Source organism: Mytilus galloprovincialis, chromosome 12 (genome assembly GCF_965363235.1).
Source record: "Mytilus galloprovincialis chromosome 12, xbMytGall1.hap1.1, whole genome shotgun sequence".
Taxonomy (NCBI): Eukaryota; Metazoa; Mollusca; class Bivalvia; order Mytilida; family Mytilidae; genus Mytilus; species Mytilus galloprovincialis.
In genome coordinates, this window is record NC_134849.1 from 4,026,995 (window position 1) to 4,171,173 (window position 144,179).

The window sequence follows — 144,179 nt, forward strand, 5'->3', positions numbered from 1 at the left end:
CAAGTTGCACAATATATCTAAGTCTATTCCCAGGCTTACCTATGTTGGGCATCACTCATTTGTTGTTGATGGTAAGCTTCAGCGTCTCCTGTTGAGCAAAGATGGACTTCATCTTACCAGGGATGGTGCTACCACAGTGGTCAGGGATCTAGAGGCTGAGATCCGTCGGCAACTTCGACCCTGTACTCCAGTACATTTCATGAGACTACCAGCCATACTACCATACGCATTGAACTACACTCAACAGGCAACTATAAAACTACAAGACCAACCACCAACGCCATACCGTGATGCACTGAAGACACCTACTCAGTACTCACAACCACCTACTCACACCAAACCACTGGCATTAGACAACATTGTAGATTTTCCTTCTCTACCATCTCTTGAAGTAAGTATATGGGATCCGTTGGTATCTCCATCCGATACATCTCAGTCTTGTTCACATGTCACATCAGCTACATCTCAGTCTTGTTCATATGTCACATCAGATACATCTCAGTCTAGTTCACATGTCACATCAGATACATCTCAGTCTAGTTCACATGTCACATCAGATACATCTCAGTCTAGTTCACATGACACATCCGATACATCTCAGTCTAGTTCACATGTCACATCAGATACATCTCAGTCTAGTATTTTGGTCGGTGGTGGGCCAATAGTTCCGTACCTCACTTGCATTGAAGAACTGAGCAAGGAGACAATCGTTAGTATTCTGTCAGACCCTGACATGAGTAAGGTCACTTCATTGCCACCAATAAAACCTAAAGCAGTTGATATATTTGTCATTGAGTCTATTAACACGGAGGACTGGAAGTGTGATCAGTACTTGTGGATACGTGATGGAGGTAGAACAATTAAGATCAAGGGTGTTGAAATAGGTAAAGTTTTTTACAAAGTAAGGATTCCAGGTACTGAGATAAAATCTGGGCGTGTAAGACCGAGGTTTTCATTAAAATTCAAAAAATCAGGAAAAAAACAACCTAGGCAAAACGATTACGATCCTGTTGTAGAACCAGCTCCAGACTCGGCACTGAAGACACCTACTCAGTACTCACAACCACCTACTCACACCAAACCACTGGCATTAGACAACATTGTAGATTTTCCTTCTCTACCATCTCTTGAAGTAAGTATATGGGATCCGTTGGTATCTCCATCTCGTGCTCGTGTCGTATCTTCAGTTGGTGCTCGTGTCGTATCTCCATCTCGTGCTCGTGTCGTATCTACAGTTCGTGCTCGTGTCGTATCTTCAGTTGGTGCTCGTGTCGTATCTCCATCTCGTGCTCGTGTCGTATCTCCAGTTCGTGCTCGTGTCGTATCTCCATCTCGTGCTCGTGTCGTATCTTCAGTTCGTGCTCGTGTCGTATCTCCATCTCGTGCTCGTGTCGTATCTCCATCTCGTGCTCGTGTCGTACCTTCATCTCGTGCTCGTGTCGTATCTCAGTCAGCTACATCTCAGTCTAGTTCACATGTCACATCAGATACATCTCAGTCTTGTTCACATGTCACATCAGCTACATCTCAGTCTAGTTCACATGCCGTCACATCAGATACATCTCAGTCTAGTTCACATGTCACATCAGCTACATCTCAGTCTAGTTCACATGTCACATCAGATACATATCAGTCTAGTTCACATGTCACATCAGCTACATCTCAGTCTAGTTCACATGTCACATCAGATACATCTCAGTCTAGTTCACATGCCGTCACATCCGATACATCTCAGTCTTGTTCACATGTCACATCAGCTACATCTCAGTCTTGTTCATATGTCACATCAGATACATCTCAGTCTAGTTCACATGTCACATCAGATACATCTCAGTCTAGTTCACATGTCACATCAGATACATCTCAGTCTAGTTCACATGACACATCCGATACATCTCAGTCTAGTTCACATGTCACATCAGATACATCTCAGTCTAGTATTTTGGTCGGTGGTGGGCCAATAGTTCCGTACCTCACTTGCATTGAAGAACTGAGCAAGGAGACAATCGTTAGTATTCTGTCAGACCCTGACATTAGTAAGGTCACTTCATTGCCACCAATAAAACCTAAAGCAGTTGATATATTTGTCATTGAGTCTATTAACACGGAGGACTGGAAGTGTGATCAGTACTTGTGGATACGTGATGGAGGTAGAACAATTAAGATCAAGGGTGTTGAAATAGGTAAAGTTTTTTACAAAGTAAGGATTCCAGGTACTGAGATAAAATCTGGGCGTGTAAGACCGAGGTTTTCATTAAAATTAAAAAAATCAGGAAAAAAACAACCTAGGCAAAACGATTACGATCCTGTTGTAGAACCAGCTCCAGACTCGGCTTATTTAGTCAACACACCAAAAACACCTTCACAAGTACATTCAACACAGAAATCACCACAGAAATCCGCATTAAAAACAAAATCAAAAACACCACATTCTAAAAAGAAACTTCACTTTAATTTGGAGACTGTTAGCGAGGAAGAAATTGATACATGATTATTTATTTTATATATATGTATGTGTATAATTGAAATGTTTTTGATTAATAAAATATAAGCCCATGCCCTTTCAACAATATGTCTGCTGCCTTTAATAATCTGAAAATAGATCAAATTATTCAACATAGCAAATAAGTAAATATTATTTTAATAAACACACAGATAATTGTATTTTTTTTCTTTCATATTTCCATAAAGCTGAATATTCGAACTTTCCTATAAACATGATTGTTCTTGCCAGACATTAATTTTTAAGAAAAGATTAATTTGATTTTAAGCGAATTTCTACCAATATTTTTACGCATAAGGCAACTGTCCTGGCAGATTTTTTTTTATGTTAATGAAATAAAAGTACATATTTTTTTTATATTTTCTGGAAGCTTATACTCTAAACTTTACAATGCACCTACTTTTGTTTACCAGACATTTATTTTGAAGAAGATATTAAACTTTATATTATGACCTTAGACTAATTTCAACAAAATTTCTGACGTAATAGTCTACTGTCCCGGCAGATTTTCCTACCTTTAAAAGACGAAAAAATTATTGAATTGTAGATTTTAGAAATAAAAGTTCGTTAAACTTTATTATCATACAAAAATAATATGCCAGACAGTTGATTTGGAGAAATTATTTCAATTATAAGTAAAAAATTCTCAGCAATTTCAGCCGTTTTTAGCTTAAAATTTAATGGAGTAGGCTACTGTCCTGGCAGATTTTTTTTACGTTAATGACATAAAAATTCATATAATTTATATTTTCATAAAGCGTATATTCTAAACTTTCCAATGAACTAACATTTGTTTATCAGACATTTATTTTGAAGAAGATATTCAACTTTATATTTTGATTCTGAACTAATTTCAACAAACTTTCTAATGTAAAAGGCTACTGTCCTGGCAGATTTTTTTACCTTTAAGAGATGAAAAAAAAAATAAGATTATAGATTTTTATAATTGATATTCCATAAACTTTACAATCGTACCAAAATATTATGCCAGACAGTTGTTTTGGAGAAAATATTCCAATTATAAGTAAACTTTTCACGGCAATTTCAGCCATTTTTTTCTTAAAATATAACTGTCCTGGCAGATTTTTTCTTACTTCTTAATTTTTTTATATGTTTTTTTTAATAATAATGTTAGTAAATACTTTCTTCTTTATTATACAATTAAAATTTTAACCATATGTTGAGTAAAACAAAAGTTACAGATAAAAATGTATCGAAAAAAAGTGTCCTGGTTTTATCTGTCCTGTTAATAGACCTTCCCCCCAGTACCGGGGGTTACACTAATGACTAGACCGAATGACAGGACCGAATGACAGGACCAAATGAAAAATGCTAATAACTTTTTCATTTCTCAAAGGATTGATCTGAAATTTGAAATATAATAAGATTTCATATCATTTGATAAATAGATTTAAGAAAAAAATTAAAAAGTTTTGTAAGAAACTTTAGAAAATGTGACATGACCAACTTTGATAATGACAGGACCAACATCGAGAATGACAGGACCAAATAAAAATGCTAATAACTTTTTTTGTTTTTCAAAGGAATTATTTCAGATTTGAAATATAAAATGGTATGTCATATTTTGAAACCAAAATGTTATAAAAAATATAGATTTATTTTCAAAAACTTTCGAAAACGTGACATGACCATCGCTGCTTGACAGGACCAACCTCGACAATGACTGGACCAGATGAAATTGCTAATTTCTCTTTTATTTCTCAAAATATTTTTCTGAAATTTGATATATAATAAGATTTCATCATTTGATAAATAGATTTAAGAAAAAAAATTAAAAAAAAATTGTAAGAAACTTTAGAAAACGTGACATGACCAACTCTGATAATGACATGACCAACATCGACAATGACAGGACCAAATAAAAATGCTAATAACTTTTTTTATTTTTTAAAGGAATTCTCTCAGATTTGAAATATAAAATAATATGTCATATTTTGAAAAATAAATGTTATAAAAAATATAGAAAGTTTAAACGTGACATGACCATCGCTGACTGGCAGGACCAACCTCGACAATGACAGGACCAGATGAAATTGCTAATTACTTTTTATTTCTAAAAAAATATTTTTCTGAAATTTGAGATATAGTCAGATTTAACTATTTTATACATAAAAATAGGAATAATATAGGAAAAAAATATTAAAAGCTTGCTGTAATGTGACCTGACCAACACTGACAATGACAGGACAAACCTTGACAAGGACAGGACCAAATAAAAATGCTATTCACTTTTTAATTTTGAAAAGGAATTATGTCAGTTGATAAACCCAATAAAGATTGTGATGACAGTAATTAAAAACACATAATAGTTCATGTCTTGTTTTGTTAAATATTTTCAGAACATTAAATAATTATTTCCATGTATGCTTGAGTATATGCAGGGTATATCTTGATAGTTCCCCCCCCTCATAATAAATAAACAAATAAACATTTCTTGAAGTATGCCCGACCCTTGCATGCATGATTTCTTGGTAGTTTCAAATATTTTCATAAAATATACTGAATCAAACATTTTCACGGACTACTTTTAAAGGTTTGATACCTTTTCAAAGTGGCTTAAATTGGGCTTCATGATGTCAAGAAATATTATGATGACAATTCAATAAATCTGAATTTATCTATAGTTTAATGAACAATCTCTTAAACTATAAAATGATTATTTGTAATTACATATAAATATTTCAAGATCTCTTTCTTAAATATATATAGTGATCATTCGTGTCTTTTTGTCCTGTGACTCTCTGCCAACATACGTTTAGCATGTTTAGTAGCTAGGTCAAGAATTTTAACCACCATAGAATATATTTTCCTGAATTTATAAGATATATCTTACTAATTATGGATCAGAATTGAACAATTTCAGTAAAATCATTGGCTAGATCATAGCCGATGTTCGTCAGGTTTCACAACCGCAAGCTTTCAATACGGTTTTTTTTCTATATTTTTCTTATATGATGTGCAAAATGGTCTTAATTGTCATTATTTCAAATTTGAGAGGAATATTCTGACAAATGTTATGCATAATTAGCATTTTTATTTGGTCCTGTCTGTGTCATTAATTGTCGAGGATTGTCCTGTTATTGACAACGTTAACCAGATCACATTTCAGCAAGCTTTTTATACCTTTTTCTTATATTTATGTATAAAATGGTATAATCTTCACATATTTTAATTTTCAGAGAAATATTCTGCGAAATAAAAGAATAATTAGCAATTTCATTTGTTCAGGTCATTGTCGAGCTTGGTCATGTCAGTCAGCGATGGGATCATATCACGATTTTGAAAATAAATCTTTATTTTTTATAACATAAATGTTTCAAAATGTGACATTTCATTTTATGTTTCAAATCTGAGATAATTCTTTTGTAAAATAAAAAAGTTATTAGCATTTTATTTGGTCCTGTCAAGGATTTGTATAGTATATAGTATACTATACAAATCCTTGGTCCTGTTATTGTCGAAGTTGGTCCTGTCATTATCAGAGTTGGCCATGTCACGTTTTCTAAAGTTTCTTACATATTTTTTGTGTATTTTTTTTAAAATTTATTTGATAAATGATGAAATCTTATTATATTTCAAATTTCAGAAAAAATTTTTGAGAAATAAAAGAGAAATTAGCAATTTCATCTGGTCCGGTCATTGTTGATGTTGGTCCTGTCAATCAGCGATGGTCATGTCACGTTTTCGAAAGTTTTTGAAAATAAATCTATATTTTTTATAACATTTTGGTTTCAAAATATGACATACCATTTTATATTTCAAATCTGAAATAATTCCTTTGAAAAACAAAAAAGTTATTAGCATTTTTATTTGGTCCTGTCATTCTCGATGTTGGTCCTGTCATTATCAAAGTTGGTCATGTCACATTTTCTAAAGTTTCTTACAAAACTTTTTAATTTTTTTCTTAAATCTATTTATCAAATGATGAAATCTTATTACATTTCAAATTTCAGATCAATCCTTTGAGAAATAAAAAAGTTATTAGCATTTTTCATTTGGTCCTGTCATTCGGTCCTGTCATTCGGTCCAGTCATTAGTGTAACCCCAGTACGGGACCTCGTGAGAGAGTATGCTAAAAGCTAATACCTGGAACGTAGTACCGGGAACCAGGATATCCTAACATAAGCTCTAGGAAGTACACCACTAATTAATGGCCCCATTGCTTTCTATGTTAAATTCCTCAATTTCGAGTGGTCACAGCCCTTTTATCTTAAGTTCAAATAAAGTGACAATCATTGCATGTCAAAGCAACATCTTCTGGTGTCCTGTACTGAAAAAATCAACATACCTTACATTGCATATAAGAAAGAACTGGTTCCCGGAACTTCGTATGTACCAAAACAGGTACTTCCGATCTGACAAAAAGGCAAAATGTACCCTCCTTTTTAAATTTAATGCCATTTTTTTATTATTCAAATTTATCAGTCAAAAATTGTTCTACAATGATCACCAGTCATGCAGCTTTCATTTGATACCAAAATTAATAAAATACTCTAAATATTTTGAAAGTTATGTCCATGCGTAGGAACTATTTTGTGTTAAATATGTACTACTTTCTGGTATGTGCTTTCTGGCCGGGCCCAAATTAGTGGTGTTACACCTCTAGCATGCTAACTTTTTGCTCTCGTGTTTTTCTGTTGGCTTCTGGGACTTCTTTCCCATCATTTGCAAACTCCCTGTGAGTTGTTGTTTTTGTTTTCTTTTCCCATTTGGTACCAGACACAAGAAAAGGTGCAAAGTTTTTGTCTAAAGAAAATGTGTATATAAGGTTCTGGCGCCAGTTTTCAAAAGTGTTCACAGTTTCAATCTTTGTTAAGCACCACTGCTTCGGTGACTTAGACAAGCTCAACGTCAGTGGTTACCATGTGAAATTGTGGTATTATCAATTGCGGCTTCTATCAAACATCTTAGTCCGTAAATTATTCAATCGTTATCTTCAGCATTTGTTCTAACTGATAGTAAACCGTATGTTCAAGCCTTTGAAAAGTTATGTAGAGGTGAATTTGCATCAAGCCCTCGTGTTTCTACTTATCTGTCGACTGCCAGTCGCTTCCAAGTATCTAAAAGACATGTTTCTGGATTAGCAATACTGCCATCTGACTATTCAACATGTTCAAGCCGTAACGCACCCAATTGTAACAATCCTGCCTGTCAAATTTGCAATTTTAGACATCTTCAGGAGGAATGTGTTGTGCGTCACATAACAACTGCAGATATTCTAAACGGAACAGTAACGCTTCCCTTTACAAGCAGGACATTATGGTTCTCAAACCAGACCGAATGTTCTGACCTCCGGCAAACGGTGGCTCACTTACGACAGGGGAAACTCACAAACATAAAGGACATAAGGCGCTACCTGAATGTAGCTTCGTTTGCTAACGATGGTCTTTTAGTAGTAAAAAGAAATCTTCTGTTTACACCTTGTCGTGAATTAATAATTGTACCGCGGCAAGTATTAGATGGATTAATTACTTCAATTCACATTAAACTAGTCCCCAGTCAGCAGACTAACAGTGGGCCAACGTTGGCAAATGGTTGGCCCGTTGGTCGACCGTTGGTGTTGGCTTCACAACATTGGCCCAACGTTGGCAAATTGTAGGTCCGTTGGTCGCAAGTTTATGTTGGCTGCACAACATTAGCCCAACGTTGGCAAATTGTCGGTCCGTTGGTCGCACGTTGGTGTCGGCTGCACAATATTGGCCCAACGTTGGTCTGTTGTTGTAAATTCATATTATTATCTCATGTTGGTTATAAATAATCGGGCAAACGTTGGCATTATATGTTAGTAGCAACATAGAGCCGATATGAAATTTTGTTAATAGAATTGATTATATAATATTTTACGCTTTATTTCTCTTGGGAGGCGGATAATTTCGATTGCAGCAGGCTTTATGAAAAGTTAATGTTATACCGAAAGTGTTTATCAACTGAAATTACATTTACAACTCTTTGTTGGGCCCAACGTTGCGTGATCATATATTATACTCTATATATAAGTCAGGTAAAATTTATACTGGAATATCATTACTGTATTGCCTGGTTTAATAAAAATAAAAAATTATTGCAATCATTATTTATAATAACTTTATTCATTAAACTTTGTGAAACATAATAATAGCAATTATATGCAGAGTGATATTTGATTCACCCAGTCTGTTAATCAAGCCCATTCTGATAAGGTTGACCATATGTTCGACAAATTTCAAAGATAGTTGCTATGGTAATTAAGTTTATAGGAAATCTGAATGTAATGGGATGGTCACTTTTGTGATTATTTCCTGTTGTGTATTTGTAAGAAAGCAGTGATACGAAGAAAACAAAAAGAGAAAATCATGTCATCTGAGATTCAAAGAGAAAGATAGTAACATGTAAGTTGTAACTTTAAAAAATCTGATATATATATATATACGATTCAGAATGACAAATACAATATGATTTTTTAATCTGAGGGATGTTGTTAAAAGTCAAAACATATATTAATTTCTATCATTTTATAATGCTGATCTTGCAGTTTATACGTTTCGGGCGAAATATTTTCTAGATTTTAAATCATTTCAATCCTATTAATAATCATGAAATATTTGCCACTGAACATTAGTATCTTCAAACAAATGGTAAATTATATAAATCTATAACCACAACATGTATGATCATTATATATATAATTACTGAAGTTAATGGAATAAAATTGTCTTAAAATGTGTCTTATTCCGTAATGTTTCAAAAATGTGGTATAATGATTTCTCTCAACTGATTTCTACTTCATTAAAATATAAATGAATTTGTTAGTTTTATTGTATTTCTAAATCGCATGCAAATAGATACGATATATTTGTGAAACCTGATCATATACACACTTGAAAGTGTAACAGTGTTTTTATGTATCAAATATATAACTGTTCATTAATACACATCTAAATTATTCTTAATATATCATGTATATTACGATTATATAAAGTATGATACCGAATTCTGAAATAATAGTAATAAGGGTTTGTTGTACCCACAAATCCGTCTAATACTAATGAATTTCTGACACGGGGGGGTCTCTTCCTATATAAAGGTATATACATATGTGCCGCTGGAATGGGTCTCTTTTTTGATCCGTCAAATATATCAATGGGGTGCAATTTTACCGAGGAAATATATCAATAGGTAGTAATTGACCGATTGTGATATATCAATGGGTGATAAATATATGAATGGGTTATGATTTCACTGTGAAATATATGTATAGGTAGGGATTTCACAATTATTCAATATATGAATGGGGGGTGTTTTTAAAATCCCAGCTGCACACCTGTACCCAAAATCCCATGTTGAGACCCCCCCGTGATTTCTGACCATTAGACAAATAACCAATATAAAAAAATGGTTATTTAAGATTTTATTTTGTATTAAATAGTGTTTAAACTATTTAGAATATACATTAATTTATATTACATATCTAGAAGGGAGATTACGCACGCATGCATTAGACAAATACGCAATTCAAGTTTACTTATAACTTTATTACAGAGTCGGTTAGAAAAAAAACATAGCTGTAAAGAGTCTTCGGATAAGGAGATAGATGATGCAGCTAAAGATTGGCGGCGCTTAAGCCTTGACAGAGAAGGTGGCAAGAAACAGAGAAGGGAAAAAAAGAATAACATATATAAATAATAATGACATTGTTGAAGTTCAAATTGAGGAGGACACTACTCGTGGTGACGACCAATGATATCAAATTTAGAATAAATAAAGTTTCATCTTCTGAATTATTTAATTTTCATTCTGGATCTGGAACCAATACAACCAAAAAAAAACTATTTGTATGATCGCCTAACCATAAGCCATACGTCATTTGTTCTGTTAAAGAAATAAATTAAATTGATATGAAACAAGAGGCTCTCAAGAGCCTGAATCGCTCACCTGAATTTTTTTGGTTTAATCTCTCATCAATGATTATTTTGGCTTTTCAATTTATTTAAATGTTCTTTGAATCGTCCTATTTTCTTCAAAAGCAAAATAAAATCATTTTCTCCTATGTTCTATTTTAGCCATAGGAGCTATGTTTCTTGACATACAAGGAAATGAAATATAAAATTTATACTAGATACTCTGAAACTCTGAAACTCATTTAGCCTAAGTTTGGCTGAAATTGATACAGCAGTTTCATAAGAGAAGATTTTTTAAAGTAAGTCAACATGGTGAACAAATTGTGAAAAAAGTCTTTAAAGGGCAATAACTCCTAAAGAGGTCAATTGACAATTTTGGTCAAATTGACTTATTTGTAGATCTTACTTTGCTGATCATATTTGCTGTTTACAGTTTATCTTTATCTATAATAATATTCAAGATAATGACCAAAAACTGCAAAATTCCTTAAAATTACCAATTAAGTGGCAGCAACCCAACAATTGGATGTTTGATTCATCTGAAAATTTCAGGGCTGATAGATATTGACCTAATGAACATTTTTACTCCATGTCAGATTTGCTCTTAATGCTTTCGTTTTTGAGATATAAGCCAAAAACTGCATTTGACCCCTATGTTCTATTTTAAGTAACGGCGGCCATGTTTTTTGACGGATCAAAAATCAAAGCACACACTTTGTGCAGGATAATCTAAGGAACAACCATGCTAAGTTTTAACCAAATCCATTCAGTAGTTTCAGAAGAGAAGATTTTTTAAAGTTAGCAAATATGATGAACAAATTGTGAAAAATTGTCATTAAAGGACAATAACCCCTTAAGGGGTCAATTGACAATTTTGGTCAAATTAACTTATTTGTAGATCTTACTTTGCTGATCTTTTTTGCTGTTTACAGTTTATCTTTATCTATAATAATATTCGAGATAATGACCAAAAACTGCAAAATTTCCTTAAAATTACCAATTAAGTGGCAGCAACCCAACAATGGTTTGTTTGATTCATCTGAAAATTTCAGGGCTGATAGATCTTGACCTAATTAACATTTTTACTCCATGTCAGATTTGCTCTAAATGCTTTCGTTTTTGAGATATAAGCCAAAAACTGCATTTGACCCCTATGTTCTATTTTAAGTAACAGCGGCCATGTTTTTTGACGGATCAAAAATCAAAGCACACACTTTGTGCAGGATAATCTAAGGAACAATCATGCTAAGTTTTAACCAAATCCATTCAGTAGTTTCAGAGGAGAAGATTTTTTAAAGTTAGCAAATATGATGAACAAATTGTGAAAAATTGTCATTAAAGGACAATAACCCCTTAAGGGGTCAATTGACAATTTTGGTCATATTAACTTATTTGTAGATCTTACTTTGCTGATCTTTTTTGCTGTTTACAGTTTATCTTTATCTATAATAATATTCAAGATAATGACCAAAAACTGCAAAATTTCCTTAAAATTACCAATTAAGTGGCAGCAACCCAACAATGGTTTGTTTGATTCATCTGAAAATTTCAGGGCTGATAGATCTTGACCTAATGAACATTTTTACCCCATGTCAGATTTGCTCTAAATGCTTTCGTTTTTGAGATATAAGCCAAAAACTGCATTTGACCCCTATGTTCTATTTTAAGTAACGGCGGCCATGTTTTTTGACGGATCAAAAATCGAAGCGCACATTTTGTGCAGGATATACTAAGGAACAATCATGTTAAGTTTCATTCAAATCCATTCAGTAGTTTCAGAGGAGAAGATGTTTGAAAAATTGTTAACGACGACGACGACGTCGACGACGACGACGACGACGGACGCCAAGTGCTAAAAAGAAGATGTGGTATGATTGCTAATGAGACAACTCTTTACAAGACACCAAATGACACAGAGTTTAATTGGTCGATCCATCAAACATTGCCAAAGAAATATCTTAGCGTCACACAATAAATAAAATTAAAGAGGCAAAGTTCATGAAAAAAACAAGGACAGTAACAACAATGGGTAATACAAAAATACAGAATTGCTACCTTAACCTTTGGCAGTTTGGAATACAAAAAAAGATCAAATGCGCTCCGGAGTATTTATCATATACAGCTCCTCATGCAGCATCCATTGTAATTTGGTTGAAACAATAGACCAACGTATTGCCAACATAAAAATGAGAAATACCTACCTTGGACCAACATAGTGCCAACATAAGAAAAGATATATCTACGTTGGTCCAACGTTGTGCCAACATGGATTTCGTTTTTCATACAATGGGCTAACGTTGGCTCTATGTATTGCATATTACCGTACAACGTTGGGCCAACATGAAGCCATCATGTTGGGCCAACGTAGGCCCACTTTGCACTTATACGTTGGGCCAACGTTAAAATACAACGATGGGCCAATGCAATGATATACGTTGTGCCAATGTTGGGCCAACATACTCATGTTGTCTGGGTCTAGTTTAATGTGAATTGAAGTAATTAATCCATCCGTCGTGTCACCAGATGAAGTCTATATTACAACGATACTTTCACGCATTAGACACGGACAAGGCTATCGAATCTGTAACTAGCTGTCATCAGTGTGTTTCATTGTTGAAGACCCTAAAAGTCCGCGAAGAGCAGAATTCAGCAGAGCCCCTGCAACTATTGGATCAACATGTGCCGCAGATGTCTTAAAACGAGAGCGTCAGTTAGTTTTGTTTTACGAGAATGTGTAACTTCTTACACCTTTACCAAACTGTTAGATACCAAGTGCCATCACGATTTACGAGATGCAATTATTCAACGTCTTGCTGAAGTCCGCCAACTAGACGGCCCACATGCTGTTACCAGGAACGACCCTGCATCTGGTTTTAAAACTTTAGTAAAAGACAAACTGTTAGCTAGACATCGCATCACTATAGAATTAGGCCGTCCCAAAAATGTAAATAAAAACCCCGTTGCTGAGAAAGCTATTCAGGAACTAAAAGATGAAATACTTCGTTCGAACCCGTCAACCCCAGTATAAACACTATTAACGCTTAATCACTAATCACTTGTCACAGCTCGACTAAATACACGTATTCGAAACCGAGGATCATCTGCACTAGAAATGTGGACACATAGAGATCAGTTTTCAAATAACCAAAAACCGCTCTTCGATCAAAACTTAATTATTGCTCAACACGAACAACGATTAAAGAATCATCCACATATTCTGGAAACGGTTTTCCGATCTGTGTTTGACATTTAACATTAACTCTCTCTCTCCCTGTTTAACGATTATATAACCTGGCATGTTTTACTATGTTAGTCAATAAATAGACAATATCTCAAGTGATTTTCCATATTGGTGCGGGAACATTTACTAAATAAATCGATGATTCGACAGAACAATTTGGTTATAAATGATACTCATCTTTTTTCATTCGTATTCTGATTCGTGCTCCACTGAATGAGTCATGTGTATGAGTGTCGTAATGAGGTTACCTTTTTATGTTTGTCATGTGTTCTATAGTTTGTCTGTTTGTCTTCTTTCATTTTCATCCAGGCGTTGTCAGTTTATTTTCGATATGTGATTTTGTCTGTCGCTCTGGTATCTTTCGTCCCTCTTTTACAGATAAATAACGAAAATTCTTGCAAAATGTTATTTTTTTACATTTTGAAATGTTAAAACGATATTTTAAACATTCTTTAAAAAAGAAATAACAGTGAATATGTTATCAGAAATATTCATTGAAACTTATAGGACTACTTACATGTTCTTTTGATTATCTATTTTTTTCGTGTAGATATATTTTGCCTTTTTATTTAAAAGATAGTTATCAAAGGTACCAGGATTATAAAGAGACATTATTAATTTGCTGATTACAAATTACAAAATCGATCATTAAGTGAAAAAGTATAAACAACAGAGAAAAGATGTTACACATTCATAACATATTTGCGTAGTCAGGAAGTAAGGAAGAAAAACAACATATGCCACTAATCGTTGTTGCACACCTTGCAGAATTGTTCATCAATTTCTTTAATTCATCTTGATATATCAATAGGCAATTCATTTTAACAGTTATCTTTCTATCAACAGGTCTTCTTTTACACCTCGTGGTAAGTTTTGAAATATTTTCTTAAATACAAAGTTCTTGTGATTTCAAATTGTTAAATTCAATAATTGAGGTAATACAACAGTATTTTCGAACATCAAAACAGTGGTGACGCTGCTTCGCCAAACATTTATAAAGTCAATCTAGCGTAGTTAATAAGACGCAACCGCTGTTTCGGAGATTGCAGTACTTTATCAAATAATGTTTAGTTCATGTTTTTTTGACAAGGGCTTTTGATAATCACAACAAAGGTATCCAATGCACTTGTAAAATTTAACTGAGAGACAAAAGATGATACAAACATTACTGTCGTTTTACTATTCGTCTTGGGTTGGATTAATTACTGATTTATAATATCGTCATATAATTTGAATAAACAAATTTAAATATGGTCAGTTTAGGAGGATAAAGTCCTATATTCGATTATAAACAAACCACTATGACAGACGAAAGTATTTTTCGCGATTGTGCAGTACATCGAAAGAAGAAAGAAACACTGATTCTCTTAATTCTAAGTTGAAAGGAGTAGGTCCGGTAAGGACCGATTTTGGCCTCAAATTTCAGGTTCATCTGACGAAAGATTTTGACCACCTTTTTAACACTTAAGTGTCTATTTTATTTGAATCAATTAGTTTTTGTGAAAGATTTTAACTGATTTAGTCATTAAAAACGATCCGATTCAAGCTCAAATATGAAAAATCTACCAAAAATGCCGAAAAATGTCGCTTTTCAGATGGTTTTTGTCAAAAATGAAAGTGGCCGCATCCGTGTTCATCCTCAATCTTTATATATGTTATGAATTATCATAAAATACAACTTACATTTCAATATTAAGGATGAACACGAATGCGGCCAATTTCGTTTTACACGAAAACCGTCTAAAATTTGACTAAAATGCTAGAATTGTGAAGATTTTAGTAGTTTAGCATGACTTGATGATGTTAGTACTCGATATTTATGCGTTGTATTATAAAAAAAACAGCCCATATTTATGTAGCAGAAGCATTCTACTGTCCAATAATAAACTAAAAGTTTACATTTTAACAATTTTGTAAAACTGCTATATTTTGGGGCCAAAAAAGGGTCTTACTGGACCTACTCCTTTGTTTTTTTTATTTGTGAGACCACCATTTCATTGTCATAATCAAGTGTTAATATTGTCAGCTTTGGTTAAACAGGTCGAGAACTCTAGATTTCTTTACGTCAGAATATATTTGCATAGTAATTTCCTAAACACAAGGCTAATACGGCCTTGAAAAACTGACCAATCGACTCAATGAGCTACAATGCATTATGGGCTACTACGAGTTTACTACAACCGGAAAACTCGTGGAATTAGTGGAAGAACTGTCAACTAATATAGTGTCTGGGATTCTCAAAATATATGTTTTTGTTCTGCAAATGCGATTTTTGTAAAATATATAACATAATATTCAATTTGCATGCTCAGATTAATAAAGTATTGTTTACGGACTTCGCTATTCGACTTTCTTTTTCGCCTTGTTTAAGTTGTTGAACAGGTTTTTCTCCATTGTTATGCATTGTACCTGTGCAATAATTTTACGACATGAAACAGTGAAATTTCAGATGAAATGACCACTGTCTACTATGATTTTTTTTAGCTCTTTTAAACCTGTATAATGTCATTTCAAAATCATTTCTGTCTAGAAAAACACGAAAACTTTCATTGAAACACTTCATTCTGTACTGGATGTGAAAGTAAGAACATTATAATATTCAGTTTATGCTAAAAATAAGTGTTATGAAAGCGGCAGGGCGGATCCAGCCATTTTAAAAAGGAAGGTCCTAACCCAGGATAAAAGAGGGGTGGGAGTTCCAACTACTTGTCCCCATTCAAATGCATTGATTGTTCAAAAAAGGAGGGTCCAACCCCCGGAACCCCCCCTTTTTTTTGGATCCGCCACTGAGCGGGTACGGTATATAGCTTAATACATTTTGTATAGCTTCATCCATCGATAAAGTCCGTTTGTTGCTAGTTTTATTTCAAAATATACCTCAGAGGTTTTTTATCGTTTGGCTGCTGTCATGTTGACGTATGTAAAATATCTCCAATATTTAAAGCCTCTTGATCACAGTGGGAGTCATATTACCTATTCTTTTTATTCTAAAACGTGATTGTATATAGAAATAAGAAGATGCGGTTTGAGTGCCAAATGAGACATCTTTCCGAAAAAGACATAATCTAGTAGAGTAAGCAGTCATAGGTTCAATGCCGAAACGTACGCCATAAATAACCCAAAAATTACTTGTGTAAAACAATCCAAACAAAAAAAAAACACAAAAAAAACCCGGCCCAATATAATATATAAAAGGAGAAGAATTAAATTCAAACATAAAATATACAAGTTAAAGTATGCCTATATATATTGTTTAAAGATGTCAATCTTATTTTCAAAGCTTGTATAAAGAACTATACACACAAAGCAAGCAAGTCAACCAAAGTTTTACTTTGCAAGCATTAGGAAATCAGCTGTTATGATTTTATTCAGTTTGGCAAATGTCCGAGCCCGTTAAAAAACGAAAACAAAATGAAACTACAGTTGGGGACTTCACCACCTTCAAAACAAAAGGAACAGTTTGGAAGTCTCGTATACTGAAATGTGACAAACATAAGTACTTGTAGATTTTGTTAACACTGCCATATATGTAAATATTTCTTCGCCTTTTTTACGAACACAAAATTCAAGGATTACACATTTGCCTTTAATTATCTATACGGAAATCGCTGTACTCGTGATATTAGCACCGGCTGTTATCGACGGCTTATTTTACACTAGTAAACTTGTCTCATGAGTAATTGTGTTTTTCGCTGTTGTTTCGTTGCTGTCTCGTGGACGAATACATGAAATCTCCGTGCCATCATCAAACATATTAATGGCTATATATCGGGTAATTCAAACTCTATCTTCTTCGCATAGAAACAACTCTTCGTTAATCTGAGCATGGAAGGAATACTTTGTATCACGAGCTATAAATGAGGATACACAAAATGAAAAACTAAGCGAAATTGTGAATCCCGCATTGCACGAAAAAATGTGTTGCATTTCAGTAAATAACACGTCTTCTCGGTTGATTGTAAACACGTAGTAGTCCATCATGCATTGTTACTCATTTAGTGGATTGGTCAAAAACCTAGGTAAAAGTTAATTGCGTCACATGTAAATAAACAATTACATGTGAGAGAACATAAGTATGCTAATTTATGCATTTCCATATAAGGTAGTGGTCCCGACCTGTTAAACTGTTTTTTTTTTTTAAATACAAACTGTGAAATCAACTAATAATTTATTTCTATGACGTGTTCCGAGTAAAAAAAGTAAAATTGCTTGTACAATTTATTGATACAGTCAATATTATTGATTATTTTGCACATATGGCTGTAATTTGTATTAAAAATGTATTCTGAGTTAACAAGTTTGCTTATTTATATTTCATATGAATATTTCCCCCTATCTATCTTAAATGTATTTGTAATTGGATAAGGGACTTTCTGTTTCGAATTTTCCTGGATATTCGATATTTCTAATATTCATTTTTTTTCAAATTTGCTTTTATCGAAATTCCCACCCCTGAACCGAAGATATTCGTGTATGGAACAAAATAAGAAATGAAATAAACTATAGGGAGAGTCCCTGGCTGTCCCCAACCCACTCATTGTAAGCAGTTGATATCCCCACCCATAAACCATATATATTCATGTATTGGACAATATAACAAATCAAATAAAATATAGGGGCCGTAATGTGGGACAACCTACCCCTCCTGTTTGAGAACTTGCAAATGGTCGAGGTCCCCGCCCCAAGCCACATGTATTATATGGGACAATTTAAAATGGGGTCTCCAAACCTCCTTCGTTTTTAGAACTTGTAAATGGTTAAACCATATTTATTTCTGTTTGTCATTTCAAAAAAATTTGAATGACATACAGGGTCAATCTCGTAGTCGTCGCATACAAATGTATGCATATCACTATACCATGTTTATCTACATAGAACCATTAAGTACTAGACTTTACCCAAAGTCAGGCGACCATAGGCAGTACGCATTATGGCAGCTTTGTTTGGAAGACATCGTTACAGCATTCTGTTACAGTTATTTCTTGTTTATTATAAAATTTTATTGATGAAAAAATATGAATCTAGTTTAATCGAATTCACTTTAATTATCTTTTGAATATTTATGGGCCGATAGAAAATTTCATTTGTTGCTTATTGTAATGAAAACATACATTTTTCAACCAGTGTAAAACCCACGAATGTTTGACCAACTGTTGTATAATCACCTGTAATTTCATACCAAACTTGGTATGGAGTGACATCATGGACTTAGGGTAAAGGTTGTGGTCATTTACCTGAACTATGGGAAGGTCAGTCGGACCTCACCCCTGATCCCCGTAGAAGTTAACATTTTAATGATCTGTGTCTCATTACTTTCGTACTGAAGAACCGATGAATATTATTCCTCCCTGGATAGCAATTCATTCATACTATTACAAACTCGTACTAGGTTAACGTATACCACTAAACGTGGACTGGTATCAACGTTAACTACAAGCTGAAATAACTGCAATAATTGCGAACTTGTACCTCTGCAGATTCACCATTACAAATTGTAGGACCGATGAGTATTGTTCCTCCCTGGATAGCAAGTCCATTCATACTATAACAAACTCGTACTAGGTTAACGTATACCACTAAATGTGGACTGGTATCAACGTTAACTACAAGCTGAAATAACTGCAATAATTGCGAACTTGTACCTCTGCAGATTCACCATTACGAATTGTAGGACCGATGAGTATTGTTCCTCCCTGGATAGCAAGTCCATTCATACTATAACAAACTCGTACTAGGTTAACGTATTCCACTAAACGTGGACTGGTATCAACGTTAACTACAAGCTGAAATAACTGCAATAATTGCGAACTTGTACCTCTGCAGATTCACCATTACAAATTGTAGGACCGATGAGTATTGTTCCTCCCTGGATAGCAAGTCCATTCATACTATAACAAACTCGTACTAGGTTAACGTATACCACTAAACGTGGACTGGTATCAACGTTAACTACAAGCTGAAATAACTGCAATAATTGCGAACTTGTACCTCTGCAGATTCACCATTACAAATTGTAGGACCGATGAGTATTGTTCCTCCCTGGATAGCAAGTCTATTCATACTATAACAAACTCGTACTAGATTAACGTATACAACTAAACGTGGACTGGTATCAACGTTAACTACAAGCTGAAATAACTGCAGTAATTGCGAACTTGTACCTCTGCAGATTCACCATTACAAATAGTATTAGTAACATAGTGTGCTAGTGACCTAATATGGTATATGAGGGGTCAGTAAATTCCATATGGGGTGAGAGCGAATTGACTGGACCCATATATACAGTATCACGTCACTAGCACACTGTGTAACGAATTTATCTTACCGACGATCTTAACGTATGAAATTAAGACTAAAGATTCTCAAATGTTTGCAGTAAGAAAATACTTCCATTGATCCTACAAAAACAGATGCCAACAATAACGACTTGTGAGGTTTAAATGTGTTTTATAATTTTTTTACAACCCTAATTATCGGTTTCTTCGTCTGTTACTTTTAATTTTTTTTTCTCAGTACTTTTTTGTTTTTATAAAGGGACATAACACCATTACTAACAGTGTATGAATAAGCCCCGCCCCTTTCTTACCTTACTTATATGGAATATAAAGGGACGTAACTCAACTACTAACCCTGCCTCTCTACTAACCTAATATCAACTATACACGGTTTGCACGCGGACGCTTTTAACCAATCATATTCCTGGAAATGTACAGAAGGTAAGATAAACATTGATGTATGCGTTGCTTTTTAAAAACCTTGATACAGTATCATGGCGATTTTTAATAAAAGTTAATAAAAAATTTAAGAAAAATTCAGACCCCCAAAAAAATTGAAAATCACCTTCAGATTTATTTTGAATACCTCTAGTATAGCCTGTTTGTAAATAAAAGTTCAATCTTAACTAAGCGGCAGCCATTTCAAAAACTTTTAACAGTGAATGCACATATTTGCATGGCAATACATCTTTCTGTAAATTTTCAGTACATTCATAGCATTTAAAAAAAAACACATTTCTGCCGTTTCCATGGCAACGGCAGCCATTTTGAAAATTTCAAAGTCAAAAGTGTCATCATTACTTGCCAATTAACAATAATATCAAGTTTCATTAAGTTCAAAACATTTTGATAATTTTTTATACTTTTGCAGTTTCTATGGCAACGGTGGCCATTTTGCAAATTCCAAAATCACAAGTCTCATCCAGACTTGCCAGTCAACAATCATATTAAGTTTCATCAATTTTGGAGCATTTTGAAATTTTGAAATATTTGATCCTGTATCCATGGTAATAGAGTAGTTCCAGTGATTATCAAAATCATTCAAAACCTGTATATAGTGGACAACTATATTGTATGAAAATTTGATGATTTTAGGTTCAAGTATAGTAAAATTATTCACCAAACCCTAAAGTTTTTAGAGCGTGTTGACCTTTTTGCATTGTTTCCATGGTAACAGCAGACATTTTGGAAATTCCAACGCCAAATGTTGTATATGCCAATGTTACTCATCATTACTGTGAAGTTTCAAAAAATTTGGAGCATTTTCATATTTTTGAAATTTTTGGTGTAGTTTCCTTGGCAACATAGTGGTTCCAATGATTGCCAAAATCATCCAAAACCAGTCTATGGCTGGCACCTACATTGTACTAAAATATGATGAGTTCAAACATCTCCAAATTATTAACAAAACCAAAAACTGGAATTTTTCACAATTGTTGCGTTTCCATGGTAACGGCAGCCATTTTTTATGGTCTTAAGACCTACTGCAACCCGAAATTTTGTGTTCCTCATTATAGTTAACTATCATTAAGATAGGTTCCATTGTCTCCAAAAAAAAAGTGGCGGACAAAATAGTTGGAAGAATAATAATAACTAGATTTGCCATGGCAAGCAATAGCGGATGGCACCCTTCCCAAATTGCCAGGCGAGCAGCAGCCATTTAGAAAATTCCAAAGTCAAAGAGTGTATCTACACATGCAAATTATCATTTTTGAAAAGTTTCATTAAGTTTGGAGCATTTTGATAATTTGGACATTTTTGCTTTTTCCATGGTTACGGCGGCCATTTTGAAAATTCCAACTTTAAAATGAAACTCTGCCAATGCCAGTTACCATTTCTGTAATGTTTCATCCAGTTTGCAGCATTTTTATTTTTTTGAAATGTTTTGCATTGTTTCCAAGGTAACAAAAGCCATTTTGGAAATTCCAACTCCAAAAGCCACATCTGCCAATGTTGCTCATCGTTACTGTGAAGTTTCATAAAGTTTGGAGGATTTTGATATTTTTGAAAATTTTGGTGTTGTTACCATGGCAACATCGTAGTTCCAATAAGTACCAAAATCATCCAACACCTGTATATGGCTGGCACCTACATTGTGTTAAAATATAAGGATTCTGAGTTGAAGCAACTCCAAATTATTCCCCAAAACCAAAAAGTTATTTTTTTCACAGTTGTTCCGTTTCCATGGCAACGGCGGACATCTTGAAAGTGCCAACCCCAAAAAGCAAATCTTCACATTATGGTACAGTTCCATCTTCTTTGGTCCATTTATATTAGAGTTCCAGACTGGACAAAAAAGTGTGGAAGAAAAATAATAAAGATAAAAAAACAAAAAGAAACGTAGAATAACAATATGTCACCCAAACTCCGTTTAGGGTGCCATAACTAGAATTGCTATTGCAAGCAATAGCGGATGTCACCCTTCCCCCCATTGCCTCTAAGCGGCAGCCATTTCAAAAACTTTTAACAGTGAATGCACATATTTGCATGGCTATACATTTTTCTGTAAACTTTCAGTACATTTAGATCATTTTAAAAACATGACATTTTTGCTGTTTCCATGGCAACGGTAGCCATTTTGAAAGTTTCAAAGTCAAAAGTCTCATCTATACATGCAAGTTTACAATAATATTAAGTTTCATTAAGTTTGGATCATTTCGAAAATATTTGACATTTTTCCAGTTTCCATGGCAACGGTAGCCATTTTGGAAATTCCAACTTCAAAAGTCTGATGCAAACTTGACAGTCTACAATCTTTTGAAGTTTCATCAATTTTGAAGCACTTTGAAATTTTTGAAATTTTTGACATTTGTGATGGTTCCTATGGCAACAGAGACCATTTCCAAATTTTAATGGCATATACCACATTGGTACATGCCATTAAAATACAGCAGCTGCGTCTGGGACCCACATACCAACTCACAAACACATCAACTTGAGATGGTCCAGCGCAGAGCAGCAAGGTACACTTGCAACAGATACCATAACACAAGCTCAGTCACTGAAATGCTGCAAACATTAAATTGGGCAACACTTGAGAAAAGGCGAATTAGAACCCGCATCATTTTCTTCTACAAAATTATACATCATCTTGTAGCCATATACCCGACAGACCTACTTACACAATCCGATACAAGAACACGTCAACATTCACATATTTATTCTTTCAGACCAATACAAATCACTAAAGACTCATACAAGTACTCATTCTACCCCAGAACAATCTTACAATGGAACATTCTCCCAGTAGCTGCAGTTCAATGTACTACTCTTGAAAGCTTCCGAGAACAAATTCCAATATCTGTTCTCAATAAAAATCTAAAAATTTAAATAAATCCTACAATGTATATAGTTTTAACCAAAATGTATAGTACAAAAACAGAAGAAAAAGAAATTACGTTGAATTTTTATTTTTATTTTTTTTTGTATATTATTCACTGTAAATAAAAATTAGATCCCACGCAAGCGCGGCATAGTAAACTCAGTGCCCGGCACGTTATCATCAGTATGTTGATGGAGTGCTGAATTATAAAGAAGAGAAGAAGAAGGTACATGGGAGGGACCATACCATCAAAGTTTCGATTAATTTGACCTACCATTTTAAGAAAGTAAATGCCAATTTAAGGTTTTTGGACCATTTTGTCCTGTTTTGCATTCTTTCCATGGTAACAGCAGACATTTTCGAAATTCCAACGCCAAATTCCACCTCTACCAATGTTGCTTCTTAAACAATTCACCTTACTCCAAAATTATATTTTTTCACCATTTTTCTGTTTCCATGGTGATGGCAGCCATTTTTTTAGTTCCAAAGTTGCACTGCAACTGGACAGTCAGGGTTCCTTGTTATAGTGCACCATCAGATTGCATGACATTATTTATAAATAATGTTTGCAATAATAGTTAAAACTTAAATAGTAAAAAATATCAATACTGATTTTAGAACAGTTTGAAGTTTTTAATAACTGCGAGTCGACAAGACGCGCCGAAAAGTACAAGAGGATATAGATATTTTCCACAGTGCAAGGTTTGTATCGTCAAAATGTCGTCATCACTTTTATCTATTCCTTATTAACTATATAAATATATAGAGGAAATAAACAATAAAATATTATTGTTTACAGCATATGCTATTATTGGGTGCAGGTACTTTCTAAATTATCTTGAATTTTTATATAAATGATTGATTCCATACAGATGCAAACGATATCAAAGGGACATTTAAACTTATTTAAAATAATTTTCTTTTCAGCATTATGACCAGGTTCTGTCTCTTGGTATTTGTCCTCCTCTGCATAACACGTGTGTCTAATAGCGGACGTGAGTACACTTTATGTTTAATGACATGCATATTGCTGCTGTAATTGCTTTACAACTGCGAGCATCACTCTTGAATATCGAATAAGTTGGGAAATGTATATCCCATATGCATGTGAAGTTGGTATATTGCTACTAAGGGGGGAATTTATAATTTCAAAATTAAAATCGTCTCGTTCGTCAGAGATTCTGATACTGAGATGACTGTGTATGTCATAATCGAGATATAAGTCTAAAAAGGACGCGGAGGAAGCCGTGTCTGTTTTCTCTTTAATATCTAGTTCTTGTGGATATATTAATGGAACTCAATCAGAAAAGTTCGGATTGTAAATGGATTAAAACATCCTCAATGTATCTGAAAGTGAAACTAAATAACCTGGATTCTTTGAACTTCTTGTTTTTGTGTCTGAAAGGAACTCCGATTCATATGTAAACAAGACGAGGTCGACAAGGAGAGGCACACAGTTCGTTCCCATAGGAATACCGACAATCTGTTGAAAAAGTCAACCTCCAAATTGAACAAATGGATTTGTTTAAATTCTGCATATAATGAATTAATTTATAACAGCGGGAACAAATTTAGACTCAATTCATGCTAAATTGTACTCTATACTTTATAAAATAATAAATTTAATTATTCGCAGAAAAAAATAGAAAGCGTTCCCTATTGAGGTTTCTACATGATGTGCATTCTGTCATTCCCAAAGGATAGCCAATAAAGCATTAATTTATGACCGAACCAAGTCTCTGTGTCAAATTTTTCTATATAGGTTGCTGAGGACAATAAACAACAAAACTAACATATATTTTAAAACTAAAATATGTTTCTCCCTCAGAATTGTATCTTTAAGCTAAATATCAATAGATGTGTGCAATGATTTGTCTCAAAAAAGCATTCTGTGCTTTGTCAAATGCCAAAAGGTAGCAATACACAGTTAGGAAAAAACTTTGGTCTGTATTATCTTCAATTATCTAGAAATCAATTTTATTGAACAAAAACTTTAATGAAAAAATTCACCATGGCCATTATGCAAAATTAAACTTCTAAATGTGTATTACTACATTAAACTTTAATGTGTCAGATCGTTCCTGGTCTCATTGTATAACGGCGACAATACGGCTTTCCATGCAGCTAGTTTCTCCCAAAAAATGAAGGAGTAGACATTTCTTTCGCAGAAGTAGTTAAAAATACTTGGAAGATAAACCTCGAATTTATTACAAAAATAGCATGATTACTTTGTTTTAGGCTACAGAGATGTTCAACAATGTTCAATCATTCTTTCCAACGGTTAAAATAACAACAATCGAAGCAACTACAGTTTATCTATGTTTAAAAAGATGATCGTTCAAACATCCAAGTACAGTAAGAGCATCTCCAAAATCCAGTTAAAAATAATGTGGAGAAAAACGAAACACTTACAAGCATTTGATATCTAAAAAAAGATCCAATAAGACAATTCTCCACAAAAGATTAAATGACACAGAAATTAGCATCTGTAGGCCACTGTACGGCCTTCAGCAATGAGGCCCGAAATGATTTTTTTTGTAAAAATAACACACATTGAATTTCTTCTTTCTTTTGAATATTCTGCATGGTAAATATTGGAATAATGATATACTAACAAATAGTAAAAAAGAATTAGTCTTTAAATTTAGAATTTTCCTTTTTTTTTTTGTTAGATGTTTGTAACTAACGTAAAGCTCGTGTACTCTTTCCCTTGTTTACCGAATGAAAATGTGAAATACCAAATTTTACCTCATAAATTTGTAGACAGGTGGAAAGGTTTGCTTGAATTACAGCCAATATATTTTTCAGCTGTTTGACGTATAATTTAAATTACTTTTCAATAACGGTTTAGTTGTTACATTTATTGACTTCAGATCGTTTGTTATTGTAAAATATAAAAAAAAATCATATTGTTATGATTGCCCATGAGACAATTCTCCACAAAAGACTAAATTAAACAGAAATTAACAGCTATAGGTCACCATACAGCCTTCGATTTTTGCAAAGCCCATACCGCATAGTCAGCTATAAAAGGCCCCGAAATCAAAAATGTAAAATAAATTGAACGATAAAATTAACTCACTTATGCATACAATAAAGCGGAGCATGACATATATTGTATCGAAGTACTGCACTTTTCAGGGCTCACTGACAAATGTCTTGCTGCAAATGGTAGATGTGGACGAAATCCTGGTACATGTGCTGATACATTTGATTCAGGGTGGACGCAACAAGGTATATGTTGCAATGGAGGGCCATGTTGTCAAAGTAAGTGCAAATGTATACACATACATTATGCGAAACTCTGTTTCGAATAGAGTAAACTATTTGGGCGTGGGTTTGAACAAAATACGATATTGCAAATAAAATTTACTTCAAAAGTTATTTTGGAAACATTAAATTGTTTAACTCCATGATGATGGCGTCATGTAAATCCGACGAAGGAGACATTTCAAATCTGAAAATTACATATTTTTATCAAAACTGAAATGTTGGAAATTTTCCAAAGGAAGCCAACAGTACAATCATTGGTTAGCCCTGTCCTTGATGAGTTATTGCAAGATTAGCGAATGGTTCGGTATTCTTTATTTCATATTAGATAACAAAAAGGCTGCTTACATATTATATAAAATAGCAATGAAAGGTCACAAATGTCCTTTTTTTTTACTATATGATTCTTTAAAAATCTTGACACTTGCATACTTCAAGACAATCGTGAATTGTTTCTGAAGTTGATACAGGATATTTATCAACATGTTCTTGATACCTTCTGATGATCTTTTTTTTAAGAAAAAGGACCAGACGTTCGTTGACATACCCCTGGTTCAGCAACTTTTTATTCAAACACTGGTGACACTACCATACCGAATAAGTTGGGAAATATATATCCCATATGCAGTCTGAGTTAGTATATTGCTACAAATGTTCGGGAAATTGATAAATTTAAAATTAAAATCGTCTCGTTAGAACCATGTTGATCTGGCCATTCGGTTGTTTAGAACCTTTCAATCGTGTATGGGTGGATCTGAAATAAAATTTCAAAAATAAGAAAGCAATGAATAAGGTTGTTACATTTGATATATGCCTTTTTGTGCGTATTTGTTAAATACTTGTTTTTTTTTTTATCAAGTTTATTGGTATTAAGTTACTGTCATTATTGTTTATGGTATTCTTGTATTCTTGTCTATCATTTTTCTAATGTGCTTTGTCAATATGCCATTTGTTGTTACTTCGAAAACTTGTTTGTTGCTCGTCTTTCTTTTTTGGTATGTGCTTTGTCTATATATGAAAACAGAAGATGTGGTATGATTGCCAAGGAGACAACTCTCCACAATAGACCAAACTGACACAGAAAAGAAAAACTATAGATCACCTTACGGCCTTCAACAATGAGCAAAAACCCGAAATGACAATGTAAAACATTTCCAACGAGACAATTAACGGCCTTATTTATATGCCTTTTTACGTTTATTCGTTACATAAATGACGTGGCTCTGTACATCCTGTACTATGGTAAATGTGTGTATTCTTGTCTTAAACTTTACTTATAGGATTGGTCTGTATGCCATTTTGTGCTTCGTTGTGACATGATTGTGTGTTAGTTTAGTGATTAGTATTATAGCACAATGTTGACTGCTGTATTATTGACATTTTTACCTATTATGTATGTTTCTTGTGTATAATTCGGAGTTTATTATGACGTCCATTATCACTATATTAGTATACATATTTTTTAAGGGGCCAGCTGAAGGACGCCTCCGGGTGCGGGAGTTTCTCGCTACGTTGAAGACCCATTGGTGGCCTTTGGCTGTTGTCTGCTCTATGGTCGGGTTGTTGTCGCTTTGACACATTCTTCATTTCCTTTCTCAATTTTGTTTTGTTCACACATCGTTGTCAATATATTGGAATTTGATGCGGCTGTCATACAAGTGAGAGGTTACGCTAGTTATAAAACTAGGTTCAATTTCCAATTTTCTATATAAGAAAATGCATGTTCCAAGTCAGTAATATGACAGTTGTTATCCATTCGTTTGATCTTTTGATTTTGCCATTTGATTAGGGACTTTTTCCGTTTTGAATTTTCCTCGGTATTCTGTATTTTTGAAATTTTAATTCATACCGCTGTTAAAAAGCCATAAATCGATAGAGAGAAAACAAATGTGGCTCAGAAACTTATAACGACGGAAACAAATCAACTATTAGAGGGAAAAAACCGAACAACAGAAACACTTTAGTGCAACAAAACCACACGCCAACATACATAGAAACGGACTGTGTGATAACAAATATACCTGATTACCCTAGCCGTATTTGGCACAACCTTTTAGAATTTTGGATCCTCAATGCTCTTCAACTATGTACTTGTTTGGCTTTATAATTATTTTGATATGAGCGTCACTGATGAGTCTTTTGTAGACGAAATGCGCGTCTGGCGTATTAAATAATAATCCTGGTACCTTTGATAACTTATTGTTCCCTTCTAACTCAAGGTTATTTAATTGTATGATGTTTTGACAGTTCCCATTTTTTTCTAATTTTTTCACATATTAGCAACGATTCGAACTCACGTTATTTTTCTACTTTGGAAACTCGCAAAATAAGTTGTTTGTCAGTAAATCTTCTTCATATGTCCTGTTCCAAAAAGGGAATTTGACATTTGTTATTAAACAGACCGTGTATCTGTATGTTGGCGTTTGGTTTTGTTGCACTTCAGTGTTTCCCTCAAATAGTTCTCCATTGTTTTTTAGTTTTTAACCCATATTTGTTTTCTCTCCATCGATGTATGAGTTTTCAACAGCGGTTTACAGCTGTTGCCATTATTCCTCAGTATAAAGTCCTTCTGTACAAAAGACATGATGGTATGAAATAAATATTAGACCAACATACTAGAGAACCAATAAACGAGCATTCAAGTATGGAGAAGTGGTATGATTGCCAATGAGACAAATATCCCAAACCTTAATTGCAAATAGTTTTGAGAGATACCAGGATTATAATTTAATACCCCAGACGCGCGTTTCGTCTACATAAGACTCATCAGTGGTGACGATCCGATCAAAATATTCATAAAGCCAAACAAGTAAAAAGTTGAAGAGCATTGAGGACCAAAATTTCGAAAAAGTAATGCCAAATACGGATAAGGTAATCTCTGCTTGAGATAAGAAAATCCTTATTTTATTCATAAAATTCGAAGTTTTGTAAACCGGAAATTTTTAAAAATGACCACATGATTGATATTCTTGTCAGCACCGAAGTGCTGACTGCTGGGCTGGTGATAAACGCGAAATAAAGTATCTACTATAATAAGAAATTTGCATGTATAAGAAATGAACAATGTTTGCAATCTGATTCTAAAGTGCATTACATTCGACCTTTTGTCGCCAGTTATAGGCTACAGCTGTGGATTTGAGACTGAGGGGGCACCATGTATATTCTTTGAATCAGATCAGGATGACTTTGATTGGACACGACATTCTGTAAGTTCTTAGAAAAATCCAGTGTATCTTTCAAAAAAACATCGTTTGATTTCGCGTAAGTTTTGAATTAAGTTATATTGTTGTTGACTTATCATTTTTTTAATTATTTTTTTTTCTAAAAGAAGATTTTGTAGACAAAACTTCACATGCTGACAGACCTTAAAATGAACAAATAATTGAAGGAAAGCCCATACATTTATTTAAATTATGGTTGTGTATATTCTTACTTTTGTATTCGTTTAGAAAAAAATCACAAGATCAACTATTATTCAAAGGTAAATTGAAAACAGCATAGAAGATTTATATTGCATGGTAACTTCTTAAGAGTACTAATATTGTACTGTAATTGTCAGAATGTTTATCCAATCACAACAACCAAACACATGAATTTATGTGTTACTTCTGACTTAGTGACCATTATGAGGTCCCAATTGTAGCCTTTTTATGAGGTCGATACGAGGATATGTCGACATCAAGAAGTATATCGACCTCAGACTTTGTAGTCGCACTATATAGGCATAAATAAATAGTAGACTATATAGGGTTCTGGATAGAAAAGAAACCCACGTATGAGGTACAAAAGTTATGCCTCAACATCATGTGCAGAACTCTTTCAAATACCTGTATAAAAAATACTAAATTATAGTTACTATGCACAGACTAAAATAGTACTTAAAATCTATCAAACGGAGACAAAAATATTATAAAGACTCTGAAAAGTATAAGTCAAGTTAACATTTTACCTATTTACTCTCGGACTCATTTTGCACAAATATTCGGCATTCAATAGGTTTATCTTTACAATATTTATTCTCAGGCTTTAATTATGTAATTCAAATGTAAATCAATAATGTGCCTGTTATAAAAGTTACGTTAACCTTTTAAATAATTTACAACATTCACTCACCAATCACACGAAACACATTCTCACTACGAATTCATGCTAAAATGGAAAGTTACCCGTTCGTGAAATACTGATTAATCCGGTAATAAAATCAAATGGAAATAAGATATAGAAAAATATCAAAAGAGATAAGTAAGTAAACTGACCTGAAATAGTTGTGGAATTCCGCCAAATGATGCGAAAAGTACAAAATATGAAAACAGCATACAGTATATGAAACGTCGTTCTGTTTAAACATCAATCCACAATTGAATATAGACTAAATAGAAATAAACCGCCAAAAGATATATACATGTAACCAATGCAATAGAAGCAAGTGTGCGGTCAAATCAAGCGTAAAACACTGATCATCAGAATAGTAGAAGTGAGTAATAATTTAGGTAAAACTAGTCATTCGTCAAAGTCCGTGAATATAAAATACGAATAACACCACTCATAATTAATTACAATCCGTAATTAATCTATTTGGAAACGAAAACACAAATATGAATTTGGAATAAAATCAACTTTATCTAAAACCAATTGAAATCGGAAATAAAATATAAATTACAAAATCATACAAGTATTTATTTAATCGTGAATAAATACACGCTAGCCCATACTCCTCCCTGATGCTCTGTGGAGTTTTCACAATATCTAAAATGTCTTTGCAGCTTCTGTTTGTAGATCTTTAAATAAGTTGGTTCAGCCTGAGAAAGGGCGTCCCGATCAGATCCTGAAGCTTCTGTCGCTAATACCTCATTTTGCTCTCCTTGCTGTGATGTTGAATCTGTAACGGATGGGTTACTGTCATCATCAGCATCTGAACGATAACGACCAATTCAACTGACTAATCATTCTGTCTGTAGTCCTGAATAGATACTGGTCTATCAGTTATCATTGTAGGTGGTACTTTTGTTGGCTTTCTTTTCCTTATTGTCAGTACTGGTCTGTTCTCTTCATCATGCTCATGTGTTTCTGTGATGAATCCTACAGGTAGTAAATGGTTCCTGTGCAAATTTTTCTTCTTTCTACCGCCATGTTCTTTTTGCACTGTATAAACTGGAAGGTCTTTGTTTGGTATCCTCAGTCTGTATCCTTCTTTTTTGTCATACAAAGACTTTCATTATATAATACAGTATAGCCCTTTTCCCTGATTTGTATGGATATAAGATCAGTGATTTGTTACGGTAAAACAAAAAGAATATTTTTAAAACATAAAAGAGGATATTCAGTGCAAAACCAGACACCAATAAACTCCTTTTACATGTTTTATTTGTATTAAAAATATTATTACACTACTGTAATTTCCGATAATTGCTTGCATTTAAGAGTCTTTTAATTATTTTGATTTTCAGAGAACACCATACATATATATGTATTAGATTCTAAATTGCAAGTTCTTATTATTGCCTTTTCTGATTTAAAAAAACAACATCGGAATAATTTCTTAATTAACAGTACTCCAAAAGTACAAGGAGAGTTTTTTCCTTAGGTAAAATTATAATGTATAACACACATTTGTTTTTGGCTCTGATGTCATAAAATGTGAAAGTCACAAATTTTTAATGATACAAAATAAGATAAATGAACTAATTTATTTTTTAAGTTGGAAACCTTTAGTAGTGACACAGGACCATTAAGTGCAGCCGAGGGAGATTACTACATATACATAGAGTCTTCACTCCCAAGACGTAATGGTCATCAAGCTATACTTACAACTGAAGATGTTAGCTTTCCAGGTAGCTGTCTTCTTTAAGTTCTTTCTCTGCTAAATAAAAAAAAAAATGTTATGTGTTTCAGAAAATTTCCAGTACCTTATGCCGGCCTTAATATTTATAAATAAAAATTAAAACTGTAAGTAAGCTTGAGCTTGAAATATAAATTACTAAATCATTACATAATCTTTTTGAGAAATATGCTCGTATTTCATTGTAATTATAATTGTATTCTTGATAATAGACATCTTCTTTTTTATAATCTCAATGTTAAGTATGTGTAACCTCTCTATAATCTATTCATAATCCACTTAATTGTTTCAGTTAGTAGTTGGTGTCTCAATTTCCAGTACAATATGAGGGGGGGTTCAATAGGGGATTTGGAAGTATTTGCTGGGGAAAAACTATCCACCTTGACAAGTCTCTGGAAAAGAACAGGAGAGCAACCTGACCCATTACTGTGGAAAAATGCTTCTATAACCATACCAGAATATATCAATACTGTTGTACGTATTCCATAATGATAGTAAACTGCTGCTGTTGTCCTGTTGTGGGCATTATGTAATGATAGAAAACAAACTGCTACTTTAGAAAAAGCAAACTTTAGTTGTCATGTTGTGAGCACAATGTATTTATAAGGAAAGAAAACTGCTGCTTTAGACATCGCAAACTTTAGTTGTCATGTTGTGAGCACTATGTATTTATAAGGAAAGAAAACTGCTGCTTTAGACATCGCCAACTTTAGTTGTCATGTTGTGAGCACAATGTATTTATAAAGATAGCAAACTGCTGCTTCAGACATCGCCAACTTTAGTTGTCATGTTGTGAGCACAATGTATTTATAAGGAAAGAAAACTGCTGCTTTAGACATCGCCAACTTTAGTTGTCATGTTGTGAGCACAATGTATTTATAAAGATAGCAAACTGCTGCTTCAGACATCGCCAACTTTAGTTGTCATGTTGTGAGCACAATGTATTTATAAAGATAGCAAACTGCTGCTTCAGACATCGCAAACTTTAGTTGTCATGTTGTGAGCACAATGTATTTATAAAGATAGCAAACTGCTGCTTTAGACATCGCCAACTTTAGTTGTCATGTTGTGAGCACTATGTATTTATAAGGAAAGAAAACTGCTGCTTTAGACATCGCAAACTTTAGTTGTCATGTTGTGAGCACAATGTATTTATAAAGATAGCAAACTGCTGCTTTAGACATCGCCAACTTTAGTTGTCATGTTGTGAGCACAATGTATTTATAAAGATAGCAAACTGCTGCTTCAGACATCGCCAACTTTAGTTGTCATGTTGTGAGCACAATGTATTTATAAAGATAGCAAACTGCTGCTTTAGACATCGCCAACTTTAGTTGTCATGTTGTGAGCACTATGTATTTATAAAGATAGCAAACTGCTGCTTTAGACATCGCCAACTTTAGTTGTCATGTTGTGAGCACAATGTATTTATAAAGATAGCAAACTGCTGCTTTAGACATCGCCAACTTTAGTTGTCATGTTGTGAGCACAATGTATTTATAAAGATAGCAAACTGCTGCTTTAGACATCGCCAACTTTAGTTGTCATGTTGTGAGCACAATGTATTTATAAAGATAGCAAACTGCTGCTTTAGACATCGCCAACTTTAGTTGTCATGTTGTGAGCACAATGTATTTATAAGGAAAGAAAACTGCTGCTTTAGACATCGCAAACTTTAGTTGTCATGTTGTGAGCACAATGTATTTATAAGGAAAGAAAACTGCTGCTTTAGACATCGCAAACTTTAGTTGTCATGGTGTGAGCACAATGTATTTATAAAGATAGCAAACTGCTGCTTTAGACATCGCCAACTTTAGTTGTCATGTTGTGAGCACAATGTATTTATAAGGAAAGAAAACTGCTGCTTTAGACATCGCCAACTTTAGTTGTCATGTTGTGAGCACAATGTATTTATAAAGATAGCAAACTGCTGCTTCAGACATCGCCAACTTTAGTTGTCATGTTGTGAGCACAATGTATTTATAAAGATAGCAAACTGCTGCTTTAGACATCGCCAACTTTAGTTGTCATGTTGTGAGCACAATGTATTTATAAAGATAGCAAACTGCTGCTTTAGACATCGCCAACTTTAGTTGTCATGTTGTGAGCACAATGTATTTATATTGATAGCAAACTGCTGCTTTAGACATCGCCAACTTTAGTTGTCATGTTGTGAGCACAATGTATTTATAAAGATAGCAAACTGCTGCTTTAGACATCGCCAACTTTAGTTGTCATGTTGTGAGCACAATGTATTTATAAAGATAGCAAACTGCTGCTTTAGACATCGCTAACTTTAGTTGTCATGTTGTGAGCACAATGTATTTATAAAGATAGCAAACTGCTGCTTTAGACATCGCCAACTTTAGTTGTCATGTTGTGAACACTATGTATTTATAATGATAGCAAACTGCTGCTTTAGACATCGCCAACTTTAGTTGTCATGTTGTGAGCACTATATATTTATACGGAAAGAAAACTGCTGCTTTAGACATCGCAAACTTTAGTTGTCATGTTGTGAGCACTATGTATTTATAAGGAAAGAAAACTGCTGCTTTAGACATCGCCAACTTTAGTTGTCATGTTGTGAGCACAATGTATTTATAAAGATAGCACACTGCTGCTTTAGACATCGCCAACTTTAGTTGTCATGTTGTGAGCACTATGTATTTATAAGGAAAGAAAACTGCTGCTTTAGACATCGCAAACTTTAGTTGTCATGTTGTGAGCACAATGTATTTATAAAGATAGCAAACTGCTGCTTCAGACATCGCCAACTTTAGTTGTCATGTTGTAAGCACAATGTATTAATAAAGATAGCAAACTGCTGCTTCAGACATCGCCAACTTTAGTTGTCATGTTGTGAGCACAATGTATTTATAAAGATAGCAAACTGCTGCTTCAGACATCGCCAACTTTAGTTGTCATGTTGTGAGCACAATGTATTTATAAGGAAAGAAAACTGCTGCTTTAGACATCGCAAACTTTAGTTGTCATGTTGTGAGCACAATGTATTTATAAGGAAAGAAAACTGCTGCTTTAGACATCGCAAACTTTAGTTGTCATGTTGTGAGCACAATGTATTTATAAGGAAAGAAAACTTCTGCTTTAGACATCGCCGACTTTAGTTGTCATGTTGTGAGCACAATGTATTTATAAAGATAGCAAACTGCTGCTTTAGACATCGCCAACTTTAGTTGTCATGTTGTGAGCACAATGTATTTATAAAGATAGCAAACTGCTGCTTTAGACATCGCAAACTTAAGTTGTCATGTTGTGAGCACAATGTATTTATATTGATAGCAAACTGCTGCTTTAGACATCGCCAACTTTAGTTGTCATGTTGTGAGCACAATGTATTTATAAAGATAGCAAACTGCTGCTTTAGACATCGCCAACTTTAGTTGTCATGTTGTGAGCACTATGTATTTATAAAGATAGCAAACTGCTGCTTTAGACATCGCCAACTTTAGTTGTCATGTTGTGAGCACAATGTATTTATAAAGATAGCAAACTGCTGCTTTAGACATCGCCAACTTTAGTTGTCATGTTGTGAGCACAATGTATTTATAAAGATAGCAAACTGCTGCTTTAGACATCGCCAACTTTAGTTGTCATGTTGTGAGCACAATGTATTTATAAAGATAGCAAACTGCTGCTTTAGACATCGCCAACTTTAGTTGTCATGTTGTGAGCACAATGTATTTATAAGGAAAGAAAACTGCTGCTTTAGACATCGCAAACTTTAGTTGTCATGTTGTGAGCACAATGTATTTATAAGGAAAGAAAACTGCTGCTTTAGACATCGCAAACTTTAGTTGTCATGTTGTGAGCACAATGTATTTATAAAGATAGCAAACTGCTGCTTTAGACATCGCCAACTTTAGTTGTCATGTTGTGAGCACAATGTATTTATAAAGATAGCAAACTGCTGCTTCAGACATCGCCAACTTTAGTTGTCATGTTGTGAGCACAATGTATTTATAAAGATAGCAAACTGCTGCTTTAGACATCGCCAACTTTAGTTGTCATGTTGTGAGCACTATGTATTTATAAAGATAGCAAACTGCTGCTTTAGACATCGCCAACTTTAGTTGTCATGTTGTGAGCACAATGTATTTATAAAGATAGCAAACTGCTGCTTTAGACATCGCAAACTTTAGTTGTCATGTTGTGAGCACAATGTATTTATAAAGATAGCAAACTGCTGCTTTAGACATCGCCAACTTTAGTTGTCATGTTGTGAGCACAATGTATTTATAAAGATAGCAAACTGCTGCTTTAGACATCGCCAACTTTAGTTGTCATGTTGTGAGCACAATGTATTTATAAAGATAGCAAACTGCTGCTTTAGACATCGCCAACTTTAGTTGTCATGTTGTGAGCACAATGTATTTATAAAGATAGCAAACTGCTGCTTTAGACATCGCTAACTTTAGTTGTCATGTTGTGAGCACAATGTATTTATAAAGATAGCAAACTGCTGCTTTAGACATCGCCAACTTTAGTTGTCATGTTGTGAACACTATGTATTTATAATGATAGCAAACTGCTGCTTTAGACATCGCCAACTTTAGTTGTCATGTTGTGAGCACTATATATTTATAAGAAAAGAAAACTGCTGCTTTAGACATCGCAAACTTTAGTTGTCATGTTGTGAGCACTATGTATTTATAAGGAAAGAAAACTGCTGCTTTAGACATCGCCAACTTTAGTTGTCATGTTGTGAGCACAATGTATTTATAAAGATAGCACACTGCTGCTTTAGACATCGCCAACTTTAGTTGTCATGTTGTGAGCACTATGTATTTATAAGGAAAGAAAACTGCTGCTTTAGACATCGCAAACTTTAGTTGTCATGTTGTGAGCACAATGTATTTATAAAGATAGCAAACTGCTGCTTCAGACATCGCCAACTTTAGTTGTCATGTTGTGAGCACAATGTATTAATAAAGATAGCAAACTGCTGCTTCAGACATCGCCAACTTTAGTTGTCATGTTGTGAGCACAATGTATTTATAAAGATAGCAAACTGCTGCTTCAGACATCGCCAACTTTAGTTGTCATGTTGTGAGCACAATGTATTTATAAGGAAAGAAAACTGCTGCTTTAGACATCGCAAACTTTAGTTGTCATGTTGTGAGCACAATGTATTTATAAGGAAAGAAAACTGCTGCTTTAGACATCGCAAACTTTAGTTGTCATGTTGTGAGCACAATGTATTTATAAGGAAAGAAAACTTCTGCTTTAGATATCGCCAACTTTAGTTGTCATGTTGTGAGCACAATGTATTTATAAAGATAGCAAACTGCTGCTTTAGACATCGCCAACTTTAGTTGTCATGTTGTGAGCACAATGTATTTATAAAGATAGCAAACTGCTGCTTTAGACATCGCCAACTTAAGTTGTCATGTTGTGAGCACAATGTATTTATATTGATAGCAAACTGCTGCTTTAGACATCGCCAACTTTAGTTGTCATGTTGTGAGCACAATGTATTTATAAAGATAGCAAACTGCTGCTTTAGACATCGCCAACTTTAGTTGTCATGTTGTGAGCACTATGTATTTATAAAGATAGCAAACTGCTGCTTTAGACATCGCCAACTTTAGTTGTCATGTTGTGAGCACAATGTATTTAAAAAGATAGCAAACTGCTGCTTTAGACATCGCCAACTTTAGTTGTCATGTTGTGAGCACAATGTATTTATAAAGATAGCAAACTGCTGCTTTAGACATCGCCAACTTTAGTTGTCATGTTGTGAGCACAATGTATTTATAAAGATAGCAAACTGCTGCTTCAGACATCGCCAACTTTAGTTGTCATGTTGTGAGCACAATGTATTTATAAAGATAGCAAACTGCTGCTTTAGACATCGCCAACTTTAGTTGTCATGTTGTGAGCACAATGTATTTATAAAGATAGCAAACTGCTGCTTTAGACATCGCCAACTTTAGTTGTCATGTTGTGAGCACAATGTATTTATATTGATAGCAAACTGCTGCTTTAGACATCGCCAACTTTAGTTGTCATGTTGTGAGCACAATGTATTTATAAAGATAGCAAACTGCTGCTTTAGACATCGCCAACTTTAGTTGTCATGTTGTGAGCACAATGTATTTATAAAGATAGCAAACTGCTGCTTTAGACATCGCTAACTTTAGTTGTCATGTTGTGAGCACAATGTATTTATAAAGATAGCAAACTGCTGCTTTAGACATCGCCAACTTTAGTTGTCATGTTGTGAACACTATGTATTTATAATGATAGCAAACTGCTGCTTTAGACATCGCCAACTTTAGTTGTCATGTTGTGAGCACTATATATTTATAAGGAAAGAAAACTGCTGCTTTAGACATCGCAAACTTTAGTTGTGATGTTGTGAGCACTATGTATTTATAAGGAAAGAAAACTGCTGCTTTAGACATCGCCAACTTTAGTTGTCATGTTGTGAGCACAATGTATTTATAAAGATAACACACTGCTGCTTTAGACATCGCCAACTTTAGTTGTCATGTTGTGAGCACTATGTATTTATAAGGAAAGAAAACTGCTGCTTTAGACATCGCAAACTTTAGTTGTCATGTTGTGAGCACAATGTATTTATAAAGATAGCAAACTGCTGCTTCAGACATCGCCAACTTTAGTTGTCATGTTGTGAGCACAATGTATTAATAAAGATAGCAAACTGCTGCTTCAGACATCGCCAACTTTAGTTGTCATGTTGTGAGCACAATGTATTTATAAAGATAGCAAACTGCTGCTTCAGACATCGCCAACTTTAGTTGTCATGTTGTGAGCACAATGTATTTATCAGGAAAGAAAACTGCTGCTTTAGACATCGCAAACTTTAGTTGTCATGTTGTGAGCACAATGTATTTATAAGGAAAGAAAACTGCTGCTTTAGACATCGCAAACTTTAGTTGTCATGTTGTGAGCACAATGTATTTATCAGGAAAGAAAACTTCTGCTTTAGACATCGCCAACTTTAGTTGTCATGTTGTGAGCACAATGTATTTATAAAGATAGCAAACTGCTGCTTTAGACATCGCCAACTTTAGTTGTCATGTTGTGAGCACAATGTATTTATAAAGATAGCAAACTGCTGCTTTAGACATCGCCAACTTAAGTTGTCATGTTGTGAGCACAATGTATTTATATTGATAGCAAACTGCTGCTTTAGACATCGCCAACTTTAGTTGTCATGTTGTGAGCACAATGTATTTATAAAGATAGCAAACTGCTGCTTTAGACATCGCCAACTTTAGTTGTCATGTTGTGAGCACAATGTATTTATATTGATAGCAAACTGCTGCTTTAGACATCGCCAACTTTAGTTGTCATGTTGTGAGCACAATGTATTTATATTGATAGCAAACAGCTGCTTCAGACATCGCCAACTTTAGTTGTCATGTTGTGAGCACAATGTATTTATATTGATAGCAAACTGCTGCTTTAGACATCGCCAACTTTAGTTGTCATGTTGTGAGCACAATGTATTTATAAAGATAGCAAACTGCTGCTTTAGACATCGCCAACTTGAGTTGTCATGTTGTGAGCACAATGTATTTATAAGGAAAGAAAACTGCTGCTTTAGACATCGCCAACTTTAGTTGTCATGTTGTGAGCACAATGTATTTATAAAGATAGCAAACTGCTGCTTTAGACATCGCCAACTTTAGTTGTCATGTTGTGAGCACAATGTATTTATAAAGATAGCAAACTGCTGCTTTAGACATCGCCAACTTTAGTTGTCATGTTGTGAGCACAATGTATTTATAAAGATAGCAAACTGCTGCTTTAGACATCGCCAACTTTAGTTGTCATGTTGTGAGCACAATGTATTTATAAAGATAGCAAACTGCTGCTTCAGACATCGCCAACTTTAGTTGTCATGTTGTGAGCACAATGTATTTATAAAGATAGCAAACTGCTGCTTTAGACATCGCCAACTTTAGTTGTCATGTTGTGAGCACTATGTATTTATAAGGAAAGAAAACTGCTGCTTTAGACATCGCCAACTTTAGTTGTCATGTTGTGAGCACAATGTATTTATAAAGATAGCAAACTGCTGCTTTAGACATCGCAAACTTTAGTTGTCATGTTGTGAGCACAATGTATTTATAATGGTAGCAAACTGCTGCTTTAGACATCGCCAACTGTAGTTGTCATGTTGTGAGCACTGTGTATTTATAAGGAAAGAAAACTGCTGCTTTAGACATCGCAAACTTTAGTTGTCATGTTGTGAGCACAATGTATTTATAAAGATAGCAAACTGCTGCTTTAGACATCGCCAACTTTAGTTGTCATGTTGTGAGCACTATATATTTATACGGAAAGAAAACTGCTGCTTTAGACATCGCAAACTTTAGTTGTCATGTTGTGAGCACTATGTATTTATAAGGAAAGAAAACTGCTGCTTTAGACATCGCCAACTTTAGTTGTCATGTTGTGAGCACAATGTATTTATAAAGATAGCACACTGCTGCTTTAGACATCGCCAACTTTAGTTGTCATGTTGTGAGCACTATGTATTTATAAGGAAAGAAAACTGCTGCTTTAGACATCGCAAACTTTAGTTGTCATGTTGTGAGCACAATGTATTTATAAAGATAGCAAACTGCTGCTTCAGACATCGCCAACTTTAGTTGTCATGTTGTAAGCACAATGTATTAATAAAGATAGCAAACTGCTGCTTCAGACATCGCCAACTTTAGTTGTCATGTTGTGAGCACAATGTATTTATAAAGATAGCAAACTGCTGCTTCAGACATCGCCAACTTTAGTTGTCATGTTGTGAGCACAATGTATTTATAAGGAAAGAAAACTGCTGCTTTAGACATCGCAAACTTTAGTTGTCATGTTGTGAGCACAATGTATTTATAAGGAAAGAAAACTGCTGCTTTAGACATCGCAAACTTTAGTTGTCATGTTGTGAGCACAATGTATTTATAAGGAAAGAAAACTTCTGCTTTAGACATCGCCGACTTTAGTTGTCATGTTGTGAGCACAATGTATTTATAAAGATAGCAAACTGCTGCTTTAGACATCGCCAACTTTAGTTGTCATGTTGTGAGCACAATGTATTTATAAAGATAGCAAACTGCTGCTTTAGACATCGCAAACTTAAGTTGTCATGTTGTGAGCACAATGTATTTATATTGATAGCAAACTGCTGCTTTAGACATCGCCAACTTTAGTTGTCATGTTGTGAGCACAATGTATTTATAAAGATAGCAAACTGCTGCTTTAGACATCGCCAACTTTAGTTGTCATGTTGTGAGCACTATGTATTTATAAAGATAGCAAACTGCTGCTTTAGACATCGCCAACTTTAGTTGTCATGTTGTGAGCACAATGTATTTATAAAGATAGCAAACTGCTGCTTTAGACATCGCCAACTTTAGTTGTCATGTTGTGAGCACAATGTATTTATAAAGATAGCAAACTGCTGCTTTAGACATCGCCAACTTTAGTTGTCATGTTGTGAGCACAATGTATTTATAAAGATAGCAAACTGCTGCTTTAGACATCGCCAACTTTAGTTGTCATGTTGTGAGCACAATGTATTTATAAGGAAAGAAAACTGCTGCTTTAGACATCGCAAACTTTAGTTGTCATGTTGTGAGCACAATGTATTTATAAGGAAAGAAAACTGCTGCTTTAGACATCGCAAACTTTAGTTGTCATGTTGTGAGCACAATGTATTTATAAAGATAGCAAACTGCTGCTTTAGACATCGCCAACTTTAGTTGTCATGTTGTGAGCACAATGTATTTATAAAGATAGCAAACTGCTGCTTCAGACATCGCCAACTTTAGTTGTCATGTTGTGAGCACAATGTATTTATAAAGATAGCAAACTGCTGCTTTAGACATCGCCAACTTTAGTTGTCATGTTGTGAGCACTATGTATTTATAAAGATAGCAAACTGCTGCTTTAGACATCGCCAACTTTAGTTGTCATGTTGTGAGCACAATGTATTTATAAAGATAGCAAACTGCTGCTTTAGACATCGCAAACTTTAGTTGTCATGTTGTGAGCACAATGTATTTATAAAGATAGCAAACTGCTGCTTTAGACATCGCCAACTTTAGTTGTCATGTTGTGAGCACAATGTATTTATAAAGATAGCAAACTGCTGCTTTAGACATCGCCAACTTTAGTTGTCATGTTGTGAGCACAATGTATTTATAAAGATAGCAAACTGCTGCTTTAGACATCGCCAACTTTAGTTGTCATGTTGTGAGCACAATGTATTTATAAAGATAGCAAACTGCTGCTTTAGACATCGCTAACTTTAGTTGTCATGTTGTGAGCACAATGTATTTATAAAGATAGCAAACTGCTGCTTTAGACATCGCCAACTTTAGTTGTCATGTTGTGAACACTATGTATTTATAATGATAGCAAACTGCTGCTTTAGACATCGCCAACTTTAGTTGTCATGTTGTGAGCACTATATATTTATAAGAAAAGAAAACTGCTGCTTTAGACATCGCAAACTTTAGTTGTCATGTTGTGAGCACTATGTATTTATAAGGAAAGAAAACTGCTGCTTTAGACATCGCCAACTTTAGTTGTCATGTTGTGAGCACAATGTATTTATAAAGATAGCACACTGCTGCTTTAGACATCGCCAACTTTAGTTGTCATGTTGTGAGCACTATGTATTTATAAGGAAAGAAAACTGCTGCTTTAGACATCGCAAACTTTAGTTGTCATGTTGTGAGCACAATGTATTTATAAAGATAGCAAACTGCTGCTTCAGACATCGCCAACTTTAGTTGTCATGTTGTGAGCACAATGTATTAATAAAGATAGCAAACTGCTGCTTCAGACATCGCCAACTTTAGTTGTCATGTTGTGAGCACAATGTATTTATAAAGATAGCAAACTGCTGCTTCAGACATCGCCAACTTTAGTTGTCATGTTGTGAGCACAATGTATTTATAAGGAAAGAAAACTGCTGCTTTAGACATCGCAAACTTTAGTTGTCATGTTGTGAGCACAATGTATTTATAAGGAAAGAAAACTGCTGCTTTAGACATCGCAAACTTTAGTTGTCATGTTGTGAGCACAATGTATTTATAAGGAAAGAAAACTTCTGCTTTAGATATCGCCAACTTTAGTTGTCATGTTGTGAGCACAATGTATTTATAAAGATAGCAAACTGCTGCTTTAGACATCGCCAACTTTAGTTGTCATGTTGTGAGCACAATGTATTTATAAAGATAGCAAACTGCTGCTTTAGACATCGCCAACTTAAGTTGTCATGTTGTGAGCACAATGTATTTATATTGATAGCAAACTGCTGCTTTAGACATCGCCAACTTTAGTTGTCATGTTGTGAGCACAATGTATTTATAAAGATAGCAAACTGCTGCTTTAGACATCGCCAACTTTAGTTGTCATGTTGTGAGCACTATGTATTTATAAAGATAGCAAACTGCTGCTTTAGACATCGCCAACTTTAGTTGTCATGTTGTGAGCACAATGTATTTAAAAAGATAGCAAACTGCTGCTTTAGACATCGCCAACTTTAGTTGTCATGTTGTGAGCACAATGTATTTATAAAGATAGCAAACTGCTGCTTTAGACATCGCCAACTTTAGTTGTCATGTTGTGAGCACAATGTATTTATAAAGATAGCAAACTGCTGCTTCAGACATCGCCAACTTTAGTTGTCATGTTGTGAGCACAATGTATTTATAAAGATAGCAAACTGCTGCTTTAGACATCGCCAACTTTAGTTGTCATGTTGTGAGCACAATGTATTTATAAAGATAGCAAACTGCTGCTTTAGACATCGCCAACTTTAGTTGTCATGTTGTGAGCACAATGTATTTATATTGATAGCAAACTGCTGCTTTAGACATCGCCAACTTTAGTTGTCATGTTGTGAGCACAATGTATTTATAAAGATAGCAAACTGCTGCTTTAGACATCGCCAACTTTAGTTGTCATGTTGTGAGCACAATGTATTTATAAAGATAGCAAACTGCTGCTTTAGACATCGCTAACTTTAGTTGTCATGTTGTGAGCACAATGTATTTATAAAGATAGCAAACTGCTGCTTTAGACATCGCCAACTTTAGTTGTCATGTTGTGAACACTATGTATTTATAATGATAGCAAACTGCTGCTTTAGACATCGCCAACTTTAGTTGTCATGTTGTGAGCACTATATATTTATAAGGAAAGAAAACTGCTGCTTTAGACATCGCAAACTTTAGTTGTGATGTTGTGAGCACTATGTATTTATAAGGAAAGAAAACTGCTGCTTTAGACATCGCCAACTTTAGTTGTCATGTTGTGAGCACAATGTATTTATAAAGATAACACACTGCTGCTTTAGACATCGCCAACTTTAGTTGTCATGTTGTGAGCACTATGTATTTATAAGGAAAGAAAACTGCTGCTTTAGACATCGCAAACTTTAGTTGTCATGTTGTGAGCACAATGTATTTATAAAGATAGCAAACTGCTGCTTCAGACATCGCCAACTTTAGTTGTCATGTTGTGAGCACAATGTATTAATAAAGATAGCAAACTGCTGCTTCAGACATCGCCAACTTTAGTTGTCATGTTGTGAGCACAATGTATTTATAAAGATAGCAAACTGCTGCTTCAGACATCGCCAACTTTAGTTGTCATGTTGTGAGCACAATGTATTTATCAGGAAAGAAAACTGCTGCTTTAGACATCGCAAACTTTAGTTGTCATGTTGTGAGCACAATGTATTTATAAGGAAAGAAAACTGCTGCTTTAGACATCGCAAACTTTAGTTGTCATGTTGTGAGCACAATGTATTTATCAGGAAAGAAAACTTCTGCTTTAGACATCGCCAACTTTAGTTGTCATGTTGTGAGCACAATGTATTTATAAAGATAGCAAACTGCTGCTTTAGACATCGCCAACTTTAGTTGTCATGTTGTGAGCACAATGTATTTATAAAGATAGCAAACTGCTGCTTTAGACATCGCCAACTTAAGTTGTCATGTTGTGAGCACAATGTATTTATATTGATAGCAAACTGCTGCTTTAGACATCGCCAACTTTAGTTGTCATGTTGTGAGCACAATGTATTTATAAAGATAGCAAACTGCTGCTTTAGACATCGCCAACTTTAGTTGTCATGTTGTGAGCACAATGTATTTATATTGATAGCAAACTGCTGCTTTAGACATCGCCAACTTTAGTTGTCATGTTGTGAGCACAATGTATTTATATTGATAGCAAACAGCTGCTTCAGACATCGCCAACTTTAGTTGTCATGTTGTGAGCACAATGTATTTATATTGATAGCAAACTGCTGCTTTAGACATCGCCAACTTTAGTTGTCATGTTGTGAGCACAATGTATTTATAAAGATAGCAAACTGCTGCTTTAGACATCGCCAACTTGAGTTGTCATGTTGTGAGCACAATGTATTTATAAGGAAAGAAAACTGCTGCTTTAGACATCGCCAACTTTAGTTGTCATGTTGTGAGCACAATGTATTTATAAAGATAGCAAACTGCTGCTTTAGACATCGCCAACTTTAGTTGTCATGTTGTGAGCACAATGTATTTATAAAGATAGCAAACTGCTGCTTTAGACATCGCCAACTTTAGTTGTCATGTTGTGAGCACAATGTATTTATAAAGATAGCAAACTGCTGCTTTAGACATCGCCAACTTTAGTTGTCATGTTGTGAGCACAATGTATTTATAAAGATAGCAAACTGCTGCTTCAGACATCGCCAACTTTAGTTGTCATGTTGTGAGCACAATGTATTTATAAAGATAGCAAACTGCTGCTTTAGACATCGCCAACTTTAGTTGTCATGTTGTGAGCACTATGTATTTATAAGGAAAGAAAACTGCTGCTTTAGACATCGCCAACTTTAGTTGTCATGTTGTGAGCACAATGTATTTATAAAGATAGCAAACTGCTGCTTTAGACATCGCAAACTTTAGTTGTCATGTTGTGAGCACAATGTATTTATAATGGTAGCAAACTGCTGCTTTAGACATCGCCAACTGTAGTTGTCATGTTGTGAGCACTGTGTATTTATAAGGAAAGAAAACTGCTGCTTTAGACATCGCAAACTTTAGTTGTCATGTTGTGAGCACAATGTATTTATAAAGATAGCAAACTGCTGCTTCAGACATCGCCAACTTTAGTTGTCATGTTGTGAGCACAATGTATTTATAAAGATAGCAAACTGCTGCTTTAGACATCGCCAACTTTAGTTGTCATGTTGTGAGCACTATGTATTTATAAGGAAAGAAAACTGCTGCTTTAGACATCGCAAACTTTAGTTGTCATGTTGTGAGCACTATGTATTTATAAGGAAAGAAAACTGCTGCTTTAGACATCGCCAACTTTAGTTGTCATGTTGTGAGCACTATGTATTTATAAAGATAGCAAACTGCTGCTTTAGACATCGCAAACTTTAGTTGTCATGTTGTGAGCACAATGTATTTATAAAGATAGCAAACTGCTGCTTTAGACATCGCCAACTTTAGTTGTCATGTTGTGAGCACAATGTATTTATAAAGATAGCAAACTGCTGCTTCAGACATCGCCAACTTTAGTTGTCATGTTGTGAGCACAATGTATTTATAAAGATAGCAAACTGCTGCTTTAGACATCGCCAACTTTAGTTGTCATGTTGTGAGCACAATGTATTTATAAAGATAGCAAACTGCTGCTTTAGACATCGCCAACTTTAGTTGTCATGTTGTGAGCACAATGTATTTATATTGATAGCAAACTGCTGCTTTAGACATCGCCAACTTTAGTTGTCATGTTGTGAGCACAATGTATTTATAAAGATAGCAAACTGCTGCTTTAGACATCGCCAACTTTAGTTGTCATGTTGTGAGCACAATGTATTTATAAAGATAGCAAACTGCTGCTTTAGACATCGCCAACTTTAGTTGTCATGTTGTGAACACTATGTATTTATAATGATAGCAAACTGCTGCTTTAGACATCGCCAACTTTAGTTGTCATGTTGTGAGCACTATGAATTTGTAAGGAAAGAAAACTGCTGCTTTAGACATCGCAAACTTTAGTTGTCATGTTGTGAGCACTATGTATTTATAAGGAAAGAAAACTGCTGCTTTAGACATCGCCAACTTTAGTTGTCATGTTGTGAGCACAATGTATTTATAAAGATAGCAAACTGCTGCTTTAGACATCGCCAACTTTAGTTGTTATGTTGTGAGCACTATGTATTTATAAGGAAAGAAAACTGCTGCTTTAGACATCGCCAACTTTAGTTGTCATGTTGTGAGCACAATGTATTTATAAAGATAGCAAACTGCTGCTTCGGACATCGCCAACTTTAGTTGTCATGTTGTGAGCACAATGTATTAATAAAGATAGCAAACTGCTGCTTAAGACATCGCCAACTTTAGTTGTCATGTTGTGAGCACAATGTATTTATAAAGATAGCAAACTGCTGCTTCAGACATCGCCAACTTTAGTTGTCATGTTGTGAGCACAATGTATTTATAAGGAAAGAAAACTGCTGCTTCAGACATCGCAAACTTTAGTTGTCATGTTGTGAGCACAATGTATTTATAAGGAAAGAAAACTGCTGCTTTAGACATCGCAAACTTTAGTTGTCATGTTGTGAGCACAATGTATTTATAAGGAAAGAAAACTGCTGCTTTAGACATCGCCAACTTTAGTTGTCATGTTGTGAGCACAATGTATTTATAAAGATAGCAAACTGCTGCTTTAGACATCGCAAACTTTAGTTGTCATGTTGTGAGCACAATGTATTTATAAAGATAGCAAACTGCTGCTTTAGACATCGCCAACTTTAGTTGTCATGTTGTGAGCACAATGTATTTATATTGATAGCAAACTGCTGCTTTAGACATCGCCAACTTTAGTTGTCATGTTGTGAGCACAATGTATTTATAAAGATAGCAAACTGCTGCTTTAGACATCGCCAACTTTAGTTGTCATGTTGTGAGCACAATGTATTTATAAAGATAGCAAACTGCTGCTTTAGACATCGCCAACTTTAGTTGTCATGTTGTGAGCACTATGTATTTATAATGATAGCAAACTGCTGCTTTAGACATCGCCAACTTTAGTTGTCATGTTGTGAGCACAATGTATTTATAAAGATAGCAAACTGCTGCTTTAGACATCGCCAACTTTAGTTGTCATGTTGTGAGCACTATGTATTTATAATGATAGCAAACTGCTGCTTTAGACATCGCCAACTTTAGTTGTCATGTTGTGAGCACAATGTATTTATAAAGATAGCAAACTGCTGCTTTAGACATCGCCAACTTTAGTTGTCATGTTGTGAGCACTATGTATTTATAATGATAGCAAACTGCTGCTTTAGACATCGCCAACTTTAGTTGTCATGTTGTGAGCACAATGTATTTATAAAGATAGCAAACTGCTGCTTTAGACATCGCCAACTTTAGTTGTCATGTTGTGAGCACTATGTTTTTATAATGGAAGAAATCTGCTGCTTCAGACATCGCCAACTTTAGTTGTCCTGTTGTTAGTGTTCTGTAACTATGGTAACAATATAAAACTGCTACTGCAGATAGTTTACAAAAATGTTCAACATTTTAGATACAAACAATTTTTAACCTAAAATAAGTTATGAAGAAATGTTCAGAGATGTGGTAGGTTACCTAATGAGATAGTTTCCACCAGAGTCCGAATGTAAGGTACTTAAGTAGATCTCTCAGACTATTATCAATGCTCTCTCTAGACCAGTACCTTTTAATCAGTAAATAAAGTTTAAACAAGGTTTTTTTGGAGTATAGAGTTAATCATCCTTAGACGTACCACAGCTGACTCAGTTTTACTGTTGTTCTAACTAAAATTTAGATATTCAGTAACATCTCAAGTTTCAAACGGATACCACTCATGATATCTGTAATTCAGTTAAGGATAATGGCAAATACGCTGTATATTCAGAAATTCTTGTGTGCATTTATTACTATATCTTAATTGAGGAATAAAATTTAAAATACGAGATTTAACTAATGCGATACCCACTCACTTTGGCGAGGGTTTTAACTTCTTGTAGAAGGAAGACCAATGGTTACCATATTTCTAATTCTAAGTCACCCTTGTGGTTTATTGCAAAAAATCTCTAAAGGATATTTAGTTTTTTAAAATAAAAGTAAAAAATAAAGACAATAAATGCTGTTGTTTATAAACTAGCTCATCATAGATTCCAAGCTTGAAATTTTGTTCGACAGACACACTTTTCGTCTACAAAAGTCTCACCAGAGACGTTGGAATCTATTAAGATAAAAACGCCAAAAAAATCCGAAATGTTTCCTCAAATTCCGCGTAGACTTTCCATTGCAACACTATTCATCAATATCTTTTTCAGATCACCATTGAAGGGGTCACATCTACGGGATTTTCGGGTGACATTGCTATTGATGATATTACTCTCAATCCTGGTACATGTAGTAAGTATTACGTCATTCAGAGGTGGTGTTACTATTGATGACGTCACCCTCCATACTAGAACATGTAGTAAGTATTACGTCATTCAGAGGTGATATAACTATTGATGATGTCACTCTCAATGCTGGAACATGTAGTAAGTATTACGTCATTGAGAGGTGGTGTTACTATTGATGATGTCACTCTCAATGGTAAAACATGTAGTAAGTATTACGTCATTCAGAGGTGATATTACTATTGATGATGTCACTCTCAATACTGGAACATGTAGTAAGTATTACGTCATTTAGAGATGGTATTACTATTGATGATGTCACTCTCAATACTGGAACATGTAGTAAGTATTATGTCATTCAGAGGTGGTATTACTATTGATGATGTCACTCTCAATACTGGAATATGTAGTAAGTATTACGTCATTCAGAGGTGGTATTACTATTGATGATGTCACTCTCAATACTGGTACATGTAGTAAGTATTACGTCATTCAGAGGTGGTATAACTATTGATAATGTTACCCTCAATACTGGAACATATAGTAAATATTACGTCATTCAGAGGTGGTATTACTATTGATGATATCACTCTCAATACTGCAACATGTAGTAAGTATTACGTCATTCAGAGGTGGTATTACTATTGATGATGTCACTCTCAATACTGGAACATGTAGTAAGTATTTAGTCATTCAGAGGTGGTATTACTATTGTTGATGTCACTCTCAATACTGGAATATGTAGTAAGTATTACGTCATTCAGAGGTGATATTACTATTGATGATGTCACTCTCAATACTGGAACATGTAGTAAGTATTACGTCATTCAGAAGTGGTATTACTATTGATGATGTCACTCTCAATACTGGAACATGTAGTAAGTATTACGTCATTCAGAGGTGATATTGCTATTGATGATGTCACTCTCAATACTGGAACATGTATTAAGTATTACGTCATTCAGAGGTGGTATTACTATTGATGATGTCACTCTCAATGGTAAAACATGTAGTAAGTATTACGTCATTCAGAGGTGATATTACTATTGATGATGTCACTCTTAATACTGGAACATGTAGTAAGTATTACGTCATTCAGAGGTGGTGTTACTATTGATGATGTCACTCTCAATACTGGAATATGTAGTAAGTATTACGTCATTGATAGGTGGTATTACTATTGATGATGTCAATCTCAATACTGGAATATGTAGTAAGTATAACGTCATTCCGAGGTGATATTACTATTGATGATGTCACTGTCAATGCTGGTACATGTAGTAAGTATTACGTCATTTAGAGGTGGTATTACTATTGATGATGTCACTCTCAATACTGGAACTTGTAGTAAGTATTACGTCATTCAGAGGGGGTATTACTATTGATGATGTTACTCTCAATACTGGTACATGTAGTAAGTATTACGTCATTCAGAGGTGGTGTTACTATTGATGATGTCACTCTCAATACTGGAATATGTTGTAAGTATTACGTCATTCAGAGGTGATATTACTATTGATGATGTCACTCTCAATGGTGGAATATGTAGTAAGTATTACTTCATTCAGAGTTGGTATTACTATTGATGATATCACTCTCAATACTGGAACATGTAGTAAGTATTACGTCATTCAGAGGTGGCATTACTATTGATGATGTCACTCTCAATACTGGAACATGTAGTAAGTATTACGTCATTCAGAGGTGGTGTTACTATTGATGATGTCACTCTCAATACTGGAACATGTAGTAAGTATTACGTCATTCAGAGGTGGTATTACTATTGATGATGTCACTCTCAATACTGGAACATGTAGTAAGTATTACGTCATTCAGAGGTGGTATTACTATTGATGATGTCACTCTCAATGGTGGAATATGTAGTAAGTATTACGTCATTCAGAGGTGGTATTACTATTGATGATGTCACTCTCAATACTGGTACATGTAGAAAGTATTACGTCATTCAGAGGTGGTGTTACTATTGATGATGTCACCCGCCATACTGGAACATGTAGTAACTATTACGTCATTCAGAGGTGGTATTACAAATAATGATGTCACTCTCAATACTGGAACATGTAGTAAGTATTACGTCATTGAGAGGTGATATTACTATTGATGATGTCACTCTCAATACTGGAATACGTAGTAAGTATTACGTCATTCAGATGTGATATTACTATTGATGATGTCACTCTCAATACTGGAACATGTAGTAAGTATTACGTCATTCAGGGGTGGTGTTACTATTGATGATGTCACCCTCCATACTAGAACATGTAGTAAGTATTACGTCATTCAGAGGTGATATAACTATTGATGATGTCACTCTCAATGCTGGAACATGTAGTAAGTATTACGTCATTCAGAGGTGGTATTACTATTGATGATGTCACTCTCAATACTGGAATATGTAGTAAGTATTACGTCATTCAGAGGTGGTATTACTATTGATGATGTCACTCTCAATACTGGAACATGTAGTAAGTATTACGTCATTCAGAAGTGGTATTACTATTGATGATGTCACTCTCAATACTGCAACATGTAGTAAGTATTACGTCATTCAGAGGTGATATTGCTATTGATGATGTCACTCTCAATACTGGAACATGTATTAAGTATTACGTCATTCAGAGGTGGTATTACTATTGATGATGTCACTCTCAATGGTAAAACATGTAGTAAGTATTACGTCATTCAGAGGTGATATTACTATTGATGATGTCACTCTTAATACTGGAACATGTAGTAAGTATTACGTCATTCAGAGGTGGTGTTACTATTGATGATGTCACTCTCAATACTGGAATATGTAGTAAGTATTACGTCATTGATAGGTGGTATTACTATTGATGATGTCAATCTCAATACTGGAATATGTAGTAAGTATAACGTCATTCCGAGGTGATATTACTATTGATGATGTCACTGTCAATGCTGGTACATGTAGTAAGTATTACGTCATTCAGAGGTGGTATTACTATTGATGATGTCACTCTCAATACTGGAACTTGTAGTAAGTATTACGTCATTCAGAGGGGGTATTACTATTGATGATGTTACTCTCAATACTGGTACATGTAGTAAGTATTACGTCATTCAGAGGTGGTGTTACTATTGATGATGTCACTCTCAATACTGGAATATGTTGTAAGTATTACGTCATTCAGAGGTGATATTACTATTGATGATGTCACTCTCAATGGTGGAATATGTAGTAAGTATTACTTCATTCAGAGTTGGTATTACTATTGATGATATCACTCTCAATACTGGAACATGTAGTAAATATTACGTCATTTAGAGATGGTATTACTATTGATGATATCACTCTCAATACTGGAACATGTAGTAAATATTACGTCATTCAGAGGTTGTGTTACTATTGATGATGTCACTCTCAATACTGCAACATGTAGTAAGTATTACGTCATTCAGAGGTGATATTGCTATTGATGATGTCACTCTCAATACTGGAACATGTATTAAGTATTACGTCATTCAGAGGTGGTATTACTATTGATGATGTCACTCTCAATGGTAAAACATGTAGTAAGTATTACGTCATTCAGAGGTGACATTACTATTGATGATGTCACTCTTAATACTGGAACATGTAGTAAGTATTACGTCATTCAGAGGTGGTGTTACTATTGATGATGTCACTCTCAATACTGGAACATGTAGTAAGTATTACGTCATTCAGAGGTGGTATTACTATTGATGATGTCAGTCTCAATGGTGGAATATGTAGTAAGTATTACGTCATTCAGAGGTGGTATTACTATTGATGATGTCACTCTCAATACTGGTACATGTAGTAAGTATTTCGTCATTCAGATGTGATATTACTATTGATGATGTCACTCTCAATACTGGAACATGTAGTAAGTATTACGTCATTCAGGGGTGGTGTTACTATTGATGATGTCACCCTCCATACTAGAACATGTAGTAAGTATTACGTCATTCAGAGGTGATATAACTATTGATGATGTCACTCTCAATGCTGGAACATGTAGTAAGTATTACGTCATTCAGAGGTGGTATTACTATTGATGATGTCACTCTCAATACTGGAATATGTAGTAAGTATTACGTCATTCAGAGGTGGTATTACTATTGATGATGTCACTCTCAATACTGGAATATGTAGTAAGTATTACGTCATTCAGAGGTGGTATTACTATTGATGATGTCACTCTCAATACTGGAACATGTAGTAAGTATTACGTCATTTAGAGATGGTATTACTATTGATGATGTCACTCTCAATGGTGGAACATGTAGTAAGTATTACGTCATTCAGAGGTGGTGTTACTATTGATGATGTCACTGTCAATGGTAAAACATGTAGTAAGTATTACGTCATTCAGAGGTGATATTACTATTGATGATGTCACTCTCAATACTGGAACATGTAGTAAGTATTACGTCATTTAGAGATGGTATTACTATTGATGATGTCACTCTCAATACTGGAACATGTAGTAAGTATTATGTCATTCAGAGGTGGTATTACTATTGATGATGTCACTCTCAATACTGGAATATGTAGTAAGTATTACGTCATTCAGAGGTGGTATTACTATTGATGATGTCACTCTCAATACTGGTACATGTAGTAAGTATTACGTCATTCAGAGGTGGTATAACTATTGATAATGTTACCCTCAATACTGGAACATATAGCAAATATTACGTCATTCAGAGGTGGTGTTACTATTGATGATGTCACTCTCAATACTGGAACATGTAGTAAATATTACGTCATTCAGAGGTGGTATTACTATTGATGATGTCACTCTCAATACTGGAACATGTAGTAAGTATTACGTCATTCAGAGGTGGTATTACTATTGTTGATGTCACTCTTAATACTGGAATATGTAGTAAGTATTACGTCATTCAGAGGTGATATTACTATTGATGATGTCACTCTCAATACTGGAACATGTAGTAAATATTACGTCCTTCAGAGGTGGTATTACTATTGATGATGTCACTCTCAATACTGCAACATGTAGTAAGTATTACGTCATTCAGAGGTGATATTGCTATTGATGATGTCACTCTCAATACTGGAACATGTATTAAGTATTACGTCATTCAGAGGTGGTATTACTATTGATGATGTCACTCTCAATGGTAAAACATGTAGTAAGTATTACGTCATTCAGAGGTGATGTTACTTTTGATGATGTCACTCTTAATACTGGAACATGTAGTAAGTATTACGTCATTCAGAGGTGGTGTTACTATTGATGATGTCACTCTCAATACTGGAACATGTAGTAAGTATTACGTCATTCAGAGGTGGTATTACTATTGATGATGTCAGTCTCAATGGTGGAATATGTAGTAAGTATTACGTCATTCAGAGGTGGTATTACTATTGATGATGTCACTCTCAATACTGGTACATGTAGTAAGTATTACGTCATTCAGAGGTGGTATAACTATTGATAATGTTACCCTCAATACTGGAACATATAGTAAATATTACGTCATTCAGAGGTGGTGTTACTATTGATGATGTCACTCTCAATACTGGAACATGTAGTAAATATTACGTCATTCAGAGGTGGTATTACTATTGATGATGTCACTCTCAATACTGGAACATGTAGTAAGTATTACGTCATTCAGAGGTGGTATTACTATTGTTGATGTCACTCTCAATACTGGAATATGTAGTAAGTATTACGTCATTCAGAGGTGATATTACTATTGATGATGTCACTCTCAATACTGGAACATGTAGTAAATATTACGTCATTTAGAGGTGGTATTACTATTGATGATGTCACTCTCAATACTGCAACATGTAGTAAGTATTACGTCATTCAGAGGTGATATTGCTATTGATGATGTCACTCTCAATACTGGAACATGTATTAAGTATTACGTCATTCAGAGGTGGTATTACTATTGATGATGTCACTCTCAATGGTAAAACATGTAGTAAGTATTACGTCATTCAGAGGTGATATTACTATTGATGATGTCACTCTTAATACTGGAACATGTAGTAAGTATTACGTCATTCAGAGGTGGTGTTACTATTGATGATGTCACTCTCAATACTGGAACATGTAGTAAGTATTACGTCATTCAGAGGCGGTATTACTATTGATGATGTCAGTCTCAATGGTGGAATATGTAGTAAGTATTACGTCATTCAGAGGTGGTATTACTATTGATGATGTCACTCTCAATACTGGTACATGTAGTAAGTATTACGTCATTCAGATGTGATATTACTATTGATGATGTCACTCTCAATACTGGAACATGTAGTAAGTATTACGTCATTCAGAGATGGTGTTACTATTGATGATGTCACCCTCCATACTAGAACATGTAGTAAGTATTACGTCATTCAGAGGTGATATAACTATTGATGATGTCACTCTCAATGCTGGAACATGTAGTAAGTATTACGTCATTCAGAGGTGGTGTTACTATTGATGATGTCACTCTCAATGGTAAAACATGTAGTAAGTATTACGTCATTTAGAGATGGTATTACTATTGATGATGTCACTCTCAATACTGGAACATGTAGTAAGTATTATGTCATTCAGAGGTGGTATTACTATTGATGATGTCACTCTCAATACTGGAATATGTAGTAAGTATTACGTCATTCAGAGGTGGTATTACTATTGATGATGTCACTCTCAATACTGGAATATGTAGTAAGTATTACGTCATTCAGAGGTGGTATTACTATTGATGATGTCAATCTCAATACTGGAATATGTAGTAAGTATAACGTCATTCAGAGGTGATATTACTATTGATGATGTCACTGTCAATGCTGGTACATGTAGTAAGTATTACGTCATTCAGAGGTGGTATTACTATTGATGATGTCACTCTCAATACTGGAACTTGTAGTAAGTATTACGTCATTCAGAGGTGGTATTACTATTGATGATGTTACTCTCAATACTGGTACATGTAGTAAGTATTACGTCATTCAGAGGTTGTGTTACTATTGATGATGTCACTCTCAATACTGGAAAATGTTGTAAGTATTACGTCATTCAGAGGTGATATTACTATTGATGATGTCACTCTCAATGGTGGAATATGTAGTAAGTATTACGTCATTCAGAGTTGGTATTACTATTGATGATATCACTCTCAATACTGGAACATGTAGTAAATATTACGTCATTTAGAGATGGTATTACTATTGATGATATCACTCTCAATACTGGAACATGTAGTAAATATTACGTCATTCAGAGGTGGTGTTACTATTGATGATGTCACTCTCAATACTGGAACATGTAGTAAATATTACGTCATTCAAAGGTGGTATTACTATTGATGATGTCACTCTAAATACTGCAACATGTAGTAAGTATTACGTCATTCAGAGGTGATATTGCTATTGATGATGTCACTCTCAATACTGGAACATGTATTAAGTATTACGTCATTCAGAGGTGGTATTACTATTGATGATGTCACTCACAATGGTAAAACATGTAGTAAGTATTACGTCATTCAGAGGTGATATTACTATTGATGATGTCACTCTTAATACTGGAACATGTAGTAAGTATTACGTCATTCAGAGGTGATATAACTATTGATGATGTCACTCTCAATGCTGGAACATGTAGTAAGTATTACGTCATTCAGAGGTGGTGTTACTATTGATGATGTCACTCTCAATGGTAAAACATGTAGTAAGTATTACGTCATTCAGAGGTGATATTACTATTGATGATGTCACTCTCAATACTGGAACATGTAGTAAGTATTACGTCATTTAGAGATGGTATTACTATTGATGATGTCACTCTCAATACTGGAACATGTAGTAAGTATTATGTCATTCAGAGGTGGTATTACTATTGATGATGTCACTCTCAATACTGGAATATGTAGTAAGTATTACGTCATTCAGAGGTGGTATTACTATTGATGATGTCACTCTCAATACTGGTACATGTAGTAAGTATTACGTCATTCAGAGGTGGTATAACTATTGATAATGTTACCCTCAATACTGGAACATATAGTAAATATTACGTCATTCAGAGGTGGTATTACTATTGATGATATCACTCTCAATACTGCAACATGTAGTAAGTATTACGTCATTCAGAGGTGGTATTACTATTGATGATGTCACTCTCAATACTGGAACATGTAGTAAGTATTACGTCATTCAGAGGTGGTATTACTATTGTTGATGTCACTCTCAATACTGGAATATGTAGTAAGTATTACGTCATTCAGAGGTGATATTACTATTGATGATGTCACTCTCAATACTGGAACATGTAGTAAGTATTACGTCATTCAGAGGTGGTATTACTATTGATGATGTCACTCTCAATACTGCAACATGTAGTAAGTATTACGTCATTCAGAGGTGATATTGCTATTGATAATGTCACTCTCAATACTGGAACATGTATTAAGTATTACGTCATTCAGAGGTGGTATTACTATTGATGATGTCACTCTCAATGGTAAAACATGTAGTAAGTATTACGTCATTCAGAGGTGATATTACTATTGATGATGTCACTCTTAATACTGGAACATGTAGTAAGTATTACGTCATTCAGAGGTGGTGTTACTATTGATGATGTCACTCTCAATACTGGAATATGTAGTAAGTATTACGTCATTCAGAGGTGGAATTACTATTGATGATGTCAATCTCAATACTGGAATATGTAGTAAGTATAACGTCATTCAGAGGTGATATTACTATTGATGATGTCACTGTCAATGCTGGTACATGTAGTAAGTATTACGTCATTCAGAGGTGGTATTACTATTGATGATGTCACTCTCAATACTGGAACTTGTAGTAAGTATTACGTCATTCAGAGGTGGTATTACTATTGATGATGTTACTCTCAATACTGGTACATGTAGTAAGTATTACGTCATTCAGAGGTGGTGTTACTATCGATGATGTCACTCTCAATACTGGAATATGTTGTAAGTATTACGTCATTCAGAGGTGATATTACTATTGATGATGTCACTCTCAATGGTGGAATATGTAGTAAGTATTACGTCATTCAGAGTTGGTATTACTATTGATGATATCACTCTCAATACTGGAACATGTAGTAAATATTACGTCATTTAGAGATGGTATTACTATTGATGATGTCACTCTCAATACTGGAACATGTAGTAAATATTACGTCATTCAGAGGTGGTGTTACTATTGATGATGTCACTCTCAATACTGGAACATGTAGTAAGTATTACGTCATTCAGAGGTGGTATTACTATTGATGATGTCACTCTCAATACTGCAACATGTAGTAAGTATTACGTCATTCAGAGGTGATATTGCTATTGATGATGTCACTCTCAATACTGGAACATGTATTAAGTATTACGTCATTCAGAGGTGGTATTACTATTGATGATGTCACTCTCAATGGTAAAACATGTAGTAAGTATTACGTCATTCAGAGGTGATATTACTATTGATGATGTCACTCTTAATACTGGAACATGTAGTAAGTATTACGTCATTCAGAGGTGGTGTTACTATTGATGATGTCACTCTCAATACTGGAATATGTAGTAAGTATTACGTCATTCAGAGGTGGTATTACTATTGATGATGTCAATCTCAATACTGGAATATGTAGTAAGTATAACGTCATTCAGAGGTGATATTACTATTGATGATGTCACTGTCAATGCTGGTACATGTAGTAAGTATTACGTCATTCAGAGGTGGTATTACTATTGATGATGTCACTCTCAATACTGGAACTTGTAGTAAGTATTACGTCATTCAGAGGTGGTATTACTATTGATGATGTCACTCTCAATACTGGAATATGTTGTAAGTATTACGTCATTCAGAGGTGATATTACTATTGATGATGTCACTCTCAATGGTGGAATATGTAGTAAGTATTACGTCATCAGAGGCGATATTACTATTGATGATGTCACTCTCAATACTAGAACTTGTAGTAAGTATTACGTCATTCAGAGGTGGTATTACTATTGATGATGTCACTGTCAATTCTGGTACATGTAGTAAGTATTACGTCATTCAGAGGTGGTATTACTATTGATGATGTCACTCTCAATACTGGAACTTGTAGTAAGTATTACGTCATTCAGAGGTGGTATTACTATTGATGATGTCACTCTCAATACTGGAATATGTTGTAAGTATTACGTCATTCAGAGGTGATATTACTATTGATGATGTCACTCTCAATACTGGAACTTGTAGTAAGTATTACGTCATTCAGAGGTGGTATTACTATTGATGATGTCACTGTCAATGCTGGTACATGTAGTAAGTATTACGTCATTCAGAGGTGGTATTACTATTGATGATGTCACTCTCAATACTGGAACTTGTAGTAAGTATTACGTCATTCAGAGGTGGTATTACTATTGATGATGTCACTGTCAATGCTGGTACATGTAGTAAGTATTACGTCATTCAGAGGTGATATTACTATTGATGATGTCACTCTCAATGGTAAAACATGTAGTAAGTATTACGTCATTCAGAGGTGGTGTTACTATTGATGATGTCACTCTCAATACTGGAATATGTTGTAAGTATTACGTCATTCAGAGGTGATATTACTATTGATGATGTCACTCTCAATGGTGGAATATGTAGTAAGTATTACGTCATTCAGAGTTGGTATTACTATTGATGATATCACTCTCAATACTGGAACATGTAGTAAATATTACGTCATTTAGAGAGGGTATTACTATTGATGATATCACTCTCAATACTGGAACATGTAGTAAATATTACGTCATTCAGAGGTGGTGTTACTATTGATGATGTCACTCTCAATGGTAAAACATGTAGTAAGTATTACGTCCTTCAGAGGTGGTATTACTATTGATGATGTCACTCTCAATACTGGAATATGTAGTAAGTATTACGTCCTTCAGAGGTGGTGTTACTATTGAAGATGTCACTCTCAATACTGGAATATGTAGTAAGTATTACGTCATTCAGAGGTGGTATTACTATTGATGATATCACTCTCAATGGTAAAACATGTAGTAAGTATTACGTCATTCAGAGGTGGTGTTACTATTGATGATGTCACTCTCAATGGTAAAACATGTAGTAAGTATTACGTCCTTCAGAGGTGGTATTACTATTGATAATGTCACTCTCAATACTGGTACATGTAGTAAGTATTACGTCATTCAGAGGTGGTGTTACTATTGATGATGTCACTCTCAATGGTAAAACATGTAGTAGGTATTACGTCATTCAGAGGTGGTATTACTATTGATGATGTCAACCTCAATACTGGAACATGTAGTAAGTATTACGTCATTCAGAGGTGGTGTTACTATTGATGATATCACCCTCAATACTGGTACATGTAGTAAATATTACGTCATTCAGAGGTGGTGTTACTATTGATGATGTCACTCTCAATGGTAAAACATGTAACTGCAAATGTTTGCACCTGCCCTAAGTCAGGAATCTGATGTACAGTAGTTGTCGTTTGTTTATGTAATATATACGTGTTTCTCGTTTCTCGTTTTGTTTATATAGATTAGACCGTTGGTTTTACCGTTTGAATGGTTTTACACTAGTAATTTTGGGGCCCTTTATAGCTTGTTGTTCGGTGTGAGCCAAGGCTCCGTGTTGAAGGCCGTACTTTAACCTATAATGGTTTACTTTTTAAATTGTTATTTGTATGGAGAGTTGTCTCATTGGCACTCACACCACATCTTCCTATCTCTAGTAAGTATTACGTCCTTCAGAGGTGGTATTACTATTGATGATGTCCCTCTCAATACTGGAATATGTAGTAAGTATTACGTCATTCAGAGGTGGTGTTACTATTGATGATGTCACTAAGATAAGAAGTTAGCAATATCCTTTAACTCTACTTTCCGCTATATAGATGATGTTCTTTCACTAAACAATTCAAAATTTGGTGACTATGTGGAACGCATCTATCCAATCGAACTAGAGATAAAGGATACTACAGATACAGTTAAGTCGGCTTCATATCTTGACTTACATCTAGAAATTGACAATGAGGGTCGGTTGAAAACAATACTTTACGACAAAAGAGATGATTTCAGCTTTCCAATTGTGAACTTTCCATTTCTAAGTAGCAACATTCCAGCAGCACCTGCATACGGGGTATATATCTCCCAATTGATACGATATTCCCGTGCTTGCATTTCCTATCATGATTTTCTTGATAGAGGTTTGCTGCTAACAAGGAAGCTATTAAACCAAGAGTTCCAAATGGTGAAGTTGAAATCATCCCTTCGTAAATTTTACGGACGCCATCACGAGTTGGTTGACCGTTATGGAATAACCGTTTCACAAATGATATCGGATATGTTCCTTACGTCGTAACTACAATCCCCTTCCCTTTCATGAATATGACCTACCGAATTAGACAATTTACCGGATTTGTAATCACATAAGCAACACGACGGGTGCCACATGTGGAGCAGGATCTGCTTACCCTTCCGGAGCACCTGAGATCACCCCTAGTTTTTGGTGGGGTTCGTGTTGTTTATTCTTTAGTTTTCTATGTTGTGTCGTGTGTACTATTGTTTTTCTGTTTGTCTTTTTCATTTTTAGCCATGGCGTTGTCAGTTTGTTTTGGATTTATGAGTTTGACTGTCCCTTTGGTATCTTTCGTCCCCCCTTTTGATGATGTCACTCTCAATGCTGGTACATGTAGTAAATATTACGTCATTCAGAGGTGGTGTTACTATTGATGATTTCACTCTCAATGGTAAAACATGTAGTAAGTATTACGTCCTTCAGAGGTGGTATTACTATTGATGATGTCACTTTCAATACTGGAATATGTAGTAAGTATTACGTCATTCAGAGGTGGTGTTACTATTGATGATGTCACTTTCAATGGTAAAACATGTAGTAAGTATTACGTCCTTCAGAGGTGATATTACTATTGATGATGTCACTCTCAATACTGGAACATGTAGTAAGTATTACGTCATTCAGAGGTGATATTACTATTGATGATGTCACTCTCAATACTGGAACATGTAGTAAGTATTACGTCATTCAGAGGTGGTATTACTATTGATGATGTTACTCTCAATACTGGAATATGTAGTAAGTATTACGTCATTCAGAGGTGGTGTTACTATTGATGATATCACTCTCAATACTGGAACATGTATTAAGTATTACGTCATTCAGAGGTGATATTATACAATTATTGACTTTTGATGAGGTTGATACAATGATTTATCAACCCCAGAGATGTGATATTCACCAAGGCCAACGGCCGAGGTGAATATCACATCTGGGGTTGATAAATCATTGTATCAACTGATATCAAAAGTCAACAATTGCTTTATTATATGACTCTTTAGTTTTCAGTGTCATTTTCATATTTTTAGATTGTGAAATATATCCTTGGTTAGATGGTATTTTGCCTAGACTGTTTTTATTTTATGCTTGGGTTTGATTTTTAGGCATATTTAATTCTGCATAATTAAAACTAGAAGAATATTGTATCATTTCAATTTTTAAAGAACAAAACATGAACAATATTGAATACAACAGAATAAAAAACTAGATACATGTACATGTACGCTAGAATCTGTTGATCGGCGAGTATTTTTAGAATCCTTTTCTATCAAAATCTTTTTAATTTCCTCATTATTTAACGATGGAAAGCGTTTTTCAGTAGCTACTTCTGCTGCTCCAGCCATACTTTGTTGCCGGAAACATGTAACTGTCGTCTGTTAGATCGAAACGATTTTATGTCGAAAGCGCTGATTGGTTGATATTTATTCGGTCGTCCAATTAAAAACCATTTTATTTATACATCCCTTAAATAGCTAACAAGAATTCCCCGTTTCTATATTTAGGTACACGGACGCTGTTCCAAATCTTATATTAACCTCTCGTGATTTTTGACGCGGTGAATATAATGTTTTATCAAAGAGGATTTCCTATGCTTTTAGCCAATGAGAAAACAGAAAATTTATAGTCATATAATAATACTATTGATGATGTCACTCTCAATACTGGAACATGTAGTAAGTATTACGTCATTCAGAGGTGGTATTACTATTGATTATTTCACTCTCAATACTGGAACATGTAGTAAGTATTACGTCATTCAGAGGTGGTATTACTATTGATGATGTAAGTCTCAATACTGGAACATGTAGTAAGTATTACGTCATTTACAGATGGTATTACTATTGATGATGTAAGTCTCAATGGTGGACATGTAGTAAGTATTACGTCATTCAGGGGTGGTGTTACTATTGATGATGTCACTCTAAATACTGGAACATGTAGTAAGTATTACGTCATTCAGAGGTGGTATTACTATTGATGATGTCACTCTCAATACTGCAACATGTAGTAAGTATTACGTCATTCAGAGGTGATATTGCTATTGATGATGTCACTCTCAATACTGGAACATGTATTAAGTATTACGTCATTCAGAGGTGGTATTACTATTGATGATGTCACTCTCAATGGTAAAACATGTAGTAAGTATTACGTCATTCAGAGGTGATATTACTATTGATGATGTCACTCTTAATACTGGAACATGTAGTAAGTATTACGTCATTCAGAGGTGGTGTTACTATTGATGATGTCACTCTCAATACTGGAATATGTAGTAAGTATTACGTCATTCAGAGGTGGAATTACTATTGATGATGTCAATCTCAATACTGGAATATGTAGTAAGTATAACGTCATTCAGAGGTGATATTACTATTGATGATGTCACTGTCAATGCTGGTACATGTAGTAAGTATTACGTCATTCAGAGGTGGTATTACTATTGATGATGTCACTCTCAATACTGGAACTTGTAGTAAGTATTACGTCATTCAGAGGTGGTATTACTATTGATGATGTTACTCTCAATACTGGTACATGTAGTAAGTATTACGTCATTCAGAGGTGGTGTTACTATCGATGATGTCACTCTCAATACTGGAATATGTTGTAAGTATTACGTCATTCAGAGGTGATATTACTATTGATGATGTCACTCTCAATGGTGGAATATGTAGTAAGTATTACGTCATTCAGAGTTGGTATTACTATTGATGATATCACTCTCAATACTGGAACATGTAGTAAATATTACGTCATTTAGAGATGGTATTACTATTGATGATGTCACTCTCAATACTGGAACATGTAGTAAATATTACGTCATTCAGAGGTGGTGTTACTATTGATGATGTCACTCTCAATACTGGAACATGTAGTAAGTATTACGTCATTCAGAGGTGGTATTACTATTGATGATGTCACTCTCAATACTGCAACATGTAGTAAGTATTACGTCATTCAGAGGTGATATTGCTATTGATGATGTCACTCTCAATACTGGAACATGTATTAAGTATTACGTCATTCAGAGGTGGTATTACTATTGATGATGTCACTCGCAATGGTAAAACATGTAGTAAGTATTACGTCATTCAGAGGTGATATTACTATTGATGATGTCACTCTTAATACTGGAACATGTAGTAAGTATTACGTCATTCAGAAGTGGTGTTACTATTGATGATGTCACTCTCAATACTGGAATATGTAGTAAGTATTACGTCATTCAGAGGTGGTATTACTATTGATGATGTCAATCTCAATACTGGAATATGTAGTAAGTATAACGTCATTCAGAGGTGATATTACTATTGATGATGTCACTGTCAATGCTGGTACATGTAGTAAGTATTACGTCATTCAGAGGTGGTATTACTATTGATGATGTCACTCTCAATACTGGAACTTGTAGTAAGTATTACGTCATTCAGAGGTGGTATTACTATTGATGATGTCACTCTCAATACTGGAATATGTTGTAAGTATTACGTCATTCAGAGGTGATATTACTATTGATGATGTCACTCTCAATGGTGGAATATGTAGTAAGTATTACGTCATTCAGAGGCGATATTACTATTGATGATGTCACTCTCAATACTAGAACTTGTAGTAAGTATTACGTCATTCAGAGGTGGTATTACTATTGATGATGTCACTGTCAATGCTGGTACATGTAGTAAGTATTACGTCATTCAGAGGTGGTATTACTATTGATGATGTCACTCTCAATACTGGAACTTGTAGTAAGTATTACGTCATTCAGAGGTGGTATTACTATTGATGATGTCACTCTCAATACTGGAATATGTTGTAAGTATTACGTCATTCAGAGGTGATATTACTATTGATGATGTCACTCTCAATACTGGAACTTGTAGTAAGTATTACGTCATTCAGAGGTGGTATTACTATTGATGATGTCACTGTCAATGCTGGTACATGTAGTAAGTATTACGTCATTCAGAGGTGGTATTACTATTGATGATGTCACTCTCAATACTGGAACTTGTAGTAAGTATTACGTCATTCAGAGGTGGTATTACTATTGATGATGTCACTCTCAATACTGGAATATGTTGTAAGTATTACGTCATTCAGAGGTGATATTACTATTGATGATGTCACTCTCAATGGTAAAACAGGTAGTAAGTATTACGTCATTCAGAGGTGGTGTTACTATTGATGATGTCACTCTCAATACTGGAATATGTTGTAAGTATTACGTCATTCAGAGGTGATATTACTATTGATGATGTCACTCTCAATGGTGGAATATGTAGTAAGTATTATGTCATTCAGAGTTGGTATTACTATTGATGATATCACTCTCAATACTGGAACATGTAGTAAATATTACGTCATTTAGAGAGGGTATTACTATTGATGATATCACTCTCAATACTGGAACATGTAGTAAATATTACGTCATTCAGAGGTGGTGTTACTATTGATGATGTCACTCTCAATGGTAAAACATGTAGTAAGTATTACGTCCTTCAGAGGTGGTATTACTATTGATGATGTCACTCTCAATACTGGAATATGTAGTAAGTATTACGTCCTTCAGAGGTGGTGTTACTATTGAAGATGTCACTCTCAATACTGGAATATGTAGTAAGTATTACGTCATTCAGAGGTGGTATTACTATTGATGATATCACTCTCAATGGTAAAACATGTAGTAAGTATTACGTCATTCAGAGGTGGTGTTACTATTGATGATGTCACTCTCAATGGTAAAACATGTAGTAAGTATTACGTCCTTCAGAGGTGGTATTACTATTGATAATGTCACTCTCAATACTGGTACATGTAGTAAGTATTACGTCATTCAGAGGTGGTGTTACTATTGATGATGTCACTCTCAATGGTAAAACATGTAGTAGGTATTACGTCATTCAGAGGTGGTATTACTATTGATGATGTCAACCTCAATACTGGAACATGTAGTAAGTATTACGTCATTCAGAGGTGGTGTTACTATTGATGATATCACCCTCAATACTGGTACATGTAGTAAATATTACGTCATTCAGAGGTGGTGTTACTATTGATGATGTCACTCTCAATGGTAAAACATGTAACTGCAAATGTTTGCACCTGTCCTAAGTCAGGAATCTGATGTACAGTAGTTGTCGTTTGTTTATGTAATATATACGTGTTTCTCGTTTCTCGTTTTGTTTATATAGATTAGACCGTTGGTTTTACCGTTTGAATGGTTTTACACTAGTAATTTTGGGGCCCTTTATAGCTTGTTGTTCGGTGTGAGCCAAGGCTCCGTGTTGAAGGCCGTACTTTAACCTATAATGGTTTACTTTTTAAATTGTTATTTGTATGGAGAGTTGTCTCATTGGCACTCACACCACATCTTCCTATCTCTAGTAAGTATTACGTCCTTCAGAGGTGGTATTACTATTGATGATGTCCCTCTCAATACTGGAATATGTAGTAAGTATTACGTCATTCAGAGGTGGTGTTACTATTGATGATGTCACTAAGATAAGAAGTTAGCAATATCCTTTAACTCTACTTTCCGCTATATAGATGATGTTCTTTCACTAAACAATTCAAAATTTGGTGACTATGTGGAACGCATCTATCCAATCGAACTAGAGATAAAGGATACTACAGATACAGTTAAGTCGGCTTCATATCTTGACTTACATCTAGAAATTGACAATGAGGGTCGGTTGAAAACAATACTTTACGACAAAAGAGATGATTTCAGCTTTCCAATTGTGAACTTTCCATTTCTAAGTAGCAACATTCCAGCAGCACCTGCATACGGGGTATATATCTCCCAATTGATACGATATTCCCGTGCTTGCATTTCCTATCATGATTTTCTTGATAGAGGTTTGCTGCTAACAAGGAAGCTATTAAACCAAGAGTTCCAAATGGTGAAGTTGAAATCATCCCTTCGTAAATTTTACGGACGCCATCACGAGTTGGTTGACCGTTATGGAATAACCGTTTCACAAATGATATCGGATATGTTCCTTACGTCGTAACTACAATCCCCTTCCCTTTCATGAATATGACCTACCGAATTAGACAATTTACCGGATTTGTAATCACATAAGCAACACGACGGGTGCCACATGTGGAGCAGGATCTGCTTACCCTTCCGGAGCACCTGAGATCACCCCTAGTTTTTGGTGGGGTTCGTGTTGTTTATTCTTTAGTTTTCTATGTTGTGTCGTGTGTACTATTGTTTTTCTGTTTGTCTTTTTCATTTTTAGCCATGGCGTTGTCAGTTTGTTTTGGATTTATGAGTTTGACTGTCCCTTTGGTATCTTTCGTCCCCCCTTTTGATGATGTCACTCTCAATGCTGGTACATGTAGTAAATATTACGTCATTCAGAGGTGGTGTTACTATTGATGATTTCACTCTCAATGGTAAAACATGTAGTAAGTATTACGTCCTTCAGAGGTGGTATTACTATTGATGATGTCACTTTCAATACTGGAATATGTAGTAAGTATTACGTCATTCAGAGGTGGTGTTACTATTGATGATGTCACTTTCAATGGTAAAACATGTAGTAAGTATTACGTCCTTCAGAGGTGATATTACTATTGATGATGTCACTCTCAATACTGGAACATGTAGTAAGTATTACGTCATTCAGAGGTGATATTACTATTGATGATGTCACTCTCAATACTGGAACATGTAGTAAGTATTACGTCATTCAGAGGTGGTATTACTATTGATGATGTTACTCTCAATACTGGAATATGTAGTAAGTATTACGTCATTCAGAGGTGGTGTTACTATTGATGATATCACTCTCAATACTGGAACATGTATTAAGTATTACGTCATTCAGAGGTGATATTATACAATTATTGACTTTTGATGAGGTTGATACAATGATTTATCAACCCCAGAGATGTGATATTCACCAAGGCCAACGGCCGAGGTGAATATCACATCTGGGGTTGATAAATCATTGTATCAACTGATATCAAAAGTCAACAATTGCTTTATTATATGACTCTTTAGTTTTCAGTGTCATTTTCATATTTTTAGATTGTGAAATATATCCTTGGTTAGATGGTATTTTGCCTAGACTGTTTTTATTTTATGCTTGGGTTTGATTTTTAGGCATATTTAATTCTGCATAATTAAAACTAGAAGAATATTGTATCATTTCAATTTTTAAAGAACAAAACATGAACAATATTGAATACAACAGAATAAAAAACTAGATACATGTACATGTACGCTAGAATCTGTTGATCGGCGAGTATTTTTAGAATCCTTTTCTATCAAAATCTTTTTAATTTCCTCATTATTTAACGATGGAAAGCGTTTTTCAGTAGCTACTTCTGCTGCTCCAGCCATACTTTGTTGCCGGAAACATGTAACTGTCGTCTGTTAGATCGAAACGATTTTATGTCGAAAGCGCTGATTGGTTGATATTTATTCGGTCGTCCAATTAAAAACCATTTTATTTATACATCCCTTAAATAGCTAACAAGAATTCCCCGTTTCTATATTTAGGTACACGGACGCTGTTCCAAATCTTATATTAACCTCTCGTGATTTTTGACGCGGTGAATATAATGTTTTATCAAAGAGGATTTCCTATGCTTTTAGCCAATGAGAAAACAGAAAATTTAAAGGTAATATAATAATACTATTGATGATGTCACTCTCAATACTGGAACATGTAGTAAGTATTACGTCATTCAGAGGTGGTATTACTATTGATGATTTCACTCTCAATACTGGAACATGTAGTAAGTATTACGTCATTCAGAGGTGGTATTACTATTGATGATGTAAGTCTCAATACTGGAACATGTAGTAAGTATTACGTCATTTACAGATGGTATTACTATTGATGATGTAAGTCTCAATGGTGGACATGTAGTAAGTATTACGTCATTCAGGGGTGGTGTTACTATTGATGATGTCACTCTAAATACTGGAACATGTAGTAAGTATTACGTCATTCAGAGGTGATATTACTATTGATGATATCACCCTCAATACTGGAACATGTAGTAAGTATTACGTCATTTAGAGATGGTATTACTATTGATGATGTAAGTCTCAATGGTGGACATGTAGTAAGTATTACGTCATTTAAAAATGGTATTACTATTGATGATGTCACTCTCAATGGTAAAACATGTAGTAAGTATTACGTCATTCAGAGGTGGTGTTACTATTGATGATGTCACTCTCAATGGTAAAACAGGTAGTAAGTATTACGTCATTCAGAGGTGGTGTTACTATTGATAATGTCACTCTCAATACTGGAACATGTAGTAAGTATTACGTCATTCAGAGGTATTGTTACTATTGATGATGTCACTCTCAATGGTAAAACATGTAGTAAGTATTACGTCATTTAGAGATGGTATTACTATTGATGATGTAAGTCTCAATGGTGGACATGTAGTAAGTATTACGTCATTCAGAGGTGATATTACTATTGATGATGTCACTCTCAATACTGGAACATGTAGTAAGTATTACGTCATTCAGAGGTGTTGTTACTATTTATGATATCACCCTCAATACTGGTACATGTAGTAAGTATTACGTCATTCAGAGGTGGTATTACGATTGATGATATCACTCTCAATACTGGAACATGTAGTAAGTATTACGTCATTCAGAGGTGGTATTACTATTGATGATGTCAACCTCAATACTGGAACATGTAGTAAGTATTACGTCATTCAGAGGTGGTGTTACTATTGATGATATCACCCTCAATACTGGTACATGTAGTAAATATTACGTCATTCAGAGGTGGTGTTACTATTGATGATGTCACTCTCAATGGTAAAACATGTAACTGCAAATGTTTGCACCTGTCCTAAGTCAGGAATCTGATGTACAGTAGTTGTCGTTTGTTTATGTAATATATACGTGTTTCTCGTTTCTCGTTTTGTTTATATAGATTAGACCGTTGGTTTTACCGTTTGAATGGTTTTACACTAGTAATTTTGGGGCCCTTTATAGCTTGTTGTTCGGTGTGAGCCAAGGCTCCGTGTTGAAGGCCGTACTTTAACCTATAATGGTTTACTTTTTAAATTGTTATTTGTATGGAGAGTTGTCTCATTGGCACTCACACCACATCTTCCTATCTCTAGTAAGTATTACGTCCTTCAGAGGTGGTATTACTATTGATGATGTCCCTCTCAATACTGGATTATGTAGTAAGTATTACGTCATTCAGAGGTGGTGTTACTATTGATGATGTCACTAAGATAAGAAGTTAGCAATATCCTTTAACTCTACTTTCCGCTATATAGATGATGTTCTTTCACTAAACAATTCAAAATTTGGTGACTATGTGGAACGCATCTATCCAATCGAACTAGAGATAAAGGATACTACAGATACAGTTAAGTCGGCTTCATATCTTGACTTACATCTAGAAATTGACAATGAGGGTCGGTTGAAAACAATACTTTACGACAAAAGAGATGATTTCAGCTTTCCAATTGTGAACTTTCCATTTCTAAGTAGCAACATTCCAGCAGCACCTGCATACGGGGTATATATCTCCCAATTGATACGATATTCCCGTGCTTGCATTTCCTATCATGATTTTCTTGATAGAGGTTTGCTGCTAACAAGGAAGCTATTAAACCAAGAGTTCCAAATGGTGAAGTTGAAATCATCCCTTCGTAAATTTTACGGACGCCATCACGAGTTGGTTGACCGTTATGGAATAACCGTTTCACAAATGATATCGGATATGTTCCTTACGTCGTAACTACAATCCCCTTCCCTTTCATGAATATGACCTACCGAATTAGACAATTTACCGGATTTGTAATCACATAAGCAACACGACGGGTGCCACATGTGGAGCAGGATCTGCTTACCCTTCCGGAGCACCTGAGATCACCCCTAGTTTTTGGTGGGGTTCGTGTTGTTTATTCTTTAGTTTTCTATGTTGTGTCGTGTGTACTATTGTTTTTCTATTTGTCTTTTTCATTTTTAGCCATGGCGTTGTCAGTTTGTTTTGGATTTATGAGTTTGACTGTCCCTTTGGTATCTTTCGTCCCCCCTTTTGATGATGTCACTCTCAATGCTGGTACATGTAGTAAATATTACGTCATTCAGAGGTGGTGTTACTATTGATGATTTCACTCTCAATGGTAAAACATGTAGTAAGTATTACGTCCTTCAGAGGTGGTATTACTATTGATGATGTCACTTTCAATACTGGAATATGTAGTAAGTATTACGTCATTCAGAGGTGGTGTTACTATTGATGATGTCACTTTCAATGGTAAAACATGTAGTAAGTATTACGTCCTTCAGAGGTGATATTACTATTGATGATGTCACTCTCAATACTGGAACATGTAGTAAGTATTACGTCATTCAGAGGTGATATTACTATTGATGATGTCACTCTCAATACTGGAACATGTAGTAAGTATTACGTCATTCAGAGGTGGTATTACTATTGATGATGTTACTCTCAATACTGGAATATGTAGTAAGTATTACGTCATTCAGAGGTGGTGTTACTATTGATGATATCACTCTCAATACTGGAACATGTATTAAGTATTACGTCATTCAGAGGTGATATTATACAATTATTGACTTTTGATGAGGTTGATACAATGATTTATCAACTGATATCAAAAGTCAACAATTGCTTTATTATATGACTCTTTAGTTTTCAGTGTCATTTTCATATTTTTAGATTGTGAAATATATCCTTGGTTAGATGGTATTTTGCCTAGACTGTTTTTATTCTATGCTTGGGTTTGATTTTTAGGCATATTTAATTCTGCATAATTAAAACTAGAAGAATATTGTATCATTTCAATTTTTAAAGAACAAAACATGAACAATATTGAATACAACAGAATAAAAAACTAGATACATGTACATGTACGCTAGAATCTGTTGATCGGCAAGTATTTTTAGAATCCTTTTCTATCAAAATCTTTTTAATTTCCTCATTATTTAACGATGGAAAGCGTTTTTCAGTAGCTACTTCTGCTGCTCCAGCCATACTTTGTTGCCGGAAACATGTAACTGTCGTCTGTTAGATCGAAACGATTTTATGTCGAAAGCGCTGATTGGTTGATATTTATTCGGTCGTCCAATTAAAAACCATTTTATTTATACATCCCTTAAATAGCTAACAAGAATTCCCCGTTTCTATATTTAGGTACACGGACGCTGTTCCAAATCTTATATTAACCTCTCGTGATTTTTGACGCGGTGAATATAATGTTTTATCAAAGAGGATTTCCTATGCTTTTAGCCAATGAGAAAACAGAAAATTTATAGTCATATAATAATACTATTGATGATGTCACTCTCAATACTGGAACATGTAGTAAGTATTACGTCATTCAGAGGTGGTATTACTATTGATTATTTCACTCTCAATACTGGAACATGTAGTAAGTATAACGTCATTCAGAGGTGGTATTACTATTGATGATGTAAGTCTCAATACTGGAACATGTAGTAAGTATTACGTCATTTACAGATGGTATTACTATTGATGATGTAAGTCTCAATGGTGGACATGTAGTAAGTATTACGTCATTCAGGGGTGGTGTTACTATTGATGATGTCACTCTAAATACTGGAACATGTAGTAAGTATTACGTCATTCAGAGGTGATATTACTATTGATGATATCACCCTCAATACTGGAACATGTAGTAAGTATTACGTCATTTAGAGATGGTATTACTATTGATGATGTAAGTCTCAATGGTGGACATGTAGTAAGTATTACGTCATTTAAAAATGGTATTACTATTGATGATGTCACTCTCAATGGTAAAACATGTAGTAAGTATTACGTCATTCAGAGGTGGTGTTACTATTGATGATGTCACTCTCAATGGTAAAACAGGTAGTAAGTATTACGTCATTCAGAGGTGGTGTTACTATTGATAATGTCACTCTCAATACTGGAACATGTAGTAAGTATTACGTCATTCAGAGGTATTGTTACTATTGATGATGTCACTCTCAATGGTAAAACATGTAGTAAGTATTACGTCATTTAGAGATGGTATTACTATTGATGATGTAAGTCTCAATGGTGGACATGTAGTAAGTATTACGTCATTCAGAGGTGATATTACTATTGATGATGTCACTCTCAATACTGGAACATGTAGTAAGTATTACGTCATTCAGAGGTGGTGTTACTATTTATGATATCACCCTCAATACTGGTACATGTAGTAAGTATTACGTCATTCAGAGGTGGTATTACGATTGATGATATCACTCTCAATACTGGAACATGTAGTAAGTATTACGTCATTCAGAGGTGGTATTACTATTGTTGATGTCACTCTCAATACTGGAACATGTAGTGAGTATTACGTCATTCAGAGGTGATATTACTATTGTTGATGTCACTCTCAATACTGGAACATGTAGTAAGTATTACGTCATTCAGAGGTTGTATTACTATTGATGATTACACCTTCAATACTGGAATATGTAGTACGTATTACGTCATTCAGAGATGGTATTACTATTGATGATGTCACCGTCAATACTGGAATATGTAGTAAGTATTACGTCATTCAGAGGTGGTATTACTATTGATGATGTCACCCTCAATGCTGGAACATGTAGTAAGTATTACGTCATTCAGAGATGGTATTACTATTGATGATGTCACTCTCAATACTGGAACATGTAGTAAGTTTTACGTCATTCAGAGGTGGTATTACTATTGATGATGTCACTCTCAATACTGGAACATGTAGTAAGTATTACGTCATTCAGAGGTGACATTACTATTGATGATGTCACTCTCAATGCTGGAACATGTAGTAAGTATTACGTCATTCAGAGGTGGTATTACTATTGATGATGTCACTCTCAATACTGGAACATGTAGTAAGTATTACGTCATTCAGAGGTGGTATTACAATTGATGATGTCACTCTCAATACTGGAACATGTGTTAAGTATTACGTCATTCAGAGGTGGTATTACTATTGATGATGTCACTCTCAATGCTGGAACATGTAGTAAGTATTACGTCATTCAGAGGTGGTATTACTATTGATGATGTCACTCTCAATACTGGAACATGTAATAAGTATTACGTCATTCAGAGGTGGTATTACTATTGATGATGTCACTATCAATACTGGTACATGTAGTAAGTATTACGTCATTCAGACGTGGTATTACTATTGATGATGTCACTCTCAATACTGGAATATGTAGTAAGTATTACGTCATTCAGAGGTGGTATTACTATTGATGATGTCACTCTCAATGGTAAAACATGTAGTAAGTATTACGTCATTCAGAGATGGTGTTACTATTGATGATGTCACCCTTAATGGTAAAACATGTAGTAAGTATTACTTCATTCAGAGGTGGTATTACTATTGATGATATCACTCTCAATGGTAAAACATGTAGTAAGTATTACGTCATTCAGAGGTGGTGTTACTATTGATGATGTCACTCTCAATGGTAAAACATGTAGTAAGTATTACGTCCTTCAGAGGTGGTATTACTATTGATGATGTCACTCTCAATACTGGAACATGTAGTAAGTATTACGTCATTCAGAGGTGGTGTTACTATTGATGATGTCACTCTCAATACTGGAATATGTAGTAAGTATTACGTCATTCAGAGGTGGTGTTACTATTGATGATGTCACTCTCAATACTGGAATATGTAGTAAGTATTACGTCATTCAGAGGTGGTGTTACTATTAATGATGTCACTCTCAATACTGGAACATGTAGTAAGTATTACGTCATTCAGAGTTGATATTACTATTGTTAATGTCACTCTCAGTGCTGGAACATTTAGTTAGTATTACTTTATTCAGATGTAATATTACTATTGATGATGTTACTCTCAATGCTGGAATATTTTGTATGCATAACATCCTTCAGAGGTGACATTACTATTGGTGATGTCACTCTCAATGCTGGTACATGTAGTTATTATTACGTCATTCAGAGGTGACATTACTATTGATAATGTCACTCTCAATGCTGGAACATGTAGTAATTATATAGATTAGACCGTTGGTTTTCCCGTTTGAATGGTTTTACACTAGTAATTTTGGGGCCCTTGATAGCTTGTTGTTCGGTGTGAGCCAAGGCTCCGTGTTGAAGGCCGTACTTTAACCTATAATGGTTTACTTTTTAAATTGTTATTTGTATGGAGAGTTGTCTCATTGGCACTCACACCACATCTTCCTATATCTAGTAAGTATTACGTCATTCAGAGGTGATATTACTATTGATAATGTCACTCTCAATGCTGGTACATGTAGTAAGTATTACGTCATTCAGAGGTGATATTACTATTGATGATATCACTCTCAATGGTGGAACATGTAGTAAGTATTACGTCATTCAGAGGTGATATTGCTATTGATGATATCACTCTCAATGGTGGAACATGTAGTAAGTATTACGTCATTCAGAGGTGATATTACTTTTGATGATATCACTCTCAATGGTGGAACATGTAGTAAGTATTAAGTCCTTCAGAGGTGATATTACCATTGATGATATCACTCTCAATGCTGGAACATGAAGTAAGTATTACGTCATTCAGAGGTGGTATTACTATTGATGATGTCACTGTCAATACTGGAATATGTAGTAAGTATTACGTCATTCAGAGGTGGTATTACTATTGATGATGTCACTCTCAATGGTAAAACATGTAGTAACTATTACGTCATTCAGAGGTGGTATTACTATGGATGATATCACTCTCAATGCTGGTACATGTAGAAAGTATTACGTCATTCAGAGGTGCTGTTACTATTGATGATGTCACTCTCAATGGTAAAACATGTAGTAAGTATTACGTCATTCAGAGGTGGTGTTACTATTGATGATGTCACTCTCAATTTTAAAACATGTAGTAAGTATTACGTCATTCAGAGGTGGTATTACTATTGATGATGTCACTCTCAATACTGGAACATGTAGTAAGTATTACGTCATTCAGAGATGATATTACTATTGATGATGTCACTCTCAATACTGGAACATGTAGTAAGTATTACGTCATTCAGAGGTGGTGTTACTATTGATGATGTCACTCTCAATACTGGAATATGTAGTAAGTATTACGTCATTCAGAGGTGGTGTTACTATTGATGATGTCACTCTCAATACTGGAATATGTAGTAAGTATTACGTCATTCAGAGGTGGTGTTACTATTGATGATGTCACTCTCAATACTGGAACATGTAGTAAGTATTACGTCATTCAGAGGTGGTGTTACTATTGATGATGTCACTCTCAATACTGGAACATGTAGTAAGTATTACGTCATTCAGAGTTGATATTACTATTGTTAATGTCACTCTCAATGCTGGAACATTTAGTTAGTATTACGTCATTCAGAGGTGGTGTTACTATTGATAATGTCACTCTCAATACTGGAACATGTAGTAAGTATTACGTCATTCAGAGTTGATATTACTATTGTTAATGTCACTCTCAATGCTGGAACATTTAGTTAGTATTACTTAATTCAGATGTAATATTACTATTGATGATGTTACTCTCAATGCTGGAATATTTTGTAAGCATAACATCCTTCAGAGGTGACATTACTATTGGTGATGTCACTCTCAATGTTGGTACATGTAGTTAGTATTCGTCATTCAGAGGTGACATTACTATTGATAATGTCACTCTCAATGCTGGAACATGTAGTAAGTATTACGTCATTCAGAGGTGATATTACTATTGATAATGTCACTCTCAATGCTGGTACCTGTAGTAAGTATTACGTCATTCAGAGGTGATATTACTATTGATGATATCACTCTCAATGGTGGAACATGTAGTAAGTATTACGTCATTCAGAGGTGATATTACCATTGATGATATCACTCTCAATACTGGTACCTGTAGTAAGTATTACGTCATTCAGAGGTGATATTACTATTGATGATATCACTCTCAATGGTGGAACATGTAGTAAGTATTACGTCATTCAGAGGTGATATTACTATTGATGATATTACTCTCAATGGTGGAACATGTAGTAAGTATTAAGTCCTTCAGAGGTGATATTACTATTGATAATGTCACTCTCAATGCTGGTACCTGTAGTAAGTATTACGTCATTCAGAGGTGATATTACTATTGATGATATCACTCTCAATGGTGGAACATGTAGTAAGTATTACGTCATTCAGAGGTGATATTACTATTGATGATATTACTCTCAATGGTGGAACATGTAGTAAGTATTACGTCATTCAGAGGTGGTGTTACTATTGATGATGTCACTCTCAATACTGGAATATGTTGTAAATATTACGTCATTCAGAGGTGATATTACCATTGATGATATCACTCTCAATGCTGGAACTTGAAGTAAGTATACCGTCAATCAGAGGTGACATTACTATTGATGATATCACGCTCCATACTGGAAAACGTAGTAAGTATAACGTCAATCAGAGGTGATATTACTATTGATAATGTCACTCTCAATGGTGGAACATGTAGTAAGTATTACGTCCTTTAGAGGTGGTATTACTATTGATGATATCACTCTCAATGGTAAAACATGTAGTAAGTATTACGTCATTCAGAGGTGGTGTTACTATTGATGATGTCACTCTCAATGGTAAAACATGTAGTAAGTATTACGTCATTCAGAGGTGGTGTTACTATTGATGATGTCACTCTCAATACTGGAATATGTAGTAAGTATTACGTCATTCAGAGTTGATATTACTATTGTTAATGTCACTCTCAATGCTGGAACATTTAGTTAGTATTACTTAATTCAGATGTAATATTACTATTGATGATGTTACTCTCAATGCTGGAATATTTTGTAAGCATAACATCCTTCAGAGGTGACATTACTATTGGTGATGTCACTCTCAATGCTGGTACATGTAGTTAATATTACGTCATTCAGAGGTGACATTACTATTGATGATGTCACTCTCAATGCTGGTACCTGTAGTAAGTATTACGTCATTCAGAGGTGATATTACTATTGATGATATCACTCTCAATGGTGGAACATGTAGTAAGTATTACGTCATTCAGAGGTGATATTACTATTGATGATATCACTCTCAATGGTGGAACATGTAGTAAGTATTAAGTCCTTCAGAGGTGATATTACCATTGATGACATCACTCTCAATGCTGGAACTTGAAGTAAGTATACCGTCAATCAGAGGTGACATTACTATTGATGATATCACCCTCCATACTGGAACACGTAGTAAGTATAACGTCAATCAGAGGTGATATTACTATTGATAATGTCACTCTCAATGGTGGAACATGTAGTAAGTATTACGTCCTTTAGAGGTGGTATTACTATTGATGATATCACTCTCAATGCTGGAACATGAAGTAAGTAAACCGACAATCAGAGGTGATATTACTATTGATAATGTCACTCTCTTTTTTTTTTTTTTTTTTTTTTAAATTGATACTTGTTTATTCCAAATATTTCCTGTTTACAATTTCCTCAGTTGCCCAGGATGCAAACTGTGGATTCCCGATAATGTCACTCTCAATGCTTGAACATGTACATGTAATTAAGTATCATAATTTCATTCACACATATTTTTATATATATTGACACATTGAAAACCCAGGTAATTCAAGAATTGTGCAAATGATACAAATCTCCTCATTGTTTTTTACCATTGAAAATCTTTAAATGTGAAATCTGTGTTATTTTCTGAACAATGTGTACATTAGGCAGTTAAGACATATTTTATATCTGTGTGTATTACATTATAACGTTGTGTCGTTTGTTTTCTCTTATTTTTGAGTGTAAATTCACATTGCGATAAGACGTGTCACGGTACTTGTCTATACCAAATTCATGTATTTGGTTTTGATTTTATATATAAATGTTATATTTGTTATTCTCGTGGGATTTTGTCTATGTGTGTTACATTTTAGTGTTATGTCGTTGTTTTCCTCTTATATTTAATGCGTTTCCCTCGGTTTTAGTTTGTTACCCCGATTTTGTTTTTTGTCCATGGATTTATGAGTTTTGAACAGCGGTATACTACTGTTGCCTTTATTTATATTATTTTTTCAACTTTCCAATTCGGGTTAATATTTGGGACAAAATCAATACCGTATTGGTTCTAAACCTTTATCTATTTTCTTAAAGAAAATTGTGTATCAATGTCATGATAAGGACAAGTCATGCGTACATTACGTTAGTATAATATAAGTAATTTTCTGTAACTAATTAGGGGGAAATTTTATACAACTCTTTTTGTCTCTTTTTTAGGTATCAACAACTAAACAGACAACAGAATAAACCTACACTCATGACTATATAATGGTGTGAATGAACATGAGATATATAGTAACGTGTACATTAAACTGATCATATTATAACAACAGTTATTTGTACAGAAGATGTGCTTGCAGGTTTTGAATATGATAAAAATTTGTTGAAATACAAGTGTTTGTTTTATAATGTAACCATTTGTTCTAGTGTTGAAAAATCTGGACTTAGGCGTGCTGTTTCCGATAGCAGCACCAGCGTTAACAATAAATTAGTTTGCGATTAAGTCAAGTTAATGGGAAACTACAAGGGGTATGTCACTAATATTTGGTATTAGCAATGGGGCATCTCATTTCCATGAAGATGATTTGACTCTACCCACTCAGTCATGGTCTAATGGCTTTGATTTGTGGTTGTTAAATTTAATAGATGCTTTTTGTGTTTATTTGTTAAATATTTGTTTTATTTTGTTCAAATTGAGATTGTGACACAGTGATGACTGCTGTGTCCCATTTTGACCATTTTACCTATTATGTCTGTTTTGTTCACGCATCGTTGTAATAATAATGGAATTTGATGCGACTGTCATACAAGTGAGAGGTTTAGCGTTATAAAAATTCAGGTTCAATCCACCATATTCTACATTTAAAAGTGCCTGTACCAAGTCAGTAATATGACTTTTGATTACGGACTTTCGCTTTTAAATTTTCCTCGGAGTTCAGTATTTTTTGTTATTTTTCTTTTTACAATAAACAAGAATATTTAAATTGTTTTTGAGTAATCCAGTTTTCAAATTTTACGACCAATAAAGTCTGTCTTTTTAGTCAAAATTTTGAGAAAATACGTGAGGGGTACAAAAAATGAATTTACAAGAATCATGTGCATCCCATATCATTTTTGTCTATTCAAATTTATTAAACATATATTTGTTCAATCGTTTATAACAACAAAGTTGAAACAATATGCATTTGTTCTTAAAACTGAGAAAAATCCTAAATTTACAAAATTGAGGGCATGGGTAAATTTCACACAAAAAAGAATCCAAACATGATAAAACTTTCTTATATTAAAACCTACCTATAGTTTTCTGAAGTTTTACTCTGATTGGTCCACTTCATCTTTATTAAAAGTATGAAGAAAAGTGTAATTGTTGAACTGTGATTTTTTCACGATAATAGCCCCAAAATAGGTAAAAATATAGATGAAAAATGGGAAAATCATCTAAATTGGGTATTTTCAAAGGGCCGTAGCAAAAAAAGAAGTGCACCACCATATGATTTTTTCTTCGTCAATTATTTTTTACAGACTTATAAACTCAAAAATCAGGTTAAGAAAAAAAGTTTAATTCTAAAATTTGTTGGCTCCTCAGACTGTTATTGAAACCGCCACTGTTGTTTACAGCTTTTGAAATCAGGTGTATATCCTTAAAATAATACAGTTATATGGAATGAGATTTTAATTTCACAAGTGAACATGGTTTGGACCTTTTGGGTTTTAGAATTCCTGATAAAAAAAATAAATCATGAAAAAGAAATTTGTGAAAGTCAAAATGTATAGATAAACTCATCATAGATATCAGGACTAAATTGTGTATATACGCCAGACGAGCGTTTCGTCTACAAAAGACTCATCAGTGACGTTCGAATCCAAAAAAGTTAAAAAGGCCAAATAAAGTACGAAGTTGAAGAGCATTGAGGACCAAAATTCCTAAAAGTTTTGCCAAATTCAGCTAAGTTAATAGTAAAATTGAGAATAAAATTGTGAAATTTGTCAAACAGACAATTCAACAACCCAACAAAAGGACAGAAATCAGCCGAATGCCACCAATGGATCTTCAACACAGCGATAATTCCACACCCGGTGGAAGGATTCATCTAGCCCCTAGACAAAATGTGTAAATCTCAATTTCGAGCATTGTTTCATTACCGATCCTGGTGTATTGTATTAAAGTCCTTGAGAGTATCTGCTTAGTATTTACTTCTTAGGCACTGACAAGACATCTTGCAAACTTTTCTTAAAATTTCAGTTGATAAATATAAAAATTGTTAGCCAACCGAGATCCATCAGGCAAAGTTGACTTTGGCCATTCGTTTTATGTCCTTTCTTGTTATACCACTTCTCGTGCATTGAGGTGTTAATACATACTTGAACATATAGTTTGATCAGATTTGATGAACGGGTCATCATGTTTCAATACTGAGATGATGCGTAGAAAACTAATTGGGACTGGCTAAGATTACCCAAAGAAATAATTATTGTTACCTCCAATAGCTATCACAGCAATTTCATATATACTAAGAAATGTGAAAACACTCAATCCAAGTCACAATGTATAAAAAGTACGGCCTTCAACACAGAGACTTGGCTCACACCGAACAGCAAGTTATAAAGGGACGCAAAATGACTAGTGTAAATCTAACAGAAAAACTAAGGGTCTAATCATAAAAAAAAGAGAACGAGCAACACTTGTGAACCACATCAACAAACAAGCACTGTACAACAGGTTCCTGACTTAGGACAATTGCAAAAAAATCAAGGGTTAAACGATTCAAGAGGCGCCAACCTTCACCCTAACCTAAAAATTTAGTATAACACTACAACATTGACATGATTGAGACAACAAGACTAATTGGTGAAATGAATTCATACATAAATTACAGGTTACAGTAATATCATATTTTATTTATACCTGCAAAATTTCGGTATCTTGCCACCATTGATGAGAAGAAAACATAATGCAATGTTGTGTTTGTCAGTTCCTTTGCGAATATCTTCTCTTTTTTCAATTGTTTCACATTTCTTAGTATATATAAAATTGCTGTAATCATGGTAACAGCTAACATTACTTGATACCATAATTTGAAAATCTTGGGTCTATAGGGGGGGGGGGGTTCAGTTTTCCATGGGGGTTCAGTTTTCAATGGATGAGTTAAATGATTAAAAACTTTTTATAACATGTTTTAGTCCTACCATTTTCTTATTTCATTCATTATAACTATAGCAATTTAACATAGCTGGAATTAACAGTTGGTCATAAAAGTATGAGGAAAATATCTTTGTAAGGTAAAATTTCGAAAAGTGCAGATTGTTTCATTTCTATCAAAGTTTATTGATTCACTATATGACAATATAGAATCTTATGCCATTTTTATTTAAATGTTTAAGTGTTTTAATGGCAAATTAGGGTTAAAAACATATTTTGTACTGACATCACTTATTAACAGAACCATGTTGACAGATTCAACACAGCAAATAGTATAATTGTATTGTAAAAGAGGGACGAAGGATACCAAAGGGACAGTCAAACTCATATAAGGGTGACGGTTTGGTCCCATTAAAACTATTAAACCTATTGCAATTGTTTGCATCTGTCCTAAATATATATATATATTAGGAATCTGATGTGAAGAAATTGTTGTTTGTAAATAAGTTTTCCCATTTTGTATATAATAGATTATACAGCTGTTTTCCCGTTTGAATTGTTTTTCACTAGTAAATATTTGGGACCCTTTATAGCTTCCTGTGCGGAGTGAGCTAAGGCTCCGTGTTGGAGGCCGTACTTTGACCTATAATGCTTTACCTTTACATATTGTGACTTGGATTGAGAGTTGTCTCATTAGAATTATTACCACATCTTCTTATGTCTTTTAGTCTCCATAATAATACAGCCAGATCCACTTGCTTGATTTAATTGGTTTTACCCAGTCACACGGTTGGCCTGTATTTATTACAAAGAAAGCAAACTGGTACGTCATTTGTGTACTCTCGATGTCAAACATAAGCACTAAACGTATTGAGGCTTTTCGAATGCTTCTAAATGGTTTCATTATGAAAATTATCGTTCCAAACGAATGTATTATAGAATTACTAAATCACGTGCTGGGCGTGCGGTAAAGTCGTGTGCCACTTCCATGCATTTGATAACATTTTTATAACGTCATTTAACGTACGAATTCAGCCATAAGCAGATCCCCTACCTTATATAGGATGAATAAATGTGAGGTAATTATATAAAACAAGAGGCCTAATTTGTATTATAACTAGAGACGAAACTAATCAAAACATATATATATGTATAATAGACAGCAATTTGAAAAAATGATTTATATACTATAGACTCTAGTCTACACGGGTGTCAATCGGTTTAACGAGAGACATGATCGTGAAAGAATATCTAACGGTACTCATAACAAAAGAAGATATGGTATGATTTCCTATAAGACAACCGTGCACAAGAGACCAAAATTACACAGAAATTGACAATTATAGGTCACCGTACGGCCTTCAACAATGAGCAAAGCTCAGTTTGCTTTCTTTGTTGAAATACAGGCCAACCGTGTGACTGGGTAAAACCAATTAAATCAAGCAAGTGGATCTGGCTGTATTATTATGGAGAAAATGAGGGATTGAACCTAATTGTATAGCTAACTTAATCTCTGACTTGTATGACAGTCGCAAAAATTCCATTATATTGACAACGATGTGTGAACAAATCAAACGAACACAAACAGCACATCGTAATTAGAAAACTGTGTAAAAATCAGGGTAAACTCATACAGCGTTATCATTTGGGTCATTTTTCCCTCTCTTCTGGAGAGCACTTTTTCTCTAAGTTTTGTGCTATTGTCACACTTATTAAGCGTTGAGAGAAAAATAATTCTCCTCACTTGTGAAATATTTTTTTTCGGCAAATGACTCGCCGAAATTTGATTGTGACGTCAACATTTCTTGTTTTTTTCTGAATTTTCCTCGTGTCGACGTCATGAAAAAGGAGACCATGCCTGATGACGTCGCATATATAGTACACAACTGTCTGACAATATTTGAAAAATAAGGGAAAAAATCTAAAGAGAAACAGATTTCGACACTATTGTTGCAATGTAGGAATCAATATGTCACCACTGGTTCAGAGTTTGGCACTTGAATTAACGCAAAATGATTGATCAAATAATAAAAACAACTTAATTAACCCTCTTGCAGCCGGAGGGAAACATGTGTTTACACCGACTGTGTCGGAGGAATACAAGATCACACATATGTCCGTTTTTTAATTGATGCAAGCTTCTCCTCATTACGGTATCTTTTTCAAATAAAAGACCAACTATTACACAGTGTCATATTTTTCTTCAATGGGTCCCAAATGTAACAGTCATCATGGAGTGACGTCATATATCGAATGTCTTAATTGTCTTAATTGTCGGCACACAAAATGCAACCTTGAAAAAGAACTGTCAGCAAGAGGGTTAAAATCAATACAAAATGTGTCATCTAACTGTAAATACATATTTAGATATGTTTATGTTTTTCAAGAATTTGTAATTAAGAATAAGGTTATTCAAAGGATCAATTAGTTTACATGGCTGAAAAATCGAAATTCATAGGCTTTATAAAAAAAACCAGCGCTAAATTAATTTAACTTATCGTCTTTACCAATACAATAATATTAAATCCACGTTTTACAAATTTTATAGAGTAATGTATTAAAAAAAACAATGACAATTTACCAATCTTTTACAAATTTAAAGTGAATAATATAATTTACGACAATAATAGAACGTCAAAATGATAATTTTTTTTTAGACGGAATAATCCTTTATATAAACAAAATATAGATACAATAAGAGACAGCACGAGCAGCACACGATTACTGCCATCATTGTGCTCGGTAATTCAAACAGTATTTTCGCCAAACTGATATGTAAAATCGATCTTACAGGGGTCGGAGGCGGATCCAGAAATTTTCATAATAAGGGTCAATTGATTGCACTAAGGGGACCGCTTCAGCCATGCTTCACTGTTTCCCTATATAACCAATCAAATGTTCACAACAAAAGGGAGACTCGGGCCACTCCGGGCCGCCTCTGGATCAAAACAAGAGAATAAAAGAGAGACGAAAGATACCAGTGGGAGAGTCAAACTTATAGATCGAAAGCAACGCCATGGCTAAAAAGAAAAGAGACAAATAGACAAATAATAGTACAGAAGACACAACATAGAAAACTAAAGACTAAGCAACACGAACCCCACAAAAACCTACGGGTGATCTTAGGTGCTCAAGAATGGTAAGCAGATCCTGCTCCACATGTGGCACATGTCGTGTTGCTTATGTTATTACAAATCCGTAAAATTGTCTAATTCGGTTGGTCAAATTCGTGAAAAGGGAAGGGAATTGTAGTAACGACATTAAGGACCTATCCGATACCATCTGTGAAACGGTTATTCCATAACGGTCCATCAACTCGTTATAATTTACGAAGGGATAATTTCAACTTCACCATTTGGAACTCTTGCTTTAATAGCTTCCTTGTGAGTAGCAGTCCTCTCTCAAGAAAATCCTGATAGGAAATACAAGCCCGGGAATATCGTATCAATTGGGAGATATATACTCCGTATGCAGACGCTGCTGGAATGTTGCTACATAGAAATGGAAAGTTCACAATTGGGAAGCTGAATTCAATTCTTTTGTCGTAAAGTTTTGTTTTCAAACAACCCTCATTGTTAATTTCTAGATGTAAGTCAAGATATGAGACAGACTTAGCTGTATCTGTAGTATCCCTTATCTCTTTTTCGATGGGATAGATTCGTTCAACATAGTCACCAAATTTTGTATTATTTAGTGAGAGAACATCATCTATATAGCGGAACGTAAAGTTAAATGATATTGCTAACTTCTTATCTTTAATAAAAGTTTGAATGATTGTCTGCATAGAGGATCTGTAATGTTACACGATTTATGTGGACGTTTCCGAATGGACAAAATTGCGGTAGTTGCTGATATTGAAAAGACGTTCTCCAAATTGAACTACAGAAAAATGACAGAGATGCAACTAAATATTAAACATCCAACAGTAGAAACAATGTACAAGTTTACAGATTTTGCATAGTGCCATTTGGAGTTATATCAAGTCTTTTTGTACTTGCAGCTACTTTGGACTACCATCTTGAAACATACAAAAATGCAACAGCAGCAAATATCAGAGAAAATATATATGTGGACATATCACTGGAGTAGACTCGACATTGCAGTTACATTATACAGTGAAACCTGGCTAAACCGAATCCTGCATAAACTGAAAATCTGTATAAACCGAACAAGTTCTTTCGCACTGTCAAATCAAATCGTATGCATTGTGAACCTAATAAAACCTAACATCAGCCAAAACCGAACAAAATTTTAAGTCCCGAAGAGGTTCTGTTTAGCCAGGTTTCACTTTATGAGGAAGCCAAATAAATCTTTAGTGCTGCATCCATGAACTTGAGAGAATGAGCATCAAACTCACAGGCATTTTTAAAATGTATTCCGAGGAAAGACCAGGCAAATAGAGAAAAATTAGGATTATCTTCAACAATAAAAGATAATTCATTAGCAGTGAACAGTGCAAAACGATGACAACATGTTTCTAGTCACAAAAGAGAAGTATTACAATGAGTGGCTTCTGTGTTTGATCCATATGGACTTCTTACTCATGTGTCGAAGATTTATAGCATGCTCGGGTAACCGAAAGCAAATAATTTCAGATAACAGATCATAGTTCAGGTCAGCTAGCAATACCTTAGACCAAGCGACACTTGACCTGAAAAGGTTGACGTCATACAACTATTCCTCTCCCGTTAGTGGGTAATTTAGTGGGGAATTTAATATTCTGACGTAAAACAAACTGGAATCTTTGTGATGTCCAGTAATGGTGAACAAACAGCAATCATGTGTTTTACATATTGTACAGTGTTGTCTTCATTAAAAACACAAAAATTACGTCATAATATTGTATAACAAACTTAGGACAAAAAACAGCCTGTATACTTTCCACGAACTGGTATTATGTGTAATAAAAAACCGTCCTTCTGTAATCCTCGCATACTTTTGAAAGAATATTAAAATCCATGCGACCGTCACTGATGAAAAGACGTGACCAATGACAACAAAAAAGTGTATCTTTTTAAAATTTAATATGAACCATTTATTCACATTGGTAATCTAAACTTTCTCACATACGACTATTCTGCCAGTTACCACTTAACATTTCGAGGTCTCTCAGCTGTCCAAAATAGAGATGGAAATATAGTTTAAGTTCTGTTTTCTAGGCTTCTTCATATTTTCAATGTCTTATCATATTATTACATTTCTAAACACAATGTAGTTTCTTTTTAACAAGACTACGAAAGTCGTTCATACAAAACAAATAAATGAATGGGTCTAATAATGGATTCAACACAAGTAGAGCGTTACAGTACCCAATCCAGGAATATGTTTCGTTTTTTAAGACTGAATATAAGTAAACAACGCAAGCTGGTCCGTAAGCAATCAGCATAACGACGATAAGTACACCTACTGTTTTAATAGCTTTGTGCATTCTTTGTATTTGTGAATCACTGTTAGGAGATCCTGGTTGATTTTGATGTACTCTGTATATTCTTAAAAGTGTTATTGTATATACGATGACAATAGAGATACAAATCAGTGCTACAGGAATGCGGACTAACAATCCTATGACGTCATTCGAAGCACGTGATTTGCATCCATGTGAGTCAGATTGAAATTGGAATATATCTATAGTTATTTGGACGACGGAGATCATATGAATTGCAAAACATCCAAACATACATCCTTTGTTTGATGTGATTCTTTTAATTTGCTTGGATTCTGTAACAAATGTTGCGTTCAGACGTTCTATGCATATCAAGAAACATTGATAAGTCGAAAACACATATGTTCCTCCGGTCAAGTTTATCAAAACTACACAGGCATAGTCAAATGTAAGATTTAGTCCAGGATTAAATTCATGAAATATAATATTGACGATTGATTCTACAAGAAAAAGTATATCGCTTATACTTAGAGTCAACACTAGCTTATTAAATGTTGATCCACGCAATTCTGTCGAAGATAAAAAGACCACAACAGAAAAAGTGTTTAAAAGCAGTGCAAAAGTTGAAAGTACTATGTAAATGAATCCGGACAAAAGCATATCTAACTTGATTTAACGAGGTAATATCTTGTTTCGGAAACTATCCCTAGTGATGTTCAACCAATTTGCCAGGTTTCAAGTTATAATTTGCATATTCACAACAAAAGTCTGACGTTCCAATGGTGATTTACCTGGCGATGTTCAACAAATTTGACATGTTTCAAGTTATAATTTGCATATTCACAACAGAATTCTGACGTTCCAATGATGATTTACCTGGTGATGTTCAACCAATTTGACAGGTTTCCAGTTATAATTTTCATATTCACAACAAAAGTCCGACGTTCCAATGATGATTTGTTAATATTCTTCTCCTTTTCCTTCTAGATGTGAATTTATAGCGATTCAGATGTTTCTTTTGTTGCTAAAGTCCAAAACAATTAATATTATATCTTGCCGACGATTATGGATTGTTAATGTTCATAAGTTGTTTTTAAGCTATCTCTGGGCGGAGATTAAAGCCAACGTCAGAAACTATATAGAGCCATACAAATACAGACATATAAAAGATAAATACCCGATAAAATGATTAACATAGTTACCAAGAGTGTCTTGTATGTATACCTTACCAATAGCTGACTGTTCTTTAAGAATTAAATGTTTCTTTTTGTAACTTCATTGGGGTGTGAAAACGTTGACCGATGTACATTTTGTCTTAAAATGTGCACACGGTCAACGCTTTTACAACCCTATGAAGTTACAAAAAGAAGCATTCAATACTTATAATTACTTTTTTTTAGATAGGATCATGAAAACACGAATTTATCATTTTTTCATTTAATTCACCTGTGCACTGTACTGTCGGACCTCGTGTTATCATGAACGTAAGTTTTATTGTGTAATGCAATTGGTTAAGGAATAACACGTGATGTGCAGTTTGCCAATCAGAATAACGTATTAAAATGAAACATACATTTAATGTAATTATTGAAGTTTATAGTTGGTATTGTCAACAGTTTATTAATTATGAGCTTATAGATATAAAAAAGAAGATGTGGTCTGAACCAACTCTCTACAAGAGACCAAAATGACACAGAAATTAACAACTATAGGTCACTGTACGGCCTTCAAACATGAACAAAGCCCATACCACATAATCAACTATAAAAGTCACCGAAACGACAATGTGAAACAATTCAAACGAGAAAACTAACGGCTTTTTTTCTATAAAAAAAAATAACGAAAAATAAATATTTAACACATAAACAAACTACAAACACTGATATTCTTTTCACATATTTTATGACAGTATTTGATGCGACTGTCATACAAGTGAGAGGTTAAGCGCTATAAAACCAGTGTCAATCCATCATTTTCTATATTTGAAAATGTCTGTACCAAGTCAGGCATATGACAGTTGTTGTCCATTAGTTAAATAGATTGGTTATCCTTTGATTTTGCCATTTGATTTTGTCATTTGATTAGGGACTTTCCGTTTTGAATTTTCCTCGGAGTTCAGTTTTTTTTAGTTAATTTACTAATGCTAAGCCCCTAACGGGAGGGATTGTGCTTGATATTCATATGATGAAGACTTAATATTTCAATCAGGTCTGGAGCTCTCATTTCAGTAACTGCTAGTAGTCCTTTGTTAATTTATGCATAATAGTCATTTTGTTTAGGTACTTTTGTTACCTATTCTGACACCGGACTCAAACTTCTTTTAAACTTATGTGTATAAAGTTGTGTATTTGTTTTCTACATTGGGTAGATGTATAGGGGAGGGTTGAGATCTCAAAGAACATGTTTAACACCGCATTACTTATGCGCCTGTCCTGAGTCAGGAGCCTCTGGCCTTTGTAAGTCTTGTATGATTGTTTTTTTATATATATATTTCGGAGTTAAGTATGACCTCCATTATCACTGAACTAGTATACATATTTGTTTAGTGCAAGCTGAAGGATTCCTCAGGGTGCGTTTTTTTCTTGCTGCATTGAGGACCAATTGGTGGCCTTCGTCTGTTATCTGCTCTTTGGTTTGGTTGTTCATGTGGTTGTTTCTTTGACACATTCCCAATTTCGATTCTCAATTTTAATAAATGAGTAACTATGATTTATTGATTGGGTTCGTGATGCTCAGTCTTCAAGTTGAGGTTTCAATATTGTTTGTCTTTTTTCTTTTACTTATTCAGTCATGGCGTTGTATGTTTATTTTTGATTCTAATATGACGTGCTTCTTACGCTTTGTAAACAACACTGTGATAAAATTCTCGATATATCTATACTTAGCGCAGACTCCAAGATGTACATAAATGGCTGTTTAAATATGCCTCCCACGTAAATCCACATGTATCGTAACCTATGTGTAAACGGTTGTGGATTTCGCTGTGTTAACAATTACAAGTGAATGAAACCCTACAGGCCATGTGTAAATTTCCAACAAATCTATGGTTTCCATGAATTATTTCTTGATTAACGTGGAGAGTCTGAATGTCCCTTTAGTATGAATGAATTCATGCACAAAAAATAACATCTGACATGTTTTGATGTTACACAACAGCTTCAGCTATTACATGAATGTTATGAGTAAACTTTTGATGTACACCTGAAGTTGTTATTGTTTTGGTGAATACATATAAAAGGTATACGTATAGTTATAAATCTTTTTATCAGGTTGAAATTTGTTTGTAAAATTTCATAGGCAAATAAAATTGTGTATCTATTAACAAAGGTTTCTACATCTTTAAAAAGTAAAATAACAAAACTTCTGTATTCCGAGGAAAATATAAATATGACATATTGCTCACAAAACGTTTTCGAAATCCTATGGATTTTATTCCAAAACATCCCATAAGTTATACAAAAATGTATTTAGCAAAACTTTTTGGAATTTCAGATCATTCATGCTCTTCAATTTCGTGTTTTATCTGTGCTTTTTTACCCTTTTATTCGAGCTTAAATGACGAGTTTGTTGTAGAAGAAATGCTAGATTTGAAAATACAAATATCGTTAGTATGTTGCACTCAGTATAGTAACTTACATACATTTTCACAAGTACAATACTTTTGTAGACGAAAAGGGCGTCTGGCGTAAATACAAAATCCTCCTGGTATCTATGATGAGTTTATCACGATGTTTTTTTTAAACATAAAACAGTGACAATATCAAATTTAGATCTTATTTAAAGTTTTGTGGAAATTATCTTTCTGTTTACTGCCCTGGACTGACTATTAGCGGAAATTAATTATCATAAAAAAAAAAACCAAAACAAAAGCAGATTCTTTCAATGACATTTTTGAACTAAATAATTAATTATAAAGACATCTTGTTTCATGTTTTACAATAATATACAATCAGAAAATGGGTTATACGATATCAAAGGGAATATGTTTACTGATATTCTGGGAATAACAATGATTTGTAATCATCATAAATTGAACAATGCAGATTAGTATTCAATTAACCCAAATGATATATATATATATATATAACATAGAACACTGCTATCGACCAAGGTCTAATACGACAGGCAAACACACACTTGGATATTTATTATTGCATTTAGCATATGTTCAAATATAGTTAAAAGAGATGACGATAGGTGTTAAGTGGAAATTCAAAATACTTGGTCGAAAATATACTGACAACGCTATGGCATTAGAACGACAGGACATTTGACAAACAGCAGTATACAAAACACAATATAACAAGCTTAAGACTGAACAACATGAACCGACCACAAAATCCAGAAGTGATCTTAGGTTCGTCAAAATTTTCAACTAAAGAAATGGCTAAACGAGAAGAATTTGAACTAGACACTTTGTCAAAATGGGTCAAAACAGTCAGACATCTGATAAAACGTCCCATTTAGGAGTTGAAAAACTGTGAATGATCGACCAAAGTCCGTTTTTATAGACAAAGAGGCTGTGAGAAATGTCTATCATCTTTTCATGATAAGTATGTTGTTATACCAGCGGACAAAGCTTCAAATGATATTGTCTTTTTTTCTATGTACATCATATAACTACGAATTAGAATAAACAAGCATTCAGGTAATCCCACATAGAAAGATATATCATTTGACAAGGATGACATTTTGACGAATAATAAGTTTGTAATGGCTTCAATGAACATTATATTCAACTACAAATCGGACGCCTTATCTTTTTTTGTATTGAAATACCTTAGCTTCACAAACTTTCGTACAAACAACGGTACATTGCAGGCTTATCTCCATGTTCCACTAAAGAATTGTCAATTCGATTGGCTAAAATTCTGTCCGCAGTGAAAGATAGTCTTCAGAAATACTGTGCAACTCGTATAGTTGTATTACTCATATGTGGATTCTTAAAAATTCTAAAAAAAATCTGAATAATGTCAAAACTCGGTCTTTTTCTGAAATAAGTTCTTTCAAAGCTTTTGATTTTTCAACCCTGTATGCCACCATTCCCTATGTAAAATTGAAAAATAGCCTAAAAGAAATAATCCAAAATTCCTTTCAACATAAATGTGGTAGCATACGCCGTAATTATTTACTTTGGGATACCATAAGGCATATTCTGTTTTAAAATAGTGAACAAAATGTAAAACATGCTACACAAAAGAACAAGTGATCAGTATGCTGGAGTTTCTTATTGACAACACATTTATTGAAGTTGAAGGTAGACTTTGTTTCAAAAAATTGTCGGCATTCCTATGGGAACGAACTGTGCATCTCTCTTAGCCGATCTCTACTAATTTTCATATGAATCGGAGTTCTTTCAGACACTTATCAAAATGATCAAAGAAACAGACACATCCTTATGTAAAAATTACAAGATCAAAGCTCGTTTAATAGTTAGCTAAAGCGCTCATATGTACATGTATGATAGTCGCATAGATGATGTGCTGTAACAATTTACATAGATTACATCCCCTCAATCTGGTTGATACAAAAGAGTAATAGAGAGTATTTCTCGTTTCTCGTTTTTTTATAGACTAGACCGTTGGTTTTCCCGTTTGAATGGTTTTACACTAGTAATTTTGGGGCCCTTTATAGCTTTTTGTTCGGTGTGAGCCAAGGCGCTCCGTGTTGAAGACCGTTCATTGACCTTTAATGGTTTACTTTTATAAATTGTTATTTGGATGTGGAGTTGTCCCATTGACACTCACACAACATCTTCCTACATCTATTAGATATATAAAAAAAAGCAACAACTATATATTATACCTCCATATAAGAAAAGAGACACAGAATGAATGAAATAACATCAACAATCATCTATAAGAGGACACTAATTTATTTCTATAAAATCATTATTTAATATTGACGTGGAGGGAGTATCCAATAGAATTATTTTCCAGCTCCAGGGAGACAATGGCAGTGACCGTCATAACAATGGGACCTTCCAAATCTACAGTGTTCACTGCTACAGTCGGCTACGTCAGCGCATGCTACAAATAAATGTTTATAGTTTTAAAAAAATTAGACGATGATACATTTTTGTTAAAAGAACAAAAACGTTTTAGAAAACAACATGAACAATAATAATAATAAGAAAAAATGATGCAACCAATGTTCATGCTCTTCAATTTCACATATCGTTAATATATAAAGTTCTGTCTTGTAACTTACATAAATCGTCAAAAGTACAATACTTTTATAGACGAAAAGGGCGTCTGGCGTAAATACAAAATCCTCCTGGTATCTATGATGAGTTTATCACGATGTTTTTTTTAAACATAAAACAGTGACAATATCAAATTTAGATCTTATTTAAAGTCTTGTGGAAATTATCTTTCTGTTTACTACCCTGGACTGACTATTAGCGGAAATTAATTATCATAAAAAAAAAACCAAAGCAAAAGCAGATTCTTTCAATGACAATTAAAAGAATTTATAAAGTAACGGGGCATTATTTTTGAACTAAGTAATTAATTAGCAAGACATCTTGTTTCATGTTTTACAATAATATACAATCAGAAAATGGGTTATACGATATCAAAGGGAATATGTTTACTGATATACTGGGAATAACAATGATTTGTAATCATCATAAATTGAACAATGCAGATTAGTATTCAATTAACCCAAATGATATATAGATATAACATAGAACACTGCTATCGACCAAGGTCTAATACGGCAGGCAAACACACACTTGGATATTTATTATTGCATTTGGCATATGTTCAAATATAGTTAAAAGAGATGACTATAGGTGTTAATTGGAAATTCAAAATACTTGGTCGAAAATATACTGACAACGCTATGGCATTAGAAGGACAGGACATTTGACAAACATTAGTATACAAAACACAATATAAAAGCTTAAGACTGAACAACATGAACCGACCACAAAATCCAGAAGTGATCTTAGGTTCGTCAAAATTTTCAACTAAAGAAATGGCTAAACGAGAAGAAGTTGAACTAGACACTTTGTCAAAATTGGTCAAAACAGTCAGACATCTGATAAAACGTCCCATTCAGGAGTTGATAAACTGTGAATGATCGACCAAAGTCCGTTTTTATAGACAAAGAGGCTGTGAGAAATGTCTATCATCTTTTCATGATAAGTATGTTGTTATTCCAGCGGACAAAGCTTCAAATGATATTGTCTTTGTTTCTATGTACATCATATAACTACGAATTAGAATAAAGCATTCAGGTAATCCCACATAGAAAGATATATCATTTGACAAGGATGACATTTGGCGAATAATAAGTTTGTAATGGCTTCAATGAACATTATATTTAACTACAAATCGGACGACTTATCTTGTTTTGTATTGAAATACCTAAGCTTCACAAACTTTCGTACAAACAACGGTACATTGCAGGCTTATCTCCATGTTCCACTAAAGAATAGTCAATTCGATTGACTAAAATTCTGTCCGCAGTATAAGATAGTCTTCAGAAATACTGTGCAACTCGTATAGTTGTATTACTCATATGTGGATTCTTAAAAATTCTAAAGAATTTCTGGATAATGTCAAAACTCGGTCTTTTTCTGAAATAAGTTCTTTCAAAGCTTTTGATTTTTCAACCCTGTATGCCACCATTCCCTATGTAAAATTGAAAAATAGCCTAAAAGAAATAATCCAAAATTCCTTTCAACATAAATGTGGTAGCATACGCCGTAATTATTTACTTTGGGATACCATAAGGCATATTCTGTTTTAAAATAGTGAACAAAATGTAAAACATGCTACACAAAAGAACAATTGATCAGTATGCTGGAGTTTCTTATTGACAACATATTTATTGAATTTCAAGGTAGACTTTGTTTCAACAAATTGTCGGCATTCCAATGGGAACGAACTGTGCGTCTCTCTTAGCCGATCTCTACTTATTTTCATATGAATCGGAGTTCTTTCAGACACTTGTCAAAAAGATCAAAGAAACAGACACATCCTCATGTAAAAATTACTAGATCAAAGCTCGTTTAATAGTTAGCTAAAGCGCTCATATGTATGATAGTCGCATAGATGATGTGCTGTAACAATTTACATAGATTACATCCCCTCAATCTGGTCGATACAAAAGAGTAATAGAGAGTATTTCTCGTTTCTCGTTTTTTTTATAGACTAGACCGTTGGTTTTCCCGTTTGAATGGTTTTACACCAGTAATTTTGGAGCCCTTTATAGTTTTTTGTTCGGTGTGAGCCAAGGCGCCCCGTGTTCAAGACCGTTCATTGACCTTTAATGGTTTACTTTTATAAATTGTTATTTGGATGGGGAGTTGACATTGACACTCACACAACATCTTCCTATATCTATTAGATATATAAAAAAGCAACGACTATATATTATACCTCCACATACAGCCCTTGGATGGTGTAAACTTCCCTAAAAAACGTGTATGGTGTAATGGTGTATGGTATATGGTGTAATGGTGTAAGGTGTATGGTGCTATGGTGTATGGTGTAAGGGGAATGGTGTAATGGTGTTTGAGGAATGATGTGATTGTGTAACGTGCGATCGGGAATGGTGTGAATGATGGTGTACGACATTTCTTTGGTTGAAAATGAAGTTCTTTTTATTTAATTTTTTCGAATTGTAAACATAAACAATAATAATAATCTTAATATTTGAAATTTAATTGCATTATGGGTAATTTCGGATCGTGTAGATAGAATTGGGAATGGTGAACGGTGTAATGTTTAAGGTGTATGGTGCTAAGGTGTACCGTGTATGGTGTAATGGTACAAGGTATATGGTGTAATGATGTATGGTGTATGTTGTAATGATGTATGGTGTTAGTGGGAAGTTTACACCATCCAAGGACTGTAAGAAAAGAGACAAAGGATGAATGAAATAACATTAACAATCATCTATAAGAGGACACTAATTTATTTCTATAAAATCATTATTCAATAATGACGTGGAGGGAGTATCCAATATAATTATTTTCCAGCTCCAGGGAGACAATGGCAGTGACCGTCATAACAATGGGACCTTCCAAATCTACAGTGTTCGCTACTACAGTCGGCTACGTCAGCGCATGCTACAAATAAATGTTTATAGTTTTAAAATTTTTAGACGATGATACATTTTTGTTATAGGAACAAAAAAGTTTTAGAAAACAACATGAACAATAATAATAATAAGAAAAAATGATGCAACCATTTATGATTGAATGCTATTTTCTTGTAAAATGATCGGTTAAATACACAACTTTCTTTTCATTTCACAACTAGTTATGGTACCTGATCGTGATTTCAATAAACTGAATCAGATGTATGTCTTATTTCTTATTTTTGATGTTATCATTATATAATATAACATTTTTACTTGGTATTTATATATGTGCTGTGTTATTCAAATGGGTGAAAATTTGTTGTAGTTTCTTTTTCAAGTTAAAGTATTTTTTTTTTGTCTTATTATAATTTTTCATAAAAATCAATAACTGTTTTTTTTTTTTTATTATTTACTTTAATTCATATGTGTCTTAAAACGGAAATCAATTTTGTAACTAACATTTGAATAGAGGTTTGCAAGTTGCGATAAATCCTTGTAAAGAAATTTGAACCATTTATCAATTATTCTAAAATTTTTCCAATACTGTAAAAAGACAATTCTTCTCTAAACTAGATTTAAATGAAACAAAAATAAATTATTTACTGTGTCCAGTTCTTCCGCTGCATGTACACTGACCCTGGAAACAAACTACATGATGCGACGAGTCTGTGCATGTGGTCTGAGTACATCTTCTGTTTGATGTACATGTCTCACAATATACTGCAACTACAATTTAACATTAAAATATAAATTATATTTCGGCATGTTAAAAACTATGGGAAATACACAGCCTATAATTTAGTAAACCAGATGTGCATTTCGTCTACACTACAATATAAATAGAATATAAATTGGCTTATTGAATATCACATCGATATCAGTCTGAGACAACCAATATTATCCCAAGGTCTCGAGGGATGATATTGGTTGAGGGTTGATACAGTGTGCGATATTGAAAAAGTTATATGGTAACCACTTAATAATATACTCCACGTACATATTTATATGCGGCATGATGTCATAGTTATTAGGTGGTTAATACAGTTTTTGCAACGGGAACTCAAATCGATGATATGATTTCATACAGAAAGAGTAGTGATACAGCCTTTGCATCCTTGACTGATATCGGATTGCTGCCGTTGATTGTATCACTCATGCCGTTTATATGTATTTGAAAACCAATACAAATAAAGTTTCACAGATAATGAAATGCAAAAACAAAACCGAACATAACATAGCTTGTATTTGTTCAATGCCTTTAAATAGCAGTTATCTGTACAACTACAAGGCTAAAACCATTTGTAATGCGAGCTTTAGCGAATTATAACCTCTGTTTCTGTTTTAAGCCGAGTTCAAATACGGCTGATATTTAAAAGACACTTGAAAGAGGGACGAAAGATACCAAAGGGACAGTCAAACTCATAAATCTAAAACAAACTGACAACACCATGGCTAAAAATGAAAAGGACAAACAAACAATAGCACACACGACACAACATAGAAAACTAAAGAATAAACACCACAACAAATTAACAGTTGTTGTCTTTATGAAGCAATACATTTTATCTGTTTTACACCCCAATACTTCAATTGTTTTTTTTTATAGAAATTTTTAAAGCATACCGCAATGAGAACCCTTAATTAAACGGAGATGTCAATAGTCATTCCACCTGTCGCTTGAAACAAAAGCAGGTTAACTGTAGACTATAAACATCTTGTATACGTGAATCGCTTCGTGTTATATGTACACCTGTATTTTATATAGTTGTATGGTCGATTGCAGGATACAAATGCGACATTCTTTGATAGAGGTAATATTGGTGTAGAATGAGATTCAAAATGAAAACAAATTAAAAACAGAAAACAAAACAAAACAAAACATGGTAGTATGTTACAGCTATGAGGACTGTAATCACTTGCTCTTGAAAAGCAATAAAAGCACGGAGATAAAGAAAAAAAAAATCATCAATCATTGTCTCTGCCTGGAAATAGAATAGTTAACAAAGGTACCAGAATTATAATTTAGTACGGCAGACGCGCGTTACGTCTACATAAGACTCATCAGTGACGCTCATATCAAAAGATTTATCAAACCAAACAAGTACAAAGTGGAAGAGCATTGAGGATCCAAAATTCCAAAAAGTTGTGCCAAATACGGCTAAGGTAATCTATGCCTGGGATAGGAAATCCTTAGTTTTTCGAAAAATTCAAAGTTTTGTAATCAGGAAATAGATAAAAAAAACTGTTATATCCAAAAACACTAAATAAAGTTAGGCGTTGATCGAAAAATAAATATAGATGCACAAGTAATATGTTTCTTGTCTTAAGTAAAAATATGAGACGATCAGCCTGTCTCATCAGAAACTCAAGTACAGCTTTTTCCACAGAAGTATCATCAGTGACATTCAACTAAATAAAGTGAGTTGGAATGAAAAAAAAAATACAAAAAGTAATACGAAATAGACGTTTCATTGATTCGTACTATACGGAGAAACAGTTTCTTTGTACTAATTTTCTTTTTGATTTCATTTAAAAAGTAGATTAGGATTGAATGTCAATGTGATAGCATACAAGGTACAAAAGAAAAAAAAAGAAAGAAAAACAATGTCTAGACGGTAATTTAACAGTCTTCAACAATAGGCTACCGTCTATACAGTATACTAAAAACTCCCAAGCTCTACATTATCTACCATTCTTTTATCTAGGCAACAGAAGTTTACCAATGCCCCAAACTTAAAAATTAATAATACAAATAATAAATAAAGCTAAAACACAAAGCATATAAAAATATCCAACCTCCGACAAAAACAGGATTTGATATGAGCCAACCTCTGATAAGGTTAACAATTTGGGACAGGTACATACACATGTGGTAGGTTAAAAGTAGTTCCAAACCGTTTGTAATCACAGTTAATGTAGTAGCAAAAAAGAAATGAACATAAAAGACAAATTCGCGCATGAAAACTTCTTACTTGAAGGTTACTTAAAAAAATAAGAAAAATATTATATAATAATAAACTATAATATGCCGTATAAAAATAATGCTAGAAGTTTAGGAAAGGAAACTCAAAGCCAATACTTATAACATGTAGATAAGAAAAATTATAATAGCACATTAATCAAATCCTATGCATATTGAAATTCCACGATACAAAAATAGATTAACTGATATCTGAACATACCGATAAAGCAGAGGAGAATAGCGACAACCTTCATGTTTGCTGTGTTTTCACAAGTGTAAATAGTATCTTCGGAATCTTGTCATTTATAAAATTCGAAAGAGGTACCGATGAAGGGAATTTTATAACATTTGTTTTTCATCTTTTGATATCTTGATTTTTTTTAATATAAAAAAAGAATTTTATAAAATAAATTTTAACAAAAGAAAGTTATTGGCGAATTGTTGAATAACTTATTTATCTATTCATTATGGCAACCTTTTGGAACCTCAATGTATGGAAATTATGATAATTGTCAGTCACGAATTTACATATCATTTGGCGTGTTTTGTCACGTGTTTCTAAGGTAGACATGTTCTCAAGAAATAAATAGAAATATTAAGTGCATAATGTAGTACATTACAATACTTAAACTACGTTTCACGTTTTGACACGTCTCGAAAGATATATTAAGTCTTTAGAGTTCAAAACGGTTATCTGTTTCATTTATAAAGTTCGCTTTGGACTACTATTTCAATAAGCTAGACGATAAAGACGTTTTCGCTCTTTTTTATATTTAGAACCGTAAATCTCAAACTTTTAATTGCATCTGAAAGATGGAAAAAAACATACCCAGAGAAAATCGAACATGTAGTTGAGTAATATAAATGAAATTGGCTAAACATTTCAATATATCTTTGAATATGCACATATTTCATAAGAAAGGAAAGAATGCATAGATAAGAAAATTACTGTACCATTATGAACTTTCAAAAGTTTAAGGCAGTTATCAATTTAAAAAAGGAAATGTATTCTCTCTGATCAAATGGAAGCCTTCAAACTTGCAAATTATTTTCATTCCTATACAGTCAGGAGTACCTTCCCTATTACGCAAGTTCATTTTTACAATCGTAAAAATGGATGCCATTGTAGGGATGACGCGCTGCCAATTTAAATCTTGAAAACCGATAAATTTATCCACATAGATTACCAGCCTTATATGCCAGTTGTATTTAAAAAGACAAATGTATCTTCTAGCTTATGATCATCAGTTGATGAACTTGTCTGCATTGACATGATTGAGTCAACTTAAAACTATTGTCTGATCGGTTGTCAGGTGGAATTTTCGAAAATACATAAATATTCAAACAATTTCTATTTGAATATTTCGTGGAAGGGCAGACTAAACATTTTCAGCGATTGAAAAAAATGAAGTTTTTATTTGAGATATGCATTTTTAAGATCCAACTTACAGGTCTTTGGCCATGTTCATTTAGTAAAATGAGCTATTCCAACACACCTACTATGTTTTGTGATTCATAAGGAAGGTATTTCATTTGACCCATCTATTTCATTTTTTAGTACTGTGAATTTTCGATGTACTACAGTCAACCTGTAGCGATGATATATAAAAATGATAGAATTTTAAGGGAAATGATGTTTCAAATACTCTTGCTTACTACGTTTACAAAACAAAATATTCAACTCAAACACGTCCTTACATAAAAAGGGGCACTCGATTTGCTCTTTTCGATGCAAATGCTACCCACTTTTTGGATATTTTTTTTTACGTGAACAACAGAAACGAAAATTAAGGAACAAATAGATTGATATGTTCATGGTAATTTATTATGCATTTTTCAGAACTAACTAAGTAGACCTCCATTTCATCGACTTTATATCTTATTGCTCTGCTTAATTATGTAAGAAATAAATTGAAAAATTATGCAAACGGTGTTTTGATGATCAATACTTCGTAAGGTTTAGCATTACAATTTTTTGTTACAATAGTAAATATTACAGTAAGCATTTTTCGCCTTCTTTAACAAAGAGCTTTAATTGTTTTGTTCTATTTTAAAAGGATTACCGCCTGTATAAGAAATCTCTAGTTGCTGTCGTCACCTCATCAGATGTTTTATAATATTATTTAAGTATGTCTATGTGTTTCTGTATATCATTGTATCAACATAATTTTTTTCTCAAAATAAGTATATCTACATCATATATATTATATTGTCACTCGTCTATTGCTTTGGCAAATATGAAGTAGTTGAGCGATACAAATGGAAATTTTTAAACATATTTCAATGAAAAAAACGTTTCATTTGTTTCTTAAAAAGTACGAAACTTAATGCATCTGGAATCAATACGATAATTTAAAATAACAAATGAAAAAAAGTAAAAACTCCGAGGAAAATTCAAAACGGAAAGTCCTTAATCGAATGGCAAAATCAAAAGCTCAAACACATCAGCGGATGGATAACAACTGTCATATTCCTGACTTTGTATAGGCATATTCTTATGTAGAAAATGGTGGTTTCATTTTGTTGACCATGATATATGGTCTATTAAAATCATTGCTATATATAACAGTTGGAATTGTTTTTCAAGGTGTATTCAGTATGTACAGTTCTGTGAGTCTATAACATTCGTAGAATCGGGAAAGAGGGTGCGAAGGGGAACTTGTTGGTGGGGAGAATTTACAGAAACATTTCTCTGCATATCGATATCACAAGTTAACCTTTTCAAACTGATTTTCATAAAAAAAAATTATTGTACTGCTAAATGTACACCACACTGAAATGTTATGAGGAGATTGAGCAGTCATACTTGTATGTCAGCCCGATACATATATAATACTATATAAAATCTATAGTCTGTAATAACATGGTCGTTGTTTGTTGTCGTCGGCTTTAATTGTTTTGTTCATTGTTAAAGGATGATGATTTTCTGCTTAAAAATAATTTCATATTGTAAAACATTTATCATGTTTATAATGGCGATGGCTTGCATAGCTTACAAAACGAACGGGATTTACTATGTTTTCAAGACGTGAAGCACTCTTGTTCTAAACGTGTTATTTATTAAAAATTAAAACACCAGGTTATCAAATATCATGCGTCCAAATCACATATCTGAATCTACCTTCATAGGATAAGTTAAAAAATAATGTTTGAAAGCCAAAAAATGTATGAGAAACAGATACAGCGGAAGAGCTATATAATCATGATAATCCAAGTGGACCTTACGAAATAGCAAATCCATCTAAGGTAACCTTTGACTGAGCGAATTGAATAAAAAGTCTCTTTATAATTTCATAGTCTATAAATGGCCATTTCGTCGGAAGGTTAATTTTGAAAGTTTGGTTTGATAATTGTCCAATTGGCAATCATCATTTCCCCATATTTACATTAAACTAAATATAGCCTTCAAGACGTGTCAAAACGTAGAACGTACTTTTAGTAAAATTATGTACTATATATTGCACTTGTGCAAGTTCCCAATTCACATATAATCCGGCTGGTCACGTTATAACCGGTTACTTCCCTACGAAACGTGTTATCAAAAGGTTCGAAATATCGTGAGCCTAAATCCATCAAATGGAAATACAACTTTAAATGTTGATGGACTCAGTCGAGAATTATGCCAGGCAATTGACTAAGCGCGAGAAGAAAGACGTAAACACTCTTTCCGAGTGCGGTCGTTTATACAAAACAGTATTAATAAACTGAATGCCCATGCTACGTGAATCTTTAAAGACCCAAATGTTGCAAAACACTTATCCTATCTTCATGAAAAATATGTTGTTGTCCCCGCAGATAAAGGCCAAACAACATCGTTTTTGTGTGTAAAACTCATTACATTTACTGCTTGACAAACGAATTAGGTATTGACAATTCACTTTGAAACTCAACATATACCCTCACGACACTTACCAAAGAGGTATTCATAGGTTTGTTCTATGTTCCTTTGAAATGTCAACCAAAGATGAAGAACTAGATCTTCCATCAATGTATTGGATACATAAACTACATAAGTGTCCTTACAAACAACGGTATATTGCTGGGTGTTCTAAGTGCTCAACGAAACCTCTTTCTAAATTATAAACAATATTTTATCAACAATCAAAGTTATTGTGAAACTGCCTATTCTAGAGGTGGCGTGAATCAGATGTGGACACTTAAAACTTTCAAAGATCTTTTAGAGTACATACAATCTAACTCTCTTTCATCTTGTAATAGTATTAAAACATTTGACTTTTCTACACTTTACACAAGTTTACGACAAAAGAGATGATTTCAGCTTTCCCATTGTGAACTTTCCATTTCTAAGTAGCAACTTTCCAGCAGCACCTGCATACGGTGTATCTATCTTCCACAAATTATATAGGGTATGTTCCTTACGTCTTAACCACCATCCCCTTCCCTTTCATGAATATGACCTATCGAATTAGACTATTTACCGGATTTGTTATTACATAAGCAACACGACGGGTGCCACATGTGGAGCAGGATCTGCTTACCCTTCCGGAACACCTGAGATCACCCCCATTGTTTGGTGGGATTCGTGTTATTTATTATTTAGTTTTCTATGTGTGTGTCAGGTGTACTATTGTTTGTCTTTTTTATTTTAGTCATGGCGTTGTCAGTTTATTTTCGATTTATGAGTTTGACTGTACCTCTGGTATCTTTGTCCCTCTTTTGTAGTTATGCACTGAACATTCTATCTTAAGAATATGTCTATCTGAAAAACACGTCACACACACATAAAGTATATTCGTGACTGACATCATTATAATTTCCATTCGTGGAGGCTCCAAAATGTTGTCATAATGAATAGGTAAATTAGTTAATCAACTATTTGGCAATAACTTTGTGCTGTTGAACATTTCCTTCACCTAGACCTCTTTTCAACTATTATAAACGACAAGTTTGCGACGAATTGATTTACAAAAACTGAAGGTCGTCGCTATTTTTCTCTGTGTTATTGGTATCTTCATGTATCAGTTAATCTATTATTCCCTGCTTTATCGGAATGTTTACGTATCAGTTTATCAAATTTGATATCTTAATATTTCAATATACAAATGATGTGTTCATTATCTATTAAATATTAGATTGTAGGGAATTGGTCAATTTTATTAACCGGTTATAAGTATGCGCGTTGAGTTTCTTTGCAGTACCTTTATACGTTATAAAGTAACCTTAGAGTATGCATTTTTATGCGCAAAGTTGTCTGTTTATCTTGGACATTTATATTTCAAAATACACTTATTGTGGTTGGAATAACGTATAGAGACATCTCAAGTGAGTCACCTCGTCAGTGGTTGTCTAATGTTGTTGGGGTTGAAGGTTTTTCAACTTTGTTTTTGAAACATTTAGTGTTTAACCTCTTTTTTGATTGTTTCGTACCCATTAGATACAAGATACATCTGTAACACTACAAAAGTCTAAAAGTCTGAAAAGACCTGTTTTTGTCTTAATTTGGATGAACTTTTACTCGACATTCTCCAAAAGTATGACTTGTGTCTTAATTTTTCTTGACAAATTCTCATTTATATTAAATTTGTATTAAATTTACTTGACATATTCTAGACATTCTGAATATATATAAATACTTTTACAAATGCAAATATGGCTTTGAAAACTAAAGTATGAAATAATTGAAATGTGGGTTTTTAAATAATAACAAATTTTGATTCCTAAATCTTATAAATTAAATGATTAAAACCAATCACACTGTAGACATATTTCATTAAACATTCATAATACTCAATGTTTATATGGTGAATAATTATTGTACCAAAATGTGGTTTATATAAATAGCAAATCATTCATTTAATAAAAGAACAATTTGTGTAATGTCACCTGTTGGAATACACATGGACAGGATGTTCCCCATAAAATTAAGGTATTCCACACCCCAGAGTACACGCAACTGTAACATAGAAATTACTGATTTACCTGTAATCAGCCATACAACTTGTCAGTTGACTGACCATGCCAGTACAATTTAAAAAGTTTGTTGATAGATGAAAACGAAAATGATCATTTTGATGATGAAAAATTGAATTAAAATGAAATTTCTTCATCAAAATTATGAAGTTAATTATTCTAACATGAAAACAATTGAATAATTCCCAAAGATTAAAAGTAAATTATTATCTACTTCAGGAATAATAAGTCTGTTCACATTTCAGGCGAAATTTATACTATTGAGATAGTGTCCACACATATTTAAGACTGTCAACAATATGTCTAGACATATTCAGACATTATTTAGAATGTCAAGAATTTGTAAAGACATTTTCAGACATTATTAAGAATGTCAAGAATATGTCAAGACATATCGAGACAAATTTAAGGCAGTCAAGAATTGGTCGAGACTAATCTAGACTCTTATCAGATGATACAGGAAGTGTCGAGACATTTTTAGACAATGTTCATACTGTCAAGACACTTGTCAAGAAAAATTAAGAACCTTATTAGACAAATTCATACTATGTCAAGAATTTCTAAACATTATTTAGGCAAATTAAGAATGTCGAGTAAAAATTCATGCTAATTCAGACAAAAACTGGTCTTTTCAGACTTTTTGACTTTTGTAGTGTAATTAGCTGATACATAATTACTTGCAACATATCATCGTGGTCTTCAACATTTAAATATCAGATTACATGTTATCGTTTTGTCCGTCATATTATCGATTGTATCATATTGACCCGTGTGACGTTTTGTGTATATGTTGAATCGCATGCTGGATTGTTTATGCATAGCAAAGGAATGTGAACACTGGCGACACAAGCGGTATCGCGGCTTTCGGCAGCCCTACAGTTCCCTTAAATATTTGTGTAACAATATTTTGTGTCTTCTTTATCAACTCAATGAATGGAAATTAGAAGTATTGTCAGTCACGAATCTACGTTATATGTCACGTGTTATGTCACGTGGTTCTACAAGAGGGACGAAAGATACCAAAGGGACAGTCAAACTCATAAATCATCTAAGATATACATATTCTCAAGATATAATACAAATGTTAAGTGCATAATGTAGTACATCGCAGTACTCAAATTACGTCCCAGATTTTGACACTTCTAGAAAGTTATAGTAAGTCGTATATAAATTATGTAAGGAGAAGCGGCATGATTGCCAATTCGAAATAAGATGGATTTGGTTCATTTTGATAATATAGCTTTTCAACCTTTTCGTTTTTATGTACAATTGGCTTTCAAATATAGCTGTTGCAGAACTCACGTATCGAGGACGTATCCGTATTTGACGGAACGTATATGTAATATTTGCGAATATGGTAAAATGTGTATTACATGTATTCGTAAAATACACGATTTTTCGTTCCATGGTCCTAACATAAAGTAGTGAAGCTATGTAAAAATAAGACGTTTCAATCGATAAGTGTAGTAACTATTTTAAATTATTTCATCAACCTTTTTTCATAATTAAAGCCATGTTTAAAAATTTCATGAATAGGCCATTTGAAGTCTATATCTTCTTTAATGAATGATAAAAAATCAGCTTTTTAAACTACACTGCTTATTTATTTTTTGCAGTTTATATTATCTATGTTGTGCAATAATTAAACTAAGAATGCTTGCTTGAGTGTTTTAGTCGTCCATTATTAGGTTTTATGCATGACAAGGTAAATTAACAATAATTGAGAAAAAGAGTTGACCCGAAACTGGTCCAATGTTCTATTCTTAATTATAAACAGCATAATTTAAATATGAATGGAGATTATCATAACCAAGATTATTACATTTGTATTTTGCTGAGAATAAACGAATGACTGTTGTTGTAAGACTGTTAAGAATGAATTCACGAAACAGACATTAATAAAATAAATGGATATAGACAAAATCTTCTAAAAAAAATCATAGTTCGTATGACAATTATAAGAACACAAAAATATAAAATTCAGCCGCATGTACCATATATAAAAATCGGGATAACTTTATTGCTTATTTTGAAAATGTATTGAATTATAGTGGATCATAAACATAAATAATTATGAAATACGACCATAACAATCCCTTTTATACATAAGGTGAAAGTAAGAAGAAACCAAAGGGACATTCATAAGTCAATGACAATTTATGAAAGAGAAACGTATTAACTTTTCGAAAAAAAGCCAGGACCTAATAGAGTGAAAAATAAAGAGGTAGAACAGAGATTATATCTAAAAAACAAGTTTGCAGGACAACATCTTTCATCCTAGCCCAATAAAAATCAAATTGCAGCTCCCTTAAATTTAAAGGATAGGGCGAATCTTTATCATGTTAAATACACACAGGTCGTTATGTTCACTGATGGTATTTCATATTTGTATCGTCTGTCTATAAGAGAGTCAAACCTATATTAATGACCACTGTAATCGACAGTTCGTAAATTGAGATTGTAAGTCCATGACTAATGTCCATTAAAATAACACCATATTTATCATGTTAAAATCTCATAAAAAAGAGTATATATCACTTCCTCGATACTTGAATAAAAATTGAAAAAGTTTCTGAAAGCCACTATATGTATATAATTGTCTTTTGAGTTGTTGAGCTTACTAAGATACTTGGCCAAAAAAAATCTTAATGAAAATTTATGTAAAAGAAGTCAGGATAAAATAATAAAAAAAAAAATATTCCACCTTCTATCTTTTACTGTTTTCTTTTACACAAGACTACTGTCCTGCATTTTTCAAAGATCACCCTATACCATTGTTTTCTGTTGTAATCTCTGTCTTGACTTTTTTCCACTCATATATTTCCTTCCTTTTTTGTTAGTTTATCTTAATTCTTTTACATGCCTTTTATCAAAGTTTATGCTTTCCCAACCCCCAATAAATTAAAAATGGTAGCTCGATGTATGTCGTGAAAGTTATATTCGGTTGGGCAAATGTTTCTTAATTCAAGATATGGGTATGTCTTAATAATACATAAGTTAATGTTAAATTGTTTTCTGGGCGAATTTTGTAAAGTTCAGTAAAGGACTGCTACTCTAAATGAACCTATATGTGAATTTTTCGTGGAAATTGCTTACTGATGTTGTTTATCATCTTAACAACGTGTTTTATTTGTCTTTGTTCTATTATTAATATTACTTTTACTGTTGGATTGTTTTATGTGATATCCATTTAACGTGGCTCGGTACTTATACATCCCGTCAATGTGTTTGTATTGTCTTTTATTTTTTGCTTGTGTGTTTTATATATGAGACTTTTTGTATTTCTTTGGTTCTTATAACGTGACTCTGTACTTAAAAAGATCCCGTCAGTATGATATTGTTCTATTTGATGTCATTATGATATATGATTTCTATTATGAATTACAGAATACGTTGAACCACAAATGAAATCAATGAATGTGTTTGTAGATAGATGTTTTTGTGTTCTGTTAAATTGTTCCTTTTAAAATTGTTACACGATGATGACTGCTGTACCCATATTTTGACTATTTTATTTATTATGTCTGTTAAGTTCACGCATCATTGTAAATATAACGGAATTTGATGAGACTGTCATCAAAGTGAAAGGGTTAGCGCTATAAAACCAGGTTATATCCACCATTTTCTACATTTGAAAATGCCTGTACCAAGTCAGGAATATGGCAGTTCTTGTACATCGTTTTTGATGTGTTTTGATATTTGATTTTGCCATGTGATTATGGACTTTCCGAATTGATTTTCCTCTAAGTTCAGAATTTTTGTGATTTTGCTTTTTGAAGGCTAATGGATTCTTTGAACACTATATTAGTTTTAAAAAAAATGACCTATCGGCATTAAAAAGGAAGAAGGAATTAAATTCCCACTTTTATTATAAAGCACATAGGATAATTAGAGTAAGTTAAACATATTTATTTCAATACTTGGTCAAATAAATAAAATTCATTACGAGTAGGACGTTTAATAATTTAGCCAAAGGTTATTTATATAATCAAACACGCCTACCTTGTTATTATGACTTATTATAAAGATATTTCACTTGACCCATATCTTTTGCTTTCTTTAAAAATGCAATTTGAGTGTCAACATATATAAATCTAGCTTTAAAATATAAAAATAAGGCAATTTGAAGAGAGATGATATTCTTTTAGTTTCTGCATTAAACATTTTAAAGGAAACAAAATCTACCCGAACACGCTTTGAATAAAACAGGTGTGCCTGACTTTACACTCGAATCTCGAAGTTATATTTTGTTTTGATTAATGTACTTAAAAATCATTCTTCGGTACTTCAATATTTTGTACATGAATAAGGCATATAGAAAAAACCAAGAACTCATGACAGAATTCCCCTTTTCGATTTAATCAATACATCGATAGAGTCACCGGGTCAGATAAAAAGATACTCATTTTAACTTATCACACGTATATGAATACTTTGCTACGTATACGTAACTTAATACTAGTACTTAAGTTCTGCAACACATCTTTTAACAGGTTTTGAGTTTATCTTATACTTCAATAACATTAAATATATAATCTATTTTGAATAAATAATACGTTTACAATAGAGTACTTCACAGCCTTCAACAAAGGACATGTCCAATACATTTTATAAACCATGCAGGTGATCGGCAATTCACAATGTGAAATAATTCTAATGTCGCGTTCCCACAGTGCCGATTAAGGCCCTCGTTCCAGATCAAACAGCTCTAAGAGACCAAAAGCTCATTGATTTGAAATATCCTAACATTATCTAAATTAGGTCGTTTTCGTGCGTAAAAAAAATTCTTGAGGATCCGAAATGGTCCGGAGAGGTCGGCCTAGCACCCCGTCACGTTTGGGGAAACTCGATTTTGTCTAGTCAGATTGAAATCTTGAGTATGTCGTGACAGATTCTGACATATCGGATTTAAATCATAACAAGGTTCTGTTTTACTGGCGTTGTCCTTTGGAACATGCATGATCTGGAGAAATGTGTCAATGACTTTTTTGCTGATTGAGACAAGATTGCATCCAGATCTTGACGAATGGAACCATGTCCAAACCGTTCCGGGATAGCCATGTTATCAATACGACATCCGACAAGGCTACCCACGTTAGAGTCCGGACAATTAAAAACACAAAAAGACTGAGTCCAGACACAGCCATGTGCAATGTGACTGTAATAGGATTGCGTTCCGATCATCCCAAAATGCAGCGACAGTATTTTGCGGATATTTTTCGTCAACGTCGGTTCATTGTCTGTCACTTTCTGATCTCTATCAAATGACATTTGATAAAATTGAACGCTGTCGAGACAAGTTTGGTCGTCTTGTGTCATGCGAATGATACAAATTTGATTAGAATTTGATTGAAACGGGATCATCGGGACAAATCGGTAGGAACGGATGAATTTGGACGTTTCTTGAACAATATCAGATTGTTGTGGTTTCATATCGAGTATCACACGATGGCGACTTCTAAGCCCATAATGTTAACATTTTTTCCTATTATGTCTGTTTGTTTTGTTCACACATCGTTGTCAATATAATTGAATTTTACTCGACTGTCATACAAGTGAAAGTTTAGCTAGCTATAAAACAAGGTTTTATCCATAATTTCCTACTTATATAAATGTCTGTACCAAGTCAGGAATATCACAATTGTTATCCATTTGTTTGATGTCTTTTATCATTTGACATTGCTATTTGATTAGGGACTTGCAGTTTTGAATTTTCCTAAGAGTTCAGTATGGTTGTGTTTTAATTTTTTATGATACGATTTTGTAGTGGAAGCTGATAAAGCGGTATGTAAGGATGATAACAAAAGTTTGAGATAAAAAAAAATACATAGTTTACCTCCATGCAATGAAGACAACAATAGACGTGTGAGGTGTTAAGCTTTTTATTTTACGTGTAAACCAAGTGGTAGACATAAAGGTGTGAAAGAATAACCTTATTTTACAATTTATATATCTGACCTACACAGTGTACTACAATGCAATTGAGACGAACAATGAAAAGTGAGATAATAACATTTCAAATAAAGGTAACAGTAGTTAACGCTTTTCGAAAGTCATTAATCAACAGAGAGAAAAAAAAAACGGGTTACAAACTAAAACTGAGGGTAACACATCACATATTAGAGGAAAACAACGAAACAACAGAAACATTAAAGTGCAACAAAAACCAAACGACAATGCAACACATACAGAAACGAACTATAAGAATGTCATTTTCCTGACTTGGTACAGAACATTTTAAGAAAAATGGTGGGTTGAACGTAGTTTTATGGCTAGCCAAACCACCCGCTTTCATGGAAATGTTCAATATAACACTACAATTGACAACATTACATGACAGGACTACAATACAAATAAATGGAAGAACAAATCATTTATCGAAAACCACCTATTTATTTGCCAGAAATGTCAATAAAACCATTATATAATAATGAGGTTTAAGGAGTTTCTAATTGAATTATTTTCCTGCTCCAGGGAGACAATGACAATGACCGTCATAACAGTGGGACCTTCCAAATCTGCAATGTTCACTGCTACAGTCGGCTACGGCTGTGCATGCTGCAAAATAAAATGTTGATATTTAATTATTTTGTATATGATATATATGCTAAAAAACAGTTTTAAAAAATTAAATAGAATGATGAAGACATTTACTTCTATTTCCATACCATTTATGGTAAGTGGTAGGAATACACACTTCTATATTTATACGTACATAATTGTGATTGTATCAATGTTGTCCTTTTGAGATGAAGAACAATGAATTATTGATATATACATTGTTATACGGTATTTCTATGTTTGATATATACATTGTTATACGGTATTCCTATGTTTGACATATACATTGTTAAACGGTATTCCTATGTTTGATATATACATTGTTATACGGTATTCCTATGTTTGATATATACATTGTTATACGGTATTCCAATGTTTGATATATACATTGTTATACGGTATTCCTATGTTGTATATATATTGTTATACGGTATTCCTATGTTTGATATGTTCTTCAATTGATCTGGCACATGCGAAGTTTCAGAATCTAAAGGACTATGGGTAATTGCATTATCCGTACCCAAAAATGAAAATAACGTTACGTCATTGGTTGAATTTCGATAGTTTAGGACGTTTTAAACTAATCACCACGCTTTGGTGTACACTTTTGAAAATATTACCCAGAATGCATTAAATTCTGAAACGGTGAATTGATCTGGCACATGCGAAGAGAGGACTTGTATATGGGAAAAATTACACAACCAAACGTTCTTTAGGTTTTGTTCCCTTATTTATTCTGTATGAAATGTAGAATTTTCTAAAGTTTAAGTTTTGTTTTCTTTTTTTGCGTACATAAATAATTTATTATTTTTATTGTTCCTTTCCATTATGTACATAATTAGCACTAAAGCTATGTCTTAATATACGTAAGAATGATTTTCTATTGATGATTGCCGTATAGTTCCATGTATACTTTGATAAAATTACGTTATAGGAACGATTTCTAATTTACGTATATAATTGATTGTAACACTCGTATATTCTATCGAAGCCAACACCAAAAGAATGTAAGTAATCTCTTTGAATACGAATTGAAAGTAAACCGTTAATATCTAATAGTTGAGTACGTATAAGCAGAATACAATGTTGTATAACGTTTAACGACTAATATGTTAGTTACAGATAAAGCTATATAGTGCAATTTTAATATTATTATTATACTAACAAATTATATAACAGATGTGATATGTAATTATTGATGTTTCAATTATAATACGCTTGCAGACTGCCGGTATATCGTTACTAGCAATAGAAGTCGCATTTGATGAGAGTTTTGCTAGTCACGATATTCCTACTGTAGAACTATTGAACCATTGTTCTATTATTTTTAAAATATTACTTCACTGTACAAACAATTCTACTCTTGATTTGAAATGTAATAAAAAGAAATTGCTTACTGTGTCCTGTTCTGCTGCTGCATGTGCAATGACCCGCGAAGCAGACTACATGATGTGATGAGTCTGAGCATGTGGTCTGGGTACATCTACGGTCTGATGTACATGTCTCACAATATACAGCAACTACAATATTACAGTCATATTACATGTATTTCATGTTTTCTAAGTAAATAAACAAATATAAAAATAAACTTAAAATTCACAAATGCATTTCATAAATGTTGGATAAGTAAAAGGTAGTACGAGTTATTTGTTCCGGGGTCTATTTACTATTTGTTTCCATCAAATGAAAAAAGATTTTTGTAAGCTCATGTAACAGATACATTAATGATTTACAGATTTAAAATAATTCTCTACAATCTTAACTCTGCCATTTTTGTTTTTGAACTGCTATTAGTGTACATAAAAAGCACTTATTCTAAGTTCATGTTAAAACCTTTCAAATAAATGATAAAATAGCAAAAGGATAAACGGTAAAATGTCATATGAAAGTAAGCTCAAAGTTACTACAAGGAAACTCATAGCGCATACCAAAAACAGACTCTAGATAAAAATAAGTAGGTCCCTACACTCTAATATCGAATAGCAAATTGAACAAATAAAGGCAACAGTAGTATACCGCTATTAAAAACTCATAAATCTATGGACAAAAAACAAAATCGTGGTAACAAACTAAAACTTAGGGAAATGCATTTAATATTAGAGGAGAACAACGAAACAACATTAAAATGTAACACACACAGCAACGGACTTAGCATTAGACAACATCCGATGAGAATAACCAATATAACTTCAAAACCAAATACATGAATTTGGGATAGAAAAGTACCGTGACACGTCTTATAGTAAAGTGAATTCACACACAAAACTTATGCATATTGAAATCTCAAGATACATAAATAGATTAATTGATTCTAGAACATACCGATAACGCAGAGCAGAATAGCGATGACCTTCATGTTTGCTGTGTGTTCGCAAGTGTAAATTAAATCCTCGGAATCCTGTCATTTATAAAAGTCATTAAGAGGTCTGTGTAAAGGGACTTCTATAAAATAAAATTCAACCATATTAAGTTATTGTCAAATTGCTGAATAACTAATTTATCTATTGATACCTTTTGGAGCCTCCACGAATTGAAATTATTTTGATTGTTAGTCACGAATCTACTTGATATGTCTCTCAGATGGACATATTCACAAGATATACATTAAAGGTTAGAAGCATTTCTATAATTAAGTACATTACTGTACTCAAATTGCGTTCCACGTTTTGTCACTTCTTGAAAGTTATATATAGTCATATACAAATAAAGATATGTGGCATCATTGTCCATTTGACAATTATTCACGAAATACGTTCAAACAAACATTTTGAAAACATTGACATTTTTAAATTTATTTAATGACAAAGAAACTTATGAATTAATTCCTTCAGGAAAATGTCACCTTAGATTGATTTTGCTATTTTTAAAATTCTATCATGATTATATGGCTTTTCATATACTACCGTTGGTTTTAAGTATTTCGTATAGATTATTCAAATACAGGGCGTCGACGTACTTATAAAGGTTAATCTAGAAAAGTGAGTCGGACGAATTACATTTGTAATGACAAACAGTACGCTTAACAATGTATGGTACTGCAGAATTTTTAACAATAAACATACATTTAGTAAGTTATGCAAAACATCTACATTACACATGTGAAAAACGTGACATATGTTGAAAAAGGAGTATTATGTGAAACCGGCACGCATTATAATTATTATGTGAAACCGGCACGCATCATAATTATTATGTGAAACCGGCACGCATCATAATTATTATGTGATATTGGCATGCATCATAATTAAAGAACCCCCACCAGCACCAATCCTCTCACCGATTTTATGCATGTTATGAACTTATAAATAACATTTTTTTCAATGCAATCATATATCATTTGTTCTTTAACGTAATCATATTTTTTCCTGGTGACTTAAATTATGTACTTTTTAGTCCTATCGTAAGAAACAAATGAAACGTTCTGAGTTTATTATTGAAATATGTTAACAAATGTAAAAACAAAATAGCTAAACTATAAAAAAGAAAAAAAGTAAAATCACCAAAATTTTCTACTCCGAAGAAAGCTAAATGTATGAAGAATGAACGAACAGATTTCTAAATAAGGATTAGCAAACGACATAGTTTCTGCGAAAGAATTATGAAATTGCTAAGCAATTAAATAAACGATGTTTGTCTATTTTTAAACTTATCAGCTGTTTATGATGGAAAGAACAGTAACAAAAAAATATTTGATTGAAGAGATGTTATTTTTTTATATGCTTGCTATTCACGTTTTAAATAGTTTGCGTAAATTCTTCTCATCTCAAATACAAAGTTTTCGTAATAGTAGGTTCTTTAAAAGATTACAACATTGCAATGAAATACATCTAAAATATAATTTATTGAAATAAGTCTTTTTTACAATAACTTTTTTCAAATCCCTCTACTCTTTTTGGAATTGTTTTTATTTTGGTGATGTTCTCATTATGACGTGGGGCCTCGGTGGGTACGTGGTCTAAGTAGTTTTCCTACTGAAATGACAAGCCAGACAACACTGATTTTGTATGTTAGAACTCTCGTAAGGGTGTACTCTACTCTAATCTTATTAAATAGGTTTTTCAGTTTTCCTACATAAGGCCGGTTTGTTTCTCTGGGCACTTTAGCTTCCTCCAACAATAAACACTGTCCACCATTAATTTTCTTATAATTATGTGAAACTTCAAATCAAATTCTGATACATCTAACGAAATGTCGCAATAATGAAGCACGTGTTACTCCTACGACCGCAATCTTGTAAGTCAAAACAAAATCGTGATTCACAGATGACCTAATTTTGAGATTATCTTCGTATTTAAGATAACAGGCGACCATTAGATTTCATACTTACAAAGGACAATAAACATGAAGGTTGCCATTATTCTCGCTTGTCTTGTTGGTAAGTTTGTGGATTTGTATACGTTTTGAAGTTGAACAAACTAAAAGGTTAATTTTGATACTAGTAACTATAATTATCAAAAAATGAAAGATGAAAAAATGCTTTGTAGATTTTGTCCTGCCTTAGTGGTTTGTTAGGTTTATATCCACGTAGAATGCTTAAAAATCACTTACGGCCAGATAAGTATAATTTTAGAAAAAAATCTTTAAAGAAGGTCACTGTTAAAAGTAGCAGTGCCAAATGCTTAAAAATAACTCTTTTTTTTAATTTTCAGCTTCTTTAATGCATATAATACACAATGACTTCCTTATGATTTTTTTTAAGAAAAACTGAATTTTAAAATTAAGGTTGTTTCATTGTCTTCTAGGTCTCCAACTTGGATTTTGTAAAACCATGTAACTATCGGTTTAAAGACATATGCAAATGTAGAGAGTGCTATGAAATTTATGTGTAAAATATACCGTGTTAATGTAGAAAGTTATGTGCTTTTCATATTTACGGCTGTTTTTTTTACCAAAATATGTATGTTATGTTGAATTCACAATGTTTGATTTTGTCTCATAAGTAAGAGGTTACTCAAATATAAGGGTAGTAATTTCTAAAATATAATGTGTTATGAATGAATGCATTTTATTGTGTAGCAAAATAAACGAGTTCGGTGACCACATTGTTTTCTTTTTTCCATTCTGAAAGCATATTATTAGGGCTTTGTTCTCTTTTTTATCTTGTGATCAAATTATTTTGAAATCGTCAATGGCAGTCAGCAGGGGTTAAGAACATCAGTTCGACCTGTTAGTTAAATGCGTTTTGTAAAAATATTTTTTTTAACTTTTTTGTTCTTTTGAAAAATATTGTTTGTGCTGTATTTAGACCCTTAATCAACGAAATTTGTTTTATATGCACACGTATACAATTTGTGGTTTTTATCCGACACAATCATAGTTTTCAACGTTTTTTTTCAATTAAGACTAGTTAACATCACAACTATCTATATTGACACCTGATTTGATTAGAACCAGAATCACAGACCTTCTTCAACCATCTCACCATTTTTTCTTTTAACGTAGTATGAACAATTTCGTGGTTTTCTCCAACATAAGAATTCCTAGAAAACTATTGTAAAAACAAATTTCAAATAAATGGTTCAAAAAATAAATTTTCCGTGTAAGATTTCTGGGTTGACTCTGATATGAAAACCATATATTACATTAACAAGCAATGATTATAAACGTTATCGACAAACAGTCTAATAGCATAAACTCTAGCATGTACAGTTTTGATTTAAAGTTATTGTCACTTTTACAAATTATGATTTCGATGGAGATTTGTCTCATTAGCAATTATACTAATCTTCTCATATATCTATAAGTTAAAATATTGAGAACGCATGACGGGAATTTTAAATTGTATCAAATGTGAATATCTGTTTCTGTACATGTCTTGGTTATGTCTTATATATTTGACAAAGCACTGCATACAGCGCTATTGTATTACTGCATGTGCTGTATAATTTATGAAGTGTGTGTCATGACTAGGTCCCGCAAAATATAAAACAATTTGTGTATTTACTCAAATAAAGCGAAAGCAAGTCGTGTTGTATCACACAGTTATAGATTGAAATAACGCTCTCCTTTATAAGGTGCAACTAAGGTTTAACTGGTGGATGGAAAAACCAAAAAAACGCATTATTTAAAAGATTTAAGTACTGCATGTAATTAATAAAGACAACAGTAATGTACCGATGTTTAAATTACTTTAATCGACCAAGTAGAATCAAGTCGTACACAGTCAATCGTAACAATGAAGTAATGGAAAATCTCAACAAAATTACAGATAAGACGACATTTCTAGCATATAAAACACGCATTTCTCGTTTTTGTTGAAATCCTCATGTTTGTTTTCAATTATTTTGAAAATTTGCATATCGGTTTTAACCCTAACCCATGAGGAAAAGCTTCAGATTGGTATGAGCTAGTCAAAACCTATGACTCTATGAACCACACACACGTTATGATTTGCAAAAAGGGATATTTAAATGAAACTACTGCAATGATCGGCACTAAGAACAGTATGTAGGCGAATGATATATAATCTTGCAAGTAATTTTGACATGTGCACTTCTTTTGTAAAACACGTCTTTATCTGCTCGTCACTATATAATTACAATAACAATCTTGACAAATTTTACAAACAAAAACAAATAATAGCATAGTTTTTCAGGCGTATATAAAAGATTGTTTTCTGGAGGAAAAATACTCCCATCTTTTAAAGTCGAAAATATCACTTCATATATATTTTTTTAATTTTCCAGCCTCTGTCTTTGCTGAGACTTGCTCAAATGATTCTGATTGCACAGACACAAAATGCACATCAGGGCATGCATCTAAATGTCTTCAATTAGTCTTTGGAAGACACGAGTGTGTCTGCAGTGATGGTGAAGCTGGAAATGGTAAGACATTGATTTAAGAGAAATGAATTTAAACAGGTACCAAACACCTGGCTTTTTTTAATTTGTATATAATGTTGACAAATTATATACTTAGGCTCTTTGACAAACATATATAGATTTCCGCACACTTTATCAGAAAACTTTCATTGGAAATAATGCAGTTGTACAAACACTGATTTTGATCATTGACCAGCATAATAATGTATTATTAACAAAACGTGATTAAAACGTTCAGTTGATTTTACAGAGTTATCTCCCTGTTGTGTTATGTACCACATCAAATATATTTTGTTTCATCCCAGACATAGCTTGCCATGTATAGTTCTATAAATTTATTTCAGTGCTCTTCAACTCATCATTGTATTCGACAAGCTGTTTCATAACATTTTTTCCCTAAAAAGAATGCACATTTTGACAATAAGTGTATTCTCTCGTTAACCACATGCACATTTTGACAACAATTCTGTTCTTTCTTAAACAACATATTTTTTTTTGAAAATAAGTGTATTCATTTTTTTCAACAATATGCAGCTATTGACAATAAGTGTATTTCTTCCGCAACCACATGCACATTTTGAGAATTAGTGTATTCTTTATCAACTGCATGCACAACTTGTAATTTAGTGTATTCTTTTAAAACATTTGGTCAAACAATTTAAGAAGTGCTTTCATTGTATTTACTTCTAAATCAGTATTTCATTTTTCTAGATGTAAACAGTTAAAACCTTTAGCATAAGCAGCATTCATTATTGATTGTATTATATTTAAAAAAAAAATTGCTTTTGTTTATAGTTTTTGTATTGTTTATTGTAGACTAATTCAAAAAAATAACAAGAATATACGTATCTATTTTGTGGTATCTGAACTAATACTATAACTTTTAATTTTGCAGCATGCACTGGCGCAAGCGATTGCTCTGGCACTAAATGCAGAATTGGAAATGCTCACTGTGTTGACGCTCATTGTCGTTGTTACGGAGGAATTGGCAAATAAACAATAAAACATATATTTTTTTTAACTCTGTAGTCTTTGTTCACACATTGTTGTCAATATAATGATATTAGATGCAACCGTCATTCAAGTGAGAGGTTAAGCTAGCTATAAAACCAGGTTTAATCCACCATTTTCTACAAAAGGAAAATACATGTACCAAGTCAGCAATATGACAGTTGTCATCCATTTGTTTGATGTGTTTAATCTTTTGATTTCGCCAAAGGCTAAGAGACTTTCTGTATTGAATTTTCTTGGCAGTTCAGTACTTTTGTGATTTTACTTCTTTATATTTATGTCTCATAGGACTAGAACACTCACAGGAATACTTGGCCAACAACTGTAAACAGAAGTGCAATACACATATTATTTCAGAAAAAAATGGCCTATCCTACCATAGTATGTTCGTTTCACATTCCATGATATCAGAATTGGAGTCATGGTCAAAGCCGTAAAGGTTGTTTTCTAAGATTAGTCATTTGTATACTTCTCTTGTAAGTATGTAATATCAATAACGGTACCAATGTTGAATGTCCCTCATGTATCTTTCGCCAGTCTTTTATAAATCGGACCATTCTCCGGAAGAAATTTATCTAAGATTAGTCATTTGTCTTGTAAGAATGTAATATCAATAACGGTACCAATGTTGAATGTCCCTCATGTATCTTTCGCCTCTCTTTTATAAATCGGACCATTCTATGGAAGAAATGTATCTAAGATATATAGAGCCAGATAAGTGGGAAGTTGACTTGGAAATTTTATAACAGGTTTTTTAGGAAGCGTTATGTTTAAGAATAGTAAAAAACGGTATCAAAACTGTCAGAAAAAAATATGTCAGATCCATTCATGAATGTTTAGACCTTGGATAAACAGTCCCGTATAAGCTATCAGCTATTATAAGATATGATTATGATAGAAATCCGCGGACATGTAATTTCTTTTCTGTCATTTATTAAAAAAAGAAGAAATATAAAAGGAAAATAATCACTATATTAGTTGTCATTATTGGATAATAAAACCTACTTGATAATAACTCGACATCAGTTCACCGAGAAATGTAAGTGTTGGAACTAGAAGTAGTGATATAAAGGGTCATGAATGTCAACGAGATAATTACAAGAAGTCATAAACAAGATTGCATGCAGAGTGTGAAAAGGGAACTATTTTCTTCTCAATTTTGGAAACGAATATTTAAAAGAAAAAAAAAATCAAATTTCTTTTGGAGGATGTCGTTGATAAAAGATATATAGATATATAGTGAACCAAAGAAAAACATTTTATACCAAATTAACCAAATTATATACTAGGTTAAATCTACTTTAACTTGAATCTCACATAACTTAAACAGGAAAATCCTTTTATTACTTAACATTATGAGCAATTACAATTGGAACTGGCAACCAGTCACATTGATGTGTGAAAACTTTAAGATAGGTACAGCAAATAAGGTACTTGTAGATAAAATAATTCAAATACAAAAGGTTTTCTTTATTATAGGTTCATAGGCGAATGTACTTGCTATTTCTGATCTGTTCAAGAAGTTAGAGGTTGATGACATATTTTGTACCTGTATTTTAGTGGATTACTCAAAAAGGCTATTTTATAGTAGAGACTTTGCAGATTAATTACATTGATTTATTAGTTGGATTAAACCATGCTAATAAATTATTTCAATATAGATACCACGATTGAAAGTTTGTATTTGTGTCATACGTGCCTCGAGTGCAGTGTTAAATAACGGATATGTTTCAGTATTGTTTTCTCTAAGAAAGGGGGTTCTTTTAATGGGATGCCTTATCTCCTTATCTTTTTATGTGAGTGCTTCGATCGCCCAGAATAAAGGCTGTTATTTTACTTAGAAATGTGTTTGTACAACATTTTCATTTTAAGATTGTACATTTATTGTCTGATTCTACCATAATGTTTTTTAATTTGAATTAAAAAAAAGCAATGAACTTTGTACTTTGTGAAGAAATCATTTTTGTTCCCCAATTTTTCAAAATGTAATGTTGTACGACATTTCTGGCTATCCATGATATACTGAATTAGAAATGATGACATTTTCTTACATTTTAGTGTGAAAAAATAATTTTGAGTATAGCAGCAGATTTTGTTAACAGTTGTACGGAAAATTATATTTTGTTCCTATTTAAATACTATATATACAAATGTAGATGCAAGAGCTTACAGTCACAAAATTGACGTGATAGAATATCTGAAATATTGGATTAAAACCAACAAAAAACAACAATCTGCAAATACAAATGAAATAGCTTTCAATTGGAAATGGTTAAAAGCAGCATCAAAATAACAAAATAAATTGTTATATGTCTTATTAGAATGTATGACTAAAATAATTGTTCAAGTGTTAATTTTTATGATTTGTGTTTAAATATAATTACATATTTCTTGTGAGAAATGCAAATAGAAACACAAAAGAATAAAACAAATCAAATAACAAGTACTAGTATAAAGCAAGAAACAAACTTGAAACTCCCAGATTTTAGTTAGGGTTCGTGTTGCTTAGTCTTCAGTTTTCTATGTTGTGTCTTGTGTATTATTGTCTGTTTCTCTTTTTCTTTGTTAGCCATGACGTTGTCAGTTTAATTTTGATCAATGAGTTTGACTGTCCCTCTGGTTTTTTTCGTTCCTCTTTCGGAACAATCTCATTCAGTTGACAGGCTTAAACATATTCATTGTGCTTAATTCTCTTATAACATGTGCTATTGGTGTACTTTTATTAGTCCAACATCAAAACAAATTATACACAGCAGTTGGAAAATATTGATCACATTAAATATCGGTCAAAATAGTTTCTTTTCTTAATTGCGGTATAGAAATCATATATATATATTGTAGATTCTTTTGGCACTACAAGAATGTTTCCGTGTCATTTAAAAATTTTCTGTTACAAAACTTTGATTTTTTTTTGAAAAACTAAGGATTTTCTTATCCCAGGAATAGATTTACTTAGCCGTATTTGGCACAACTTTTTGGAATTTTGGATCCTTAATGCTCTTTAACTTTGTACTTGTTTGGCTTTACAACTATTTTGATCTGAGCGTCACTGATGAGTCTTGTGTAGACGAAACGCGCGTCTGGCGTAATAAATTATAATAATACAAATAAGTATTAACTATCTTAAATATCATAACTTTTGTAGCTTTCATTCCATTTTGTATAATTTTATAGGGGGTGCTATCATCATGTCTCTTCAGTGATGCTCGTGGCCACATTTTTGGAAATCCAAAGCTAATATAAAAGGTGAAGGGCTATAATCCAAAAGGTCCAAAACTATAGCCAAATCCGTGAAAGGAATCAAAGCTTTGCATGAGGGAGATACATTCCTTAATTTATAATAATTTCTAACATTTTGTTACAGCAAATTTTAATAACACACGTATTTTCCTGCAAGTACCGAAGTACATAACTTTTATTATGTGAAACGTTGATTGAAATTCCTGATAAATCTAAAGAAAAGTCACAATAATGAAGTATTTATAATTCCCATGACGAAATCCTGTCAAGTCAAAACGAAATCGTGATTGACATATGTACAATCTATGAATGACCTAACCTCTAGATTTTTAACCTACTTAAGACTGCAGAAAGTCATTTGATTTCATTATTTTCAACGGATAATCACCAAAATGAAGGTTGCTATTATACTAGCCTGTCTCGTTGGTAAGTACTATAACAATGATAACAGTTAATTTTATCTTTTTTTATTTTTTAGTCATGGCATTGTCAGTTTATTTTCGATTTATGAGTTTGACTGTCCCTCTGGTATCTTTCGTCCATCTTCTTTAATGAAGAAGTACTATTCGAAGCTAACTGTTGATCTTGATAAATTACTTAAGAACGAAAAATTTAAAACTCTTTTTGAAAAATATTGTCGTGCTACGACTTGTTTTTTTTTTTTTTTTTTTTTATATAAAATCCTTTTAATTGGATGCTTTATAAAAATATTCTAAACAGCTGGTCATTTTCTTTACAGACTTTCACTGATTCTATGTTGATAGCCCATAACAGTTTTTGTTGCATTTCAGTGTTTCTGTTGTTTCGTTTTATTTCTCTTATAGTTGATGTTTGTTCCTTCAGTTTTGGTTTGTAACCTATATTTGTTTTCTCTCAATCGATTTATAACTGTCAAACAGCGGTATACTACTGTTACCTTTATTGATATACCTTTGTTTTTTTAGCCTCTATCTATGCTGAGACCTGTTCAAATGATTCGGACATGCATCCAGATGTCTTCAATTAGTCTTTGGTAGGCACGAGTGTGTCTGTAGTGATGGCGAGGCAGGAGGAGGTAATACGTTAATTTAAAATAAATGGAAATTTTTAAAATATGTTATTTTCAATCAACTTGATTGTTTAGCAAAATTTCGAATTCCAGTTTCATTTCACCATGCAATTGTTTTGATTAAAGTGCAACTGTCTAATCTATTGATTTCCTCCTAAATTCACTATTACATCTATAGTTAAATACCATGTAATAAATGAATTTGGTGTTTTTACTGTCTTCTGATTGGTTAAAATTATAAGTGTCATTTTCAATGTTGTCAATTTTGATGGCGACACGCCCACTCTGACGTTGTGTATTCATACGCCAACATGTTTGTACGTTGTTATTGTTAATATAAATAATATAAAAAGTTCTTTGAGCCTTATTTTTGATAGAAATTTATTTATAATGAATGGCAATAATTTATTTTGATTTTACTGAACCATAAAACTAATTTTTGACTCTTCACATTTTACATAATCCGCTTCGCGGATCATTCAATGTGAAGAGTGAAAAATTAGTTTTATGGTTCAATAAATTCAAAATAGATAATAGCCATTCATTAAATAAACAAATAGCTTTTTAATTGACACATTTTTAATTTTCAATTTTGAACATGGTTTCAGATTAGGGTGAACAATGATTTAGACAACTTTTCCATGATTACGTATTGATTAAGTACATTGTAAACCAACGAGAGGGTATTTATTTCTTTTTATTTCAGCTATGTTAAAGTATCGGTTTAAATGAATTGCCTATAAACATAGTACATATAAAATGTCAATGTGAAACACTTAATTCCACGATGTATATAAAACACTAAGATTTTAGCATACTTAAACTGTGATTACCCTCTCGCGCCACATATATCCTATTTGCTTGAATTGTCAATTCCTGTATTCTGAAAAATAGAAAATATGTATTTTGAAGCAGCTTAATAGAGTTTTAGCAAAGTAAAGCTTGTTTAGCCTGTACAGGTGCAACCGATTACTTGTACTTAATGCAGAATTGGAAACGCGCATTATTTTGACAAATTTTTGCGCTTACATTTCACATCTGGTTAGTTTTTACTTTTGCCTGTATTGTCAATACCTATTATCTAAATATAACCTTTAATATGAAACATTTTGTTTATTTTTTCAGCATGTACAGGCGCATCAGATTGCACTGGTACTAAATGTAGAATTGGCTCTGCGCACTGTGTTGACAAGTTTTGTCGTTGTTATGGAGGAATCGGTGGTATCGGCAAATAAGCAATTAAATATTTTATTTTAATCGTTTATTCTTCTTTCATATATGTTACGGCCAGAAATCGACTTTAAATTGTAGCCAACAAAAGACACAAATCAATAGTAAAATTTAAAAATATTTTTCATACAATCTTCTAGGAATCCAATCTCAATATTACGTTCACTACTAAGGTCAAAATCCAGTATGATGTTGTTTGTAGAATTAAAATTTCAATCCAAATTGCTGTGAATACTAAAGTCTATCGGTGTTTAAGTCCAAGTGTGTGAGTTTAACGTTAGTGTCTGTATATATATATAGTTGTCATGGAAGATTCTAGAACAGTCTATAATGGAACGTCCTAGAAAGTTACAACGGAAGTTTCTAGTAAAATGTAGAAGTTTATATAACGCATTTTGTATTAGGATCATTCTGGAAAGTTCCAATCATTCTATAATTGTTCAAGTGATTTCTAAACTGCACAGTTCTAAGATTATTCTGTAAACAACTATCAGACCACACAACACAAATCAGGCCAACATAAATAAATACAATAATTACAATATCATAACACCTCCCCCCTTAAAAGAGGTTTTAGTGTAACAAAAACTTATCATGAATAATATGAACAAAATACCTAGTTTATACAAAGTGTTTTAATAAGATCTAAATAAAGCATCTGCTATTACATTATCTTTACCCTTAATATGTTTTACAATTACATCATATTCCTGTAACAATAAACTCCACCTATTCAACCTCTGATTCTTTTTTCTCATTTTATGTATGAAGGTGAGAGGATTATGATCTGTACAAACAAGAATAGGATATACAGTGGGATTCAAATATACATCAAAATGTCGAAGTGCTGACAACATTGCAAACACTCTTTTTCGATAGTTGAATAATTTTTCTGATGTTTATCTAATTTCTTGGAAAAATATGATATAGGTGTCTCAACATTATCATCTGTCTCTTGATATAAAACAGCTCCAATTCATACATCGCTTGCATCAACAGCAAATTTAAATTTCAAGTCTGGAGTAATCAGAACCGGACTATTAATTAAAAGTGATTTGCTATTTTCAAAAGCGTTTCGACAATTTTCACTCCAGATATATTTAGAATCTTTTCGTAAAAGATGAGTCAATGGTTGATCCACAGTAGCAAAACTTGAACAAAATTTTATGTAAAATCCAATCATGCCTAAATATCTCATAAGTTGTTTTCTATTTGTAGAAGGAGGAAATTTGGAAATGGCTTCCACTTTAGCCATAATAGGTTTCACTTGACCTTGGCCAACTGTATGCCCTAAATAATCAACAGTGGCCTGACAAAATTCACCTTTATCAAGATTAATAGTCAAATTTGATTGTGAAAATCTATCAAAAGTATCATACAAATGTGTTAAATGCTATTCCCAGCTATCACTACATACAATTAGATCATCAATATAAGCATAACAACAGTTTAAATCTTTTATAACATTATTGATCATTCTTTGAAATGTAGCTGGCGCACTTTTCATGCCAAACGGCATTACAGTATATTGAAATAAACCATCTGGTGTAACAAAAGCTGATATTCCACGAGCTCTCTGTGTCAATGGAACTTGCCAATAACCTTTCAACAAATCAAGTTTGCTCACAAATTTTGCTTGACCAATGTTGTCAATACAATCGTCTATCCTTGGAATCGGATAGGAATCAGATTTTGAGACTGAATTTACTTTTCTGAAATCAGTCAAGAAACGAAAGGTTTTATCTGGTTTTGGCACAAGGAGACAAGGAGAGCTCCATTCACTGTTACTCGGCTGAATAATATCATTGTCAAGCATATATTTAATTTCTTTTCTCATAGCTTCAAGTTTGAGTGGATTGAACCGATAAGGATGTTGCTTAATTGGAGAAGCATCTCCTACATCAACATCATGACAAACAGCAGTGGTCTTGTTTGGCACATCTGGAAAAAGATTTTTAAAAGAAAATACCAAAGTTTTTATTTCTTCTCTACGATCAAGAGACAGATGTGCAAGTTTTGAGTCTAAATTTGACAAAATTTCTGAATCTTTCAATTTATCTGTCTCTTCCATAGTTTTATAACTAAAAGGTGGTTCAATTACATCTGGTTTGTCATGATTGTTCTCAAATTTAATCATGCCTAAAGTGGCCACTGGTTTACTCTGTAAAATACAAGTACCTTATCACCAGGTTTAAAAACTCTATCCCTGGCATCTTTATCATACCATATTTTTTTTTTCTTGTTCTGTACATTTTAAAAGTTTTTCTGCGCAATTTGACAAGCAGTATACAATTTTTCTTTAAATCTAGATACATAGTCTAAAAGATTCAAGTCAGTATGTTCAGTAAGCCACTTTTCCTTAATCAATTTTAATGTTCCCTTTTCAGTATGGCCAAATACCAACTCAAAGGGACTAAATCCAAGGGATTCTTGAACAGCCTCTCGAACTGCAAAAAGTAGAAAGTGAACTCCATCATCCCAGTCTCTGTCAAATTGAAGACAAAAAGCTCTAATCATGTTCTTCAATGTTTGATGAAAACGTTCTAAGGCACTTGAGATTCTGGATGGTACGCACTTGATCTATACTGAGCAATCCCTAACTGGTACACGACTTGCTGAAATAAACCTGACCTGAAATTTGATCCCTGGTCGGACTGTATAGACTTAGGAAGTCCTACTAATGTGAAAAAATTGATAAGTGCTTTGACAATGGTAGGTGTCTTGATAATTCTTAGCGGAATAGCCTCAGGAAAGCGAGTGGATGTACACATGATTGTCAATATATACGCATTTCTAGGTTTGGTCTTTGGTAAAGGTCCAACGCAGTCAATTAGAACTCTGCTGAAAGGTTCGTCAAAGGCTGGAATAGGCAGAAGTGGTGCTGGTAGTATTTTCTGGTTAGGTTTACCAACAACCTGGCATATATGACATGATTTGCAGTCTTGGTCAGTAGAATTGCTGCAAGATCTTAAGGCAAGTCTTCCTAATACCTAAGTGTCGAGCCAAGGGGGTGTCATGGGCAAGACCAATAATTTCTTGCCTATAAACTTTAGCCACCACCACTTGGTATACCAGTCTCCATTCCTCCTCTGCGGTAGCATCAAGAAGCCTCCACTTCCTCATTAAAATGCCGTCCTGATAGAAACAGCATTCAGCCACTTTGTCTGCTTCCTCCTGTGGTTGAGCCCTCTTGCGGAGCTGAAAAACCTCAGGGTCTTTATTTTGTTCTTCGAAAAGGTTCTTTCTATTAAATGAATGACTGTTTACGTCTGGCCACGGCATAATTACATTCTTGTTAACATTAGGTGGTTTTATTATGGCCTTTTCTGAGCTACCATGACCTTCAATGTCGGCTAGGAAAGTGTCAGGAAAGGTCCATGTAATCAAACTGGTTTTCTTGCAAATACTCAACTTGTTGTTTTCTAGCCATCGCCCTAGTGACAACACAAGCTGGATACAATTCAGCATCATCTTCAGGTGATTTAACATCCACCACTGGCTCATTGGTAACAATTGGTTCAGCAACCACTTTGTTCCTAGCTAGATCATTTCCTAGCAATAATGTAACACTCTCAACAGGGAGATTAGAACGAACACCCATAATAACTGGTCCAGTTATCAAATCTGACTTCAGATAAATACGATGGAGAGGAACATCTATACAACCTAACTCTACACTTTGTAACAAAACGGAGGCACCAACAGAAGTCTTCTCCGACAAAGGCAACACACCTTCTAACAATAAAGACTGAGAAGCTCCAGTGTCCCGTAAAATCTTAATAGGTTGAAGAGTGGTATCATCAACAATAGAAACAAACCCATCAGACATAAAGGGTTTATATGCGTCCGTGTAATCACAAAAACTGGACTTAAAAGCCTGACTCGCAGGACATTCCAACGTACTGGTAATATAAGGTGTCGTACAAGCACTGGACTTCGGCTTATTATCTCGTTCATTCTTCTTCTGGAGTCTAAAACAATCAGCCATCAGGTCACCATTTTTCTTACAATAAGCACAAATCAGTGACCTCTTCTCAAAAGTATTAAATTTTGGACTAGACATATTATAACTGGACTGACTCTTATTCTGTGAAACAGGCTTACTATCAATACGCTCAGTGCTTTGATTTTTGTAATTTCCACTTATAGTATTAACATTTTGACTCTTGAAACTTCTTTTATGTGAAAGGGTATACTAATCTGAAATTACAGCTGCATCATGTATTGTCCCAACAGTTTTGTCGTCTAAATGTGTTTTTAAGTCTAAATGAACACATTGTTTGAACTCTTCTAATAACATCAATTGTCTTAGGTTATCAAAATTGTTATCTGTTTCTTTGAAGTGGGCCATTTATCAAAAAGATCTTCTTTTTCCCGAGCAAATTCCATATAGGTTTGCGAATCAAACTTTTTATAAGATCTAAATGTCTGTCTATATGCTTCTGGTACGAGCTCATAAGCTTTCAAAACTTTTTTCTGATGGAAGTACGGAGTATATTTCAGCGGCCTTACCCTCGAAAACACTTTGTAGCATTGTAGTCCAATATGGCTTTGGCCAATTCAAATTATGAGCAATTTTCTCAAACTGTGGAAAATATTTATCGACTGTTTTTTCACAAAATCTGGGAACCAAACGTATATTTTTTTGCTGCATCAAAATATTCTGATTTCAGCTGGACTTTAGTGTTGCTTTCTTCTTTGACCATTTCAATTTTCAGTTTCTCCATCTCTAGTCTTTCCCTCATTTGAAGTTCTGCCTGTTTTAACTTAAATTCATCTTCTTTTTCTTTTATTTTCTCCATTTCCAACCTTTCCTTCATTTCCAGTTCTTTTAATTTAAGTTCATGTTCTAATGCAAGCTGTTTTAATTTGATAGCGTCAACAGTTTCGACCTTAAGCTACAATATCTTAACATATACGTCAACGGACTTATAAGATTTTGTTTATCTTTTATCATCCCATTGTATGAAATTAGGGTTAAAGGTAAAAGTAATCTACTACGCCATCACGATATTGCAACGTAAATGGGTTTTCGTGTGTAAACGTATTTTTCATTCATAATCTGTCTCATTACATTATACCCCGCTAACTCAGCCGTTTACGTTACTGGTAGAGAGGGTTCGGCATGTGCTTTCGCTCCAGGACTTCTGACAGCATACTAACAATACAACGAAACAGTAAATTCGATAATGACAGGTATAAGAAACCTAAAACTGACCAGTGATGACGATTTGCCAAGCAATGTATTTGCTCATATAACAAATAACCAAGATTCATAAAACAGTTTCATATTTAATAGACAAAGACAATATAAATACATAAATATCGCGGTATCTCCATGTGCAAATATCAATTCAGAATTTCAATACATTGTCGAACTTCCCCTTTTTTTTAACAAACGATGCGGTGAAAAATACCCATTACAAGTTAACCAATTTAGGGAAGCGTTTGGCCTTGGTGCAATCTACTTGAATAAAATAAAACGATACTACAATTTTGAGGTGTCCGTTTTCTTAAAATATTGAGAGCTGTACACAAGTCGTCTTTAACTAAAATATTATCCAATCAATCAAGTTGTGACGTCAACCTTCCGAGACAAAAAAAAAATATACCCACTGGTTCCCACCGACTTTGTTAGACTAGATCATGAATCTCATTATTCTATGACTAGGGAACAAAAATCGATCCAGTAAAAAAACATCGCATTTCTCTATACCCGTTTAATTTTCAATCCAACCAGAGCAATGTCTGAAAACGTTTTTCAATATCATTGACCAGTTCAAGATCCAAAACTAAAACATGCGATAATACAAAATTCTATTTCAGAGTAAGGCACGAACAATTCCGTAGATTGACGACCGTTACTCCAAAATATCCCTCGGATTAACCATCTGTCTAAATATCGTTATCAAAATGAACTCCATCTCTTTATAAACCCGAAATCATAAAATCTCTAGCTAGTGTACAATTCCCTCTATTTATTCTGGAACGGAAACGTAATTTAATATTTTAGAACTGTTTGACTACGAAACCGAAAAGAAATATATCAAATGAGAAGAAATAAATATTTAAGTCAAACATCAAAATACAAAATAAAATGAAATTTTAAAGTACAACTTACCAGTACGAAAGTTTTCCCCAATCTAAAGAAATACTGCCCTGACGAGGTTTAAATATCCAAGTCTGGACATTGAGTTCAAGCACGAGATAAACGATCCCCGCGAAAAAGTGACCGGACAACTATAGTTATATATGGTATCTAAAAATAGAAAAAGGGGAATTTACGATGACCCACAAACGTTACAATATTGTTGACCGTTATGGAATAACCGTTTCACAATGATAGCGGATATGTCCCTTACGTCGTAACTACAATCCCCTTCCCTTTCATTAATGTGACCTACCGTATCAGACTATTTACCGGATTTGTTATCACATAAGCAACACGACGGGTCCCACATGTGGAGCAGGATCTGTTTACCCTTCCGGAGCACCTGAGATCATACTTAATTTTTTGGGGGGTTCGTGTTGTTTATTCTTTAGTTTTCTTTGTTGTGTCATGTGTGCTGTTTTTTAGTTGTCTTTTTTCATTTTTAGCCATGGCGTTGTCAGTTTGTTTTAGATTTATGAGTTTGACTGTCCCTTTTGTTCTCTATTATCACGAAAGACAAAGATTCAAGAGAAAACACATTGTGTATCAGACGATATGTTTGTGATATAATGTGTATTTTCTGAAACTGCCCGATTTGTGTTGAAATTAATGTTTGGTGTATAAAACTACAGTTGGTTCATTACATAATAAATTTATCTCTATTTCACATTAGGAAAAAGTAAAATATAAAATACGTTGGAAGTCGAACTAGTGAGAGGTTACGCTTTAAAACCAGGTTCATTCTACCATTTTCTACATAAGAAAACATCTGTACCCAATCAAGAATATAACAGTTGTAACATATCCATTTAGTGTGAAATGCTTTGAAACTTGCCGTCTATAATTTTTCTTGGAGTTCAATGTTTTAAGGATGCAACAATTTAAATCGAAGAGTAGATATCAAAGTGAATCCATTTTTATAACAAGAAATATACAAACATTACACAAAGTACTAGGGACACAACCCCATCAAAACATGTTATTTTAGTTAATTTCGGTTATCCGGAATGATATGTTGATCTCTCTGAGAATGCTGTAATGTATTGTCCTTAGATATGTGAAGATCTGGTAGGAGTGTCAATGAGACAAATTGACAATCATGTCACAGTTCATAAACGTAAACCAATATAGCTCAATGAACAGTCTTCGACACGGAGCCTACGCTCATATCGAACAATAAGCTGTAAAGGGCAACTTACACGTGTAAACCATTCAAACGGGACACCCAACGGTCTAATTTTTATCCCTGCCAATTTATAACTGTGTATAAGATAGGAGAAAAATAACATGTAACATTGAATTAGGGAGTGCAACTTATAGAGCAGAACCTGCTCATCCTTCTGGAGCACCTGCTCTTGCACCATTTTAGTAGGTTGTGTGTTGCTCAGCCTTTAGTTTTTTATGTTTGTGTTTTGCACTAATGATTGTCTGTTTTCCCTTTTGAGCTATTGCGTGAATGTCCCTCTAATATCTTTGCCTCTATTTTATAAGGAATAACGGTTCACTGATGAATAAGGATTTATTTGCTATGGTATCGGTAGTCTTTGAAGTCGGTATGTATGTTTTGACACAACTATAAATTGAATTAATTTTGTTTTTATTCATAACATCAGCCATATTTTCCACAATTGAAAAAAAAGTTTGCAAAACCCTTCTATTTTGTTCTTCACTTGACCTTTCTACTATTTTAAAAGAGGGACGAAAGATACCAAAGGGACAGTCAAACTCATAAATCTAAAACAAACTGACAACGCAAGGCTAAAAATGAAAAAGACAAACAAACAACAGCACACACGACACAACATAGAAAACTAAAGAATAAACAACACGAACCCCACCAAAAACTAGGGGCGATATCAGGTGCTCCGGAAGGGTAAACAGATCCTGCTCCAGATGCGGCACCCGTCGTGTTGCTTATGTGATAACAAATCCGGTAAATAGTCTAATTCGGTAGGTCACATTCATGAAAGGGAAGGGGATTGTAGTTACGACATAAGGAACATATCCGATATCATGTGTGAAACGGTTATTCCATAACGGTCAACCAACTCGTGATGGCGTCCGTAAAATTTACGAAGGGATTATTTCAACTTCACCATTTGGAACTCTTGGTTTAATAGCTTCCTTGTGAGCAGCAACCCTCTATCAAGAAAATCATGATAGGAAATGCAAGCACGGGAATATCGTATCAATTGGGAGATATATACCCCGTATGCAGGTGCTGCTGGAATGTTGCTACTTAGAAATGGAAAGTTCACAATTGGAAAGCTGAAATCATCTCTTTTGTCGTAAAGTTTTGTTTTCAACCGACCCTCATTGTCAATTTCTAGATGTAAGTCAAGATATGAGGCTGACTTAACTGTATCTGTAGTATCCTTTATCTCTAGCTCGATTGGATAGATGTGTTCCACATACTCACCAAATTTTGAATTATTTAGTGAAAGAACATCATCTATATAGCGAAATGTAGAGTTAAATGATATTTCTAACTTCTTATCTTTCTTCCTAAGAAGTTCCTGCATGAATTCAACCTCATAATAATAAAGAAACAAGTTGGCAAGTAAAGGGGCACAGTTTGTTCCCATTGGAAAGACGACAGTCTGTTGAAAAACACGTCCTCCGAACGTAACAAATATGTTGTCAATCAAGAAATCAAGCATCTTGATAATATCAGTTTTAGAGAATTTTTTGTTCGAATCAGAGTGATCCTTTACAAAGTAGGATTGATCCCCCCTAAGACAAGATACTTGTATCTACGTTGGCCATTCTTTTTTACGAAGCAATTAAAGCAATTTAATTTGAGCGCCACTGGTCAGTCTTATCTATGCAAATAGGTGCGTGTTGTATTTAAAAAAAAAGTTTCACTGAAAAGAAAACAAGGAAGCGAAATTTCCTTTGTTTCATTTCCTTTAACCTTAACATTTCAATTTTGATTTTTTCTTCTTTGTTTTTTATTCAATACGAAAGACAATGTCATCGTAATATAACAAAAAAGGCAGTTGATATTTATGCAGAAACGAAATGCGTTACTTTCATCATATATCATGCGTGTCTTCTGTATTAAGGTAATTCACTGATATTAAACACAGCTATATTTTTAAAGTTCGGGCATTACTATTACAGACATACTAACATTTTTAACCCCGCCACATTATTTATGTATGTGCCTGTCCCAAGTCAGGAGCCTGTAATTCAGTTGTTGTCGTTTCTGTATGTGTTACATATTTGTTTTTCGTTCATTTTTTTTTACATAAATAAGGCCGTTAGTTTTCTCGCTTGAATTGTTTTACATTGTCTTATCGGGGCCTTTTTAGCTGACAATATGGTATGAACTTTGCTCATTGTTATGGGTGTACGGTGACCTGTAGTTGTTAATGTCTGTGTCATTTTGGTTTTGTGTGGAGTCTTATTGGCAATCATACCACATCTTCTTTTTTATATACCTCGGTGTATGGTATTTACAACACTGACTGCAGAAAGATGCAATAACAAAAACATGTCACGGCGTGCAGATTAACGAGCGTGTAGGTTACATTGAATTAGTTGATTGCACTTACGAAACGTGACGGACATGCAAATAAAGATGAGACCAAAGCGTTTGGTGTAAACATTCCATTAAGTGCCGGTTTTACATGCCTTTTTATCTTACTTAAATAGAATATAAGATAAATGCTCAATTACACGTAATATATTATATGTCGCACATTGTATAGTGTTCTAAATATAATTAATGGATAAAATGTGGCTTTATTACTACAACACAGTCATAAATACAGTCACACTTACAAATAACATGCTATTACAATGAATATTCAGAATAACTTTTCTTCATACCTGTGGTTAATTGTTTATTGCAGACGTGAATTCTCCAATAATTTTACTTATATCTGGGTTTATTTTAAAATTGTCTAACACTTTTTCCCCCAATGACTTTACATAAAGTTATACAGTTAGCTGTAAAGCTTTGTATTTTTTCAACAACAATGTTTAATTTTACGAAATGGGACTTTTCTGATAATTTTCAAATCTATCAAACTGTGAACAAATTTAAATTATAAATATTTGTAGTGAAGAAATAAATTTGGTCAATTGTCATTAATCCGGATGTTAACAGAATTGTGCTTTAAATGTTCAATTTTCTTAAATTTCCCTTTTCAAAGTTCAGATAGTGTAAAATTGACATTTGCGATGATAGATTGAACTATTTTGGATTTCTTTATATAAAAAGAAAGTTAATGGGATGACCAATTTATTTATTTTTTAAATATTCAAATTGTTTGAAAGATATTTTTAGTATACTGAATTTACAGTCTTTATTCAGTAGATTTTAAAGCTTTATTCTTTAAGTTATGCTGGATGAATCTTGTCTATAATATAATATTAATGAGTATCAAAATAAATTGCTTCTTTTAAAACGACGGATATTGCTAAAATCATTTAAGGAGGTTCGAGGGCATAAAACTTTCTAAAAAACATTTAAACATATTTGTTTTTATTATAAAATTTATGTATTACACTATTAATTGTTTCTTTATGACATGCTACAACACTCAACCAAAAATCTGGATTCGTTTTGGCCCCAGATGATTTTTATAATTTTTATATCATTGAAAAAGCTCCAGAGTAATCTCCTTTTTTTTGCATTAAAATTGAAATATCTTTTTTAATTCATCGGTGACCTATACGTTTTTATAATTATTTTCAAATAAGCTGTACTTACACTAAATAATTGTAAAATTAGAGCGATTTCTGCATTTTTGGTTGTTTTGTTTATTTCGATATAACCTAATATTTTTCTCCTAAAAGCTCAACAAAACAAAAAAATCCCGAACAAAAATGCATGCTTCTTTTGAAGGCAGATTACAGAGCACAATACTATATCTAAAAAAAGATTTATATCTGCGAGCCTCCTTAAATAATTTAATAATTAGAACAAATTACGCAGTTTCAACGGAAGCTTCTAAATTATTTTATTTATTCTAAACATAAGCTCCAAAAATTAATAAAAAAAAATAACAGGATGTGAAAAAATACCAGAGCATGACCAAAAGGATATGATGTAAAATGAACTTTGCAGTAAAGGAGGAAAACAATTTACAACTAGCTCAATTTTGCCCTCTAATTTTTCAATTAAATGGCCATTTTGTATGAAAATATTCTCCAAATTCACTCATAAAAATAAAAGTATCAAAAATAAAAAATCCTCTATTGCCTTTGAAGACATATGATAAAAAGGAAAGTTTTGTTCTTGTCATATTAACCGAAAAAAATCTTTCAATTGTTTGTTTTGAAGAGCACAAAAAATATTATTTACAGAATTGTCACGGTGATATACATATACATGTAATTTTATTTTTTTCCCAACAAAATGTGTATGCTACAAGTAAAAGAATGATATTTGCTAATGTTTTACTAATAGATCCTGATAAATGCAATTTGTTAATTTTTCGAAACTGATTTATTATGTATTTTTATCTACTCTAGAACACAAATTCATTTAGTCACTTTGAATTTTAATAGTGTTTACCGATAAAATTTACATAATATACACATCATATAAACCTATACTAAACTATTATAAATAGACTGTTATATTTTGAAATGATTTTAATTCTGTGAAAACTCTAAATTCAGTTGTTTATTCATATCATTTGAGAGAAAGATATTTATCTACTGCCTTCTCATAGTAATAATCCTTCCATCTTAAGACTTTACCGAGAATATTATAATCATAAGTTCTTCATGGCTTCAGTGAACATTACATCGAAAAACAAATCTGAGAACTAACTTTGTTTGTATTGGATTTCTAAGCGTTACAAAATTCCGTGAAAACAACAGTACATTGCTGGCTCTTCTGCATGGTCACTACATAATCGGCCATTAAATTGACAAAAACTCTGGAGTTACACCAGACGTTCGTTTAATCTACAAAAGACTCATCAGTGACGCTCAACTCATAAAATGTCAAAAAGACCAAAAAAAGTACAAGTTGAAGAGCATTGCGGACCGATAATTCATAAAATTTTGCCAAATAAAGATAAGGTAATCTTTCCCTGAGATAGAAAAGTGTAGTATTTCAACAATTCAAAGTTTTGTTAAGAGTTATTTCAAGAGTATGAACATATCAATGATTATGCAAGTCAACACAGAAGTGCTGACTACTAGGCTGTTGATACCATCGGGGAATTAAAACTCAACCATAAGTGGCATCGACCCAATGGTTGTAAATATACTCGTTAGAGAAATCAGGATTGAAATTTTATATTTACGCCTGAGGCTCGTTTCATCTACACAAGACTCATCAGTGACGCTCGAATAAAACAATGTAAAAAATGTCAAATAAAGAATGAAGCTGAAGAGCATTGAGAACCAAAAATTCCCCAAATTTTGCCAAATACAACTACAATGTAAGGTAATCTATTCCTGAGGTAGAGAAGCCTAGTATTTCCAAATTTCAAAGTTTTGTTAACAGTTAATTCATATTTATGAACATATCAATGATACCTCAAGTCAACACAGAAGTGATGACTACTGGGCTGGTGATACTCTCGGGGAATTAAAACTCCACCAGCAGTAACATCGACCAGTGGTTGCAAATAAACTCATCAGAGATACAAGTATTGACATTCTATATTATCGCCTGAGACGCGTTTTATCTACAAACAACGCATCAATTACGCTCGAATAAAAAAAATGTAAAAAATGCCAAACAAAGTACGAAGTTGAAGATCAATGAGGACTAAAAATTCCCAAACATTTTGCCAAATACAGCTAAGGTAATCTATTCCTGAGATTAGTATTTTAACAAGAATGTGTTCATAGTACACGGATGCCCCACTCGCACTATCATTTTCTATGTTCGGTGGACCCTGAAATTGGGGTCAAATCTTTAATTAGAAATTAGAACGATCATATCATGGGGAACATGTGTACTAAGTTTCAAGTTGATTGGACTTTAACTTCATCAAAAATACCTTGACCAAAAACTTTAACATGAAGCGAACGGACACACGGACGGAGGCACAGACCAGAAAACATAATGCCCCTCTACTTTCGTAGGTGGGGCATAAAAATTCAAAGTGTTGTTAACAGTTAATTTATAATTGAAAGATGGTCTTCAGAAATACAGTAAAACTGTTTACTTGCGTCGTGGTATCAACCTTATGTGGATTTAAAACACTCTTTAGAACTTGTGAAGAATTTTTAATCTCGATCTTTTTTTGAAATGAGTTCTATCAAGACTTCTGATTTGTGAACCCTGTTTGCCACCATTGCCCATGTGAAATTTAGATAGTCTGAAAGAAATAACCCAAAATTCTTTTCAACATCAAAACGGTACCATACGCTTTAAATTTATAACTTTGAAATACCATATAGTATATTTTGTTGATAGTGAATGAAAAGAAAAAAAAACGTGCACCACAGAGGAACAATTATCAGTATGCTTGCATTTCTTATTGATAAAATATTTGTTTGATTTGGATATATTTTTTCAACAAACTGTCGGCATTCATGTGAGAACGAACTTTGCGCCTCTCCTTGTATACCATACCTCCTATTATTGCAATTGAGTCGGAGTTTCTTCAGACACTTGCTTAAAACAAGAAGATAAAAAAAGCCGGATCCTTAAATTTCACATTCAGATATACTGATGATGTTTTTTTAATCAACAATACATACTTTCCTGATTTGATTTGATTACTTTATTCCCTAGAATTAGAAGAAATAAATACAACAGGCACGGTTATATTGCCACATTTTTGGACAGGTTAAACATGTTAGCGGGATCCCAAAACTTCCGTTACCTGAGACAGTGATGTAACAGTACACCATAAGAAAAAACTTTTGAATTCAAATGAAAAAGACTGAACTCATCGGATGGATACAAATATAAATACATCTAACAAAAACATTGACCAGGTTAGAAAAATGACAGTTAGTACATGTAGTATCCGTTCATTTTATTTGTTTGAGCTTTGATTAGCGGCTTCCACGATGAATTTTGCTTTTTTTGATTTTTTCTAGGTATCCATCAATATTAATACATTATCATATTAATAACTTAAAAAAATATTATATCTTTAAACCAAAACTACAAAATTGTAAAAGGTTGCATTAGTCACCTGACATTTGTTAACTACATGCATAAGAGATGGAATGCAGTATGAACATTTCCGTTACGTTTTACAAAACGCGAAACACGGTAAAAATTATCATGTATAGGTAAAAGCCTTTATAAATCGAGTGAGCCTGAAAACTAACGATGTAAGGTATAATATTAAGTTATATATTATATTTTCAATTTGCGAATATACGGTATTTTAGGATATTTTCCATCTGTCAACATTCTACTTACTGTTAATTATTGGTCAAAGTTTGATTATAGATGCTATAACTTTAACTTTGATTTTGCAATAAATAATTATTCGATGAATACAATTTTTAAACTTTAAATAAAAAAAAAAAAAAAAAACAACAGTCAGCAATTCATCGATTTTGAAAATATTATGAATGTTTTGAAACTTCCTAAGGTGCACATTAGAGATGTGCATGATGGTAACACGTTGTTGAGTTTATAATGAATTGAAAATGATCTGTAGAAAATTTGAAACATTTATATGACACACGTTAATTTGTTTGAATACTCGTGTACTAAAATATTGAAATCATTTTCTGTCCGACGTTAATCAAATGTTCATTTTAAATAAATTATTATATATTTGAAAGTCACTTGACAGAGCATTTAAAGCTGAATGAAATCAGTGAAGTAAATAACCTATTGAACATATTTGATTACTATCTGGATAATTATGAGGCTCCCGAAGGGTCAAAAACGACCTGCGACCTCTGGGCTTTTTAGAGGCGACTTCTGACCTGAGGGCCTTCTTAAAACGACCTGCGACCTGTAAAATTTGGAAAAAAACGACCTCCGAAATACTTCCGTCCTCTTGTGTTGGGAAAAACGACCTGCGACCTGTACATTTCCCTTAAAACGACCTCTCGACGAATTTAAAAGCGACCTTGCGACCTGAGGGGGGTACCCTGTGGGAGCCTCAATTATATGTCTTGTATCTGCGAATTTGTTTATATTTATTTATGGCAATGCCGAAAGATTTTACATTCAATAAAATCTATTTTATTTCCTGATGAAATATATGAATACACTATTAATTGTTGTTTTCTGTTGTTTTTTTCTTTCTGTTACGAATTTTCTTTTGCGTCGTATTACTATAAAAGGAAAATGTTCTTCAAATTTCTGAGTAAAATGTAAAGGTTATACAATAATGAGTTAATTGGAAAAGAGTTTGTACGGCGATCGTTAACGTGATTTTTTTTTCATGACCGACATATTAATTTATGACCTAAGTTCGGCTTTCTTTCCTTTAAGACACTTGGCGATGTAATGTGTTTTTTATTTAATAATATTATTTGATTGGTTTAATAACTATTATATCCATTACCCTCTGACTTTAGTGACATGATATTATATGAATTATCTTTAACCAAAAAATCGTACTAATGCAAACTTGTATCAATTAACTATCATTAAACTAAATTGGGTTAACATTTTTTGTTGAAATTGGCCTGTTAATATAGACAATAATAGTATACCGCTTTTCATAATTGGATTTAGAGAAAAAACGAATCTAAGCTTCAAACCAAAACCGAGGGAAACACATTACATGTAACTATCATTGGAAAACAACGGAACTACAAAAAACACTGAACTGATACAAAAACATACCGGTGTACCGTCAATATAATATTAGAAATAAAAAAGTCAGTGCAAACTCACAAATGCATATTATATGATATTCTACAATACAGATGATCTAATTCTATATTTATATATCATAGGTTTATTTACTAGTTATAATGGAGTAAACACCATCTTTTCATGTTTCAATTCTGTGTATACAGAGTCAAGTCATGCTTACCATTTTCCAACAATTGATGATTTATCTTCATATATTATAATTAAAGATTGTATATGCGTGATTAAACATCTATACTTGTTTAGCATAAATATCCCCTAGAAAATGCATAAAACATTCAAATCGAAATCGCAGTTATATTCCAGAGTTCATATTTAATTCTTGGAACTGCATCTATAGACTATGTTATATAAATGCGCGTCTATAACAATTTCGAACTGCATTGTACCGAACAACGGTGTTGTTATAGTTAATAATCAGGTAAGTGTATGGTGTAGCGTTTATATTTATTAATTAATATGTTGGAACAACGGATTATTGTTTTTTTACTCTTTTCAAAATATGTGTCAATAAAGACGTATACATGTCTCTGTGAAAAGTCACAGTTAAATATTCAATAAATATGCTCAGGACACAGATAAATGTATCCTTTTGTTCGATGTGTGCTATAAAAAAGGGACAAAAAATACCAGAGGGACAGTCAACCTCATTAACCGAAAATAAACTGACAACGCCATGGCAAAAAAGAAAAAGACAAACAAACAAACAATAGTACACATGCCACAACATATACAACTAAAGAACTGCTGCACGTATGGCATCCGTCGTGTAAATGTTGAAATAACTTTAAAAAATTGCACTTCTGCATGTGTAAATATTTTTTTTTCAAGCCAGAGTTAGTTTGTATTTTCATAGACTGATTCCAGTTTCAACCATCAAACAATTTAACAAGATTTAGGGGAAAAAATGCCCGAAGCGATAAATTACCAATATCGATCGGAATTAAATATCTGTCCATATTATTGTGTCGCACGACTTAAGGTGGAACATAACACTACATAGAGATAACTTTGTGAAAATCAGTTGAATGTTTTTAATCAAATGCTATTGTTGAGGAGCTTCAAAACGATCAAAGCTTGTGTTTTTCAATCTGCTATATATCCGATAAAAATGTCCGATAAAGTTTGTGGTTCAATATTATATTTCTATTAATGGGCCAATAAAAATATTTTGTCAGATTTTTATGAAAATTAAACTAGCCAGATTAATATTAGTCCAGGTGTTTGGTACCTCTTTAATATCATTTGATAGTTTACTTTTTAAGGGATCTTTCAGAAGATATAATCTAATATAATGTCGATCACTTCTACAAAATGGAGCAGCGAATCTAAATCAGTTGATGGTATATGGGAAACCACTGTTAAAGTTGAGGAAACCTTCGAAAATCCCGATGGGAGAACACAAACAAAGACCAGGACAATTGAATTGGATGGAAAACCTACTAAAACAGAAATTGTAAGATATTCAAAATCAAATAGCATCTCTTAACTTGTCGATTTGTTTTATTGTGCAATAATCTGTGTTCATTAACATGATTAATTGATTTCATAAAATGTGATTGAATATTTTCGTTTTATCTTGATTGC

General features: G+C 33.4%; 2 protein-coding genes and 1 long non-coding RNA gene across 3 annotated transcripts; all 3 read left to right on the top strand.

Annotated features, from left to right (window-relative positions):
* The first annotated feature begins 8,676 nt into the window (after nt 1-8,676).
* On the top strand, nt 8,677-10,281 carry LOC143054534 (uncharacterized). Its single transcript, XR_012971721.1, has 2 exons — nt 8,677-8,892; nt 10,043-10,281. It is a non-coding gene; the product is annotated as an uncharacterized LOC143054534 (long non-coding RNA).
* Nucleotides 10,282-14,486: 4,205 nt separating this feature from the next.
* On the top strand, nt 14,487-80,601 carry LOC143055410 (MAM domain-containing glycosylphosphatidylinositol anchor protein 2-like). Its single transcript, XM_076228543.1, has 8 exons — nt 14,487-14,508; nt 24,167-24,234; nt 26,381-26,506; nt 29,624-29,715; nt 32,208-32,340; nt 32,641-32,822; nt 49,723-49,804; nt 80,461-80,601. Exons 2-8 carry the CDS (start codon nt 24,171-24,173, stop codon nt 80,472-80,474), a joined length of 693 nt encoding a protein of 230 aa, XP_076084658.1. The 5' UTR covers nt 14,487-14,508; nt 24,167-24,170; the 3' UTR covers nt 80,475-80,601.
* A 36,962-nt stretch (nt 80,602-117,563) lies between these two features.
* On the top strand, nt 117,564-121,158 carry LOC143053876 (serine protease inhibitor Cvsi-2-like). Its single transcript, XM_076226666.1, has 3 exons — nt 117,564-117,691; nt 120,003-120,140; nt 121,033-121,158. The coding sequence occupies exons 1-3, from the start codon at nt 117,658-117,660 to the stop codon at nt 121,131-121,133; spliced, it is 273 nt and encodes a 90-aa protein (XP_076082781.1). The 5' UTR covers nt 117,564-117,657; the 3' UTR covers nt 121,134-121,158.
* The last annotated feature ends 23,021 nt before the right edge of the window (nt 121,159-144,179 follow it).

What these genes read in the sequence shown, in the direction of transcription:
- LOC143055410 (XM_076228543.1), top strand. Translation starts at nt 24,171, where the DNA reads ATGACCAGGTTCTGTCTCTTGGTATTTGTCCTCCTCTGCATAACACGT. An exon ending in TGGAGGGCCATGTTGTCAAA is followed by an intron (nt 26,507 to 29,623) that starts GTAAGTGCAAAT and finishes TTTTGTCGCCAG; the next exon opens with TTATAGGCTACAGCTGTGGA. An exon ending in CAGAATATATCAATACTGTT is followed by an intron (nt 32,823 to 49,722) that starts GTACGTATTCCA and finishes TATCTTTTTCAG; the next exon opens with ATCACCATTGAAGGGGTCAC.
- LOC143053876 (XM_076226666.1), top strand. Translation starts at nt 117,658, where the DNA reads ATGAAGGTTGCCATTATTCTCGCTTGTCTTGTTG. An exon ending in TATTCTCGCTTGTCTTGTTG is followed by an intron (nt 117,692 to 120,002) that starts GTAAGTTTGTGG and finishes TTAATTTTCCAG; the next exon opens with CCTCTGTCTTTGCTGAGACT. An exon ending in TGATGGTGAAGCTGGAAATG is followed by an intron (nt 120,141 to 121,032) that starts GTAAGACATTGA and finishes TTAATTTTGCAG; the next exon opens with CATGCACTGGCGCAAGCGAT.